Raw genomic sequence first — 128,746 nt, forward strand, 5'->3', positions numbered from 1 at the left:
TCGGTGTTGACGTGGCACCGGAATTTTCAGACGTGGACTCACCGGAATTCAAAACGACGTCGTTTTGAGTGAGTATAAATAAATAAATATAAAAAAAACAAAAAAAACAAAAAAAACAAAAAAAAATAGGAAAACGTCGTTTCTGCTCTCTCTCTCTCTCTCTCTCTCTCTCTGCAGATGCCGCCCCGTTCTTCATTCACCGGCGTTGATGCCGAGCACCACCGCCACCTTTTCCAGACGCACCACCGCACAACATCAGCGTCGCCCTCTCCACCCCCCTCCCCCCAAAAAAACCTAATTATTTGGAAATCTGCAAATTTGGAATTCGATTTTGAAATTGGATCTGCAAATCTGGAAATTGATCTTGAAATCGATTTTGAAGATGTCGTTGGGTGGTGGAAATCGATTTTGAACTCGATTTTGAAGCTGGCGTTGGGTGGTGGAAATCGATTTTGTAGCTGGCGTTGGGTGGTGGAAATCGATTTTGAAGCTGGTTGAAATCGATTTGAAAATCGATTTTGAAGCAGGTGGAAATAAAATCCGACCTCCGACCTCCGACTTGGGTGGTGAGGACGGCGTCGTTGTGGAGTTCCGACATAGAAAATCGATTTTGAAGCAGGTGAGGTCGGAGGTCTTTCCTTGCAAATCCGGTTGGTTTGGTTGGTGGAGGCGGCGCGAACTGGGTGGTGAGGACGGCGTCGAAGTCTCCTCCGCCGCTTACCTGCTGCTTCACCCCCGCAGCCCCCGCCGTCTCCGCCTCCGCCGGGTGGTCCTACTCGAACTTGGGGCTGAAGATTATTGTTGATTGTTGAGTGATTTGGGGCAAGAAGTCGTTGTTGTAGCCGGAGTGTGGAGAGAAGGAGGCCGCTGGGAATCGACGGGCAGGAGGCCGCGAATCGACGGTTGAACGGCGCTGCTCCGATCGCGGTTGATGTCGGAGAGGCGTTCCTCGCCGGAATAGCAGGGGGCAGCTCCAGATCTGGAAGGAGGGAGGTGGAAAGGGGGAGGCAGCGGTTGAACGGCGCTGCTCCCGTCACGATTGATGTCGGAGAGGCGTTCCTCGCCGGAGAAGCAGGAGGAGGGAGGCGGCAGTGAGGTTTTTTTTTTTTTTTAATTCTTCAAAATATCAAAACGACGTCGTTTTGCCCACGTGGCTTGCCAGCGTGTAAAAAAAGCCACGAGTAATGCCATGTAATGTTAAATATTGTCCACGTCATCGCCGGTCAAACTTAAGTGCTGCCGGAACTTTCACCGTGTGCAATTTACGACTAAATTAAAAGGTGGTGTATTCTGGGGCTATTTTTGAAGCTCATGTGCAATATGCAAATTTCGTAAAAGTTCGTGTATTTTTCGGCTATTAACCCTTTTAAGAAATTATCTTGTTCTAGACTTGAAAGATCGTTCAATAAAACTTAGGAAATGGAAGATATATAAATAAAAAAAGTTCATGAAAAAATAAGCATAAATGTGTTTAGTTTGGTGTGATTTAACAAATATAAAATATAACTAATTTTTTTAAAAAAAATTACCTTAGTTGAGAGATCACTGAAGAAACCTTAGAAAAAAAAAAGATGAATAATTAACGAAGGTTTTTTTTTAAAAAAGAATAAATTCACCGTGGTTTGGTGTGGTTTAAAAAATAATACTATAATTCAATTTTTATTTGATAAAAAAAAGATAAAAAAAAAGAGAAGAAAAGAAGCATAAATGCATCAAAGAGGGATTGAACATTCGTTAAGAGAAATTATGAGAAAGCCTTTACCACTATGATGAGAAATAATTCACATTACTCAATAAAAACACGAATTTAAAACCGTAATTTTCAACTATGTGTAAAGTTTAATGATTATTTTAGTTATTAAATAATTTTATAATGTAAATTAACATTATACATTATTACGAGTACTACACGTCGACGTCATAATAAATAAATAAATATTTTCATACACAAACATAATTAAAAAGTTGTAAAATTTGAACGAAGAGAGAGAAAATAAAATATTTTAAATCTTTTTATAACTTATTAATTTTAAAACTATTTTTTGATGAGTTTTATACTATATAAAGATATTATCACAGACATATATATTTAAAATGCATACTGAATATTTCTTTGTAAATTAAATTTGACGATATTTAGAAAAGAATTAAAATTATAAGAGAGAGAGAGAGAGAGAGGGAAAATATGGAGGAAAAAAACTCATTTTTATAGTATATTATATAGATTTTCTAGTTCATAATTTTTATATTAATTATTCGCAATTTTTAATCAAATATCTGAAATTATGTGTAGATCAGTGTTATTTGTGTTAAAGTGTTAATATGACTAAAAAGATATATTAATATTGATTATGTGGGTAGAGTGTTAGTGTTTATGTCAGAGAAGTTATGTCAACGTGCATGCATGATACAATATTTTTAAAACTAATTAATAGGTTAGTAGCTAGACAAATTCATATTACAAATAAAAATTTTGTACTTAAATACAAATAAAATTTTAAGCTCGGTTCGTTTCATACCGACTCGATCCTCAAATTTTAGGTACCCATTTACGTACTTACTAATAATATGAAGACTCTCGCCATATTTATAAAATAAGACATTTTTAACATATAATGTAAAATGATTGAACATTTTTGCTTATTAACACACGCGCGCGCTGATTAAAAATTAATTATATCATAAATTATATAGTGCTATGACTATTTTATAATTAATTTGATGGATTATAATTGATACACAATTATAGTGGTGTGATTAATCTTAAATATTTAAACTATTTAAAATGTAAAAGTTATTTTTATTTAAAGATTAAAGTTTGAAAAAAACTCTCTCTCATCTCTCCCCTCTCATTTTTTTTAATAAATTTATTTTCAACTATTTTCTATGTTTAAATAAATAATTATAAATATTAAACAAAATCAAAATATAAACAAGTACAAAATATATTTTAATAAATAAATAAATATTTAATACACAAACATAAATAAATAAATGTAAAAAAATAATGGAGAGAGAGAAAATAAAGTATTTTAAATATTAATTTTTTCATAACTTATTTATTTAAAATTTATTTTTAATTGGTTTTTTGCAGGAATATAGATAAAAATAGTGGAAAAATTGGTGGAAAAAAAAAGAGAGAGATTAATAGGAGAAAAAACAATTCACTTTTTATAGTATTTTTATAGACGAACTAAAATTGTGAATTTTTTAATTTTATTCTTTAACAAAAATAAAGGGAGTGCTCACGCTTTGGGCTCCTAACCGTTCTATCAACTTTTGAGAAGCATCTGCCATGATAAGAAGGTCACGTTATCGTTGTTGATCATTAAGGTTTGATTTCTTGTTCGCATTAATATAATGAAAGAGTCGAATTGGACAAATTGTGCATATTCATGTCTTTAATATGTATATTAGATAAATTCTTGTTCTCTTTTCATATTTCATTTTCTATGCACTAGCTACTGCAATTTAACTTTCGTGTGGTATTTGATCTAATTAAGCTTATTTGGGGGTGAGGTCTTTGGATTGACATCTTTTTGAGTACTAAATTAATTTCCTTGATATAATTTGCAGGATCTTAATCCCATCATTGAGACGACATTCCCTAGTTCCTCACTGATCCATCTAAAGAGAGTTGATATAACTTGGTCTGCACACGACCCCTCGATAATTCCATTTGTAGAGATTCTCCTGCAAAATGCTCCATGAAAAAAAGGATGCACTAGTTTGTAAAGTCGAGATTAGGAGCCCAAACCGTGAACACTCCCTTTATTTCAGCCTCGGCGATTATGAGCGTCTTCAAACTGAGAGATAGGATATTGAAGTTTCCATTAATTTCAACCACACTCAAACTCATATTTTCCAAACAAGGGGCGCCCAAGAGAATTTTGTTTATGGCGTCAGCCCACGAGGAATTCGGAAGGTGAATTGATAAAGTCTCGAGTTGATTCAACTGCACAAACCCCTCGATTTCCAACGAACAATCATGAAGGTATAGTGTTGGAATGGAGGAGTATGGGATATGGGCATACACATGTAGATCTTCCACTTGTTTCTCCACCGCAAAATGCAGCCACGATTCAACATCGCTACTAGTAGGAGGACAATGGTCTAGAGATCTTTCCAGTGTTTGGAGAGAATGGTTGTCCTAACAACATCTCTCGTCGAAAACAAAAACGAAAGAATCAAAAGTAGTAAGGAACTGGGCAACTCACTCAGTCGATCGTAGCTGTTGGAAACATCGTTATGTTCGGAAAGACGAAGCCGAGGAAAGTGCGAGCAAGCCATTATGAGGAATCAAGCTCAAGATGAGGAAGGAAAGAGAAAAGGACTCCAAACTCCAAAGGAAGGTGACGAAGTAATTGTTTTTTTTTTGTTTTTTGAACTTAGGAAATGAAGTAATTAAAGTGTAAAAGATCTGCTACTTCTATCAGATTGTATCAAGTTATTTCTTGGTCATCAAATTAAATAATGAAATAAGGTTGAATTAATTTGTTCTTTATAAAAAGTAAAAAGTTATTTTACTTCATTATTTCTTTTCATTGTCTAGTTTGATAGTATAATCATTATCTGGTTTATTATTACCTTCATTCTAAAATATGCTTATATAAATCAAAGATGAAGCCTTTTTTTGTAGGATATTCCTGCAACACAAGTTGAAATAACAAATTTTAATGAAAAATATTCAAAGTAATACCAATATAATTCACTATGACTATTTTATATATTTGTTCAGGACTAACACCGTTCACAATTAGTCAATTGGTTACTTTAGTAACAATTTTTAAGGAAAAATAACAATTTTAAATGTGAAGGATAAGAAAAAAGCTTCTATATTCGCTGAAAACAATTCCACTTTAAACGTGAAGGCAGAGACGTTGACGTAAAATATAACAATTCCAACAATTTAACATCTCATAAACCATTTTTAGAAAATGCAGCATACATAATGTTAATTTTTCTATTCAAATGGCAAATGCCTATACAACTACATAATAATCATAAAACATAGCAATTCAACTTTCAACTCACATGCTGAAATCGCCTGTCCACCAAAAGCCAGTCATTCTTGAATATCTTCATTAGTCACCTGATTTTAAAATATATGTTAGTTAATTTTCATTAAATTATAGTGGTTGAATAGGATAAGCAAAGTGAACATCAAGCTAGGAGAGAATTATTATCACACATGCTTCATTATCTTTAACTGCTGTGGGGCTAATTCCACAAAAACAATACGCTTAATTCGCTCAAAATTATGCATTTAAGATTTAAGTGAAGAAAGTATATTTGGTTATTTAAACAATACGATTAAATCTGCACCTCAACCAAACATTGTTTTTTTTTTCAATTAAATAAAAGTTCTACAGTAAATCGAATTGTTAAAATCAAGCAATAACCTTAAGATTTCATGATTAGCTAAAGCCAAATGATTACAAGCATTATTCCTCATAAACATGAAATAATACCAGCAGAAATAAAGGAAAAGATAGACAAACTATGGATAAAATATGGAATAAAAAGTTCTAAGAGTAATATTACCAGGTGGTGAGGCCATGCAACGCAATTTCCTACTGCATCTCCAATTGTGGAAAAGTTTGAAAACGGCCTAATCAAATCTTCATCCCACTCTATGGGAACAGAAATCTGAACCCCGTACCAGTTTGATCCAAGTCGCCTTCCTCCAACATATTGATCTGGATCTACACTTTCAAGACAACCTTTGGCCACAATTTTCTTTTGATCGAACAAACTCTTCAAGTGCACTGAATCACCAACCTAGGGTTTTTTACATAGATTATGATGAAGTTCCAACAAAAAGGGGGGAATTAGGATAATAAAAATGTCATCATATACCTGAAGTTTGTGTCCTACAAAATTCGAGTTGGAAGATTGATTAGGTGATACGGGTGTGCATGTAACGCGAATATCATTTGGGTTTTGATCTGGCTGCATATTCTGCGGCTGCATTTTTTCAAATAATTTTGAAAATTGATCCATCTTTTCCTCCATTCGCGCAATTGCTGCTTGGCTTTCCAGGACCATTCTTAAGCATGCACCGCGACTTGGAGTGCTGCCCCACAAATCCGATGGGTTCGCACCTAATCCTAGCATGCGTACCTTACCAGGTGGATCATGGCCTATAACTTTGGCAAATGAGTCATCAGGCCGAACCGGATCGTCTGAACCTTGAGGCAATTTGGACTGGTATTCTCTCATTCGAGACTGTACAATGACCAAAGTCAAATAATCTATCCAAAAACAAAAATACATAACAAATAAAAACTTAGAATAAAAAAATTTGTTGTATCATACAAGTGCAACTCCAACTTCATGAGACGAGGGATCGCCATTACGATGAGTAAAACATGCGGCAAACATCTCTACACGTGTTGGAGATCGACCCAATCGCTCTCTCTACAAAAATATCATATTGACAAGGACGACTGATTAGGGATTTGCTAGTAAAAGAGAACAATATCATCTGATTCTCACCAACTCTTCTTCCCTTTCGGCGAAGCTCAACTTCCCAGTAGTTTGATGCATAACTGACTGTTGGCGGTTAATTTTGTTTCTTTCGCTTTCTTCCTGAAAAGATTAATGTTAGTATTAGGTTGAACATGAAGAAATTAATGCCTCAATTTTACATACCATTACATCTTCATTGGCCCAATATGCCACCAAATTCTTCCATTGCTCTTCGTTTACTCCACGAGGTGGCTTATGGGTTTGATCATCTATTGGCAATGTAGGAACGAAACATTGAGTTTTGACCCTTGATTTCCAGCTATTCCACTTCTTGCCAATGGACAACAAGATCCAACTTTCCACGCCTTCGGGAATTTCGAATCTCTCCTACAGAGTTGCAATTAAATATAAAAACTTCAACCAAGACTCGTTAAAATTACAACATATACAGCAGTCTTATCACCTTCACCAACTTTATCATCTCATCTTTGTTCTCTTTAGGCACCTTGCGCCAATCTTCAATGTCAAGTGGAGCATATCTACCATTTCTTGCTAATGTACCTAAAAACCCAGCAAATTTCATTTTGTTGGGGCCAACAGGTTGACCTCTCTTATTGAAGTTAACTTTGATCCGCTCTTCATCTGGATTCCTTCCCCAAATATCACGCAGTAAAGTTGGTCCTCGGGCCCGCTTTACTGTTCCTACAATCATATAATAAAAGAATATAAACTAAAGACATGATTGAATTGAAATAATCTTCTTGCGCACTTTTATCATTTGCTTGTTGAGACTTTTGAATTTCTCGTGGCTCTTCATTTTGTTGTTCTTCATCTCCTTCCATTTGGTCCTCATCCCGTAACCTTTGATACCCGCTTTGGTTTCTAGTTGCATTCTGAGATCTAGGAGGCCTTACTGCAGAAACTGAACAGCATCTTGTATAAACCAAAAATCTTTTATGAACTAGGAAAATATTAAGTCACAAAATATATAATTGATCTTGCTTACTAGAGGCTTGTTGACTGACTTCTGGCTGCAGTTGTTGCCTACTCTGCTGCTGCCTACTCTCCTTAATTTGATGCATATCTTGAAATCCACGATGAGAATTTTCATTGGTGGTTGCTCTTCGAGTACTAGGTTCAATCACTACCAAAAGAGCTTGAATATGTAAGAAAACAAAGTAACAAAAATTTGGACTAGTCCTTTGAAGCAACAATTAAGGCGATCTCTTTTTGAATGATGTAACAAATTCAACCGAACTTACAGATCTTTAATGCATTTTCAATTGCTTGAGTGACTTCCACGTCTGATACTCGTTCATTTTCCCGCTGCCCATGTTCAACTATTTCATCCTCATCAAGTAATCCATGATTTACTCTTCTTCCTGCAGTTGATCTTTGGGTACTACGAGTCATCACTGCAAACTAAATGTTATTCCATGAGTATACATACAATTATCACAATAATAGCAAGTAATATTCTTCACGAGTGGAAAATATATATTTTCACTTTCTTTTCACTGTTTTCACATGATTTGTATGGTGGATAATTTTCCCCAGGCAGCATGGATAAAAAAATTGGGGCAGCTCCTTTTGAACATTTTCCCACCTTTTAAATCCAATTCATGATAATACTATCATGGGGTAGTGATGTGATAATATTTTTCCATGTTTTACTCCCTAGAGGACATGAGATAAAAAAGTGGTGTGACAAATTTTTTCCATGTTTTCTTATCCTTCATTTTCTCATGTTAAATTTAGAACCAAAGAGAATGCACCCCAATGCTAAATGTACATAAAAGTAAAGTAACTAATAAAACTAGGGGCTATTAAATGAAGTTCTGAATAGAATATTGAGCAGCGCCTCTTAATTTCTTCTACCTATTGCGGATGATAAATAGCCTAATGTTGAAGATGGCAAGAACAAATTCCATCTATCTATTCATTAGTGAAAGCAGGATTACCATTTTTTTCATTTTGACCACAAGGTTTAAAGATATAGGGATAGATAGTCTCACTCACAAGTGTGACTGTGTGTGTCCCACTTTCTGAAGAAAAGTTATATGGGTTATTAGCATTTAAATATACCAATTTTGGGGGTAGTTTGGTTTTGCACATGAACTTTGAAAGGAGTAAAAGAATACATGAACTTTAATGTTGTAGTAATTTTATCACAAATTCAATTTCTAGACATTCAAACTTTATAGAAACCCTACGATTTTCAGGTTTAGTGTTTTGTAAATCCTCTCAAAACGATGTCGTTTAGTTTATGAACTATATGATGTCGTTTTTAAAATGTCCGATGTGTACACATCGATATTCCAACTTGTCAAATCAGCTTTAATTTGAGCGAAATTGAATTTGTGGTAAAATTGTTACAACGTTAAAGTTCATGTATTTTTTTACTCTTTCAAAGTTCATGTGCAAAACCAGACTACCCCCAAAGTTCATGTATTTAAATGCTAATAACTCAAGTTATATCTCTAACTTGGGAAATTGTGATCAAACCCAACCATACCTTCCTCATAATCAAGAGTCACATAAACAAAAAATGTATCATACCACAAATTTCCTAGTTTGTAACTCTTCTCCACTGCTAAGTATAGACAATGAATCAAAATATTATTGTCGATTAAAACTTTTATAAAATGAATAAATAACCTTGTTGATCCTTAGTCTTCCGAGTCGTTGGAAACTCTGGTTGTTCTTCATTTTGGTGTTGTGTATCTCTTTCCATTTGGTCCTCATCTCGTAATCTGTGATAGCCACTTTGGTTTGCAGTTGCCTTCTGAGTGCTAGAAGCCATCACTGTAGAAAGAAAAGTATATTTTATAAGCTAGAAAATGTTAAGACATAAAAATAAAAATAAGATCTTCCTCACTGGAAGCTTGGCGACTGATTTGCGGCTGTGGTTGTTTCCTATTCTGTGGCTGCCCATTCTCTTTCATTTGGTTCTTATCTCGAAATCCAGAACGGGAATTTAGATTTGTAATTTCTCTTCGAGTACTAGGAGCCATCACTAGAGGGAAAAGAGAACTAATTAACACAATAAATTTGAATATGTAAAAGCGACAAACAATGTAAAATAAGTACTCGAGTAAGATGAACAAATTCATAAAGCAGGCCAATTTTTCGCTACTCATTTTTAACAAATTCAACCCAAGCTTACAGATCTTTAATGCATTTTCAACTTCTTGAGTGAATGTCAAGTTTGGTAGTTCATTTCCTTGCTGCCCATGTTCCTCTATTTCATCCCCATCTAGCAACCCTTGATTCAGTTTTCTTTTCGCAGTTGATCTTCGGGTACTGGAAGCCATTGCTGTAAATAAAATATTAACTTATGTATGAATAGGACAATCACCATGACAGCAAGAAGTAACTGTTCTATACTGCTAAATGTACAAACCAAATAAAAAGAAAATTATTCTTTCAATGAAATTTTGAATAGTAAAAATGAACAATATCTCGATTGATGTTTCAGTAATTTCCTAGTTAAGCTACCTACTCTTCTACACTACTAGGTGTAGACAATGAATTAAAATTACCTTGTTGAGTCATTTGCAAGTCTGGTTGTTCTTTGTTTTGGTACTGTCCATCCCCTTCCATTTGGTTCTCATCTCGTAATCTGTGATACCCAAGGTGGCTTCCAGTTGCCTTCTTAGTTGTAGGAGTCATAACTGTAAAAAGAAAAGTATTTTTTATACGCCAGAAATTGTTATATCATAAGTAAGGCTACGAACAAAAGAATTCATGACCTTTAGCTGTTATTTCTATTTGAATTTTGACAACATCAGTAACAAACCTTTGAAATTCCATACACAGCCCAATCCAGAAAAAAAAAAAAAAAAAAGTGAAATTAAACCGAAATATTAGACACAGTAATCTAAAGTGCACTAGTTATACTGAATGATATCATATTACAAATACCTCAAAACCAAAAGGAGTTGGGTCTAATAATTCAAAAATTTGGGATCATGCATCAAATTGCAACATACTAAGTTCATAGACATAGAAAATATGACACTATTAAATCGCAAAAAGGGCCAAAAGCGTGATTTTCCTCACCAGAAGCTTGTTGACTGATTGGTGGCTGCATCTGTCGTCTATTTTTCCATTGCCCATTCTCCTGCCTTTGATGATTATCTTGAAATGGACTATGGGAATTTTGATTGGTATTTTCTCTTCGAGAACCAGAAGCCAGCACTACCAAAAAAGCGTGACTTGATTGATTATTAATGCATTGAATTTTAATATGTAAGAGCAAACCAAGAAAGAAGAACTAGTCAAGTAGATTAACTTCTATAAGTACAACAATCCTTATAAGTAACAAGTTCAACCAACACTTACAGATCTGTAATGCATTTTTAAGTGCATCAGTAACTTCCAAGTTTGTATGCTGTTCATTTTCTTGCTGTTCATGTTCCTCCATTTCATCCTCTTCCAGATATCCAGGATTTGGTCTTCTATTCACAGCTGATCTTTGGGACCTGGGAGCCATCACTGCAAACAAAAAGTTACATATGAATACATTAATGAAGAAAATAGCATGACATAACTAGTCTCTAATGCTAAATCTACATAAAAATAATGATAACCCATTAATAAATTCACAAGAACTTGTATGAGACCCTCTCCTGGAGTAGAGTACATGAATCCAGCCTGTAATAAACTATACAATTACAATCCATGATATCTGTTAGTGTTGGGCCTTCCATTCCATAGGTCAGTTATCATAATTAAAAAACAAAAGATTAAATCAAAATATCAAACAGATTTTTATCCATCGTACGTTTCAAATTTCCTCGCGTATACCTCTTCTTCACTACAAGTGTACATAATGAGTTAAAATAATCATATCATTAACAACTTCTATTGACTAAAAACTTAACCTTGTCGACCATTTGTTTGTTGGATCGTTTGAATCTCCAGTTCTTCGTTTTGGTGTTCCCCATCTCCATCCATTTGATCCATTTCTTCTAACCCGCGATACCCACTTTGGTTTCCAGTTGCTCTCCGAGTTCTAGGACCCGTCACTGTCTCACAAAAACAATTAAATGAAATGGTCTAGTATACGCTAGAAAATTTAAGTTCAAGTATAGAAACCTTGCTCAATATAACCTTTTGGAAAGACTTGTGGCTGCAGTTGTTGCTGATTCTCCATCATTTGCAGCTTATCTAGAATCCCAGACCGGGCAGTACGACTGGCAGTTGCACTTCGAGTACTACGAGCCATTACTAAAAAAGGCGACAAGATGAACAAATGCACTAAATTTCTAAGAGAAGGCAAGCAAAACTCAACCTTATAAGTAACAAATTCAACCAATACTCTTAGTCGTTTAATACATATGAATATTTAACCTTGCTTTTGAATTGGTTGTTGCCTGACTTCCATTTCTGGTTCTTGTTCGTTTTGTAGTTGCCCATGTTCCTCCATTCCACCCCCATCTCGTGATACTTGACTTGGTCTTCTTTTCGCTACTGGTTTCCGAGTCCTGGGTGCCATCACTCTGAGGAAAATGTAGCTTTTATTTAGCATAGATACGATGATCACAACATTAGCAGGGCATAACTCTTCTCTACTGCTAAATGTACATCAAAACAACATGCATCCAATGAAAATAATTTCTTCTAATGAAGAGTTGAGTAGTAATAAATTGCAGATATTCGTGAACATTTTCATTGATTTCCAAGTACTCAACTCTTCTACGGGATTACATTTGAATTACAAGTACAGTATAAATACGTTGAATCTCTCTCGCATAATCAGGTTAAACAAGTAATCAAACACTTGCAATTTCAATTTTTTAACAAATTAAAAAATAAGTAAACAGCGAGTTGAAGAAAAAGAAAATTCTGGACCAAATTAATCGGAAACCAGTAAGACGACTACATCAAAACTAAATGGAGCAGAGGAAGATCGAATTATTTACCGAGGATTTCAAGAAATCTGCGAAATTTTAGAAAACGGTGAGCTTCTGGGCAGCTACCAAGGAGCTTCTTCATTGGCTTAATTCCCCCAAATCAGCCATAATTCAGAATAAAGTCAGTAAAATAGCTCCCCAATTGAACTCTTTACTTGATTGGTAAAACCGAAGCTTGTTTTGTTTAGATTTATTGGCTCCTCAAAGTTGAAGAGAGCAACCCACAGAGAGAAGGAGAGAGAGAAGGCGACGCCGTATAAAGTTCGGATTTTGGAGCGATCGATTGCACGACAGAGTATTTCGTCCGCCAAAGCGAAACGGCGTCGTATTGAGCGAAAAAGCAAGTTAAGCAACACAGAGAAAGAGACCGACGACGCCGTATAAGTGCAAAGGCAGTATTTCATCAGAAAAGAGTGGAACGACGTCGCATTCCTCAAGTTTTTAGGAGAGAAATCATCAGGTGTGTGTTGACAGTTGAGTTATATTTTTGTTGTAATACGACAGTTGACTTATTATTAAAATACGATTTTATTGATGACGAAAAAAGAACCTAAAAGGCCCCTTGAATGCACAGAGAAGCAAACTCAGGGCCGAGCCTCATTAAAACCTTGTTATGAAAAATCCAATGGGAAAAACCATCACAAGAAAAAACGAGTACTCGTCTAAGAGAGAGCCAAACGAACTGAAGAAAAAGAAAGAGAGCGTAGGGAGGAAGCATTTCAGGAGCTCCGGCCTAACCATCGCCCCCAAATCCATCTGGACCCTACACTCCCCAAAAAAACCCCAAACCGACAGAGAGGAAAGCTTAGCCGGCACCAATTCCAACGTCCAAGAAAAAAGAACAGAGTAACAACACTCATCACCAACACGATAATGACGGTTTAGTTGGCGAACAAAAGAACTCAACGACGGAGGCAAAAAAAAGCCAACTCGGAGATACCAACAGAGCACCGAACACATGACTCCAGACCCGAGCTCACCCAAATCCTGTAAAAAAGCCAAGGCGTGCTCCAAACCCAACCACCTAGAAACGCCCAAAGTAAGATTGCAGCCACACCACCGACCGCCAAAGTTGACTTATATTAAAAGTGAAATCAATAAATTTAACAAGAGACGAAAGTAAATTGTTGGATTCTATATGCTTTGATTATCATTATCACTTAGGGGGGTGTATTCGTTGTGGAATTTGATGGATTTCTATGGATTTTAAAAGTATGGGTGTATTCGTTCAAGACTTTTAAAAGTCTGCAGAAATCTGGGTGTATTCGTTCAAGACTTTTAAAAGTCCATATAAATCTGGGTGTATTCGTTCAAGATTTTTTAAAATCCATACAAATCTAGGTGTATTCGTTATTTCATTGACTTAAAATCCGGAATGACTTTCATGGATTTCATCCAAAAAATACACACGACGAAATCCGGCCAAGAACCACGAGAATTGAAATCCATGAAGTTTTAAGCGAGCGCTGAGTTCCAGCGCCCGCGGCCAAGAAGCCAGCGAGCGCCGGAACTCAGCACTCGTTGAGAACCACTTATTCCCAGCGCTCGCTGGAACTCAGCGGTCGTTGGATTTCCAGCGGGTGCTGGGACTCCGCGGGCGTTGGTTTCATGGAATTCAATTCCAAAATTATCCCGTAAAGTCTTCAAAAATCAGTGAAAATCCAACCACGAATTCTTTGAAAGTCCTCTGGTAGCTATGTGAATTTCATGGAATTTAAATTCCATGGACTTTTTAAAGTCTGTGGAAATCCACAACGAATACACCCCCTTTAGATTCGTTGTTTAAGGTCGATATCATTTAGATGCAAGTTTTTCTTGGACGTTACATGCAATTTTATTGATGAGAATAGTTTTTTTATTTTCAACTTCAATAGAGTTTAAATATATAAATTAATTATAAAAAAGAGAATAAAAAGGAAAAATAAAAAGACGCAGCCAGTATCCTCTTCATTTTGATTTTAGGAAAATAATTTTTCTTCTGACTAAGTAAGACATTGTCATTGGATCTAGGAAATCGAACGTGCTTGCTATATTTACCCATCATAAGTTGAGGGTGTCTAAATGAAATCCAAAAAGAAACCAAATGAGAAAGGTCTTTCTTTTTAGATTGAGATACTCCCTCCGTCCACGAAAAAGTGCCCCATTTGGGTGCTGGCACGGGTTTTAAGAAAGCTGAAAAAGGTGGTGTAAAGGTGGTGTAAAAGACTAAAAGGGTAGTGTTAATGTATTGTGGTTACTTTTACTAATCTTGCACTAACTATTTGGCATTATTTTATTAGGTGAATTAAATGAAAGCATTTAAATGAGAAAACATTAAACAAAAGTGCCGATTCAATAAATAAATGAACTTGAAATTCAGAAAATAAATAAATAAATAAATACATAAAAAATGGAAAATAAATAAATTGGAAATAAAATTTTCAAAAAATAAATAAATTGAAAATTCGAAAATAAATAAATAAATAAACTGAAAATTGAGATAATAAATAAATAAACTGGAAATAAATAAATAAATAAGTAAATAAACTGGAAAATAAATAAACTGAAAATTCAAAAATAAATAAATAACTAAACTTGAAATTCAGAAAATAAATAAATAAAATGGAAATAAATAAATAAATAAATAAACTGGAAATAAATTAACTGAAAATTCAGAAAATAAATAAATAAATAAACTGGAAAATAAATAAACTGAAAATTCGAAAATAAATAAATAAACTGAAAATTCAAAAATAAATAAACTTGAAATTCAGAAAATAAATAAATAAATAAACTGAAAATTCAGAAAATAAATAAATAAATAAACTGGAAAATAAATAAACTGGAAATAAATAAATAAATAAGTAAATAAACTGGAAAATAAATAAACTGAAAATTCAAAAATAAATAAATAACTAAACTTGAAATTCAGAAAATAAATAAATAAAATGGAAATAAATAAATAAACTGGAAATAAATTAACTGAAAATTCAGAAAAAAAAATAAATAAATAAACTGGAAAATAAATAAACTGAAAATTCGAAAATAAATAAATAAATAAATAAACTGAAAATTCAAAAATAAATAAACTTGAAATTCAGAAAATAAATAAATAAATAAATTGAAAATTCAGAAAATAAATAAATAAAGTGAAAATTAAGAAAATAAATAAATAAATAAATGGGATTGATTAGGCGTGGGGGAGTTGGTTTCGTAGTTTTAATTAGTGAGTTAATTGTGTAGGTTAATTGCATAGATTAAATAAAAGTGTGGATTTATTAATGACATAAGTTGTAAATAAATTGAAAAGTAAAGGGTATGAATGTACAAAAAGGTAAACAGGGCACTTTTTCGTGAAAAAAAAAAGGGGTAAGTAGGGCACTTTTTCGTGGACAGAGGGAGTAGTATATTTTAGTTGGGCTCATAATAGAGTAAGTTCTACATCTACGAGGATAAATAACTGGGATATTAGTACGTAAATATATAAACTTTTAATCAAGTTTTTGAATTGTACTTGAATTTTTTACAGTACGATAATACATCAATTTTTAATTTGTGATTATTTTACGATAAAACTAAACTCTCAAATTTTCAAAAAGAGGTTGGTAAATTTTCATTTATTTACATCATTTTAGCTTGAATTTATGCAGTATTTTAAAATGTTTCTTCAAACTTTTTCAAAATCATGGATTTTAACCTGATTTTTTTAGCTTGATTGACTTTAAAATGGATTTGAATTTGAGGAATTTAGCTTCATGGTAAAATCATACTAAATAAAAAAATTCTATATAATCATTAGGAGTGGTAAATGGTTTTATTACGGGTTAACCGAATCAAAATTTGGGTTAACCGTTACTGAAATTAACCGAAATCAATAACTGCTAACCGAACGAGTTAGGATTAACCGATTAATAGCTGAATTTATTGACTCACAGAAGCTGCTAACATATATACCATCTGTCCCACTTCAAGTTTCATGTTTTCTATTTGTTCATTACTTCTAATTTAGTGTATATATATAAAAATATCCACCCCCATAATATGTCTATGAAAAATACCCACCCCCTAGTAAGGGGGTGAGTATTTTTCATAGACATATTATGGGGGTGGGTACTTTTAATTCCACCCCTTGGATAGATATATTTATTTATAAGCCTTATCAATAACTATAGATATATACATCACATAAATTTAATGAATATTTAATGAATTAATATATTCTTACAAATATATAATATGTAAAATAACCTTTAAAATAAAACGTGTAATATGAATAAAATAGTCAATCCACATATTGTGCCCAAAGTTCTTTTTATATTAGTATAGATTACACACTTTTGCAAAAAAGTGTGTAATAATATAAAAATACATTGTTACACGATTTTCGCGATTATTACACGATTTAGTGAAAATCGTGTAATAGTGTATTTTTACACTATTACACACTTTTACAAAAGTGTTTAGTAGTCCTCATTTTGGAGGCGGCAACGAATTTTTTTATTTTTTAAAGAAATCATTAATGGTATACTTGTATATTTACATTAAAAATGGCTAGTTTTTTGTTCTCATGGATATTTTTTCCTTTTACTAAGTGAGAATGCCTAATTTGGCCTATTAACTCAACTGGAATTCTATTGAATATTCGATTGTTGTTTTTAAATGATTTTCCCATAGTTTAGGTTTTATTTTTTGTTACCTTGGGTTGACTATTTTCGTCAATAACACCTAGCTCAAGTGACAAAGTTGAGGCATTCAAAAACTTTTATTTGTTAGAGTTCTTGAATTCAATTATAGGGAGTAGTATTTTAATGTAGAGATCCGCCTAAGTGCGAGAGACTTATTTAATATAATACTCCCTCCGTCCCCAAAATAAGTTCCTCTTTGGGGACGGCACGAGTTTTAAAGAAAAGTGGTAAAGTGTATTGATAGTGGAGAAAAATATGTTATAATTAATATTGGGAGTGGTGAAAAGGTGAAAAAGTGTTATAATTAGTATTGGGAGTGGTGAAAAAGTAAAAAGTAAGAATAAATAAAGTATTATTAGTGGTGGGGTAGTTGTCCAAAAATGGAAAGATAAAAAGAGAAACTTATTTGGGGACGTCCCAAAAAGGAAAAAGAGGAACTTATTTCAGGGACGGGGGGAGTAGATACTTCTTTTAATTCTTTAAAAACAAAATGGGTTGACTATTTTTCATTATTAAATTTTATATTTTAAGTTTTTAGTTAATATTGTTTGAGATTTATTTCAATTATTAGAATCTGGGTTAATTATCGTAAAATTCATGATTTTTCACTAAAATCATTTTTTTATCATAACTTTTGAAACTGGAACTAAAAAATGCATGTACGTTGAGCAGTTCATGTTGCACAACCTGCAACAAAGTTTGTACGTTTAGACGAGTGAAAAGCAGATTGTTTCTAGCTCATTACTGCAACAAAAGAGGACACAGCAAACACATGTCCGATACTCTGTTCGTGTTTGTGAGCTTCAAGTACTCTGAAACTCTACATCTCTCCATTTCTAAGCATTGCTCAACCTACACATTTCAAAATGGAAACTCGATTTCTACATTTCTATTCTTTGTTATGAAGTTAAGAACAAGAGACTCGTCATGTTTCATGTCGTGTATTTATAAAATAAAATGAAGAGATTGAAACGCGGTAGAAAACAGAGGAATTCGGGCTTGCTAAGGATTAAGCTTAAGACATGGTATTGGTAGCCATCCAGTCCAAATTTACAACAGCAAGACTAACTCCACTTCACCATTGTAATTTATCATTTCCAAATTAACCAAACTTAAATAACCATTCCAATTTGCTAGAAAATGTTATACAATGCATTAATCTAACAAAGATAAACTTGAACTCCTCAAGCATCACATAAGTCATGAGCAAGAATAAACAGTCACAAAAAAAGATACAACTAAACTAAGCATAAGTCATATATATACCTAGGTTCGAGTCCACCGTCATGCAGTCCTACATCACTTGCTCACATAAAGCAGGCGAGACGAGGCTGTCAACAAAGACACCTCCGTCCACAAACATAGCCGGAACTCCATCAACAACCATGTCCCTAAACAACTTCGCCTTCACATTGTAAACAACCAAACTCTCCCCCTCAGTCATCAACACAATCTCCTCATCATCCCCATCAAAACACAGAGGCTTAATTATATCATATACACATCCTCCTTCAATACTCAATTTCGTCCAAGATTCTCCCACGCCATACTCTTTCATGATCCAAACATCACTTCTATCGCGTCCAGCATCAACCAAACAAAGGCACCCTTCAAGAACAACGAGCTTCCAAAACACGAACTTCCCCAAATCAACTCCACTAGGAGCAGGCATTTCGTCGAACACCTCGCGTGCTAAATCGAAAGCAGCAATTACAGACGTATAGCCCTCTTCTCGACTGCTCGCCAGCCAATGAATCGCGCCGCTAACAAAAGCCCCACAAGAAAGATGAGGAACCGCGTGATCATAAGGCGAATTATCGACCCTTTTCCAAACACCTCTTGTAACAGAATAGACATCCACAAATGTATCGGCACAATCCGGATTGTGCTCGTTGTCGGTGTCCCAATATGAAAGCGCGACAATTTTGTAATCGTCGTTGATCCTATCATGCCCTAACCCGTACATGCTGAAGCTCTCGCGTTTGGTCAAAGCCAGCGGCGAATCAGTTATTTCTATCTGCTGCTGAGTGATGGGATTTACTAGAAGCTTCCGATCTTCGTCGACCAACAGAACCAATCCATCGCAAGAGCCAGCGACCTCTATCATATTTTCCGGGGATTGGAGCTTTCTTGAGACGGCCCCGTCAACGGCGGCGGAGGCGGCGAAGTGGACGGAACCGGACGGCGCTATGAGAATGAGATTTTGTTGATGGGGTTTTCGGATGAGGTGGGATTTGATGAATTGAGGGGTGGAGAGAAGAGTTCGCCATGTTTTAGCTAAGCATCTGCATTTTCCAACTGATTTTGCCGGCAGCCGGGAGAAAATGTCGATCAAGATTTCTTGGGGAAGGTCGGTTGTCGCCATAATTTCTTCAAATTTGGACAAGGTTTTGTGAATTTGAAAGGGGAAACTAAATTTATATAATATATAAAAAGGCAGTTTAACGGCTATTTTTCCCACCAAATTTTAAAAATCAATTTTTTTTTATCTGCTTCCTATTTTTCAGCAAGTATGCAAAAATTGCGTTCCACTCATTTTTCTTTATACTCCACCTTTTTCTTTTATGTTTTGATTTATTTTATTTTCTACATCTTTCTAATCTTTTGATTTTATTTAATTAGCTTTACTTTAATTTTATTTTCAATTTTAATTTCTTTTGTTCATAGCAAATATATGACATCAATTTACATCTATATTTATATAATATACAACTAGATAATTTTTTCGGATACTTTTTAGTGTAACTTTTTTAAAATAATTTTTTTAATACTCCAGAATACCTATTTTTTCACAATTCACACTCAATCCTGCATGTTTTTTTTCCATTTCTCTTTTTTCGTTTCAATTGTAATTTAATTTGATTAATGTTAAATATTTAATATACATATCAAATTAAAGATTATGAAAATAGCTTTAATTTGATATAAAAAATGGCTTTTTCCCTCCATTTATTCCCTCTTTTTTTTTCTCTCTTCTCCCACCATTTTTTCACTATTTTTTTTTATATTTTAATCCTTTTCTAAACATTATCACATTATTTTATTTTTTAAAAAATATGCTCATTTTAAATTTAATATAGTATAAAAATCATGAAAAATGAAGTTAAAACGATTAAGTTATGAAATAAATTAAAAGTTAAAATATTTTACTTTATCTCTTAGTTAAAATTTTACAATTTTATATATATGTTTGTGTATGAAAATACTTATTTATTTATTATGACGCATATACTACTCGATGATAATAATGCCTAATGCTAATTTTTATTATTGATTTTTTTTTATTTAATAACTTTAATTATCATTACGCTTTATACAAAGTTGAAAATTTATATTTTTAAATTTAGGATTTTATTAAATAAATGACGGGCGTGGATTGTTTTAGTTTATTTATATTAAAATATATTTTATCTTTATATATTTTAATTTTATTTAATATTTATATTTATTTATTTAAATATATTGTTTAGTTTCAATGTTCGTCGTGCATCGCACGAATGGTAATACTAGTTTCTATTGAATATTCAATTGTTGTTTTTAAATGATTTTCCCACAATTTAGTTTTTATTTTTCGTCAACTTGGGTTGACTAAACTTTTAGTTAATTGTTTGAGACTTACTTTAATTATTAGAATTTATAATACTCCCTCCGTCCCTAAAATAACTTCATCTTTTTCCATTTTGGGACGTCCCCCAAATAACTTCCTATTTCTTTCTTTCCATTTTTGGAAACCTACCCACCACTAATAATACTTTATTTATTCTTACTTTTCACTTTTCACCACTCTCAATACTAATTATAACACTTTTCACAACTTCCAATAATAATTATATCACTTTTTCTCCACTATCAATACACTTTACAACTCTTTATTAAAACCTGTGCCGTTCCCAAAGAGGAAGCCATTTCAGGGACGGAGGGAGTAGTTTCCAATGGGAGTTATTTATAAACATTTATAATTTCTTTTTCTTTGAGAGAACATTTCTAATTTCTTTTTTTAGAGGAAATGCGAACTCATATATTAATATCCGAATGGATGATATCTAGAAAAGTCCACTCTAGATCATTACACTATTAGAAGAAAAAGCGAAACTAGCTAATTCGTGCACCGCCTTATTAGCTTTGCAACACACGTGGTAGAAATAAAAAACAACGTGTTATAAGAGCATCGATGCCGTGTATTGGTGGCCCATCTACGTCTGGGATATCCAGATACATTGAGTCAATTGTTGGCCCATCTACATCTAAGACCACTTATAAGTCAATGCCTGTATTGGTGTAGCTCATCCTGCTGGCTCATATCCACTAGTTTTGATTTTTATCTTTTTCATTTAATTTAAATAGCACCACTTTAAATAACACAATTTTTAAAATTAAAAATTCATTAATTTAAAAATCCTAAAAATTAAAATTACATAAAATAAAAAATGCATAAATTACTCAAATTAGCCGTTGAAAATAAATAAATAAAACCTGCGCTGGCCGTTGCAAAAGGAAGAAAAAAAATCACAAGAATACCGTTGGAAATTTAATATTGAATTTAATCTTTTTTATTATTATTTTAGGCGCGTGCATTGCACGCATAGACCAAGGGCGAACGAGCCTGACTCATCCATATGAGTCGAAGCTCGAGCTAGGAGGGCGATGAGCCCCTCGATGTGCATGCTCTAAGTATAAACTAGACTCATGCCTTGATTATACCTATTGCATCTAGTATATTTGAACAAACAAATACGACAAATACAAATCATCACTATTATTATCAACTTGTAATAAAGTCTTTTGTAAAGACCCCTTTTATTTTATTTTTTTAAAAACTCATGATTTTGAGTCCCTCCCACCCTTGCCCCCAATCCATTGGATTGTAGCGGCCGTCGCCCCCCTTTATATGCCAAGAAGATAATTTGTAATCTATTCGTTTGATTTTTCTTTTTCCTTTATTTTAATAAACATTTTTCTCATTAAAAAAAAACGTGTTTTCTAACATGTTCAAAAACTTTCTAAAGATCATCATTAAACAAGTTTGACCCCTTATAAGTGTCACACAACACATGAATCGGTATACATGACAATAGGCTCGATATCGTTCACCAAACAGAACCTAATTTCTTAACCATGGGTATTTCCATTTCCATTTACACGTGACGTGGCAACATGGGGTAGCAAAAAATAAGTTAAATGAATTAAAGCGCGTATCATTTTGAGGATCAGTCTTAGCATATCCACCATCTCATTTATATTCAATAACATGGGAGTAAGAAATAGCAGGTCATATTTTGTTTGGAAAAACATAAACTTGCATAGATTTATTTATCAAGCAAACTTCATCATGAAGAAGCTCTCTTTTCTTCAAGCTGTTCTGCATGTACGTTGAGCAGTTCATGTTGCACAACCTGCAATAAAGTTTGTACGTTTAGACGAGTCAAAGAAAGCAGATTGTTTTTCTAGCTCATTATTGCATCAAAAGAGAACATATCAAACATACCTCTAATACTCTGTTCTTGTTTGTGAGCTTCAAGTACTCTGAAACTCTGCTTTTCTCCATTTCTAAGCATTGCTCAACCTACACATTTAAAAATGGAAACTCGGTTTCTACGTTTCATTTCCTTTGTTTATGAAGTTCAGAGCAAGAGATTTCTCATGTTTCATGTCGTGTATTTATAAAATAAACCGCGCGGTAGAAAACAGAGGAATTTGGGCTTGCTAGGTACCTTAAGCATGTATTCCTCATAAGACATGGTAGCCATCCAGTCTAAGGCCTTTGCTGAATAGAATTTTGCAGAAGCTTCAACCATGGCCTCTTCAATATCGTTTTCGTAGTTCTCCAATGCATCACCTCCGATTTCCTCAAATATGCTCAGCACTTGTTTCGCCAAGGGCTGATCAGTCTTTTCACCTTCGCGTTCCCTCTCAATCTGTTCGTTTGTTTCTTTAAAACATCAACAGATGAACACAAATACACTAGGTGCTTTTCGACTCGAAACAATGGACATCGTAAGCAAATTGCAGTTGCAGAAACACCAAAACAAGATCAAGACAGACAGCCTTAAGGAGTTAGCCTCTTCTTATACAGCTAACTTACAAATGATGCAACAGCGTCTCTGACTTGATCTTTGATTTCTCCGAAAACCTACATAACCATTGTGAAAAAGAAACACTGATTTCTATCAGAATATTATAAGATACTGACTGATTCATGCTAAGAAATTTGTCTGACCTTATCATAGAATACTGAGTGACTGGTCTCTGCAAGAGAAGGCAGTCCCTTTTTCGATATATAGTATCTTGAAAGATAATAGAAGATTCTAGAAAGCCAAAGTAACATAAATTTATGATTTTTCCATCCTCTCAACAGTTCTTTCAAGAGATCATTGCTCTCCTTTCCCCTGAGAGACGGCAATACCTACATGTTCGTACAGATAAAAGTTCAAAACTCAACATTTTTTCTGTATATATTTGCAGTTTGCAAAAAGTCAGGGTTCACCTCAGAAGAGATGTAGTCCTCAAATGTTTTTTTGTATTGCTTGTACAGTTTGTCGACCTCAGGGCCTAATGGGATTGGAGAAGCTACATTATAAACAACTCTGATTTGATCTAGTCAAGAAAACACAACCATGGAGAAATTCGGAAGCAGAAGTTGAACACCATAGGACTTGCAAACAGGAATCCACTTCATATTGGAGATAAATATGAACACTACAAAATGATCAGTCAGCAGATCCTATTTGAAACCTAAATACAAGAACTTCCCTGTATAACTCAGATTTATAGCATATATGCAAGATGGCTAATGAATGATCGACCGAAATATTACTATATAAACGGAAGACCTAGGATCTCAAGAAGTCAAAAAGATTCCCAAGAAACACAAAAGAATGAGAAATCACAAGATTATAGAACAACATTTTTTTGAAAAACTCCTTCTCTCTTTAGAATAGTCAGTCAAGGTGGATCTTTGCACTTCTCTACTTGACAAGTGAACACCTTCCGTAGACAGAAAAACGCTATAAACAACAGTATTGTGATATCTTTGAATCCAGCCAATGGATAGTTCCAACTAGATGAGCCATCCTCTATCCCCCTCTCTCTCACACCCACACAAACTATATACACTTAAAGCACGCTATGCATGTCTTTACTATCCAAATTACGTGTTGAATCATAAATGCAGGGAAAGGGTAACCAGATGATGAAAAAGGCTGAAAATGAATCACCCCTCTCATTCAGTAACTCTATTCAGTAGCTCTCATGTTTAATATTTTGAAATAAACGAAAAAAATCTCCTTTTCTTTGGATTATCTGGCACTAGGTTGAACTGAAGAAGCCGACCAAGGCACAAGGTGCAGTTTTTGCTGTGAAAATCTCCCCTCAAACATTGCCATTAACGCATTACTCCATCTCAAAGATATATTGGGCTTCAATTTCTTTTCTCAATGTGGCTCAAAAATCAAAATACCAACTTAATTAGTTTGGTTAAAGCAATCCCCTTTAATTAGGTAGAGCTGTAACCAAAATTTTCATGCCCAAGTCAGAGAATTTGACCAAAAATCCAGATATGGAACTCCCACAACATCATCATCACAAGACAAGGATGAAAACAACATTAAATTGCAACAATAATATATATATGCATTATCTATTAGGCAGTCAAAACAAAGAGAGAAAGGATACGTGTATAATCGCATATAGTCTGCAGAAGTGAAAATTTGACGGTTGAACGGCTCGTCAGGTTGCAGATAGTCGATGAGCTTATTAATGGCTTCCTCCTGCAGAATAGGCCATGCTTCATCAAACGTCATCACGGCGGCGCCACCAGCCATGCTCGGCAGCGACACGGCGGAGATGAGAATTGCTGAGGCTTTCTGAGCTGAGTGGTTGCGGTGCCACCAAAACGCGCCATCGGACTACATCTATATTTCAATTCAACTAATTTGGTCAAAGTCTTCGTCAAAAAAAAAAAGCAATAATAAATTGGATAATATAATTTTATTTTATTTTTGAGAAAATTGGAATTCTTGTGGTTGCTACAACCTTTTTTTTTTTTTCACAACCCTTTTCCTTTCTTTGTGAGTATGAAGAGGTAAAAGCTAGAAACAAACCACAACTCCAATCCCTCCTCAAAAAAATCTGCTTATCTGAAGCATATTCTTGAAGATTCTTCACTCCCCAAAGCAGAAGAGTGAAATCCGTGGTGCAGCACATGAAGCAGAAAATATGATTGAATCTCATATGGTGGATCAAACCAGGTGTCAGGTGTGTCAGCTTTACTTTTCTCACACCAGATCTACAACTTGGTTCCGCAATGGAACTTAGATCCGGAGTGAAACAAGTGCTGAATCGCACTTCATGGAGTGGCGCTTCTCTATTGTAAGATCCGAGCTCCAAGGGCATTGTGGTGGGAGTTGATGAATGAATTGATGCAGCTCAAGGATAGGCTGGTTGGAATGCAGAGCAAGTTGGAGATCGTACCTATCGTTGGAATGGGTGGAATCGGTAAGACCACTCTTGCTCGACAACTTTATGAGAAAATTACAATACGCGAGCAATTCTATTAGGCCTTCTTCTTTGCATGATTGGAAAACAAGTTGATGATCAACGTATCGAAAAGAAAAATAATGCACTCAAGATTCTATAATTTGCCAACCTTAGTAATTTGTTCAAGTTCAGCTTTCATTGTTCTACCTGCTGAGCTATGGGAGATAACAGAGTTAAGACTTGTCAAGATTGAGGAGGCTTCATTAAAGAAATAGTTATTAGTTATGTATGTATCTTCACCATGTAAGAGTGAAGGAATTAAAGAGATTATATGTAGTAGAGAAATGAAAAGGTTAGCATACACTTCCTTGTCTTGATTTTGAATAGAAAAAATTAATGAAAGAAGAAAACGTAAGTATATACATAAAATAGATTAGATATACAATGCAAATGAAGTGATGATGTTGAAAACTACAAAGTAACTCAATTAGTAATGAAACAACATATTGGTGGGAGCAAGACGATGATACCAACGAACGATCTCAACGCTCTTCCTTCTGATGAGCAAATGGCTTATTAGCTCAAGCTCTCAAAATGTAACAATAGTAACTAATAAGTGTGCATCATCATTATCGTACGGTAACAATCTCTAGCTCTGTTTTGTTTCATTCTGATAGTATGAGCAAATCATACATTTATCCTCTTTATTATCTATGTTTTCATAAGCAATGAATCAAAATAGATACACATATGTTGGTGGTTCAACATGGAAAGAAAGATAGGAAAAACAATTTTACCTCTATAGTAAAAACTAAAGATACGATGGCGATTGGGAAGGATCCACCATTCATCAAACATTAGAGCATATTAATGTTAATAGAACACTAGAGCTTGTTCGAGTTCGATTTAGTTTTATTTAACATTAATAAGTTCTAATATTTGATGAAAGGTGAGTTCTCTTCAATCACATTCCCTCATCATATCTTTAATTTTTACCGTGAATAAAATTGTTTTTTCTTTTTTTCTTGTCATGTTGAACCACCAACATATATATATTTATTTTGATGCATGCTTATCGAGAAAAGATGTATGATTTGTTCGGGATATCAGAATGTAATTAAACAGAGCTAAGTATTTGTTACTGCATGATGATGATATACACTTATTTGTTAACATTGTTATATTATGAGAACTTGAGGTAATCAGTCATTCGCTCATTGGAAGGAAGTGCGTTGACATCGATCGTCGGTATCGTCGTCTTGCTCCCACCAATCTATTGTTACGTTAATCAGTGAGTTACTTAGCAGTTTTCAATATCATCACTTCACTTGTATTATATATGTAATCTCTATATATACACACCTTCCCATATAGCATTATCTTGTCTTCTTTCAACAAATTTATTTGTTCAAAATCAAGACATAAATGAGGTGCCTCCTAACTTTTTCATTTCTATAATACATGGAATCTTTTTAATTCCTATACTCTTAGAACAAGTTATCTCTAGGTTTGACAGTGCAAATTCTTGCCTTCGATTTCTAATCACCATTCTTGAGTTAGTGAATCATCTAGAGTTGATCTCCGGTGGACGTAGATTCAATTGAATCAAACCATGTAAAAATCTAGTGTCACCTTTCTTTGTTTGTTCGTAAAGTTAGAGTTCTTGCTGAGCTAACTTGATCCATTCGTTTGCATCAAACGAATCTTGATCTCCCATTGCGTTTATTAACATTTCTACTTATCATGCATGATGTTGTTTCTTTGGTTGTGAAAGATCGAGCATCTTCTAATTAGTTTCTTGAATTGATTGTCTATCAATGTCGCTTAAGAATTTAAGATTTGCTGTTGTATCCAAGTAAATTTGTACTTCATTTTGTTGTTTGGTTTCAGTTTTATTTAATGGCATGAGAACTTATCTTCATGACTTATTTTTTATTATTTTCATTGATTTAATATGTTAATTGTTTTCCATAGATTTTGTGGTGATTCTGCTTACACAGTTTAGTTTCTTGGTCTTCAAATTCCTTGCCACAAGTCAAAGTTTATACATGCATGTTCAGCCAAGTTAATGTGAAGTTTGGGAATTGGATTAATACTAGTTTAGAATGATTAATAATCTTGAACACATAGATATACTTTAGTTTTTTGGAAGGGGGAACAGACTAAAATCCATGCGCCCCCCCATGCCCTTCTATTAATCTAGTTTCTAGTAAATGAATGAAACATTGAATGTGGGAAGGACCTCAAAAGGCTAAATCTTCCAAGAATTAAACATCAAATTCAAATATTTCTTGCTTAATTTCAAGAGAGAAAGATGAGCTTAAAATAAGAATCATATCGAAGTAAAAAGAATCATGACAGAGAAGAAGAGATGGGAAGAAAGTTACTCATGAAATAAAAGATACTCAAAATTAACTTCAAGGGACTTGTAGTTCCCATTCAAATTCGGACTTTCTGACATATATACGAAGTTGGAGGTCGTAGTTGTCGTACTCAGATTGCTGCACCTCTTGAATCTCTCTTGCTGAGGCCACTGCAGTAGGACTGCAACCATACAACTCAATTAGTTGAAGGGTGGGGATTTCTCCAATGCTGCAAGGGATTTCCTCTAGCTCCCAACAATCTGTTAAAAGAAGATGTCTGAGTCTAGGGAAATTGCTCTCATCAGCTCTCCAGCGCACCAGATTATGAGCTTCAAGACTTAGCAACTGCAGCGAACTGAACTCATCTTCTTCCGTGGCCTCCCACTCTGCACTCGTGAAGTGACACTTACGTATTTGGAGTACTTGAAGGTGCGGCAGTTGAGAGAGAGTCCTCATGAACTTCCCAGGTATGCCACATTCATTGAGAGTCAGTTTTCTCAGAGACGGAGGCAACAATATATTACCCAAAAAATCGCCGGTTGAGGGTAAGTAAGATGAGCATCTTAGCTTTTCAAGTTTGTGTAGATGGAGAAGGTTTACAGCCCATCCTACCGGTCCATTCTCGTAGCCCACGGTATCAAGTCCCAAGCTTTTTATATTGGGAAAGCCGCTGAAGAAATGGACATTGGTTAGTCTGTGTAATTGTACAGTAGAGATGGTTTGCATCTTCTCTCGAATGAACCTTCTCCCATAGCCAGCATAGCGCATGGTTGATCCCTTCAACTTGAGGCATCTCAACTCAGGCATCTCCCATATCTCCGAGGGTACATCCACCACAGCGTCCATGCCGCGCAAAACAATCAATGTTTGCAGATTTCGGAATCTTGATATCTCATAAGGTAGCTGCGGACCACAGAAGAAAGCTAAGTAGCGTAAGTTGACAAGTTGTAATATCTTCGTTGGGAACTCCAAGTCATATGGATTGTCGTCCAACACATCCAACACTCTAACCAATCTTGCCACATCCAAGAAAGAGCCACTCTGACCCCGTAATAAATCACCATAGCCGCATATGAAAGAACGGGTGGATGAGTAGGCTAAAGAATATCTTAAAGAATAGTAAACTCTCTGACGACGCGGGCTGTAGAATGTGCCCTTTAGGACACTAGGAGGCGTGACATGAAAAAACTTCTCCTCTTCAGCTTTCCTTATGCATAGATCCCTCAACAGATCATGGATGCCGTAGCTCTTTGGTTTTCCGTTGGAACCTTTTTGTGTAACCATAAGTAGATTCCTCTCCACCAGAGAAGTCAAGTAGCCCTCTGCTTCATCAGCTTCTGCAAACCCCTCAGCTGCCCACAAACTCATCAACCTAGAGCCACGCACCTCATAATCCTCTGGAAAAGCTCCCATGTATAGAAAGCATGGTTTCAAGTAGCTAGGCAAGTGATTGTAACTCAACGACAATATGTTGGAGAACTGCTTGTCTTTCTCAGCTATAGCTGATCTCACGTTGTTGCCAACGGGGTCCCATGCATCTACTGATCTCTCGGTCTCGGACAGGAGCCCTCCGATCACATGGATTGCAAGAGGAAGCCCACCACAATCACTCGCGATGTTTCTTCCAATGCCTTGTAATTCAGCAGGGCATTCGGCTTTCCCAAACACCTTCTGGGAAAGTAGAGTCCAGCTCTGGGACTCGGTTAACAGATTCATCTCATGCTGGTAACTCCCCGAGCCTGCTACATCTTTACCCACATTTGAACCCCTACTCGTGAGCATGATTCGACTATGATTATCATTGTCGGGAAAGCACCTTTGCACAGAGTTCCAAGAGTCGGCACCCCACATGTCATCTAATACAATCAGGTATCTTCTACCATACAAGCTCTTATATATAACATCTTTCAACTCGTTATCTTCCTGTTTTAGGAGATCAGGAGTAATGAGCTCTTTATTTATGCAGGTTAAAAGGCCTAATAGGATTGCTCGCACCTTGTATTCTTGTGAAATTGTGGTCCAAGCACAGATATCAAAGTGAGAAGCAATGGATTGATCATCATAGAGAGTTCGAGCAAGGGTGGTTTTACCTATCCCACCCATTCCGAGGATGGGGATGATCTCCAGCTTGCTCTCCTGTCCTCTCAGCCGATCCATCAACTCCATCAAATCTTGATCAAGTCCCACCACAGTGTTCTTGGCAGGCGAGAACGAAGCAGCAACAGCAGCAGCAGCAGCCGCAACAGATGAACTAGTTGTCGATATTTGTATCCCATTGACAAACGACATCACAGAATGAAGCTGTTGGATCACTTGCTCCAAATCTGGTGGGTAAATTGTGAAGCTCGAGCTTTCAGACATCACCTGATTGACCATGTGGGATTCAATGATGTCCTCTGCTTCATGTGCTGCATCTTGGATTTGACTCTCTAATCTTTCCCTTTTGGGGCCACTTGGCACAACAGATTTTTCAAGAATCTGTTTCAAAGAAGTTGCTATTTCTAGGAGGGATATTAGTTGTGGTTGAACGTCATCAAAATCCCATCGCTCTTGATCAGGTTTCAGGATTTCCTGGAGAATTATGATGAGAGGTTTTAGATTGTAAGCCATTTTTCTGCTCTCTCTCTCTCTCTCTCAAAAACACAAGTAAAATAACAGCAGCACTTGCAACAAGCAAACAGAAAAATGTTGTATATTTTATATGTTGCAAGTTGGCTGCAGTTGACCTTTTGTGAAGTGTGAACGAAGATGGTTGTTACATGTGAGCTGTTAATATAAAACTGTGACGGCTAATATTAATAATATATGGATTAATCTTTATTTGTAGGATGTGAGACTATTGACTTTGATCTGACTGCAGCTCTTATAGCGGCCCAGCCCAACCCAATCTAATCCAAACTTTGGCTAGAAAATCACCAATACATTCTTGAATTCACTTTCATAAGTGTAGGTCGATCTAAATGGGATTGTTTTAACCAAACTAATTAAGTTAGTATTTTGATTTTTGAGCCACAATGAGAAAACAAATTGAAGCCCAATAGATCTTTGAGGTGGAATAATAGCAATGTTTGATGGATTAGAGCAGGGGAGATTGATGCTAGTTGCACACTTCCCACCAAAAAACTGCATCTTGTGCCTTGGCCTGCTCATGCTGTTCAGCCTAAGTGCCAAACAGTTAGTAGAAAAGCAGAATTTTTTCGTTATTTAAAAAAAAATGAAACAATAAGCAAAAGAAACTTCAAATTAACTTGGCTGAACATACACGTATACTTTGTACCTAGAAACTAAACTGTGATAGCAGAATCACCACATAATCTATGAAAAACAATGAACATTAAATCCTTGAAAAGAATAAACAATAAATCTTGAAGATAAGTTGTTATGCCCTTAAATAAAACTGAAACCGAACAAGGAAATGAAGTAGGAATACTTGGATACAACAGCATATCTTAAGCGACATTGACAGACAATCAAATCAATTATTCAAAACCTAAAAGAAGTTCGATTATTGACAACCAAAGAAACAACATCATGCATCATGATAAGTAGAAATTTGGAATAATTTATGAAGTTAAGATTGGATAGTTGAGAGAGCTAGCATTTTAACCTTGCACAAATCGGCATCACATACGAAGTTGAAGCTCATCGTTACCATTCTCGCGTTGCTCCTCGATGATCAGTGTAGCTGAAGCCACCACGGAAGGGCTGCATTCATCCAACTCGATTGTTTGGAGCGTCGGAATATCTCCAATACCGGAGGGGATCTCCTCTAGAGCAGAGCAGCGCCGGATAACAAGGTGACGGAGTCTTGGGAAGCTGCTCTCATCGGCTTGCCATTGCACCAGCTGCACATCTTCAAGTAGCAAGAACTGCAGCTTGCTGAACTCTTGCTGCTCTGCATCCCACACACCTTTGAACTTGCAATCTCGAAGTTTAAGAACTTCGAGATTTGGCAACTCCTCACAAAGATATTCCATGAATTCGACAGCTATTTCACATCTTGTAAAAGACAAGTTCCTCACAGAAGGAGGTAATCTGAATTCTGTTAGGGAAACGGGAGTAGAACTTGAATAGCAAGAAAATTTCAATGTTTCAAGTTTGTGCAGATGGGAAAGGTCAAATTGGTGCAAACTTTCAATTCCCAAGTATTTTATGTTGGGGATTCTGCCAAGGAATCTGACGCTTGGATCGCTAATAGTAGAGATGCTCTGTAGCTTTTCTAGAACTAAGCCTCTCCAATCACTTTCTTCAACATATGCATCATAAAACTTGACGTGTCTTAACTCTGCCATCTGCCATATCTCAGCTGGCACATATTTGATCGAAGCTGAACAAATTACTAAGGTTTGCAGATTCCATAATCTTGAGATATAAGAAGGCAGTTGCTTGGAATCGAAGGAGAATGCTAAGTAGCGTAAGTTGAAAATGTGCAGTATTTCTGTTGGAAACTGTGGGAACTTGATCTCGATTATGTCCAATACCCTCAGCATTCTCAGACCAAAAAACACAGAAGATAGAACATCACGTGATGCAACACAAGTGCAAAGAAAAGAACGGGCAAACGACATCAACTCTTCCGAAGCATACACATCTCTGATGCGATAAGACGGATGCACACTCACACGGCGTAGGCTGTACACTGAATCTTTCTCGACCTTTCCAACTAGCTTGTTCTTAACATGCACAAATCTTTCATGTTCTGCTTTCTTCAAGCATAAATCCCTCATCAGATCATGAATGCCGTATCTCTTGTTAGGAAATTAGACGCAACATTTTGGATATCGACCGATATGAAACGAGAAAAATAAATGACACCGATATTTTTAACGTGGTTCGGCCAAACTGCCTACGTCCACGGACCCACACCAATATATTAGAGAATCTCAAAAGGAGGAGTACAACAAAATTACCACACTGTATTTTGTATCTGCCTACGCAGAGGCTATCTCTCAACTCACTTTTATCACTCGTGTATAACTTCCACACTGAAGTTTTCTCTCACAAGATTTTTCTCTCTCTATTTCTCTCTCTATCTTTCTTAGCTGAAAGCTTTGTTTGATAGTTGTTTTGGTGTGTTGTGTTGCTGCTGCGAGGAAGGATTTTATAGGGGATGAGAGGTGGTAGGTGGTAGATGGTGGTAGGTGGCAAATGGTGGAGGTGGTAGGTGGCTTACCTACTTCCATTTTTTACTAACAATCTCCCACTTGAAGACTGATTTCAATCTGTCTTCACACCTCGATCAACGCAACAGCCTTTCTGTCTTTGTCATTCTAGCAAACCAATTGAAGCTGAGCACAACTTCAATTTATCAATGGTTACTGCCTTTGTAAGCATGTCGGCTGGATTTTGAGCTCCTTGGATCTTTTCAAGTATTAACACCTCATCCTCCAACAGAGATCTGATGAAATGATAACGAAGTCCAATATGCTTCGTTCTAGAATGAAATGCTGAATTCTTTGCCAGATGTATCGCACTCTGACTATCGCTGTGCAAGACATTCTTCGTCTGATCAAAACCCAATTCTGCCAACAACCCTTGTAACCAGATCATTTCTTTGCTAGCCTCGGTGATTGCCACGTACTCTGCTTCTGTAGTGGATAAAGCAACAATCTTTTGTATCTGCGAGATCCAACTAACAGCAGTCGTGCCAACAGTAAAGACATAACCGGTAGTGCTTCTCCTGCGATCTACCTCACCGGCAAAATCTGCATCTACAAAACCTTGTAGTGCTACATCACCTCGTCGAAAGCATAAGCATCTATCAGTAGATCCACGTAGATATCTCAATATCCATTTTACTGCTTCCCAATGCTGCTTTCCTGGATTTGCCATAAATCTGCTCACAACTCCCACTGCATGAGCGATATCTGGTCTAGTACAGACCATGGCATACATCAGACTTCCAATGGCTGAGGCATAAGGAATTTTAGCCATGAAGTCTCTTTCCTCCTTAGTCTTTGGAGAGTGCTCTTTGGATAGGCGGAAATGGTTAGCTAATGCTGAGCTAACCGGCTTAGCACTGCTCATGTTGAATCTTTGCAAGATTCGATTGACGTAGTTGGCCTGAGACAACTGCAAAACACCTTTTTGCTTGTCTCTGTAAATTCTCATCCCGAGAATTTGCTTTGCTTCTCCTAAGTCCTTCATCTCGAACTCCGCTGAAAGCTGTCTTTTCAACTTCTTGATTTCGTTCAAGTCTGAGCCGGCTACTAACATGTCATCAACATAAAGTAGCAAGATGATATAGCTGGACTCGAACCTCTTGAAGTAACAACAATGGTCAGCATTGCACTTCATGTAGCCATTTTTCTGCATGAATCCATCAAACTTCTTGTACCATTGCTTTGGAGCTTGCTTCAAGCCATACAGGCTCTTTTTCAACTTGCACACCAGCTTCTCCTTTCCTTTGACAGAGAATCCATCTGGTTGTTGCATGTATATTTCCTCCTCTAAGTCACCATTGAGGAAAGCAGTTTTCACATCTAACTGCTCTAGATGCAAGTCCTCCGTTGCGACAATACTCAGGACCGACCGGATTGTTGTCAACTTTACAACCGGAGCAAAGATATCTGTGTAGTCAATTCCTTCTTCCTGTTGGAAACCTTTGACTACCAATCTTGCCTTATATCGCTTTGAACCATCATGCTCTTCTTTGATTCTGTACACCCATTTGTTGTGTAGAGCTTTCTTTCCTTTGGGCAACTCAACTAGTTCCCACGTCATATTAGAGATAAGAGATTTTATCTCTTCTTTCATTGCAAGCTCCCACTTGACAGAATCTCCGACTTGACATGCTTCTTCATAGAATTCAGGTTCACCAGCATCGGTCAGTAACATTTGATTCATGTACTTCCTGTTTGGAACATGAGGTCGAGATGACCTCCTGGGTATAGGAGTTGGAGCTGGAACTGGAGACTGTGGTGGATCAGCCTCAGAGTTGGGCTCCTCCGTCTGCAAACCTTCATCTGTTTGCTTTGATGTACTGCACTCTGCAGTATCATCTGGATCAACGTATGTTGGATCGTCACTTGTTGTGTCGGTGGACTGCACTGCATTCCTGTCCTTGTACATCACATTTTCATTGAATATGACATTCCTGCTTCGAATGACCTTCCTGTTTTTGTCATCCCAAAAACGGTACCCGAACTCATCTCCACCATATCCAATGAAAGTACATTTTAGTGATTTGGAGTCGAGCTTACTCCTGGCATTATCACTAATGTGTACATACGCGACACAACCAAATACTTTCAAGTGAGAAAGTTTAATTTCTTTGCCGCTCCAAACTTCCTCAGGTATTCTGTACTCCAATGGTACAGATGGCCCATGGTTAACGAGATATGCCGCTGTGTTGACAGCTTCTGCCCAAAATTGTGTTGGCAGTCCTGCATGTATCCTCATGCTCCTAGCTCTTTCTGTCAACGTCCGGTTCATGCGTTCTGCAACTCCATTTTGTTGTGGTGTCCCTGGCAACGTCCTTTCTAACTTGATGCCATCCTGGTAACAAAATTTCTTGAACGCCATATCTTCGTATTCTCCACCATTATCGGATCTCAACTTCTTTATCCGTAAGCCAGTTTCATTTTCCACCATGGCCTTCCACTTCTTGAACGCCTCGAACACCTCTGACTTGTGTCTCAAGAAGTAAACCCACACCTTTCTCGAGTGGTCATCGATGAAAGTCACAAAGTAAGACTTTCCGCCATTGGATGAAACTGTTGCTGGGCCCCAAACATCTGTGTGGACTAACTCAAGCTTTACTTGCTTCGGAGTTCTACCACTGGTATTGAAACTCACCCTCTTCTGCTTCCCGTAGATACAACTTTCGCAAAAGTCTATATCAACAGACTGAAGCTCTGGTAGTTTCCCTTTCGAATGCATATACTTGAGCCCTTTCTGGCTCATGTGCCCAAGTCTTTGGTGCCACAAATTTGCATTCTTCTTGCTATCAGCAACTGCAATTGTCACACACGCATTCATCGTTGTGTATAGGCTTCCAGTATCCTTGCCACGTGCAAGAATCATTGCGCCCTTAGTGATTTTCCAATAATCACCTGAGAAGTGTGTATCACATCCTTCTCTTGACAATTGCTTGACGGAGATCAAGTTCTTCCTCAACTCTGGAATGTGTCTCACGTCCTTCAATTTCCATACAGATCCATTGAGTTTGATCTGTACTTCTCCTATGCCCACCACGCTGCATGGGTGATCATCTCCGAGATATACTTCTCCGAAATTTCCCGACATGTAATTTATGAAGGAATTTCGATTCGAGGTGGCATGGAAAGATGCTCCAGAGTCTATGACCCAATACTCGGCCCTTTTCTCCATGGAACATATCAAGGCATCGCCTTCTTCTTCAGCCACAACATTGGCTTCGGTCTTTGTCTCGTTTCCCTTTGAAGGTACTTTACACTGCGTTCTGTAGTGTCCGACCTGACCACAGTTCCAACATTCAACAGACTTTGATTTGTTGGAATTCTTGTGGATCCTGGAGCTCTGCCTGCCATTCCTTGACTTGCTCCGTCCACGCCCTTGACTTCTGTTTGAGTTTCTGCCTCTGCTTTCTGCATTTAAAGCGGCACCTGAAGTGGAGACTACATCTGACTGCCTCCGGATCTCCTCGGTTAAGATCATGCTCACGACATCATCGAACTTCATTTTGGACTTACCGGCAGAGCTGCTAATGGCCGTGACTGTGCCATTCCAGCTCTCAGGTAACTGCCCAAGAATTAACAAAGCCCGGACCTCATCATCGAATTTGATGTCCACCGTGGTAAGTTGGTCCGTCACTTCGTTGAACTCGTTCAAATGTTCTCCAAATCTTCCGCTCTCCGTCATTTTCATATTGAACAATTTCTTGATCAAATGAACTTTATTTGCTGCAGACGGCTGCTCGTACATGCTGGATAAAGCTTTCATGAGAGACGCTGTTGTCTTCTCATGCTTTATGTTGAAGGCGACTGACTTTGACAAGGTCAGTCTGATTGCGCCGAGTGCTTTTCGATCAAGCACCTCCCACTCGTCGTCCTTCATATCCACTGGCTTTTCCTTCAAGGGCTTATACAGGTCCTTCTGGTACAAGTAATCCTCCATTTGCATTTTCCAAAATCCAAAATTCACACCATTGAATTTCTCCATTTTGGAAATTTTATCGTCTGTCGACATTGCTCCCACTCGATCAAAAAACACGATAATTTTCTCAAAAAATTCGTTTCTGATGTGGAGGTTCAGTTTACACTGCAACCACAGAGCATACTAAGAATTTTAAAAGAATAATTACCGTTGCGCACGAAACACTGTTCGCAAAATTTACTATTCACGAATTCACTATTCACGTGAATAGTACCAGCGCAAGAAAAAAAATTTCGCCACCAACGTGGCTCTGATACCAGTTGTTAGGAAATTAGACGCAACATTTTGGATATCGACCGATATGAAACGAGAAAAATAAATGACACCGATATTTTTAACGTGGTTCGGCCAAACTGCCTACGTCCACGGACCCACACCAATATATTAGAGAATCTCAAAAGGAGGAGTACAACAAAATTACCACACTGTATTTTGTATCTGCCTACGCAGAGGCTATCTCTCAACTCACTTTTATCACTCGTGTATAACTTCCACACTGAAGTTTTCTCTCACAAGATTTTTCTCTCTCTATTTCTCTCTCTATCTTTCTTAGCTGAAAGCTTTGTTTGATAGTTGTTTTGGTGTGTTGTGTTGCTGCTGCGAGGAAGGATTTTATAGGGGATGAGAGGTGGTAGGTGGTAGATGGTGGTAGGTGGCAAATGGTGGAGGTGGTAGGTGGCTTACCTACTTCCATTTTTTACTAACATCTCTTCGGTCTGCCAGTAGACTTGACTGCTCTAACAGAAACAAGATTTCTGGCAACAAGAGCAGTCAAACAATCTTCAGCCTCCTCTTCCAAGCTTTTATCTCCATTTGATCTCAGAAATCCCTCAGCTACCCATAGCCTTATGAGTCTCGAGGGCTTAATCTCATAATCTTCGGGAAAAGCTCCCATGTAGAGAAAACATGGCCTCAAGTGACTCGGCAAGTGGTTATAACTCAAAGACAGTATATTAGAGAACTGCTCGCCCGATTGAGCTACTGCAGCACTCACATCATTCGCAACGTTCTCCCAAAAATCTTGTGTCCTGTTTGCCTTGGACAAGAGCCCTCCGACGACATGGATGGCAAGAGGAAGCCCTCCACAGTTGCTTGCAATGCTCCTTCCGATCCTTTCCAATGCAGCAGGGCAATCCTCCTCTTCTTTAAACACCTCTTGGCGAAGTAGATTCCAACTTTCCGACTTGCTAAGCAATTGCATCTCGTGTTGTTTGCTCTGTGAGTTGATATCTTTCGCCACGACAGATTCCCTAGTGGTTATCACAATTCGGCTCCCATTGTTGTTGTCTGGGAAGTATTTTCTTATCTCGTCCCAGAATATGTTGCTCCATATATCATCTAATACAATAAAGTATTTTCTACCAAACAAGCTCTGATACAAAATATCTTTTAGTGCATTAATTTTCTTCTCAATAAGTTGATCAACTTCTTTTCCAATTATGCAACGAAGAAGGCCTAATAGAATTGCTTTCATATCGTAATCTTGTGAGATTGTGACCCAAGCAAGAGAGCTAAAGACCTCAACAATGAGTGGATCTTGATAAAGCTTTCGAGCAAGAGTGGTTTTACCAATTCCGCCCATTCCAACGATGGGCACGATCTCCAGCTTGCAATGCGTCCCAATCAGCCGATCCTTCAACAGCATCAAGTCTTCATCAACTCCCACCACAATGCTCTTCCAACTCGGATCTTGAAATGGAGAAGCGCCACCCGATGAAGTGTTATCAGGCAGTAGCTGCAGCACTTCTTCAACTCCGAAAACAAGTTCCTGCGACGCTACCCCTTGTTCCATTACGGAATCAAGTTTTTGCATCACTTGCTGTAGATCTGGTGTGAGGAAAGCTAAGCTCACATCACCTGGCTTCGAAAGCATTTGCTCCACCATATGAGATTCAATCATATCTTCTGCTTCATGTGCTGCTTCACGGATTTCACTCTCCAAACTAGTTTCTGCTTTTGGGAGTGGAGAGTTTTCAAGAATTTGCTTAAGAGAAGCAGATTTTTGGAGGAGGGATTGGAGTTGTGGTTTGTTGTGATCAACAATCCAACGTGTTTGTTCAGGATTCAAGAGTTGTTGTAAGATGGTGATGAGGGGTTGAAGATTGTAGGCCATTTTTTCTGATCTATTCACACTCAAAAGATGATCCAATCTAAACAAGTCAGCTGCAACATCTAACTTGTTGATGAATTGAAACTTTGCCCTTTGTTGACTTTGAACAATTAATACAGAACTGTTATTTTATACTAATAAATTGATTAGTTGGCTACAATTTATTTAGGGTGGTTATGGTTTGCATGATATGCCTTGAATCTATCAATGATATACTTTTCACATGGGGCTTCAATTATATGATCTTGAAAAGAAGCCTTTAATTTTTATATTTTTATTCTAAGTTGTAAATCTGCACCCTAGTTCAAAACTTGGAATCTGCACCCTTTTTCAATAAGGAAAACCAAACTACATACTGAATGGCATAACAATATTGTATAAATTCATTAAGTGTCAATATTCATTATTTAAATTATATTGAATTCAATAAAAATCAATGCAAAAAATATACCGGATGGCATAGCAATTTCTAATAGAAAAGATTAAACTTGGCTTAGTGGGTTGCGCCAGGCCCGTGCAATAGTGCAACGCATGGGCGACGCTTGAAGACCCAGATAGCAAGCTATCTTAATGGGCCTTCCCCCTCAAGAAATAAATTTAATATCGTGTGGGCCGATGGCCCACATATCAGATATTAAACTGATAAGAACAGATACTACACTTGATCTTAGCCAAAAGGCCGAGAAAGGTATGAGCTTTTACATACACTCACCTTCCGTTTTATATTTCATTTTCGAAGATGACTTTCTTATCGTGTTCGATGTGGGAAGAGAAGTTCGAGATTAATTAACCCTAGCGTCACATTAGAGCCAAATATATTCACTGAATCTACTGTGTGCCTAACAAATTGGCCACTATTGAATTACAGTACTTTATTTTGGAAGTTATGAGCAAATTTATATTACTTATAGCAAAAAAATTATGTTAATTTATAGTTTTAAATTTGAAATAGTGTATAATAACGCCCACGAAGCTTTACTCAAGTAGTAAAGCTGAGGCAACCAAAGATTCTCTTTTGTGAGAGGCTTTGAGTTCAATTCCACCTGCATGCGGTTTATAGTGGTGATGAATATAATATTAAATTTAATGCGTATTGAATAGTATAATATTAAATTTAATGAGTATCAAGCTTCGCGGGATGGATGGAGTAATAATTAAATTTATAGATTGTGAAACAAATAATTTAAATCAATTTCATTTTGAGAGAAAACCATCAATATAACAAAATTAATGTCTTCATTTAATACTCTATAGAGTATATTAATTTATTGAGTATTATTAAAGAGGTTTCCAATATTTTTTACTTTTATTAAATAAAATAACATTAATTACACGTACAATGTGCGTTCTTTTCACTAGTCATAAAAAATAGTACTCCCTCCGTCCCAGGCCAATAGGCCCAGTTCATTTCGGCACGGAGATTAAGAAACTCATTTTTTAGTAGGTAAATGGTGTGGTCCACCAATAATTAAGGTTTTAAATGTTCTCTTATTTTTTCTTAATCATATTTGCTTCATTATCTCATTTTTCATTTAATTTAACTAAATTAAATTTGCATTGCAATTTATTGCACGAATTAATCAAGGGAAAATCTGGAAATTAATTAGAGGAATCAAACACAATGAATTCCAGATCTGCAACCAACAGAGCATATTCAATGGAAAAAATTCAGCAAATATGAGAAAAAATTCAAGAACGGAACTGCAACAGATCTGCAATCAACAGAGCATATTCAACAATTCAGCAAATTATCAGAAAAAATGCCAAAAAAATCAAGAACGGAACTTTGAGAAAGAAAAGGGTGGAGATGAGGCAACCTTAAATCAAGAACTTAAAAATCAAACTCTGAAGAAAAAAAAAAATCCAGATCTGCGAGGTGGAGAAGGTGGAGGGTAGAGGCGGTGGAGGCGGTACAGGCGACGGAGGGCGGAGACGGAGGACGCGATGGAAGGTGGAGACGGTAGCACGCGGTGGAGACGGCGACAGAGGTTCCGAGATCTGGTGGGGGAGAAGAGCGCCATGGCCGGGAGAGGGGAGAAGGGGAGCGGCGGAGGCGGTGGAAATGGCGGCGGCGCTCATCGTTTTGAATGGAAAAGGCGGAAGAGGGGAGAAGAGCGCCATGGCCGGCAGAGGGGAGAAGGGGAGCGGCGGAGGCGGTGGAAATGGCGGCGGCGCTCATCGTTCTGAATGGAAAAGGCGGAAGAGGGGAGAAGGAGAGGGGAGAAGAAAAAGTGGCCGGCAGAGGGGAGAAGGGGAGCGGCGGAGGCGGTGGAAATGGCGGAGGCGGAGGCGGTGAAAAAGTGGCCGGCAGAGAAGGAGAGGGGAGAAGAAAAAAGTGGCGAGTGAATTATTTGAGTTTTTAGAGTTTTAATTAGGGGTGTATATCACCTTTAATCAAGTAGTTATATTTTTAATTAGAGCCCTAATTATTTCCAATTTTAGACTGGGCCTATTGGAGTGGGACGTCCCAAAAAGGAAAGCGAGCCTATTGGGCTGGGACGGAGGGAGTAATGAATATGAAATTCTTGAAAATAATGAAAAATAAATCATAAAGATAAGTTCTTATGCCCTTAAGTAACAAGAAAATGAAGTAGAAATACTTGCATACGACAGCATGTCTTAAACTACATTGACAGACAATCTAAAGAAATTGAGATTTTATTAAGGAAAAAAATTATAAAAAAAATCTTGAAAGTACAAGCACGTTGACTAAAAGATCAAGTCTTATTTTCAATACATAAAATTATTAACAATATTTTATATGCAATAGAAAAATTAGAAAAACAATATATAATTTTAACAAACTCAAGAATTTCACTAATCAGACTTTATTTTTTACGGTATCATATTTGAAGCACTTGCAATTTAAAAAATAAATCTTCAAAATCAATGAAATATAATTTTTTGTCTAATAAATTTAAATTTACTAAATATTATACTAATAACTCTGTTGGGCAGGCGCTTGGCCTTCAATATTGAAGGAGGGGTCCGGTCAAACAACAAAATGCATCATGATAAGTAGAAATTTGGAATAATTTATAAAATTACAAGGCTTAAATAAACTTGAATCTCCCAAACACACATAGCTCCACCTGCATCTCCAGCCTACTGAAACCACAGTAGAAATTCCGGATTTAAAATCTTTCCCCTTCCAAACGCTCAAGATCAGACCCCAAATAAACTTGGATTAAGCATTAAAACTTGTACACAAGCATATATTCAAGAAAGTTGAACTCAAATCTATGAAGAACTCAACATTGGTTACCCGAGAGAGCTCGCATTTGGACCTTGCACAATCCAGCATCACATACGAAGTTGAAGGTCATCGTTACCATTCTCACGTTGCTCCTCGATGATCACTGTAGCTGAAGCCACAACGGAAGGGCTGCATTCATCCAACTCGATTGTTTGGAGTGTCGGAATGTCTCCAATACATGAGGGGATCTCCTCTAGAGCAGAGCAGCGCCGGATAACAAGGTGACGGAGTCTTGGGAAGCTGCTCTCATCGGCTTGCCAATGCACAAGTTGCACTCCTTCAAGCAGCAGGAACTGCAGCTTGCCGAACTCTTGCTGCGCTGCATTCCATTCCTGTGGGTACTTGCCTTCGAACTTGCAATCTCGAAGTTTGAGAACTTCAAGATTGGGTAACTCCTCACAAAGATATCTCATGAATTCGGGAACTATTTCACATTCTGTAAGAGACAAGTTCCTCAAAGAAGGAGGTAATCTGAATTCTGATGGGGAAACGAGAATTAACTTTGATGAGATGGAATAGCCGGAAAATTTCAATGTTTCAAGTTTGTGCAGATGGGAAAGGTCAGTACTGCAGCCCAAACAGTTCATTCCCAAGTATTTTATGTTGGGGATTCTGCCAAGGAAACTGACGCTTGGATCGCTAAGGGTAAAGATGGTCTGTAGCTTTTCTAGAATGAAGCCTCTGCAATCTCTCTCTTCCTTATTGAATATCCATGTTTGATAAATCACGAAATGTCTCAACTCTGTCATCTGCCATATCTCAGCTGGCAGTTCAATGCTCCTCGAACTTGAACAAATCACTAAGGTTTGCAGATTCCACAATCTTGAGATGTAAGAAGGCAGTTCTTCGGAATCGCAGGAGAATGCCAAGTAGTGCAAGTTGAAAAGGTACAGTATTTCTGTTGGAAGCTGTGGGAACTTGATCTCGAGTATGTCCAACACCCTCAGCAATCTTAGGCCAAAAAACACAGAAGATAGAATCTCACGTGATGCAAGACCGGTGCAAAGAAAAGAACGAGCAAACGACATCAACTCTGCCGAACCATACACATCTCTGATGCGATAAGATGGATGCACACTCACACGGCGTAGGCTGTACACTGAATCTTTGTTCACCATTCCAACTCGCTTATTCTTAACATGCACAAATCCCTGTTCTTCCCCTTTCTTTAAGCATAAATCCCTCATCAGATCATGAATCCCGTATCTCTTCGGTCTCCCAGTGGACTTGAATGCTCTAACAGAAACAAGATTTCTGGCAACAAGAGCATTCAAACAATCTTCAGCCTCCTCTTCCAAGCTTTTATCTCCCTTTGATCTTAGAAATCCCTCAGCTATCCATAGCCTTATGAGTCTGGAGGGCTTAATCTCATAATCTTCGGGAAAAGCTCCCATGTACAGAAAACATGGCCTCAAGTGACTCGGCAAGTGGTTATAACTCAAAGACAGTATATTAGAGAACTGCTCGCCCGATTGAGCTACTGCAGCATTCACATCATTCGCAACGCTCACCCAGAAATCTCGTGTCCTGTTCGCCTTGGACAAGAGCCCTCCAACGACATGGATTGCAAGAGGAAGCCCTCCACAGTTGGTTGCAATGTTCCTTCCAATCCTTTCCAATGCAGCAGGGCAATCCTCATCTTCTTCAAACACCTCTTGACGAAGTAAATTCCAACTTTCTGACTCGTTTAGCAATTGCATCTCGTGTTGTTTACTCTGTGAGCTTGCGTGTTTCGCCACAACAGATTCCCTAGTGGTTATCACAATTCGGCTCCCATTATTGGTGTCTGGGAAGTACCTCCTTATCTCATCCCAGAATATGTTGCTCCATATATCATCTAATACAATAAAGAATTTTCTACCAAACAAGCTCTGATACAAAATATCTTTTAGTGCATTATTTTTCTTTTCAATATGTTGATCGACTTCTTTTCCAATTATGCAACGAAGAAGGCCTAATAGAATTGCTCGCATATTGTAATCTTGTGAGATTGTGACCCAAGCAAGAGAGCTAAAGTGCTCAACAATGAGTGGATCTTGATAAAGCATTCGAGCAAGAGTGGTTTTACCAATTCCGCCCATTCCAACGATGGGCACGATCTCCAGCTTGCTTTGCGTCCCAGTCAGCCGATCCTTCAACAGCATCAAGTCTTCATCAACTCCCACCACAATGCTCTTCCAACTCGGATCTTGCAATGGAGAAGCGCCGCTCGATGAAGTGTCGTCTGGCAGGAGCTGCATCTCTTTTTCAACTCCGGAAACGAGAACCTGCGACGCTACCACTTGTTCCATCAGGGAATCAAGTTTTTGCATCACTTGCTGTAGATCTGGTGTGAGGAAAGTAAAGCTTGCATCACCTGGCCTCGAAAGCATTTGATCGACCATATGAGATTCAATCATATCTTCTGCTTCATGTGCTGCTTCACGGATTTCACTCTCCAAACTAGTTTCTGCTTTGGGGAGTGGAGAGTTTTCAAGAATTTGCTTAAGAGAAGCAGATTTTTGGAGGAGGGATTGGAGTTGTGGTGTGTTGTGATCAACAATCCAACGTGTTTGTTCAGGATTCAAGAGTTGTTGTAAGATGGTGATGAGGGGTTGAAGATTGTAGGCCATTTTTTCTGATCTATTCACACTCAAAAGATGATCCAATCTAAACAAGTCAGCTGCAACATCTAACTTGTTGATGAATTGAAACTTTGCCCTTTGTTGACTTTGAACAATTAATACAGAACTGTTTTTTTTTTTTTTTTTTTTTGATCGGGCAAAGTCATGTTAGATGTTAGTAATTAGTTTACCCCATCCACTCCAAGAACCACCTTATCTCTCCATTCACCAAGATCCACCTTATATCTCCCATCTCCAATTCGCTCCCAAGAGGGATCGAACCCGGGTCACTTCACTTAAGTGAGGACCCGGTGGCCAGTGGGCTAAGCCCCCTGGTTATTTTATACTAATAAATTGATTAGTTGACTACAATTTATTTAGGGTGGTTATGGTTTGCATGATATGCCTTGAATCTATCAATGATATACTTTTCACATGGGGCTTCAATTATACTCCCTCCGTCCACGAATTAAAGCCCCGTTTGAGGGTGGGCACGGAGACTAAGAAAGCTTAAAAAGGTGTTGTAGATGAAATATAAGGGTAGTTGACTAAAGTGATAAAGTAGTTGACTAAAGTGTTAAAGGTGTTGTGTGGTGGGTCCACTAGTGATAAAGTGTAATAAATATAGAATATAAAAATGATAAAGTTGTTGTAAGGTGGGTCCATTAGTGGCAAAGGGTAGTAAATATAGGAAAAGAAGAAGAGTAAAAAGGTACATAAAGCACAATAGGGCTTTAATTGGTGGACAAAAATTTAAGTGCAAGTAGGGCTTTAATTCGTGGACGGAGGGAGTATGATCTTTGAAAAGAAGCCTTTAATTTTTATATTTTTATTCTAAGTTGTAAATCTGCACCCTTCTTCAAAACTTGGAATCTGCACCCTTTTTCAATCAGGTCAAACCAAACTACTTACTGTTTATTTGATCAAGATTGGGATACTTGAATGATTTGGTTACCTCTTCGCTTTATTATTGTCAATGCATCTTCAGATTTCTCCACGAATTAATGCTTTTATTCACAGTACTCTACATTGAATTATATACTTTAATCAAGCTTAAATATATGTTGTGCAGTTTACTGCAGATTTGACACCTCTAAAAGGGGAACAATATTGTATAAATTCATTACCAAGTGTGGATCTTGATAATATTCATTATTTACATTATATAGAATTCAATAAAAATCAATGCAAAAAACATACCGAATGACATAGCAATTTCTAAAAGAAAAGATTAGACTGGGCTTAGTGACCGAATGACATAGCAATTTCTAAAAGAAAAGATTAGACTGGGCTTAGTGGGGTGCGCCAGGCCCGTAAAATAGTGCAATGCATGGGCGACGCTTGAAGACCCAGATAGCAAGCTATCTTGATGGGCCTTCCCCCTCAAGAAATAAATTTAATATCGTGTGGGCCGATGGCCCACATATCAGATATTAAACTGATAAGAACAGATACTACACTTGATCTTAGCCAAAAGGCCGAGAAAGGTATGAGCTTTCACATACACTCGCCTTCCTTTTTATATTTCATTTTCGAAGATGACTTTCTTATCGTGTTCGATGTGGGAAGAGAAGTTAGAGATTAATTAACCCTAACGTCACATTAGAGCCAAATATATTCACTGAATCTACTGTGTGCCTAACAAATTGGCCACTATTGAATTACAGTACTTTATTTTGGAAGTTATGAGCAATTTATATTTACTTATAGCAAAAAAATTATGTTATTTTATATATTAGTTTTTAATTTGAAATAGTGTATAATAACGCCCATGAAGCTTTATTCAAATAGCAAAGCTGAGACAACCAAAGATTATCTTTTGTGAGAGGTTTTGAGTTCAATTCCACCTGCATGCGGTTAATAGTGGTGATGAATATAATATTAAATTTAATGTGTATTGAATATAATATTAAATTTAATGAGTATTGTATAATACTCCCTCCGTCCCACAAAACTTGAGAATTTTTTTTTCGACACGGGTTTTAAGGAGTTAGTATTTAACACGGGTTTTAAGGAGTTACTAGTATTTTGTGTGTTAAGTGTGGTATGTGAAAAACGTGAAAAATTAATAAAGAGAAAAACTTTTGTCATATAAAGAAATGCTCAAGCTTCCTGGTACAATCCGAAAATGAATATTGCTCAAGCTTCGCGGGATGAAGGGATTAATAATTAAATTTATAGATTGTGAAATAAATAATTTAAATCAATTTCATTTTGAGAGAATAACAATAAACCATCAATATAACAAAATTAATGTCTTCATTTAATACTTTATAGAGTATATTAATTTATTGAGTATTATTAAAGAGGTTTCCAATATTTTTTACTTTTATTAAATAAAATAACATTAATTACCCGTACAATGTGCGTTTTTTTCACTAGTCATAAAAAATAATGAATACGAAATTCTTGAAAAGAATGAAAAATGAATCATAAAGATAAGTTCTTATGCCCTTAGGCCTTAAGTAACAAGAAAATGAAGTAGAAATACTTGCATACGACACGACAACATGTCTTAAACTATATTGACAGACAATCAAAAGAAATTGAGATTTTATTAAGGAAAAAAAATTATAAAAAAAAATCTTGAAAGTACAAGCACGTTGACTAAAGATCAAGTCTTATTTTCAATACATAAAATTATTATACTGGTTAACAATATTTTATATGCAATAGAAAAATTAGAAAAACAATATATAATTTTAACAAACTCAAGAATTTCACTAATCGGACTTTATCTTTTACGGCATCATATTTGTAGCACTTGCAATTTAAAAAATAAATCTTCAAAATCAATGAAATATAATTTTTTGTCTAATAAATTTAAATTTACTAAATATTGAAGGAGGCCCGGGCAAACAACAAAATGCATCATGATAAGTAGAAATTTGGAATAATTTATAAATTACAAGGCTTAAATAAACTTGTATCTCCCAAACACACATAGCTCCACCTGCATCTCCAGCCTACTGAAACCACAATAGAAATTCTGGATTTAAAATCTTTCCCCTTCCAAACGCTCAAACCAAACTACTTGCTGTTTATTTGATCAAAGATTGAGAAACTTGAATGATCAATGCATCTTCGGATTTCTCCACGAATTAATGCTTTTGTTCACAGTACTCTACGACTAAATTGAATTATTTTCCTTAATCTATCTTTAGCTTAGATATATGTTACCGCAGATTTGACACCTCTAAAAGGGAACAATATTGTATAAATTCATTACCACATTATAGAATCAAATAAACATCATGCAAAAACCCTTCTATATGCATTAGAAATTCCTAAGAGAAAAGATAAGACTGGGCTTGGTGGGATGCGCCAAGCCTGTGCAGTAGTGCAACGCACGGGCGACGCTTGAAGACCCAGATAGCAAGCTATCTTGATGGGCCTTCTCCCTCAAGAAATAAATTTAATATCGTGTGGGCCGATGGCCCACATATCAGATATTAAACTGATAAGAACAGATACTACACTTGATCTTAGCCAAAAGGCCGAGAAAAGTATGAGCTTCTACATACACTCACCTTCATTCTTATATTTTGTTTTCCAAGATGACTTTCTTATCGTTTCGATGTGGGAAGAAAAATCCGAGACTAATCAACATCACTAGAGCTCAAAATATTCACGTTTCACTGAATCTACTGTACCTAACAAATTGGTAAAGGATTTGATTGGATAGAGTTGGTTTCTTAATTTCTTTGTTTGATGCCAACTGCAATTCGATCTAACATGATTCCAAGTATTTTTTTTTCTTTTTAGTTTGTCAAAATAAAAATTTAATTAACGGAGAAAAATGGAACTTATTAACTTAATTACATAGCAATTACAATTTTAATTAGCCAAAGAAAGAAGAAAAAATTTGAAAAAATCACTTGAAGTGCGGGTTTGCGGGTACCCTAATACCCGCGTCGGGTATCCGCATCGAATTGAATGATTAGAATATGGGACGGAGGGATAGAGTATATAATTGAATGATAATCATTTACTAGCAAAATAAACAGCAAAATCGTTCCAAAACGTAGAAATTAATGAACATCTAAAATTTCTAAACTAAAAAACAAACTACTAATTTAATGTCTAAACTAGAATAATTTTTTAAAAAAAAATACTAGATCAAACTTTCAAACTAGTTCTATAGCCGGCTTGACTTCATCCTTTGCAACTACACCCTTTGGAGAATTCTTGAAATAGTAATAAGCGTAGACAGCGAGTTGAAATGCCCCAAACGCTCCTCCAACTCCATTTCCAAACTACACAAATTTTAATATATATATATATATATAAAGTTATATATACATCCAATTAATGAAAATTAATCGATTAGTAAGTAAATAAACTCACAGCAAGGTAAGGGTCAAATTTCTTGAGGAAGGCGTAGGAGAACCAAATAGCACCGTTTAGGAAGCCAGTTACGCAAAGCCAAAACGGCATGGACTCCGGATTCTTTTCTTGAATCACATGTTTCTGTAAAATAAATAATTTCACTATAAAAATAAATAAATAAATAAATTAGGGTTTAGGGATTAGATCGAGTTTACTTACCAGTGTGGAAAGAGGGGATGCATACATAACAATGCCGAAGATGTCGCATAGGATACCGACGACCATGGACCTCTTAGTAGTTGTGTGAAGGGTGAGGAGAGTGACGATAATGATTAAACCAAAAATGAATAGCGCGAGAGATACGCCTAGCATTATACGTTTCTGATTGAAAAAACAAGAATATATAATTAATTAGAGTTTCATTGAATGTTTAAAGTAGGATATATGATGAGAATTTACCCTTTGCTTGTTGGAGGTGTAGATGAAGAAAGTAATTAAGTATATAATCTCCATCACAAGTCCAAAGCCATTTATAGTGACGATGAGAACGCTGTCGGGATGCACAAAGGGCATGCCGTAGAATATCCACATAATGCAATTCATGAAGGCGGCGAGATAGGGAAATGAATCGAATTCTTCGGTGTTTTTATTTTTATATATTCTCCAATATGTTGGTCTGCATAGTCAATAAAAAATTTCAGGAAAAATAAAAAAGAATGAATCTAGAAATAAATAAGAGAGTTTAATTAGTTAAGTTCAGTTACTTACATTGGAGACAGAAATAGAAAGCCAGATACAATGTTGCCTATGCAAAATTTGAGATAAAAAGACATAGTCAAAATCCAGATATTAATAATTACACAAATTCAAGAAAGTTTTAAATATATATTTATAAATTCGTAGAATGCGAAGAATACAAAATTCCAATTAACTGAAATAGAATAAAATTAAACATTGGAAGAAATTCAAAGATAACAATGAAAAAGATGATCAAACTAGCAAGACTAATGCTTCTCTCATCTTCAACCACATCATCAATAATAAACTTTACGATCCAATTAGATAATAACATACTTACACATGCAAGATAACAAAATATAATATAATCTGTCTACCTAAATAGGTCTTTTCATGCAATGAAAAGGATGATCAAATTATAAAACAAACTATATGTATATATCAATGAAAATATACAATTTTCCAAAAAACAAATGAATAGTTCAACGTAGAATAGCAAAAAATACATACCGATGACGCCGACAACGAAACGGATCAAACTTACGCCGTGCATGTTTGCGAATTAAGTATAAAAGTTGAAAGAATTAAAAATTAAAAAAATAGTATGAATCGATGGTTGCAAAGGTAGAATGGTTGTAGAAGTCTTTATATAGATACTCAAAGAGTGTTTGAGTTACACTAGGAGAAGGAATTAAAGAGATTGTGTATATCTCTTAATCCTATCGATAACAAAATACTGCACATTTTAAACTTGTTTGAGTTACACTAGGAGAAGGAATTAAAGAGATTGTGTATATCTCTTAATCCTATCGATAACAAAATACTGCACATTCTAAACTTGCACTACTTAGCATTCTCCTGCAATGTCAAGGAACTGCCTTCTTATATCTCAAAATTGTGTAATCTGCAAACCTTAGATATTTGTTCGAGTTCTGACATTATTATGCCAGCTGAGATATGGCAGATGACAGAGTTAAGACATGTGGGGATTGATCAAGCAATATTCGATCTTGAAGATAGTAATTGGAGAGGCCTCATTCAAGAAAAGCTATATATTGAAGATAGATTGCGACGCTCCAAACAATAGAGTTGGATGAATGCAGCCCTTCCGTTGTGGCTTCAGCTACACTGATCATCGAGGAGCAACGTGAGAATGGTAACGATGACCTTCAACTTCGTATGTGATACCAAATGCTAGCTCTCTCAGCCTCAGGTATCCAATGTTAAGTTCTTCATAGGTTTGAGTTCAACTTTCTTGAATATATGTTTATGAATAAGTGTTAATGCCCAATCCAAGTTAATTCGGCCTATTTTCTTGAGTGTTTGGCTGCATGATATTATAATCTTGAATGCAATTATACTTTCATTTTTTGGAAGTGGAAAGATTTTAAATCCAGATTTTCTTTATTTATTTGTGTAATTTATGGGAAAAAAATTATTAATCTATAAATTAGAATATTAACAGCTCACATGTAACAACCAAACCACCTTCGTTCATATTTCACAAAAAAAGTCAACTGCAGCCAACTTGCTGCCTATAGAATTCAATTTACCCACCAGATTTGGAGCAAGTGATCCAACAGCTTCATTCTGTGATGTCGTTTGTGAATGGGATACAAATATCGACAACTAGTTCATCTGTTGCTGTTGCTGCTTCGTTCTCGCCTACCAAGAACACTGTGGTGGGACTTGATCAAGATTTGATGGAGTTGATGGATCGGCTGAGAGGGCAGGAGAGCAAGCTGGAGATCATCCCCATCCTCGGAATGGGTGGGATAGGTAAAACCACTCTTGCTCGAACTCTCTATAATCACCAATCCATTGCTTCTCACTTTGATATTTGCCTGTTATTAATTATTCTAATATTAACCAGTATTAATTATTCATTATTGATATTATATATAACCAAGTACTGATTATTCATTATTGGAGTATTATATATAGGGGAGGCTAAAATAAAAAATCAAAATTAGGCTATAAAATAAGAATCATTGTAGGCCCTTGGATTTTCTTTAATTAACGGACAGATCTTCATCATTATTTCTGTATGTAATTAACGTCATATCATGTATTAAGGTAGAAAAGTAATTTCTGAATTTTAATAACTATCTTTCCCTTACACAAGGGAATTACGTTTCAGCCTCATCTGAATTAATTACATACATATATTTGTAACATTCTTTTAATGTAATCAATGATTCCAAATTTTAAGGGATTGCATGATTAATTTTAGGATATGTTTCATTTTTAATTTCTACAAAATTAACGTCAGAAACTTAATATCTATTTTATAATGACAATTCAAGATATCAATTTGACAATATCAACTTAACGTTAAAATAATTTGTACGTAAATAAAAAATAATTCGTACAAAAATAAAAAATAATTCATACAATCAGAGTTGAGGCTAAAATAATTCATATGAAAACCAAAATAATTCATACATGAACCAAAAAAAATTCGTACGTAAATAAAAAATAATTCGTATGAAAATAAAAAATAATTCGTACAATCAGAATGTGTTTTAATAATTCATGCAATCAAGTTAGTAATTCATACTACCATATTGATAATTCACGACATATATCAATAGATTTATTCATATTGATAATTCACAACATATTTAAATATAACTATGATGCTTACGAATATGCAGCCAACCAATTGTAATCATAACAAGAATTAAGTTTCCTTATTGACTGTACGCAATTTTCGGAGAAGAGTAGTTGGAGAGATAGCGTCAAAAACAAAATCACAAATATGTCATTCGCTGATAGAAACGTATGAATTATTGATTAAATATTTTTGAATTAAATTAATTGGCAAATCAAGATCACAAATATGTCATTCGTTGATAGAAACATATGAATTATTGATTAAATATCTTCGAATTAAATTAATTGACAAATCAAGATCTTGGCCGTCCAACTACTACGGATCTATGGTTTAAATTAGTTCCTATATTATAATTCGAGTAGAGTTTTCTGAATAAAACTATCATATATATATAATCCAATATGCATCCTTGCAAAAAGCATTCCATATGCCTTAATAATTTCTCAAGAAAATATATTAGATATATGATGTTGTGCAGGTTACTGCAGATTTGACACCTCTAGAAGGGGAACAATATTGTATAAATTCAGTACCAAGTTTAATATTCATTATTTACATTATATAGAATCCAATAAAAATCAATGCAAAAAACATAACGAATGACATAGCAATTTCTAAGACAAAGGATTAGACTGGACTTGGTGGGGTGCGCCAGGCCCGTGCAATAGTGCAACGCATGGGCGACGCTTGAAAACCCAGATAGCAAGCTATCTTGATGGGCCTTCCCCTCAAGAAATTAATTTAATATCGTGTGAGCCGATGGCCCACATATCAGATATTAAACTGATAAGAACAGATACTACACTTGATCTTAGCCAAAAGGCCGAGAAAGGTATGAGCTTTAACATACATTCACCTTCATTTTTATTTTTTGTTTTCGAAGATGACTTTCTTATGGTATTCGATGTGGGAAGAAAAGTTCGAGATTAATCAACGCTAACGTCGCTAGAGCCAAATATGTTGATACTTCTTATGACAATTGTTAAATTATGTTAATTTATATATTTATATATTAGTATTTGATTTAAAATAGTATATAATAACAATATCAACTTATTGAATATAATATTAAATTTAATGAGTATTGTATAATAATAACTGAATTTATAGATTGTGAAGCAAATAATTTAAGTCAATCTCATTTTGAACAAATCTATACTATATTAAAAATGGAGTTTTCAATTTAAAATCAATTTCAAAATTGAGTGGCAATTTTGTAGTTATAATAAAATTGAAGGTTTATTTTAAACTATATTTTTCTTTTCTTTTTTATTTCTTTAACTTCTTATTTGTTGTTTTATTTATTTTCAAAATTGTGAAATTCAATTAATTATAAAATATTTAATATGCATATCGAATTAAAGATCACGATAAGAGCTTTAATTTCATATATTTTATATAAATATTTGATTTAAAATGTACAAATTATATTTGTTTAAATATTAAAATTTTATAAATTTCTCTCTCCTCTCTCATCTTTTTGAAAAAAATGTATGTTAATTTCTTTTTTATTAGTATTTTTTTATTTTTTTTAACTTATTTTTTATTTTTTGCTTTTTCATAATATCAAATTTTATAATTGTAAATTCTTTTTTATTTTTTTATTTTTTAATATTCAATTGAAATATATTTAGTTAAAATTTTATTATATTTATGAATATGATAATTGAATTAGTATTGATTTTTATATAAATATAAAAAATAAAAAAAAATTCCCTTGCATTGCACGGGATGCAAATGCTAGTAACACTAAACCATCAATATAATTAGGGCTGGTAAATCGGTTTCGGTTATCCGGTTATAACCGGTACCAAAAAAACAGGTTATCGGTTAACCGGTAACCGATTTTTTTCGGTTCGGTTATCGGTTATCACTTTCGGTGTTAACCGGTAACCGACCGGTTAAAATCGAATTAACCGGTTAATATAATTAAAGTATATATTTTATTAAGTTGTACTCATAATTAAAATAATAGGGCTCCAGCGATTCCCCCAAAGTTCCAGATCCAGACTTCTGCAGCCTTCCGCTTCTGCCTTTCCCACTTCCCCCAAATTCGTCGGCGACTATGAGAGGGTTGCGCCGAGCGACGTCGATGCCCTCCCCCAGTTTCCACCGGCGCATCTTACCCACGTCGCCGGTCTACCGCGCCTGAGATTTGTCACTGCCTTCCCCAGTTCCTCGGCGAGTCCCTTCGGCCTTTGCTTGCCTCTGATCCGAGCTCCAACGGCGGCGGTCTAGCAATTCCGGCGTACCTTTGAGGCATTGGTTTCTGCTCAGGGATCTGGCGACCGCTCCAATCTCTAGCAGACAACTTAGCGGTAACAAAGATCTGTGATTTTAAGGGGTGTAATACTTGTTTTTTGAATGAACTGCATATTATACAACAAGCAAGGGATTTAATGGATAATTCTTAATTAGTTCAATATTGATGGATGTTTGTGGATGAGATTGATTATTATTATTGTTGGAGTTGGAAACGAGTTCCTCCCACTTTGAAATTATATGGAAACCAGCTATGCAGCAGCACCGCCCCCATTGCTTTTCTTCCACTTCAATTTTGACTTTTTCATTAACCGGTTAGTTCGGTTAACCGATTAACCGGACCGGTTAACCGGTCAAAAAACCGGTTCGGTTTTCGGTTAGAGGAATTCCTCTTAATCGGTTCCGGTTAACCGGTAAACCGGTTCGGTTATAACCGAACCGACCGGTTTACCAGCCCTAAATATAATAAAATCAATAATTTTCATTTAATAATTTATAGAATTTAGTAATTTATTGAGTATTATTAAAGGGGTTTATAATTAATATTACATTTATATTTTTTTTTTACTTTTATTAATAAAATAACATTGATTACATATAAAATGTATGCTCTTTTCACTAGTCCACGAATAATAATGAACATAAAATTCATGAAAAGAATAAAAAATAAATCATAAAGATAAGTTCTTAACAAGAAAATGAAGTAGAAATACTTGCTTACGACAACATTTCTTAAGCGACATTGACAGACAATCAAAAGAAATTGAGATTTTATTAAGACAAAAAAATTATAAAAAACATCTTGAAAGCACAGGCATATTGATTAAAGGCCAAGCCTTATTTTCAATGCATAAAATTGTTATGATGGTTAACAATATCTTATACGCAATAGAAATATTAGAAAAATAATATTCTCTCCGTTCACGATGTCGTTTTCATTTTTATTATTTTGGTCTGTTCAAGGCTTAACATGCAAACTACAACCAAGCTGATAAAATTATAGCCAACTAGTCAATACTGTCAATTATCAAATAACAATTTATTTCCCTTAGGCAATACATTAATTTACACAACTTGAATAAAAATATAAAACATTAAAGGCTTCTTTTCAAAATTCAAGATCATAATTGAAGCCCCATCTGAAAAATAATGCAAATCATTGATAGGTTCAAGGCATATCACGAAAACTACAACCACCCCAATTTATTATCAAAAAACAATTCCGTATTAATTGCTAAAAGTCAACAACGATCAAACTTTCAATTCTTGCTGCAGCTGACAAAGTTATAGATTGGATCATTCTTGTGAGTGTGAACATATCAGAAGAAATGGCCTACAATCTTCAATCCCTCATCACAATCTTACAACAAATCTTGAATCCTGAACAAACACGTTGGATTGTTGATCACAACAAACCACAACTCCAATCCCTCCTCACAAAATCTGTTTCTCTGAAGCAGATTCTTGAAAACTCTCCACTCCCCAAAGCAGAAACTAGTTTGGAGAGTGAAATCCGTGATGCAGCACACGAAGCAGAAGATATGATAGAATCTCACATGGTCGATCAAATGCTTTCGAGGCCAGGAGATGTGAGCTTAGCTTTCCTCACACCAGATCTACAGCAAGTGATGCAAAAACTTGATTCCGTAATGGAACAAGTGGTAGCATCGCAGGAACTCGTCTCCGGAGTTGAACAAGTGCTGCAGCTCCTGCCTGACGACACTTCATCGAGCAAGAGCATTGTGGTGGGAATTGATGAAGATTTGATGCTGCTGAAGGATCGGCTGACTGGAACGCAAAGCAAGCTGGAGATCGTGCCCATTGTTGGAATGGGTGGCATCGGTAAAACCACTCTAGCTCGACAACTTTATCAAGATCCACTCATTGTTGAGCACTTTAGCTCTCTTGCTTGGGTCACAATCTCACAAGATTACGATATGCGAGCAATTCTATTAGGCCTTCTTCGTTGCATAATTGGAAAAGAAGTTGATCAACATATTGAAAACAAAAATAGTGCATTGAAAGATATTTTGTATCAGAGCTTGTTTGGTAGAAAATACTTTATTGTATTAGATGATATATGGAGCAACATATTCTGGGATGAGATAAGGAGGTACTTCCCAGACAACAATAATGGGAGCCGAATTGTGATAACCACTAGGGAATCTGTTGTGGCGAAACACGCAAGCTCACAGAGTAAACAACACGAGATGCAATTGCTAAATGAGCCAGAAAGTTGGAATCTACTTCGTCAAGAGGTGTTTGAAGAAGAGGAGGATTGCCCTGCTGCATTGGAAAGGTTTGGAAGGAACATTGCAACCAATTGTGGAGGGCTTCCTCTTGCCATCCATGTTGTTGGAGGGCTCTTGTCCAAGGCGAACAGGACAGAAGCTTTCTGGGAGAACGTTGCGAATGATGTGAGTGCTGCAGTAGCTCAATCCGGCGAGCAGTTCTCTAATATACTGTCGTTGAGTTATAACCACTTGCCGAGTCACTTGAGGCCATGTTTTCTCTATATGGGAGCTTTTCCAGAAGATTATGAGATTAAGCCCTCGAGACTTATAAGGCTGTGGGTAGCTGAGGGATTTCTGAGAGCAAAGGGAGATAAAAGCTTGGAAGAGGAGGCTGAAGATTGTTTGAATGCTCTTGTTGCCAGAAATCTTGTTTCTGTTAGAGCAGTCAAGTCTAGTGGGAGGCCTAAAAGATACGGCATTCATGATCTGATGAGGGATTTATGCTTGAAGAAAGCAGAAGACGAGAGATTTATCCATGTTAAGAACAGGCAAGTTGGAAAGGTACTCATTAAAGATTCAGTGTTCAGCCTACGCCGTGTGAGTGTGCATCCGTCTTATCGCATCAGAGATGTGTATGCTTCGACAGAGTTGATGTCGTTTGCTCGTTCTTTTCTTTGCACCGGTCTTGCATCACGTGAGGTTCTATCTTCTGTGTTTTTTGGCCTAAGATTGCTGAGGGTGTTGGACATACTCGAGATCAAGTTCCCACAGCTTCCAACAGAAATACTGCACATTTCAAACTTACACTACTTAGCATTCTCCACAGATTCCGAAAAACTGCCTTCTTATATCTCAAGATTATGGAATCTGCAAACCTTGGTGATTTGTTCAACTTCGGGTTACATTACTCTGCCAGATGAGATATGGCAGATGACAGAGTTAAGACATGTGGAGGTTGGTCGTGCATATTTCTTAGGTAGTGATTGGAGAGGCTTCATTCTAGAAAAGCTACAAAGCGTCTCTACTATTAACAGTCTAAGCGTCAGTTTCCTTGGCATAATCCCCAACATAAAATACTTGGGAATTGGTAGTATGCATGAATGTGACCTTTCCCATCTGCACAAACTCGAAACATTGAAAATGTCCGGCTATTCCATCTATGGAAAGTTAACTCCCGTTTCCCCATCGGAATTCAGATTACCTCCTTCCATCAGAAACTTGTCTCTTTCAAATTGTGAAATAGTTGTCGAATTCATGGAATACCTTTATGAGGAGTTACCAAATCTTGAAGTTCTTAAACTTCGAGATTGCGAGTTCAAAGGTGTGTGGGATGCAGAGCAGCAAGAGTTCAGCAAGCTGCAGTTCTTGCTACTTGAAGATGTGCAGCTGGTGCAATGGCAAGCTGATGAGAGCAGCTTCCCAAGACTCCGTCACCTTGTTATCCGGCGCTGCTCTGCTCTAGAGGAGATCCCCTCAGGTATTGGAGACATTCCGACACTCCAAACAATCGAGTTGGATGAATGCAGCCCTTCCGTTGTGGCTTCAGCTAAACAGATCATCGAGGAGCAACGTGAGAATGGTAACAATGACATTCAACTTCGTATGTGAGGCCGAATTGCATGTGCTCTCAGGTATCCATTGTTAAGTTCTTCATAGAATTGAGTTCAACTTTATTGAATATATGTTTATGAACTAGTGTGTTAATGCCTAATCCAAGTTAATTCGGCCTATTATCTTGAGTGTTTGGCTGCATGATATTATAATCTTGAATGCAATTATACTTTCATTTTTTGGAAGTGGTTAAATCCAAATTTTCTTTGTCTACTTGTGTAATTTATATGTATATAAAAAAAAGATTGTTAATCTATAAATTAGAATATTAACAGCTCACATGTAACAATCAAACCACCTTCGTTCATATTTCACAAAAAAAGTCAACTGCAGCCAACTTGCTACCTATAGAATTCAATATTTTTCTGTTTACTTGTTGCAAGTGCTGCCTATTTTTTACTTGTGTTTTTGAGAGAGAGAGAGAGAGAGAGAGAGAGAGAGCAGAAAAATGGCTTACAATCTAAAACCTCTCATCATGATTCTCCAGGAAATCCTGAAACCTGATCAAAAGCGATGGGATTTTGATGACGTTCAACCACAACTAAAATCCCTCCTAGAAATATCAGCATCTTTGAAGCAGATTCTTGAAAAATCTGTTGTGGCAAGTGGCCCCAAAATGGAAAGATTAGAGAGTCAAATCCAAGATGCAGCACATGAAGCAGAGGACATCATCGAATCCCACATGGTCAATCAGGTGATACCTGAAAGCTCGAGCTTCACAATTTACCCACCAGATTTGGAGCAAGTGATCCAACAGCTTCATTCTGTGATGTCATTTGTGAATGGGATACAAATATCAAGAACTAGTTCATCTGTTGCTGCTGCTGCTGTTGCTTCTTCGTTCTCGCCTGCCAAGAACACTGTGGTGGGACTTGATCAAGATTTGATGGAGTTGATGGATCGGCTGAGAGGGCAGGAGAGCAGGCTGGAGATCATCCCCATCCTCGGAATGGGTGGGATAGGTAAAACCACTCTTGCTCGAACGCTCTATAATGACCAATCCATTGCTTCTCACTTTGATATTTGTGCTTGGACCACAATTTCACAAGAATACAATGTGCGAGCAATGCTATTAGGCCTTTTAAGCTGCATAAATAAAGAGCTCATTACTCCTGATCTCCTCAAAGAGGAAGATAACGTGTTGAAAGATGTTATATATAAGAACTTGTATGCTAGAAGATACCTGATTGTGTTAGATGACATGTGGAGTGCCGACTCTTGGAACTCTGTGCGAAGGTGCTTTCCCGACAATGATAATCACAGTCGAATCATGCTCACAAGTAGAGATTCAAATGTGGGTAAAGATGTCGTAGGCTCGGGGAGTTACCAGCATGAGATGAATCTGTTAACCGAGTCCCAGAGCTGGATTCTACTTTCCCAGAAGGTGTTTGGGAAAGGCGAGTGCCCTGCTGAATTACAGGGCATTGGAAGAAACATCGCGAGTGATTGTGGTGGGCTTCCTCTGGCAATCCAAGTGATCGGAGGACTCCTGTCCGAGGCCGGGAGATCAAAAGACTCATGGGAGCACGTTGGTAACGACGTGAGATCAGCTATAGCTGAGAAAGACGAGCAGTTCTCCAACATACTGTCGTTGAGTTACAATTACTTGCCTTGCCACTTGAAACCATGCTTTCTATTCATGGGAGCTTTTCCAGAGGATTATGAGGTGTGGGGGTCTAGGTTGATGAGTTTGTGGGCAGCTGAGGGATTTGCAGAAGCTGATGAAGCAGAGGGCTACTTGACTTCTCTGGTGGAGAGGAATCTGCTCATGGTTACACAAAAAGGTCCCAATGGAAAACCAAAGAGCTACGGCATCCATGATCTGTTGAGGGATGTATGCATAAGGAAAGCTGAAGAGGAGAAGTTTCTTCACGTCACGCCTCCTAGTGTCCCAAAGGCCACATTCTACAGCCCGCGTCGTCAAAGACTTGACTACTCTTCTCGATTTCACCGTGTTGATGCTTTAGCCTTCTCGTCCACCCGCTCTTTCATGTGCCGTGATGGTGATACGTTACGGCATCTGAGTGGCTCTTTCTTCGACGTGTCGAGATTGGTTAGAGTGTTGGACGTGTTGGAGGACGACTCACATGACTTGGAGTTCCCAATGAAGATATTACAACTCGTCAACCTACGCTACTTAGCCTTCTCCTGTGGTCCGCAGCTGCCTTATGAGATATCAAGATTCCGGAATCTGCAAACATTGATTGTTTTCAGCGGCATGGACGCCGTCGTTCATGTCCCATCGGAGATATGGGAGATGCCTGAGCTGAGATGCCTCAAGTTGAAGGGATCAACCATGCACTATGCTGGCTATGGGAGAAGGTTCATTCAAGAGAAGATGCAAACCATCTCTACTATACAATTACACAGACTAATCGATATCGATTTCTTCAGCAGCTTTCCCAATATAGAAAGCTTGGGACTTGATACTGTCGGCTATGAATCTGGATCGGCTGTAGACCTTCTCCATCTGCAGAAACTTGAAAGGCTAAGATGCTCATCTTACTTGCCCTCAACCGGCGATTTTTTGGGTAATCTATTGTTGCCTCCGTCTCTGAGGAAACTGACTCTCATTGAATGTGCAATACCTGGGGAGTTCATGAAGACTCTCTCTCAACTGCCGCATCTTCAACGACTCCAAATACGTGAATGTGACTTCACGAGTGCAGAGTGGGAGGCGACGGAAGAGGATGAATTCAGTTCACTGCAGTTTCTAAGTCTCGAAGCTCAGATTCTGGTGCGCTGGAGAGCTGATGAGAGCAATTTCCCTAGACTCCGACGTCTTCTTTTAACAGATTGTTGGTCGCTAGAGGAAATCCCTTGCGGCATTGGAGAAATCCCCACGCTTCAACTGATCGAGTTGTATGGTTGCAGTGCTACTGCAATGGCCTCGGCGAGAGAAATTCGAGAGGTGCAGCAATCTGAGTACGACAACTACGACCTCCAACTTCGTATATATGTCAGAAGTTCCAAATTTGAATGGGAACTACAAGACCCTTGAACTTAATTTGTATCCCATCTTTTCTTCTCCGTCATGTTTTTTTTGACTTTGATTTGGAACAAGTTTTACTTTGTTGATCTTGAATTGATTATCTATCAATGACATCACATATTGTACGTAGCTGTTATATTCAAGTAGTAGTACTTCATGTCCAGTTCAATTTCAATTTCAATTTCAAATGCATGTAACAACTTATATTATGTGTTCATCTACAATATAAGTATATGTACAAGTTTTAATGCCTAATCCTAGCTATCAATTTCAGTTTTATTTAAAGGCATAAGAACTTATCTTCATTAATTATTTGTTTGCATAGATTTTATGGTGATTCTGCTAACAACGTATACATGCTGCATGTTCAGCCAAGTTAATTCGAATTTTCGGTTGGATTCTAATCTCGAACATTTCTTATACCAATATAGTACTAGAAATGATTATAATAATCTTGAACACATATACATTAAATTTTTGTTTCGGAAGGAGAAGTAATTATGTTGGATGTTATATATGAAGACATTCAACAGACTACATGCACGCATGACCTTCTAGTTTCTAGCTAATGAATGAAGCATTCAATGTGGTAAAGACCTCAAAAGTCTAATTCTTCACTATATATACTCTCATCCTTCCAAGAATCAAACATCAAATTCAAATATTTCCTGCTTAATCTTCAAGAGAAAACAGAGCTTAATATTCAAGAATGGACACGAGAGACTGCTGCAGTGGTTGTGCTGGTGTCGACAATGAGTACTCGTGCTCAAGGCCGATAAGGAGGGCGAGTGTGGTGCCTTCTCATACGCATGTTTTCAACTCGGTGAAGAAGGAAGAGAGTATTAGTCGAGGAGATGCAGCGGCTGTTGCAGCAATGCCTAAGGCTACTACTGTTGTTGTCAAGAAAGAAGAGATGGTGGTAAAAGTGAGTGTGTGAAGCTAGATGACAGTAAAATCTAGTACTATGTAGCTATCAGAAGATAGCAGAGTTATATATGAAGATAATGAATCTGCCCTCATAATACTTCTTGTCTAGCTTATACTGCTAATTCTTCAGTAACTGAATTGCCACAATGGAAATCATGCTGAAATAAGATATGAAGAATCATGCACTCAACTAACGACGCCAGTATAACATTAACGGTCATAAGTGTAATAACGGCCATATTTATAATTTTTTTAGTTCAAACCAAAGTGTCACTATACATATGAATTGTTTGGCACTAGGCTGAACTTCAGAAGCAGACCACTGTGAAGGATGCAACAATCATCAAATTTCCCCTGCTTTAATCCATTAAACATTGCTATTATTCCACCTCAAAGATTTTCAATTTGTTTTCTCAATGTGGCTCAAAAATCAAAATACTGACTTAATTTAAAGCAATCCCCTTTAGGTCGAGCTATACTTATCAAAGTGAATTCAAGAATCTATGGGTGATTCTGGAGTGGCTCTAGCCAAAAATTTCATGTCCGAGTCAAAGAATTTGACCACAAAATCCAGATATGACATTAAAACAACATTACGTTGATGTGCCCCCACATTATTTTTTAATTTTGCATATAGTATATGAAAAGGAGAACCATTGACCAGCTATCACTCAAAAGTTTATCTAGGCGGTGGCTAGATCATCTAGCCGCCCGGACAGTCATATCATTTAATCGGGTAGCTAGATGATCTAGTCACCATCTAGCCACCCGATCAAATGATCTTGTTGTCCGGACGGATAGATGATCTAGCCATCGACTAAATCAACTTTTGACTAATAACTATCAAATCGTTCTCTTTTTCAAATTTTTCTTACAAATTATGACTTATAGTAAAATCGTATTTTTTTCTTACACATTCTATCAAATTGTTCTTTTTTATAATAAAGTTGTATTTCATCTAACTTATAGCTTTTAAATCAGTTAAATGTGTAAGACTTTTAATAAAAATTTAAGCAAAAGTCATCCACAGCAAATGATATTTAAGTATGTTCATTTAATTTGAGCATAAAATGTCTATGCTTATGAAAGAGAACATTTTTCATATACAATTTAAGGATTAAAGCATTTTTACCTATTAACACTTAATTAATTGTTCAAAATCAACATTGAACAGTCACATAATAAAGTCCAACTTAATTTATAAGATGCTTCTCTTCCAACCATAAAGTCGAGGTTTTGAATCAATATATGGGTTAATATGCAAAAACACCCCTAACGTTACCACTCCAGCTACACTTAAGCCCATAACCTAACGTTGATAGCAACTAACACCCAAAGTTCATTAAGTACTACAATTAAACTCATAAACAAACAATTTCTTTAACAAAATTAAGAAATTCATTTTTTTAAATCTATATAATATATAAAAGAAGAGTTTTCTCCCTCCATTTTTTTCCACCATTTTTTCTGTCTCTTCTCCCATCAATTTTTTCATTATTTTTCAACTTTTTTTTCTTTTACAATTTTAATATTTTTTTTCTAAATAATATCAAATTTAATTTATGAAGAAATATTTAATAAGCATCTTATGTTTAAGTTTGTAACAAAATATTTAATATGGTATAAAAATTATTAAAAATAAATTTAAAACAAATAAGTTATTAAAATTTTAAAATATTCTATTTTCTTTCTATTTGTTAAAATTTTACAATTCTTTTATTTATGTCTGTGTATGAAAATATTTATTTATATGAAAAAATTGATGGGAGAAGAGAGAGAAAAAATGGTGGGAAAAATGGAGGGAGAAAACTTCCCTTTTATATATTATATAAATTTTAAAAAAATGAATTTCTTAATTTTGTGAAAGAAATTTTGTTTTATGGGTTTAATTGTAGTACTTAATGAACTTTGGGGTGTTAGTTGATATCAACGTTAGGTTAGGGGCTTAAGTGTAGTTGGGGTGGTAATGTTCGGGGTGTTTTTGCATATTAACCCATCAATATATGGAGAGAAATGAGTAATAGAAAAAGAGCCTAAGCATTCTATGAGACAACTTGTGGATTGCCTATTTGACCCCTATTATTTATTTTGTATTATATATTTATAAAATAAATCTATTTGATATATATTTATTTGTCACCCAAATTTATAAATAATATTTTATATTATAAAACCAAATATATACATAAAACCGTTGTCAAATTAATTAGATCAAAAATTTCTTCTCTACTTAGGTAGCATTCTATGGGACAATTTGTGGATTGCCTATTTTACCCCTATTATTTATTTTGTATTATATATTTATAAAATAAATCTATTTGATATATATTTATTTGTCACCCAAATTTATAAATAATATTTTATATTATAAAACCAAATATATACATAAAAACGTTGTCAAATTAATTAGATAAAAAATTTCTTCTCTACTTAGGTCCAATATTGTTGTTTCCCTCATCTAATCTAATTATAATTTCTAAATAAATCCCTAATATAATTGATATTTATACATCACAATTCGTTTTTCCCTAAAAGAAGTTCATCAATTAAACCAACGTCGATCAAGGGGATTCCAAAATCTAATCACATTAGAATTCTATTTAATTTATTACATATTTTATTTTAAGGTATTTTACAGTATTATATATTTATAAGAATATATTATTCATTAGATATTACACTAAATCTATGTGATATATATTTATAGCTATTGATAAGGCTTATAAATAAATATATTCATCCAATAAATTATCTAATGAAAGTAATAAATTAATAGATTTTCTAAAATAATAAATTATTAAATAAAATAACATTAATTACACGATCAGAAGTTAGATTCATCAACAAAAGTTAGTTGTTGTTTATTGATTGGATCATTAATTATTGTGATATCCTCAACAAACACCCTAAAAATTGACAAAAACCACAACTCGAAAAATCTGTTTCTCTGAAGCAAGACTCTTGAAATATCTGTACTGCTAAGAACTAGAAGAGATATATATGTACGAAAATATTGAGGCACAAAAATGGGTTTTTCTAAAATATATATATAAAAAAATTAATTCCTTGTTATTTCCCTTAGGCAAACATCAATTTTTATAACTTTTGAATAAAAATATGAACACGCTTCTTTACAAGATCATAATTGATCTTGTAAACTAATGCAAATAATGCAAATCAACCCCATGTAAAATAATGCAAATCATTGAGACATTCAAAGCATATCATGCAAACTGCAACCACCCAAAATAAATTATAGCCAACTAATCAATTATGACAATTAATACCAAATAACAATTCTGCATTAATTGCTCAAAGTCAACAATGAGCAAAGTTTCAATTCATCAACAAGTTAGGTGTTGAAGCTGGCTTGTTTTAGATTGGATCATTCTTTTGAGTGTGAATAGATTAGAAAAAATGGCCTACAATCTTCAACCCCTCATCACCATCTTACAACAACTCTTGAATCCTGAACAAAAACGTTGGATTCTTGATCACAACAAACCACAACTCCAATCCCTCCTCGAAAAATCTGCTTCTCTGAAGCAGATTCTTGAAAACTCTCCACTTCCCAAAGCAGAAACTAGTTTGGAGAGTCAAATCCGTGATGCAGCACATGAAGCAGAAGATATAATTGAATCTCATATGGTGGATCGAATGCTTTCGAAGCCAGGAGATGCGAGCTTAGCTTTCCTCACACCAGATCTACAGCAAGTGATGCAAAAACTTGATTCCGTAATGGAACAAGTTGTAGCGTCGCAGGAACTTGTTTCCGGAGTTGAAGAAGTGTTGCAGCTCCTGCCTGACGGCACTTCATCGAGCGGCGCTTCTCCATTGCAAGATCCGAGTTGGAAGAGCATTGTTGTGGGAGTTGATGAAGATTTGATGCTGTTGAAGGATCGGCTGACTGGGACGCAAAGCAAGCTGGAGATCGTGCCCATTGTTGGAATGGGTGGGATCGGTAAAACCACTCTAGCTCGACAACTTTATCGAGATCCACTCATTGTTGAGCACTTCAGCTCTCTTGCTTGGGTCACAATCTCACAAGATTACGATATGCGAGCAATTCTATTAGGCCTTCTTCGTTGCATAATTGGAAAAGAAATTGATCAACATATTGAAAACAAAAATAGTTCATTGAAAGATATTTTGTATCAGAGCTTGTTTGGTAGAAAATACTTTATTGTATTAGATGATATATGGAGCAATATATTCTGGGATGAGATAAGGAAGTACTTCCCAGACAACAATAATGGGAGCCGAATTGTGATAACCACTAGGGAATCTGTTGTGGCGAAACACGTAAGCTCGCAGAGTAAACAACACGAGATGCAATTGCTAAACGGGTCAAAAAGTTGGAATCTACTTCGTCAAGAGGTGTTTGAAGAAGAGGAGGATTGCCCTGCTGCATTGGAAAGGATTGGAAGGAACATTGCAAGCAACTGTGGAGGTCTTCCTCTTGCCATCCATGTCGTCGGAGGGCTCTTGTCCAAGGCGAACAGGGCACGAGATTTATGGGAGAACGTTGCGAATGATGTGAGTGCTGTTGTAGCTCAATCGGGCGAGCAGTTCTCTAATATACTGTCTTTGAGTTATAACCACTTGCCGAGTCACTTGAGGCCATGTTTTCTGTACATGGGAGCTTTTCCAGAAGATTATGAGATTAAGCCCTCAAGACTCATAAGGCTATGGGTAGCTGAGGGATTTCTGAGATCAAATGGAGATAAAAGCATGGAAGAGGAGGCTGAAGATTGTTTGAATGCTCTTGTTGCCAGAAATCTTGTTTCTGTTAGAGCATTCAAGTCCACTGGGAGACCGAAGAGATACGGGATTCATGATCTGATGAGGGATTTATGCTTAAAGAAAGGGGAAGAACAGGGATTTGTGCATGTCAAGAAGAAGCGAGTTGGAATGGTGAACAAAGATTCAGTGTACAGCCTACGCCGCGTGAGTGTGCATCCGTCTTATCGCATTGGAGATGTGTATGCTTCAGCAGAGTTGATGTCGTTTGCACGTTCTTTTGTTTGCACCGGTCTTGCATCACGCGAGATTCTATCTTCAGTGTTTTTTTGTCTGAGATTGCTGAGGGTGTTGGACATACTAGAGATCAAGTTCCCACAGTTTCCAACAGAAATACTGCACATTTTAAACTTGCACTACTTAGCATTCTCCTGCAATGTCGAGGTACTGCCTTCTTATATCTCAAGATTGTGTAATCTGCAAACCTTAGTGATTTGTACAAGTTTGGCTTACATTGATCTGCCAGCTGAGATATGGCAGATGACAGAGTTAAGACATGTCAAGTTTGGTGGAGCATATATCTCGGGTGTTGGATATAGTGATTGGATTCTAGAAAAGCTACAGACCATCTCTTCTATTGGCTTTCCAAGCGTCAAGTTCCTTGGCAGAATCCCCAACATAAAATACTTGGGAATTACAAGTTCGCGCTGCAGTGACCTTTTCCATCTGCACAAACTTGAAACATTGAAATTTTCCTGCTTTCGAGGTGATCCTCGAGTTTCCATATCAGGATTGAGATTACCTCCTTCTGTGAGAAACTTGTCTCTCACAAGATGTGAGATAGCTGTCGAATTCATGGAATATCTTAGTGAGGAGTTACCAAATCTTGAAGTTCTTAAACTTCGAGATTGCAAGTTCAAAGGTTTGTGGGATGCAGAGCAGCAAGAGTTCAGCAAGCTGCAGTTCCTGCTACTTGAACAAGTACAACTTGTGCATTGGCAAGCCGATGAGAGCAGCTTCCCAAGACTCCGTCACCTTGTTATCCGGCGCTGCTCTGCCCTAGAGGAGATCCCCTCAGGTATTGGAGACATTCTGACGCTCCAAACAATCGAGTTGGATGAATGCAGCCCTTCCGTTGTGGCTTCAGCTACACTGATCATCGAGGAGCAACGTGCGAATGGTAACGATGACCTTCAACTTCGTATGTGATGCTAGATTGTGCAAGGTAAAGTTGCTAGCTCTCTCGGGTAACCAATGTTGAGTTCTTCATAGATTTGAGTTCAACTTTCTTGAATATATGTTTATGTACAAGTGTTAATGCCTATATCTTATCTTGAGCTTTGGCTGCATGATATTATAATCTTGAACACAATATCAGCACAAGTAATTATGTTGATATTATATGTGAAGACATTCAACAGACTACTTCATGCACGCAAGACCTTCTAGTTTCTAGCAAATGAATGAAGCATTCAATGTGGTAAAGACCTCAAAAGTCTAATTCTTCACTATATATGCTCTCATTCTTCCAAGAATCAAACATCAAATCCAAATATTTCCTGCTTAATTTCAAGAGAAAACAGAGCTCAATATTCAAGAATGGATACGAGGGACTGCTGCAGTGGTTGTGCAGGTGTCGACAATGAGTACTCGTGCTCAAGGCCGATAAGGAGGGCGAGTGTGGCGCCTTCTCATACGCATGTTTTCAACTCGGTGAAGAAGGAAGAAAGTATTAGTCGAGGAGATGCAGCGGGCGTAGCAGCAATGCCTAAGGCTACTACTGTTGTTGTCAAGAAAGAAGAGATGGTGGTGAAAGTGAGTGTGTGAAGCTAGTATTAGTATATGGTAAAATCTAGTAGTATTATGTAGCTATCAGAAGATAGCAGGTTATACATGATAATATGAAGATAATGAATCTGCCCTCATAATACTTCTTGTCTAGATTTTACTGCTTATTCCACAGTTAACTGAATTGCCACAATGGAAATCATGCTGAAATAGATATATGAAGCATCACTCCTCTCATGCACTAAACTAACTACGCCGGTATAACATTAATGGGTCATAAGTGTAATAACGAAGTAGAAGTTGGGCCACATTTATACTAGTAATTTTTTTAAGGTTGGGTTGGGCCATAAGTGAATATCAACTCTCAAAAAAAAATCAATGAACGCTTTGGTGAATATCAACCTTCAAAAAAAAATAATAATAAAAAAAATGAATGAACGTCTTGTGGGCGTGACATGAAGATGAATTTTTGGAATCACGATATACAATTTGAATCAAATAAAATGTATTTTTACGTAGATTGTTAGATTATTTTCTAGCTCGTGACTTATTATTCCCCTTTTACTGGAACAAAATCATTTGATCTCAATTGGTCACTCATTTCTATATAATTTCACAATCAATTCAATCACAACCACTCATTTACGGTATCATACTTATACTTATGTGGACAGATGAATTATTAATTAATTATATGAATTAATTCCGACAAAAATTATACTGAGTTAATTAGAATTCAGCAATTCTATATAATAATTTATTGATTCCTGACCAAAATTTAATTAAATTCATAACTAGAATTTCAATTAAACATTACTAATCTCTAAAGTAAATGCAATGCCCATCCAAAGTCACCGAAGTGTGATAAATAAGTAAATTAGTACATAGTTACTAGTTTTACTTAAACAATGAACTATATAGTGGCCCTAATTATAGGACCACCATGCGTGTGACATTTATTAATGGCAATGATGTGGTAGGTTAATTTGTAACATGAGAAGTCCACTAAAAAATGTGCATCTATTTAGTAGGGCTCTCTCTTTCCATCTCCAACGGCCATTCCCTCTCTTCTCGAGCCCCCCACTCTCTCTCCCTCTCTCTCTACAAACACTTCGCTCAGAACCATTTCACTCCCAAAACTGAGAGCAGAGCAAAATGGACATTTTCACTACAAAATCAGTGTCCAACAAATCACCCATTTTCCCCATTCCTGAACCTCAACACTTCTCCGACTACGGCTTTGAACCTCAAATCGACTACTTTCAGGTTCCCTCTCTCTCTCTCTGCATGCTAAGATCACTTAACTCATAACAAAATCCAATCTTGCATCAAAACAACAATGTGGGCCTTTCCAATTCCTTGATTCCTATCTACATTTTGATTTAATCTTTCTTGTGATTTTTGCAGGTTTTGGAAGAAGCTCGAAAGCACAAGAGAGAGACAGCGTCAAGATCCATAGACCTCCATTTCAAGCTGCAGAAGCCCATCTCCAAAGACGAATCCTCCAAGAAGATCAAGAAGAGCAAGAAACGGTGGTGGCGCAACGCCCTCCTCTTCTTCAAGTTCCCCAAACGGGCGCCTTCCGCCTCCACCGGCGATCACGACAGCCGCCGCCACCGCATTGGGTCGATATCGGGCCCAATTTACATCACCGAGAGCAGGAGCGGCGCCTCCACCCCTTACAGGAGGCCGGGCTCGGGCCCGCTCGCGAAGGGCGAGGTGGGTGTCCCGTATTTCAGTCTCCGGGAGCTGAATGCGGCGGCGGGCCACCGGATTTCTGCGGCGGAGACGCCCATTTATTTGGTCACGTGATGAGCTGACTGACTTGACCGCCTTTAGCTTTTGTTTGAAGGGAATTCTTTTAGCTTTCCTATGTAAACTTTTTTGACCCCCCTTAATTATTTCCTTTTGGGGGTTCTCAAGAAATGCGACTCTCTTTTTATTTATCAAAAGAGAGGTATTAAAAAAAGAAAAAAGAATGTGATTGTATTAATTGCGAAGTGCAATTTGGTTGTGATGTTTTTTGGCTAATTGGGTCTTTCACTTATTGGATGACTAAATTTAGCGACTAGCGAGTGTATTTTTAGAATTTTACATTATAAATCAAAAGATGATTAATAAATAGTTTCTATTTGAATTAATAAATTGTAGTAATTCAATTGGAGGTCTGAAACATGGGCCAAATGAATCAATCAAACCAAATACCCTCGAGCATAAACTAGTTACTCGTTTAGATGAACCATCTCTTTTAGCTACAGTTATTTATTTCACACTATAGTTATTTTCACTTCGCTCGTTGGTTTTTTGAGAAGTAAATAATATTACATTTATTTAATAATATCATCTTTTACAATATCCTTCAAACCAATTGAGAAAAAAGAATTCTTCAGAGCCCGCTGATCACATCTCGTAGCATGCTGAGCTAAGCTATGAATTGCTCGAATTTTTAAACGAATATCGCTAAATTTAATCCCATTTTTCTTACTCGTAAAATTTGCAAGATTGCGTCAAAAATGCTACTCCCGTCTCGCTGATCTAATCCTTTAATTTGTTTATTTTTATTAATTTTTAGTATAATATTCTTGAAGGTACAGTATACAAGGAAAATTGTGTGTTGATTTTTTTTTTGGTAAGAAAAGAAAGATTTCATTGAAAAAAAGAAACAGGAAGACGGTACCAGTGGTACCAAGGTTCCGTTACAACAGCCAATTCGAAAGATTACATGACATCCAAGAGGAAAAATTCAAATCACTCTCAAAATAATTGAAGATCTTGTTCCAACTCCAAATCCTCGCCTTAATCTCCATTATCGCATCCTTGATATCCCAATTTTTCCCTTCCCACCTGCTCTCGTTTCTCCACTTCCAGACCAGCCAGCACGTGCAGCTCCACACGGCTTCAAGCAACTTTTCCGACCTCTTCCCCTTTCCAAGCTGGACGAACTGAATGAAATGCGAGGCGACGCAATGAGGGCGAATGAAATTCATCCCCAACCACTGGAAAATACCATCCCAAACTCTTTCCGTCTTTGGGCAATGAAGAAAGATGTGGTTTGCTGTCTCCATGTTAAGGATGCACGCGTTGCAACTGCATTCCGATTCCCCCACCAAGATGTTTCTTCTTCTTAAATTGTCGCAAGTTGGTAGTCGATTTCTCAACAGCCTCCACGCCAACACCATTGCTTTGTGAGGGACCGCCATGCCCCAAACCTTTGACAGAACATCCTTGAGAGGAAGATGATCTGTCGCAACATTTCTTGTCTCTCTAATTGTGTGTTGATTTTAAATGACATATTTGTTTCCACAACTTAAAACTCGTTGGATTATAAAAAATAATGAATATTTACCTACACTCGACGATCAAACCTGTCAAAATAAAAAAGCTACTATCACATTGTAGGAATATGATTAGCAGAACCGATCACCTACCCACCGTGGGCATACATAATGTGTCCACCATTGATGTGGCAATCTTAATTAGAGTAAGATAATTTTAATTAGAGTAAGATATGTTAATTCTCTTTCCAAATTAAAATTGTCACATCAGTGGTTGACACATTATGCTTGCCCACGATGAGTAGGTGATCGGTTCTGATATGATTAGATGTTGATATTTAGACATTGTGTCTAGTACTTGTTTGCTATTTATTGCCATAAATATAGTAAATTGGATGAAATAAATGTGGGAGATGGTCTTTATTTGGTGAACGCTCCCAACCGTTTGAGTTTAAAATATTAGTATTCTTGTTTCATGTTTGTTCTATTCTTCAACTGGCTACTTTTCTTTTCCCATGATTTTTTATCTGGTGTTGATGGCCCCATAATCTTTTCAAAACCGTTTCTTTTTGTGGGGGTCCATTTTTCAATCAATATTCTAAAATAAGCTTGAATATTTTAATACCCTCGTATCTCATTTTATCAGTATAACGTTATACTTCCTACATCCTAACTTTAGTATATTTTATTTTTTGGCCGTTCCACATTTTTATATTCATTTCTATTTTTAGTAAAAATAGTTGGAGTCATTGCTCCGCTTTAATTATTTTAATACTCACATAAAATGTGAGACTCTTATTTCACTCACAATATATTCATCTACTTTATTAAAATTCGTATCATTTTCAAACAGATACTAAAAATTGGGACGAAGAGAGTATACTATATGGATACGATCATACGTTTGTATATTATAGATCGATTGAACAATGCATAATATATTAATTCTACGTTTAAATCGAGTAAAATGTATTACTATAATATAGAGAAATAGAAAAATTAAGTAGAAACATAGTATAATACAAATATACCAAATAAATGCGGGTACGACATGACTTATATCTCCTACAGATTGGAGTCAAATGAAGATGACATGGACTTTGATGTGTAAACTAGTAATTAATAATTAATTGTGTGACTACAAAAAATCACATGGCAATTGGATCATATATACTCACTCGTATCTAAGTAGTTGCAGCGTGTGGTTGCATATGATGGGCCCATCACAATAAGAAGACACATGATGTTAGATCTTGATAATTGAATGCCACATCGCCTACCACGAGCTTACATTTACTACTTCATTCATGAAAATATTTAATGCATGATTTTATAGGCAGATTTTTAATAAATTTATGAAGGACATTACAATTTTTTTACAGCAGAAGATCTTGAATCTCATTGGGAACACTTCAGTGTCCTATAGCCTTGTCTTTTGCTTCCAAACAAATTCCCTTTTTCCCTTGTTTTTTCAATCTATTTGATTTCGATGTGACCATTTGAATAAACAATGATATTATTTTAACAAAATATGTTCAAATAAAAAATAGTTACATACATTAAAAAAAATTATTTATTTAATTTTTTTGGTTTAAAATAAAAAAGAATCTCGTTTGTTTTATTATTTTTCCACATTGTAATTTTTTTAATAATTATTATTTTTTAAAGTAAAAAAGTTACAAAAAATAATAATAATTAATTAAAAATATTAAAAAATTACAAAAAACTACAATGTGGAGAAAAAAATTATATTAACTAAATCCTTTATAAATTAGAACAAAAAAAGTTAAATAAACCAATTTTTTAAGTATTTAATTAATATTTTTTTGTCCGGACATATTTTGTCCAAATAACACTAATCTTGAATAAAAACGTGTTTATGATATAAAAAAAATTACATTGGAAAGAGTGACAAGTCTAGTTTAAAAAAAGTTGTATTTCGAAATTGTCCTATATTTTAAAATTTATGCATAAAAGATGTCAAATTATCAAATTAATACTTGTTCAATCATTTATTAGAGTACCTTTACTTTGATAGTAAAATTTTCATTGGAAATTGATGGATAAGAAAATATGAAAAATTATAATATTTTTTTATTATATGTTTACTAGAAATAAAAAGATGAGAAAATGTTGAAAAATATTTTACCCCTATCCATAGGATAATATTATCCAACATTAGAGATAAAATGAGTGAAAAGAAGCTGCCCGAAAAAATATTCCACCATATTCGAAGAAAATTTATCATCACAGTAAACATGTGAAAATAGTGAAAAATGAGTTCAAATATACTTTTTTTTTTTTTCATTTTCCATCAAAGTAAATGCACCCTTCCTCTTTATTCATATTCTCCATAATATTAAGAGGTAAAAGGAGCAATTTTCTCAATTTCTTTGATATATGTTTTTGAACAAATGAGGATCCTTAGTCAAGGACTGAGGGTGTAGATAAAGACACGCCAAATTAATTATAATGACATAGCACATAGGCGAAATTAAAACTTAAAAACTCTCATAATAGAGAGTCTTGTGGTACATCAGTTGAATTAACCTCATTGGCCACGATACTTTTTTTAAACATAATGAATTTGGAGAAATGAAGTGGACATTTGAATTTCTTGTCGTACCCTCATTTACTCACCTAAAATGAAAAAGGAAATTATTAATTTTAATTATCACTAAATAAGAATAAATTAAGGAAATTGAGTTTCCAATTGCGAAACGATAAATAGAATTACTCTATTTTAAGGGCAGTAGAGCATCCCAAAAACCGTCAATGGCGGCAGCTGCAAAGCATCACATGATGTTCAGAAAAGCCTACAAATATTACCAATCAAGTAACATGCTTTTTCTACTCCGCCTATATATTAGTCATTTATGTTTTGTTGCATTCTTGTGCTCTGCTTTGCCCTTTGATTCGATCATTGATGGGTGAAAACATCATTTCATTTTATAGAAATTCTCAAAATGATCGAACAAGACGAAAATCTCTCGTCTTTTTTACGTTTAGTTTAACTAGATTTAGAATCAAGTTGGCTTCTGGTAATGAGTCCAATTCAATTTTTTCATATATTACTATTTTAGTTTAATTAGGTTTAGAATCAAGTTTGCTTCTCGTGATAGTCCGATTCAATTTCATTTTGGCTCGACTTTAGACAATTTTTTGACACTCTAACCCTCGTAATGGAAAAGATGGTTTGGAAATCTAGGAAGCCTAGTTTAAGCAGTAAAATTAAGGCACGAAAGACTTTATTTTCAATAGGTATTTGATTCAGGTCCCATCACTAATAATGTGTGGATTGTATTTTATTTGAATATTCGATATAATATGTAAATGTAATAGCATGATTATCGTTTAATTTATTCAAGTGTAATATACATGTATCTTGTATTTGTTAAAAAAAAAAAACCAGGCTTGATTTTGTAGATCGAAAACCGATAAGGCTAGTCTATTTGGAGGGATAGGTCATCCAAGATATGAGCCTATTTGAATAATTGTCACTTCGCGCTATAAATTTTTGAGATCGGGCCATGCTAGCCTGAGCACATTGAAATCAAATTGAATCAAGCTAATCCTATAAGACAATGTTTAACTCGACCAACAAATTAGGATAATTTGTCGGATGAGGCTATGAGGATGTTTGGCTAAACTTATTTTAAAAAGCTTATAAGAGCATTCGCATTGGGGGTTCCTTGATAGCCTACTTGATAGTGTTTGTGTTATTGAGTAGGTAGTGCTGCATTGGGGTTCCTTGATAGCCTACTTGATTTTTTTAGTTTTTAAAGAGGAGAGAGAAATTTTTAAAGAGGAGAAGAGAATTAAAAAAAAAAGAAAAAAGAAAAAAGAAAATCACTCGAGCATACTCGAAAACTCGAGGAGTCCTCGAGGAGCTCCACGCCGCATCGCCCTCCTCGACGCCCTCCCTCTCCTCGAGGAGCTCCTCGAGTACCCGCGATGCGGGTGCTCTAACCTCTTAGAGCTTATAAGATGTTTAAAATGCTTAATTTTTAAGAGCTTACAAGTTGTCAAAGTGTTTGGATAATTGAGCTTATAAGTGAGAGAGATAATTTTTTTTACTAGAGAGAGAAAATCGAATATTAATAAACTTTAATGATATATGATGAAAATAATAATTTACAGTTGAAAAATATTTGTAAAAAGATTATTTCATATGAGATTATAAAAAAATAAGTTGGGGTAGATGAACATATTTTTTGAGGAACTTATAAGTTCTTGGATCTGATTTTTTAAGCTTATAAGTTGTTTAAGAGTTTATTTTACCAAACACTTTGAAGAAAACAAGTATACTACTACTTTTCTAACTTAGTATACTAGTACTACTTTTCCTAAAAAAAACAAAAAAAAAAAAAGTACCCATGACACTTGCCAAATCTCATAATTTAAAGACTCTACATGGAACATATAAAATTCAATACTATGTAGTCATGAATTCAAGATTCCAAGTGCTACACACACACAAAGAAACTCATTTTTATCAGCCCAATAGCATTACATAATCTAATGGGCTTGGGCCTTCAAGAGGGTCATATTTCAGGTAATCCCAAATAGACCCTATACTGGTTTATTTTCGCTGGATATCTTAGTGATTGAATGCATAAATAATTCATTAAACAAAAAGGAAATATTGGCATTCAAAAACCTCAAATTAAACAAATTATTAGATTACCACATGATAAGGTTTCGATCTAGAAGATGATTGAATAAGCCTATTCTAAGTTATTTATTATTATCTCCGTCTCATTAACAATGACTCGTTTTTCATTTTGGGTCGTTCCACTAAAGATAACTCATTTTCATAAAAGATCATATTTAACTTTTAAAAAGGCGTGGATTCTATTATTTTTATTTAATTTACATATCTTTCTTACTTTTCATGTAAAAAAAAGAGTCATCTTTAATGAAATGCAGGGAGCATTTGTTATTCCCTCGTAGAAGTAAAATAATTAGTTGTTAAATCTATACATTATGTCAGATGTTATTTTAAAGATAAGTTGATTCAGTGCTGGAAAGTTGAGCTTATAAGAAGTTAGTAGTCAAAAGCTGCAGTCACAATTACTAAGATATAAGAAGTTTGATAGATAAGATAATCTTTTCTCTGGAAAAAGGTTGGGATACCTTTACCTACTTTTGAGAAAGTTCCAATAAGCCCCTAAAATTTATTTTGAGGAGCAAATAAGATTTTTTGTCTTTCTACGATACTTTTTATTAGTTGCTCTATGCACTAGCAAATTTAATTCTCAATTAATTGTTTATTTACAAGAAATTATTATTACTACAACACAAAAACTTGTGCCAAATTGTTTAACGAAACAAAATGTGTTACTCTCTCCGTCCCGCGAAGCTTGAGCAGTATTATTTTTCGGGTTGTCCCGCGAAGCTTGAGCAGTTTCCTTATATGGTAATTTTTTTTCTCTTTATTCATCTTTTCATTTTTTTCACATACCACACTTAACACACAAAATACCAACTCTTTAAAACCTGTGCCGAAAAGAAATTGCTCAAGTTTCACGGGACGAAGGAAGTAGAAGATATCGGAATTCAAATTAACATTCAATTACACATTTGTATGATGTTTGCATTTTTGCTGCTGTATCAGTATGAATCCAATTGTTAATTAATTAGACAGTGTGATACAAAATGCTATATCTCTCTCTCTCTCTCTTTTTCTTCTTCTTTTTTTTGATAAAATGCTATCTTATTATGATTAAGATTGACAAAATTTTAACTAAATGCCGGCCGTGCATCACATTTATTACATCATTGGAGTTGTCCTTGTCCTTTCTTGATTACTAGTATTAGTATATCATTTTCCCTCCACGACACACAACCACAACTTTATTCTCGACCCAATTTTCTCTTCATTTTTTGTTCACATCCTCAAAGTTAAAAGCGAACAATTCATTTCTTTCAAGAGAGGATTTCGTCTAATTTATATGAACTTTTTATACAGTGAAGATTGCGCAATCGGTCGATTCGGTTAGAAATCGATCCAAACTCTCAAAATCAGATCATTCCAATTTTTAAATTATACATTTATCCATTTTTTTTTTTTGAAATGGGATGGATGGAGTAATATACATTTATCTATTTATTGTATTAACACTACCTCTACAAATTATATAAAAATTCGTGTCCACCATCAAATTTTTCGTGAACGGAGGGTGTACTAAATTGTGAAACAGACTAAAATGAAAAGATAAATACTAAAATGTGAGACAAAGGAAGTAGTAACATTTATGAGTGAGTGTGACACATTCACATAGAGAGAGAGAGGGAGAGAACACAAATATTGTGATAATTACGTGTAACAAAAATATTTTGTTGATAGATTTGGATGTCACAAAATTTGTTACATGGATAGATATCACAAAATTTATTACTTTTTAAATGTAACAAAATTTATTTATATTTTTATGTATAATTAAAGTATAGATACATGTGTTCATGTAGCTAAACTTTTTTTATTTAAAGATGTAACAAATTTTACTCCAAATTTTACATAACTTTTGATGTCACTAAAATTGCGTCACCAGTAAACAATTTTGTTGCAGTGACATATAGCATATCACTCGTAAATAGCTGCGTAGAAGTAAGGTAATTGACAATCAAATACGTATATCCAAATTAAATAAATGTTCAGACGACGATCATGAAATATAAATTGTCACTGCGACTTTCTGAATATAGTAAATCGTGGAAAACTTTTAGTTCCCCACATGCAACTCTTATACCACTCAAAGAATCTATTTCTCTCGCATATCGCTTCGACTTAAAGGTATGAACCATCTCAAAAATTGGACTTGTATCACTTCAAAGCCCTAATTAATGGTTGATTAACAAATTCTAAACCCACATTTCTCGTAATAATTTAATTTACATATTTAGGTTAATAATTAATAACTATTTTATTTAATTAAATAATTGTCGCTGAGACTTAACTTAAACGGTAAAGGTGAAGCACCAAAGACTTCTATATCTCAAGTGACCATTGGTTCAAGTTCAATAGGTGGCTTGCAAATTATAGTATTTTATTTGAATATTGAATTGTATCTATTTAAATATTGATTTAATTTGTAATATCATGATTATTACTCATTCTTCGTCCATGAAATAACTTTCTAAAAGAAAATGACACGGATTTTAAGAAAAAAATATTGAATGTATTAAAAGTGGATAAAAGGTTGTTGAGTGTTTTGAAAATGATGAAAAAAATGTTAAAATTAGTATTTAGAGTGAGAAAAAAATATTTTAATTAGTATTCAGAGTGAGAAAAAAAGAAATTTTTTTTGTGGACGTCCTAAAAATGTAAAATAGGAAGTTTTTTCCGAAGGAAATATTTAATTAACTCAAATATAATATACACATGCATCTTGTATTTCTCAAAAAAAATATTAATTAAATAATTATATATCATCTTAAAATTTAATTAATTATTTAATCATCTTTCACTACAATCTATTTATTCTATAATCCACCAAAAAAACCCCATGCCATGGGCCCATGGCCTATATATAATCTCAGCCCGAATTGCACTCATCAAAAGAGTTTGACGAGTGCATTTTATTTAACACTTTTCAACACCCTAAATTATAGATAATCTCACCTCAATTCGACACGCACACACCAAAAATGGAGCAAATTGAGCACAAATCACTGAGCCTTAACGGGCTCAACATGCACGTGGCAGAAGCGGGCCAGGGCCCGATCATCCTCTTCCTCCACGGCTTCCCGGAATGCTGGTACACGTGGCGCCACCAGCTGGCATTCTTCGCCGGTCATGGCTACCGCGCCGTGGCGCCGGACCTCCGCGGCTACGCCGACACGACAGGCGCGCCGGCGAGTGATCCGGCGAAATTCACCACGCTGCACGTAGTCGGGGACCTGGTGGCGCTCATCGACGCGGCGGCGCCGCCGGGTGAGAAGGTGTTCGTGGTGGGGCACGATTGGGGGGCGTTGATTGCGTGGGCTCTGTGCTTGTACCGGCCCGATAAGGTGCGGGCTTTGCTGAATTTGAGCGTCGCCTTCAGCCGCCGAAGCCCGATTAAGAAGCCCATTGAGACGTTGCGCAGCTTCTATGGAGATGAATATTATATTATCAGATTCCAGGTTTTTGCCCCCCTTTCTTTATTGGTTTAATATAGTAATTCGATACTACTTTAATTCTAAAAGAATTACTTCAAGTTAATTAATTAATGAGTTTGATTAGTGAAGTCTGGATACATAAATGATCTGTTATTTTAAGGATGCTGTGAAGTGTGTTTGTTTTTTTAATCCAATGATACTGTTGTTACCTAGTAAAAAGGGTCAAAATCGTAGTCAATATTAACATAACTCGGAGTCTCGGACTAACGATACTTTTATTTATTTTTAAAATTTAAAATTATATAAAAATATTATTTATGAGTTAGATTAATATATAACAAAAAACATGTTAATTTAAATAGTAATATTTGATTTAAAATAGTGTACAATAATAATATCATCAACTTAATGAGTATAATAATTAAATTTATAGATTGTAGAACAAATAATTTAAGTCAATCTTAATCTTATTTTGAACGAATAACATTAAATCATCAATATAACAAAACTAATATTCGTCATTTAATATAACAATTTTGGACTCTTAAAAGTCCAAACTGTATTAATATTAAAAGTTTATATTTAAATAACCCAAAACAAATTAAAAAACCAAAAAGATACAAATAAATATAGAAAAATATAACACATATATTTATATAAATAAATAAATAAATAATTTGTAATTAAATAGATCTATATAACATTTTAAATTCTAATTCTAAGGTCTATTATCACCCTCTCTCTCTCAATGGAGTTATATTTTGAAGTAATTTCTTAGTGAAGTGCAAAATAATGACATTGTGTGGATGATTAAAACTTTTTAAGGGGCCTTTACTTTCAGTGACATTTACTTTTTATAATTACAAGATGTATAAGTAAATATTTTTATCTTTATTGTTATGATATTTTAAATTTTACTTTTTTAATAGGATAGAATTATTAAATAAAATTAGTTCAAAAAATAAAAATTACTTCATTCATCCACAATAAGTGTGGTGTGGATGGAAGAACACTAGTTTTAAGAAAATATTGAAAAATATGTATAAAGTGTATAAACGATCTCACCGAATTGATTTGTTAGGAAATTAATAAATGATTTGTGTAGTGGAATTTTATAAATATTGTTTGTGAATGGTGTAAAATATAAAAGTATATGTTTTAAAACAAAAGGACCACACTGGATGGAGGAAGTATCAAGTTGTTAAAATATCCCAAAGTTCCATAAACAATGAATTAACTTATACTATTCCCTTTGTTCTATTATTATTGCCCCAAAATTTTTGGACATAGTAATTAAAAAGAAAGTTTAAATTGGTAAAACGTGGTTGGACTCACACCTTTTTGAATGGTTATTTATTACTCCCTCCGTCCCACGAATCTTGACACGTTTTCCTTTTTGGGCCGTCCCACGAGTCTTGACACGTTTCCTTTTTGGGTAATAATTATTACATTCTCTCTTCTACTTTATCACCTTTATTATACTCTCTCTCCTACTTTATCACTTTTATTACCTTCTCTATCCTACTTTATCAATTTTATACTTTATTAATTACACACTTAAAACACTAATCTACAACTCCTTAATTCTCGTGCCGAACCCAAACGTGTCAAGACTCGCGGGACGGAGGGAGTACCTTATACAGAAACGGGACAACCTAAAATTGTAAGTGGGATGGAGGGAGTATTATTTTTATGTAAATTAATTTTTAAAAGTAAACGTTCCTTTAAGGATTAATTGCATAAATAGATAAAAAAAATTGTATAAATTAATATATTAATTATTAAAATGGATTGAAATTTTGAAATATTTTCTAATTGATTTTTATCCTCTATTTTACCCGATTTATATTCCAGTGAGATTAAAGATAATAAAAATACATAATAGGTTTATTTTGGTGCTTTATTCTATCGAAATTCACGTAAACAATTTTTATGGAGTATCTAAAAGTTACACACACAAATTAGAGATTACACATGTATATGTAACGCAACTTTATTACAAAACTAAATGTGTTTTGAACTTATTCTTGAAAAGATCAAAGGGATGATCACAAGTAGTGCAAGAATTCTAACACCAACAAGGTTTTTCATGTCGAGTCAATCATATGTGCAAATAAATTAAGATTGAAAAATAATGTAAACAAATAGGTTAATTGGTTACTGACTACATGATTGTCTTGGATAAATTAATAGTGTGTTTTGGTGATTAGTGTTTGTTGTTTGTATCTGTCTCTTGTAGGAACCAGGACAGATTGAACATGAGTTTGCCCAGATAGGAACCAAAAATGTGTTAAAAAACCTCCTAACATACCGAAATCCGGGCCCACTTTACCTCCCGAAGGATAAGGCGTTCCCAGATACTCCGATCACTTCACCTTCATGGCTGTCTGAGGAAGATCTTGATTACTATGCTACCAAATACGACGCGGCCGGCTTCACCGGAGCTTTGAACTACTACCGAGCCCTCGACATGTTAGTTTTCCTTTTATTTTTGTTACTCCATCTTCATCACTCATGTTTTTGTTCTTTTGATTCTTGAACTATGTTAGCAGCTTATAATTATCAGAGTGCTTGGATAATTAATTAAGCTTATAAGCTCAATAGAGAATTTTGAGTTACAAAGATAAAATCCTAATTAGAGAAAGAAAATTGAAGAGAGAGGAGTTTAAAAGAATATGTTGGAAATAACAAGCTATAAGAGAGTTTTTCTTGTAAATTGATTGTTTCTTATAAGGTTATGAAAAAATAAGTTGAGACTGTGTTATTTTTTGGGGGGTTTATAAGTTGTTGGAACTTATTTTCACAGCTTATAAGCTTTTGAGAAGTGTTTGGTTTGACCAAAAAGGTCCTTAACGACTTATAAATTGTTTTTAAGGAGCTCATAAGCTCAGCCAAACAACCTTTTAGAGTGGAGTGTGAAGTAATGAGAGTCAAATTAAGCTAGAAACTAGGTTTGATAAAAACAAGAATCTTGAGTGTTTTTTTCTTCTTCGAGTTGTAGAAATTGGGAGCTAACGGCGGCATGGACAGGATCTAAGATCCAAGTGCCGGTGAAATTCGTGGTGGGAGATCTTGACCTGACCTACAATGCTCCTGGCGCCAAAGACTACATGCACAAAGGTGGGTTCAAGAAGGATTGCCCTTTGTTGAAGGATGTTGTTGTGATGGAAGGTGTTGGTCATTTTATCCATGAAGAGAAGCCTGATGAAGTTAATCAACATATTCTTTCCTTCTTCAAGAGCTCCTCTTCTTCTTCCTCCTCCTTTTGCTCTTCATTGTGAGGTCGTCTCTTCTACCAATGATCTTTTATTTGCCATCATGTTTGAGATTCATGTTTTATTTTATTTGTATATTTTCAATGTGTGTGTGTGTGTGTGATGTAATAGTGTGCATATGTTGTGTGAAGATGAAATAAAGTGTGTGACTTGAATTAAGGGTTATGTATATGATATGCAAATAACAAATAAACTCCTATGTTTAATGTTTCAGAAGAGGATGGAGCAAGTAGGAAAAATTGGATTGCATTTATTTAATTATATTTGTATTGAGCGTAGAATTAATCTCAATTTTATTAAATGACAATTTTATATAAAAAAGAAAAGAAAAAACCTAAAAAAAAACCCTTGAAAGCACAGAAAGAGCAGACTAAGGGCCGAGTCTCATTAAAACATTTTCACGGAAAACCCAGTGGTAAAAACCGTGAATAGGAAAAAGAGTACTCGTCTAGACACAAGACGAAAGTAGGGAATAGCTAAAGGAGATACAACTCCGAGATTCAGAATAACAACGAAAAAACAACCACCCATCAGTCTCAATTACCGTTTCTTACGCAGATGGCTATGCGAAGCCATGTCAAGGCGAACCGCAGCCCTAATCTCGTCAATCTCGTGCGGCCACCACCCTTCTGAACGTTGTTGGTTAGCCATAATATCTGCCGCCTTGTTTCCTTCTCTAAAGATGTGAGAAACCTGCAGCGAGAAAGCATCTAACATCTTTAAAATCCTATTCCACGCCGCCTTAAAACGCCAAGGCACATTCAAAGAACGGGTATTAAGAATTGATATCACGTAGGTGGAATCGGCTTCAATCCAAAGCTTGTGCCAACCACGATTGTGAGCAATTTGAATCGCCGAGATAACAGCCAGGAGTTCCGCTTCAAAGGCAAAACCCGAGCCACCTTTGAAGTGAAAACAACCACGCACTACATTCCAGTTATCTCTAAACACCCCACCTGCAGCAATAGTTCCCGGAGCTCCCGTCGCTGAGCCATCAGTATTTACTTTGATCCACGGCGCCACCGGTGGCCACCAATGCACCTCAACAAACTCCGGAGGAGGAGCACTCCTAGTAGTAACACCCACTGCCCGGAGAATCAGATAATCTGACCAAGAATTCGACATGTAACCTAATTTAGGAAAGTTATCATCAATCTCTTTGAAAGCAACTTTCACAGTGTGGATGACACGACTTGCTTCGAACTTTTGATTATCAAAGATACAATTGTTTCTCTGCATCCAGATGGCCCAGATGACCGTGATGATACCAGCTTTCCAGAAATTACCGGTGAGGGGACTAAGTTTATACTGCCAAGCTGCCACCAAAAAACTATGAATATCATTCTCTTGCAACCCTTGCGTGAAATTGAACCACCCAAGAAACGTAGCCCAAATATTCTGCACACGCTCACAATTCCAGAAAAGGTGATCCTGAGACTCACTTCCTTTTAAGCAAAGCAAACAGACGTTTGGCGTGATCATACCGTAGCGGATAAGGCGATCATAAGTCGGTACTCTATTATGAAGAAGACGCCAACAGATCAAAGAACGTCGAATCGGAATAAAAGATTCCCAAAGCCAAGGGCCCCAAGACGCCTTCGGAAAATGATGACAATGCTTGTTGAATGCCAGCGCAGTAGTGACATTCCCGTGCAACGAGGGTTTCCAGAAACGCACATCTCCCTCAGTACCAAGAGGAGTGAGTAAAATATCACACACTATCTCAGGAAAAGCATTAACAAAGGCTTGCGTGAAATGCCAGAGCCCATCGTAGAAATAATCAGCCACCGATTGAGTAAGAAACGGAAGCATGAAATGCGGAATACCGCATTTATTCATAAGATTATACCCAAGCCAGTCGTCATACCAGAATGAAGTAGAAGCGCCGTCATAAATATACGAGTACGAATCCGCCACCAAACCATCAATTTCCTCACGTAAGCTCATCCAGACAGAAGAAGCAGCCACCAGAGATTTACAACGCCCAAAGCGATCGAGATATCTATCTCTAATCAAATCATATCCGAACTCACGCCCACTAACCACCTTCCACGCCATTTTCATTAGATAGCTCTTATTCATGAGCTCGAACGACCTAACCCCGAGACCTCCCTCCTCCTTAATCGAGCAGACCCTCTTCCAACTCACGGAACAAGATGGCGTCTGCTTGATGTTGCCAGTCCAAAGGAAATTACGGCAGCACGCATCGAGCTCCTTAATAAGAGCAGTCGGCCATCTATAAACCATCATGGAGTGCGTCAGGGAGCTTTGGATAACCGACCTGATCAGGCAAATCCTCCCAGCCATCGACAAGTGTAATCCCTTCCATCTCGCGAACTTGTTGATCACACGATCATGTATCGGTCGAAGATAGGAGGCATGCACACGACCCTTAAAGATAGGAACCCCAAGGTAAGTAATCGGGAAGTTGCCCTGAGTAAATCTCAATATGCTCCGAATAGCCCTGCAGGTCTGAGAAGGAACTTTGCTAGTAAAAAAAATTTGCGACTTATCCGGGCTCACAATTTGATCAGAGATTTGACCGTAATATTCCATAATTTTCTGAATGGTATTAGCGTTCGTGACCGTGGCATGACAGAAAACCAGAATATCATCCGCATATAAAAGATGAGTTGGAAAATTAATTCCCTGTCTCATTTGCATCGGTGTAAGTGTGCCCGCGCTAACACAATTTGCAAAGAGCCTACCAAGAACATCCTCGGCGATTCCAAAAAGAATCGGAGAAAGAGGATCGCCCTGACGAACACCCCTTGAACACGCAAAATAACCTTTAAGCTGACCATTGTACAGAATAGAAATCCTAGCCGAGTGAAGCAGAATCTCAATCCAACTAATGAACTTTGAATCGTAGCCAGCAACACGAAGAACGTTAAGCAGGAAATCCCAGCTAAGAGTATCAAAAGCTTTTTTGATGTCAATCTTGCAAGCCATGTTTTGACCACGACTCGTACGATGCATACAGTTCACGCCTTCGGACCCAATCAGAATACAATCGTGAATGGAACGACCGCTAATAAAACCAAACTGATGACGGGAAACATAAACAGCAGCAACCTGGCTCAGTCTAGACGCCAACACCTTAGTAATAATCTTGTAAAGAAAGTTGGACAAAACAATCGGTCTCAGATCCGAGACCGAATTGACGACATCTTTCTTAGGTATCAACACCAAGGTATTAGAATTGCAGCCTTGAGGAAGGTAAGAATTCCGGAAAAAAGCTTGAACAGCACACCAAATATCCACTTTAATAATCGACCAACAATGTTGATAGAACTTACCCGAGAAACCATCAGGCCCAGGCGAGCTGTTCGGCTCCATCTGAAAAACCATAGCAGAAATTTCCTCTTCATCCGGCAAACGAATGAGCAAATTATTATAACGATCTTCGACCATCTCCTCAATAACCGCCTCAACCGCCGTAATATCAGTATTAGTATGACTGCTAGTCGAAAACAAAGAAGAGAAGAAATCCACGATATGATCCCCAATAACCTTCTGGTCGTAATTCATATCTCCATTGATCTCCATGTGAGAAACGATGTTAGGTTTACGACGAAACCTAAGCATCGCATGAAAGAACTTCGTGTTCCTGTCTCCATCTTTAAGCCACGACACCCGGCTTTTTTGCTGTAAAAGCGAGCTCTGCCTGGAAAGCGCAACGTTGATCTTTGCTTGGGCTTCCACTTCTTTATCAAAGAGATCCTCCGTGTAACCATCCCTGGCAATCTGATCTTGAATCTCCAAAAGCTCTTGTTGAGTATTCATGATACAAGAATCAACATTTCCAAAAACATTCCGATTCCACGCGCGAAGAACCTGCCGAAGACGCTTTAATTTATGCATAACTTTAAAAATCGGGCAGCCAATCTCGGTATCCATCTGCCAGGACCCTTTCACCGTATGGAGAAAATCCGGATGTAAGATCCACATGTTAAGGAACTTAAAGAAATGATGGCGAGGAGGAGCATCCACCATGCAATGAAGAACAAGCGGGGAATGATCCGAGGTAATACGTGGAAGAGCTTGGACAAAAACCGAACTCCAGAGATTTGCAAAAGAGTCAGCAAAAATCGCTCTATCCAGACGAGACTCCACATGGGTAGGCATAAATCTACGACCAGACCACGTGTAATGCAGACCAACCGTAGGCGCCTCAATGAAACCGGTGGCTTCAATGAATTCACAGAACTCCGCACAAGCAGTAGAGTTAGGCATACAGTCACTACTTCTTTCATGGGCGCCTTTCACCGCATTAAAATCGCCAATAAAGACAACATTACCATCAATATGATCCAGAAGATCCAACCACAAACGCCGTCTGCCAGCATACGTGTTAACGCCATGCACCACCGCGATTTTGAAATTCCACGTCGACCATCTGCAGTTCATGATAACCACCTGCTCCGAGGAGAAAATCACATCATGAGTAACAGAAGGATGAGAAAAAACCCAAATATTCGAACTCATGTTGTCTCTTGAATTTTGAAAACAAGGAATAAGATTCAGAGAACGCCAAAATCTAGAAAAAGTCTTCTTGAGATTCGTCTTAGGCTCAATAATCCCAACAATAACAGGGGAGAAGGAGTCGCAATGCTCCTTTAAAACTCGTTTGGACTCGTCCGTAAGGCCCCGGACATTCCATACGAGGACATTCATCAAAAAGACTGAGAATTCGTGTTCGGGTTTTCACCCGATTCCACTTCAGCTGCCCAACTCTTGGCCGCCACATTATTCAGGGCTCTATCATTCTTCGAGCTCCCAGATGTAATAATGAAATCTCTAGGTTTATCTCCTGCTTCCCAAGCTTTGTAAAGTTTATTTTTGATGAAATCTTCAGCCTGTTGATTGGGTTGTTGGTTAGGTTGCTGCTCCACTGACTTCCGTAGACGACTCTTGATACTATCTTCCTCAAGAATCCTCGGTTTCCTTATTGCCAAATCTTTCGGCGGTCTCCCCCTTTTTTTCACCTGCGCCTCCGCCTCACAATTCCTGAAAGTTTCCACTATCCGCTGAGCTTTGATAGCGCTGTCCATCATCTTTTCTTGTTTCTCACAATTTTTATCCCGATTGACCGAACTTTCAAAAATGACGATCTGTTGTGAATCTTCTTCAGCCACTGTCTTGCCACCATCCGACTGCCCATCAGATTCATCTCCTGAATCTATCTCTTCCGTAGCCGGTACAGTGATCGCCTGTAAGATATCCGGACCTGACATCAATCTTTCTCCATTGGCATCCTCAAAATCAACATTCCGATCAGTTAAAGCCAACGACTGATTGTGGTTCTTTGTTCCCCGCGGTGTCAGAATCTGCTCTTCTTCAACAACAACCTGTTCCAAAACCCCCAACTGATTTAGAATCTGTTCTTCTTCGACAGCCACCTGTTGAAAAACCCCAAATTGATTTTCAGTGATAATCTGCGGTCTGTGAGCTTGGTCAGTCCTATTCTGGTCCCAAGATTTTGGTTTCCAGTTAGGTGCCCTAACCTCCTTGGCAGCTCCCTTATTAATTATTTCCTTGTCTTTCACCAGCGACATATCTTTGGCCTTCCCATTCCTGCTGTCCTCCTTGGATTTTTTCTTCATTTTATTGCAGTTATCAATAGAATGTCCAGTGATCTTACACTTAGAGCAGAAGGCCGGAAGTTGTTCGAATTCAAATTCGACGTGAAAGGAACGTTCTTCCCCGTCAACCAGCAAAGCCTCCGGAAGAGGACGCGAGAGATCAATTTCCAACAAAATTCGAGCATAATGTCCAGCAGCACCACGTGCCGAAGCCCCATCAACTTTAATAGGCGATCCCATCGCCCTTCCAATACCCGTAATGACATCCAGAGTCCAAAATTCTAAGGGCAAATAATAAATGCGCATCCAAACTTCACAAAGTGATGAAATTTCTTTATAGGGGTCGAAGAATCTCACCCATTCGCGTAACCGCATGGTTCCGAAAGGTAACTCCCAAGAAGTGCTTTTCTGAACTAGCGTCTTGTCTTCAGCGGTATTAAATTTAATAGTGTAGAAGCTCTTTCCCATGGGGATGATTTGCCAATCATTGTCAATATTCCAAGCCACCTGAAGATCACGTTTAAGATCCGTGAGAAGACGCGGCTTCTCTCCTTTCCTAAGAAGAAGACGACCAATTAAAGCATGCTCAAATTGATTTATTTTGGGCAGCAGATGCTCTTTTGGCACCCTAAGCGTGGGTATTTCACCAGAGAAGTCCGGTTGCAGCGAATTGAATCGATGAACAAGCACATCCGGCGTACGTTCAATTTGTCGGGGTCTCCTCAGAAGCGAAGCAAAAGAAGTGGTGCTCGGCCGGTGAAGCTCTGTCGCCGAGGCCTTCTTAGAATTGTCTCCCTTGATCAAATCCTGAACCTTAGTATTGGATGTAGTGAATTTATGAACCTGTGAATGTCCAGAAGGTCTATCAGCAAAGGACGTTGTCGTAGATTCCTCAGCCAAACCCTTTGAATATTCAACAGCAGATTTCTCTTTGTCGTGACATTCTCCATGGCTATGACGTTGAGTAGAGAAATTATTGGAAACTTGAGGCAGATTCAGCCCTGCCTTATCAACCATAATCGGCAACTGTTGTTGGTTGATTTGCATCGTAGGCGTAGGTGGCTTGCTCGGCGACATTGGCGGCATCGGTTGTGGCGTGCCGGCGATCTCAGCAAAGGACTGAATGGGCGGCGACTTGGCCGGTGAGCAGATCTCTTCTTCAGCGGCAGAGAGGTTCGGCAGCAGCTGCGGAGCTTCATCAGCGGCTGCGGCGGGAGCGGACCTTCGCCAGTTGCTGCGTGGAGACGTCGGAGGCGGAAGGGCGGAACGCTGGGTGGCTATGGGAACAGCCCGGTCGCCGGTGATTGGGAGATCCATTTCTCTCTCAGATCGCCTTAGGAACAGCGGTGCGAGCGGCGGTGGTGGCCAGTGTCCGGCCAGCCAGCAGCGGCGAGCGGAGCCAGGGTCCGGCCAGCCAGCAACGGCGAGCGGCCCGGCAGCGTCGAACGGTCTGGCGTGCTCAGTCAAACACGCGTGCTCTCAGCTGCGACTTCGGAGGTCGTGGTGCAGAACAGCAGCGAGCACGGCGGACGTAGATGAGCAGCGGCGACGGGCTGCAGATCCCCTTTGCCGGTCAACGGGCGTGCTGGACTGCTGCTTCTCGGAGGAAGGAGTCCGATGTCGGTCAGATCGCACGGCTGGGGCGAGGGTCGACCTCGATTGCTGGTGCCCCCAACCTCGCGCGCGGTGGAGGGCTGGGTTCAAGACGGTGAAGGGCTGGATTTCCGGAACCAGACGGTCAACCGGCGACCAGATCCAAACCAGATGCAGATCGGCTTTGATGCTCCCTTCTGAAAAAGCGTAACCCCAAATCCAAACCAGATGTGGCTCGGAAATTGCAGATCGGTCACACACACAGAGTCACGCGCAGTGCGTGTTCTCGTGGTGTTCTTGTCAGACGCAAAAGGGTAGAATTAATCTCAATAGTAGAATAAATAAAAATAAAAAATAATATTAAAAATTTACGTAGTTCGATCATAAAGATTTACGTTCACGAGATGTCACTGGAGAAATTTCACTATTTTTTTTTCGAAAGCAGAAATTTCACTATTCGTGGTGAAATTTTACAATTTACTACATGAATAACATGATTGAGTAAACTTAGCCCCTAAATCCCTTTAGCTCTGATGGTAATTCAAGTAACTGGGCCCAAGCCCTTGTTACAATATGTTCTCTGTAAAATGTCATCAGCTCTGGAGCTTCAGGCTGCATCCTCTTCTTGCGAAAGGAGATTTGAATTCTCGATGTCACGTGAAACTTATTTTATGAACGGTCCACCCTTTCCTACGTCTTTATTGGTGAATTCAACCCTGCCAGATAAGCTCACGAATGGTTGATTTTCATATACGTTATCAATCCTGTGATAGTCAATGTTGCGCATAATAATAATAATAATAATAATAATAATAATAATAATAATAATAATAATAATAATAATAATAATAATAATAATGGAAAATGTGTAAATAGGCCCTTGAAGTAGTAGCCCCTATAACGTATAGCTCCCCTTACTCACTGTGTGTACAAATAGGCCCCCGAAGTCTTAAAAATCGCTCAATTAAACCCCTATGACCAAACGTCGTTTGGTTCCGTTAGTCAACCTTTTTTTTGAAATTAAATATGGGGCCCACCTTCACCATTCTCTCAATCTCTCTCCCCGACAGCCTCCCCCTCTCGCCGGATTCATGTCCTATCGACGGCGGCAGCAATTGAAGAGCGAGAGAGGTGGTCGTCGAAGTGGAGTTGGAAGAGCCACAAAGAGCCTTGCGCCAAAAACACCCACACAGACACAAAGAGCCTCGCCCCTTCTGCCTCCTGCTCCGGCGAAGGGCATCGCCCTCAGCCACCACAGTCCCTCTCGACTATCTTTGTCTTCTCACACTAATTCCAAAATCCATTCCAAATATTGTCGCTTCTACGCCATTGTCACGAGCTACAGTGGCCACCCCGACCGACTCTTCTTCTCGTCCTGTTCAAAACCTAGATCCCCAAATAGCCGCTCTCCCTTATTCGATGGCAGCAGTCGCTACCACGGCTACAACCCTCGCCCACGCGACGTCGCCTTCTCCCCTAAAATCGGCAAGCAGTTCGCTCATTCACCAACTCTCTCACTGTACAAAATGCTATGCCTTACGAGCAGAGGCTGAATTTGGCCGTGGATCCATGGATCGGGGAAATGGCAGGGTGGCGCGTGATATTCTTCGAGGCAAAAAAGAGAGAAAGAGAGAGGGAGAGAGAAAAAAAGCGTAGAAGCGGTAGGATGAGGATGAGGCAACGCCAGGACTGAGTAAGTGGTGGAGGTGAGGAGACAGAGAGGGAGAGAGATGCGGTTGGCGTGAGAGAGAACGAAAGAAAGAGAAAGAAGAAGAGAGGGAGGGGGCGAGACTTGAGAGGCGAGGGGCGGAGGCGATACGCCAGCGGCGATTTCGTCGGAGATGGGCTGACAGGCCGAGGGACATGAATCCTTGTTCCGGCGAGAGGGGGAGGCTGTCGGGGAGAGAGATTGAGAGAATGGTGAAGGTGGGCCCCACATTTAATTAAAAAATAAAAAAAGGTTGACTAACGGAACCAAACGGCGTTTGATCAGAGAGGTTTAATTGATCAATTTTTAAGACTTTGGAGACTTATTTGCACACACTGTGAATAAGAGGAGCTATACGCTATAGGGGCTACTTCAAGGGCCTATTTGCACCTTTTCCCTAATGGAAAAAGGGCCTATAATGATAATAATAATATTTTAGCCCTTTTCCTAAAAAAAAAAAATATTTTAGCCATGTCTTCATACAGTGCTGACATGTGTTATACTCATCAATTTGAGAAGATTAGTTCTATAGCATTCAAATATCAAATGGTAAAAGATACACCATCGTCCCATTTGAAATGTCTTATTTTAGATTGTTAATTTGTTACATTTAAAATGACCCAATTCATAAATAGCAAGAAATTTGCTCTTAATTTTGGGTTGTTACATTTGAAATGTCTCACTTTACACCTTTATCACATAATTCTTAATCTTCATGTTCATTTTTTTTTACACATTTTAAATGGGATGGAGGGAGTATCATTTACTAAAAAAAAAATATCTTACTAGTATTATTGATGGAATAAATGATTTAATCATAAAATGGCATTTCATCAGCATATTCTATATCACATAGTGTAGTGAATTTCCTGAAAAATAATACTTACTTCGTCCCATTAAAAGTGACATGTATTTCATTTTGAGCCGTCCCACTATAAGTGACATATTTTCATAAATGACAAAGTTTAATCCTTAAAAAAATTGTGGACCCTACCACTTTTAATATATTTACACCTTCTTTTTAATCTCGTACCGAAAAATTTTGAGCAACTTATAGTGGGACGGAGAGAGTAAATAAATAGAGAGTTTGATTGGTTAGATCTCACTCTTGAATTTTAGTACTCCCTCCGTCCCAAACGAAATGTCATATTTCTTTTCGGCACGGAGATTAAGAAATGTGTATAAAGTAGATAAAGTGGGTTGGTGGAAATTATTTAAATATTAAATATAGAGAGAGTGTGTATTGCCAAAAAAGGAAACAAGACATTTCGTTTGGGACAGCGCAAAAAGAAAAACAGGACATTTCGTTTGGGACTGAGGGAGTACTAAATTTTAGTATTATACTAAATTTATCATTAATTCTATTTATGGGAGTACTAAAATACGAAACAACGAGTGGTTGGTAGATCATAATAATGACATGCGATAATATCGAGGAAGGAAAATGACTTATTAATTACTAGTATTACACAAAGTAAGCTTTTCTTTGACCTCTACTGTTCTACTTCTACAAGAATTCAGTACCTTATCTCCACCGCCGGCAAAAAAAAAATGGAGAAAATACAGCACAAATCCGTTCCTGTCAACGGCCTGCAAATGCACGTGGCGGAGGTCGGCGAGGGACCGGTAGTCCTCTTCATCCACGGCTTCCCGGAGCTCTGGTACTCGTGGCGGCACCAGATGGCATTCGTGGCGGCGCGCGGCTACCGCGCCTTGGCGCCGGATATGAGGGGCTACGGCGACACCACCGGCGCGCCGCTCGAGGACCCGTCGAAGTTCACGTTGATGCACCTGGTGGGCGACCTGATCGCGCTTCTCGACGCGGTGGCGCCGAATGAAGAGAAGGTGTTTGTTGTTGGGCATGACTGGGGCGCCTACGTGGCTTGGCATCTGGCTGTGTACAGGCCTGATAGAGTCAGGGCTTTGGTGAATCTCAGCGTGCCCTTTTCTCCCAGAAATCCTGTGATGACTCCGGTTGAGTCGTTTCGGAAAATGTATGGCGATGATCACTACATCTGCAGGTTTCAGGTTGATCAATGCTTTCTACTTAGTTTTAGTTTTTTGTTTGGATTCTTGATTCTGAACTCTATGTGTGATTTTGGGGGAAAGTTTGTGGTTGGTTAGGATCTTGAATTCAGTGAGGAAATTAGAATGGTTTAATTACTTGCTTTTAGATAGTAAGATCAATAGTTTGCTTTGTTCTTGGCTCTTTGGTGGGAAAAATAGGATAATTTTCTTCAAGCTGTAGTTCTCCGTATTTGTATCCCATTTGTTTCACTATTTTCCTCCAAGATCCTAACTTCCCTTTTTGTTTGACTATTTTCGTCCAAGAACTATTAAAGGGGCATTCAACTTTTGAGGACTAGCCTAGATATAGATAAAAATAATATTGGCTAATCCATTGTTTATTAAGATGGATTGAAACTTTCGGATATCTCAAGCCCTTAGTAATTTTTACTATTTGAGCTGATTTTACTTGATTCGTATCATGAGGATAGAAATACTCAGTCACGTGTCTTATCAATCATGAAAAGTAAACGCCCCTTAATTCGATTACAGAACCTTAATTTATTTATTGGAGTGTGCTTGGATAGTTGGATCTGAGGTGGTCTAGATTCTTGAATTTGGTCTTGGGGTGGTGAATGTTGACCTTTTAGTTTTTGCACTAAAGATGTGATTTTGGGGCAGATTTGTGGTTGGTTTGGATCTTGAATTCCAGTGAGGGAATTAGAATGATTTGACCACTTCCTTTAAATACAACAATTTGCTTGCTTTTAAGTTGGATCAACAGTCTCCTAAAAAAAAAGTTGGATCAACAGTCTTGGTTCTTGAATTTTTTGTGGGAGAATACAACAATTTACTTGCTTTTAAGTTGTAGTTCTTCGTATTTGTATTCCATTTGCTCAACTATTGATTGAATCGTACGACCTCGATTTATTTGTTGGAGTGTGCTTTGGATTCGAGGTTGTTTGAATCGATATGATTTTTTGTTGAAACAATATGATTTTGAGGTAAGACTTGGTGAACAAGAGCCATGGATTTTAGATTGTCTTGTTCTAGAGAATGCTGATCTCAAATTTTGAACATTTTTATTTTAATCCCAACAACAAACCAGTGTTGAATCCTTTACCTGTAATCTCATGTTTTAGCATGTCTCATTTCTCGAGAACAAATTTTCTGATCTTGGAGGCATTTTTAGATAGAAAATGAAGCTATTTACAAGCATTTTTGCTGGCCATCATTCAACCAGATACTTCAAATTTAGAGACATATTCTTGTAAATTTTGCAGGAACCTGGTGATATAGAATCTGTGTTTGAGAAGGTTGGCACCAAGGAGGTTCTCAAGAACATACTTGCGTTCCGCGAGCCTGCTCCACTTTTCTTCCCTAAAGACAAAGGATTTACCTACTCCACTGATAGAGCACCTTGGTTGACGGAGCATGATCTTGACTATTACGTTAGCAAATTTGAGAAGACTGGTTTCACCGGAGGAGTGAATTACTACCGTGCGTTTGGCTTGTGAGTTTTTCCTCATCACTTGTGATTTTTTCGAATTTTAAACTAAGTTTCATTGCCTTCATCACTTTAGCTGAAAATTGAATTAGGGATGTGCATATGATGTTGCTTTGTATGGAGTTAAATATTTTATACTTTTCAAGTTAGCGCACAAAACGTTGCTCACTCGCTACCGAGGTATCTAATGAGCTCCATTAACAAGCTCAAACGAACTTTATTGAGATGAAATCCGAGTAGCTCAGCTCATTTACAGGCTTATCCGGACGGAGATACCTAGTTCTGCAACTTTACTTTCTACTTACTTCTCTGTTGCTGATAATTTACAGAAACTGGGAACTGAACGCGCCCTGGTCCGGAGCCGGAGTAATAGTGCCATCTAAGTTCATCACCGGGGAATTTGACCTTGTCTATCATGTTCCGGGGACCAAAGATTTCATACACGGAGGCGGGTTCAAGAAATTCGTGCCATTGTTGGAGGACGTCGTCGTGCTTGAAGGTGCTGCTCACTTTGTCAATCAAGAAAGGCCAGATGAGATCAACGAACATATATATGCTTTTATCAAGCAGTTCTAAATGCCCCCACCAAAATAATTACTGGAATCAGAGGCTTGTGGTCAGTTCTTCTTCTTATCTTCCCCTAATAAATGGATAAATAAATGTGACGATGAAGTGTAACTCATGTAAAAGAGAATTCCACATGTATGTAAAATGAAAATAACTTTTGTGTTCTACTTGTTACATTTTATGGCACCAAATTCTTGATGGAAAAAACTACCAATTTAAATTCCACTAACATCTTCTAGATTGAGTCAAGTGCACCATAATTAGGAGGCAATGAGCTAAAAATAAATTAAAGTTTGGATAAGTAGAAAGTTGTTGGAGCTCGAATTTATCCAAACAAGCATGGCAACTATATCTCATTTTCAGAAGCCTTATCCAGCTGCAAATGCCACAAATTTAGTTTACTTTTATTTTTCTATCTATATAAAATAACAAAATAAAAAATCGACTTACATTTTCTTTAGAAGAATGTTCTTCCTCCCCTTCTCACGGACTAAAACGACGGTGCATTTGCAGATGAAGAACAGCAGCAGCAAGCCAAGAGAGCTCACCAGAATCGATTCGACCACGATTGCAGATCTTAAAACTGCAGCAAAAGGCAAACTTAGATATTTATCTTTCCTTTCTTTTTCTTTGTATTATTAGCATAAAACTATGATCACATCTTACTATGAGCTGCCAATGAACTCATCGGCTTGTATCGAAAGAGGTTTACTATCAACTCAGCAAAGAGAGGTGTCGACATCATCTCATCGCAGTTTGGGTAGCATCCATGGTTACCGAGATCGTTCACTGTCAATATCAACACAGCTCCATGCTCGCCTTCCTGCAGAGAGAGAGAGAGTAAATTTATGCGACGTTCCTTATTGCATTCGTAGATAATTGACATGTGGCGATATTAAGGATTTAAGATTTCAAATCAATTGTAAACCCTTAAAATTACCACGTGTCAATTAATCATTCACAAACGCAATAAGAAATGTCATACATATATATCGGCATACAAATAGTGAATGTTCAAATGAGAATTGATACGAAAAGGTCAATATATAAATTGAATAATCTATTGGTAATGCAAACTTGTCTTCGAATTTTAGGATAGATTTTTTATCAAATAAGTGAATTGTAACTATTCATATAAATAACTTATTTAGTGCAATCGATTGCGCGGGAGAGTGTCTCTTTATTGTATACTAACTTATTTGTTATTTCAATTTTGAACGAAAATAATAATTCTCGCTGTAACATAATTCCACTAAAATACGAAATAAAGAGTGGTTGTTTGGTCATGATAATCACGGGGATAATGATATATGTGCAAATATATAGGAAGGAAAATGAAATATTTACATTAGCAAAAAAAAAAATGAAGCCTTTCTTTGACTTCTACAAGAATTGAGTACCTCATCTCCACCGCCGGCAAAAAAGAAAAATGGAGAAGAAAATACAGCACAAATCCATTCCTGTCAACGGCCTGCAAATGCATGTGGCGGAGGTCGGCGAGGGACCGGTAGTCCTCTTCATCCACGGCTTCCCGGAGCTCTGGTACACGTGGCGGCACCAGATGGCATTCGTGGCGGCGCGCGGCTACCGCGCCGTGGCGCCGGATATGAGGGGCTACGGCGACACCACCGGCGCGCCGCTCGAGGACCCGTCGAAGTTCACGCTGATGCACCTGGTGGGCGACCTGATCGCGCTTCTCGACGCGGTGGCGCCGAGAGAAGATAAGGTGTTTGTTGTTGGGCATGACTGGGGCGCCTCCGTGGCTTGGCATCTGGCTATGTTCAGGCCTGATAGAGTCAGGGCTTTGGTGAATCTTGGCGTGCCCTTTACTCCCAGGAATGCTGAGATGGCTCCGGTTGAGTCGTTTCGGAAAATGTATGGTGATGATCACTATATCTGCAGGTTTCAGGTTTCAGTTTTATTTTTCTGTTTAGATTCTTGATTCTCAACTGTCTGTGTGATTTTTGGGGGGAGATTTGTGGTTGGTTTGGATCTTGAATTTCAGTGAGGAAGTTAGAATGATTTGATCACTTGCTTTAAATAGTAAGATCATCAACAGTTTACTTGGTTCTTGAATTTTTTGTGGGAGAATACAACAATTTGCTTGCTTTTAAATTGTAGTTGCTCGAATTTATATTCCATTTGCTCAACTATTGATTGAATTATACAACCTCGATTATTTGTTGGAGTGTGCTTGGATTATTGGATTCAGGTTGTTTGAATCGATATGATTTTGAGGTAAAGACTTGGTGAAGAAGAGCCATGGATTTTAGATTGTCTTGTTGTAGAGAATGCTGATCTCAAATTTTGAACATTTTTATTTTAATCCCAACGAAAAACCATTGTTGAATCCCATACCTGTAATCTCATGTTTTAGTATGTCTCATTTCTTGAGAACAAATTTTCTGATCTTGGAGGCAAACTTTAGATGGAAGATGAAGTTATTTACAAGCATTTTTGTGGCCATCATTCTGTAAATAACTGTAGGACCTAATTCAGCCAGATACTTCAAATTTAGAGACATATTCTTGTAAATTTTGCAGGAACCTGGTGATATAGAAGCTGAGTTCGAGAAGGTTGGCACCAAGGAGGTTCTCAAGAACATGCTTTCGTTCCGCGAGCCTGCTCCTTTTTTCTTCCCTAAGGGCAAAGGATTTATCTACTCCGTTGACAGAGCACCTTGGTTGACGGTGGATGATCTTGACTATTATGTTAGCAAATTCGAGAAGACTGGTTTCACTGGAGGAGTGAATTACTATCGTGCATTTGGCTTGTGAGTATTTATTTCCTCATCATTTGTGAGTTTTTTGAATTTTCAACTATGCCTTCATCACTTTAGTTGAAAATTGCATTAGGGATCTTCGTATGATGTTGCTTTGGACTTAGGAACTTTGCCTTTATCACTTTAGTTGAAAATTGCATTAGGGATCTTCATATGATGTTGCTTTGGACTTAGGGGGTTATATTGGACGGCTCGAGTATTGTCAAGCTCAAGCAGTCAAGCTTGACTCGTTTATTATTGAGTCGTCCTCGAGCTTTATTTACCATATACTAGGAAGCTCGTGAGTTTATTCGAGCATAGTCGAGTCTAGTTTATTTTTCCAAATTTAGATGTAAATTTAAATATTCATCACTATCTTTTTTCTATAAAAACATTTTACTCGGAGAAAAATATTACTAATATAAATATAAATTCATTATTCACTAACGAGGTCAAGCTCGACTCTTTATCTAATGAGCTCGAACGAACTTTCTCGAGCCGACATCTAAGCAGCTCAGCTCATTTACAGCTTCATCCGGACTGAGATACCGCATTCTACAATCGTTTACTCCTACTTACTTCTTCCTTGCTGCTAATTTACAGAAACTTGGAACTGACCGCGCCCTGGTCCGGAGCTGGAGTTATAGTGCCATCGAAGTTCATCACCGGGGAATTTGACATTACCTATCATATTCCCGGAATCAAAGAATTCATACACGGAGGCGGGTTCAAGAAATTCGTGCCATTGTTGGAGGACGTCGTTGTGCTCGAAGGTGCTGCTCATTTTGTCAATCAAGAAAGGCCAGATGAGATCAACGAACATATATATGCTTTTATCAAGCAGTTCTAAATGCTCCCATATCAAAATAATCACTGGAATCAGAGGCTTGAGGTTAGTTCTTCTTCTTATCTTCCCATAATAAATGGATGAATAATGTGACGATGAAGTGTAGCGCAGTTGGTAATCATGATGTAAAAGAGAATTCCACATGTGATGTAACATGAAAATAAATAACATTTGTGTTCTACTTGTTACATATGGAAAAAACTACCAATTTAAATTCTAGTAACATCTTCTAGATCGAGTCAAGTGCACCATAGTTAGAGGCAATGAGCTAAAATCAAATTAATGATTGGATAAGTAGAAGTTGTTGGAGCTCGAATTCAATCCTCCAAATATGCATGGCAACTATATCTCATTTTCGGAAGCCATATCCAGCTGCAAATGCCACACCATTTAGTCAATTTTCTATCTATATAAAATAATAAAATAAAAAATCGACTTACATTTTCTTTAGAAGAATGTCTAAGTTTGAATAGCTCAATCTCCTTGGTCTTCCTCCTCATCTTCTCACGGCCTAAAACGACAGCGCATTTGCAGATGAAGAACAGCAGCAGCAAGCCAAGAGAGCTCACCACAATCGATTCGACCACGATTGCAGATCCTAAAACTGCAGCAAAAGGCAAATTTAGAGATTATCTTTTCTTTTCTTTGTATTCTTAGCATAAAACTATGATCACATCTTACTATGAGCTGCCAATGAACTCATGGGCTTGTATCGAACGAGATTTACTATCGACTCAGCAAAGAGAGGCGTCGACATCATCTCATCGCAGTTTGGGTAGCATCCATGGTTACCGAGATCGTTCACTGTCAATGTCAACACAGCTCCATGCGCGCCTTCCTGCGCAGAGAGAGAGTCAATTTATGCGACGTTTCCAATTGCATTCGTAGATGATTGACTTGTGGCGATATTAAGGATTTAAGATTTCAGATCAAAATGCAATTAGAGATGTCATATATATTAGCAATAGAGGATCTTAAATGAGGTGATGGGGGCTCAACTGCAACTCTATAATAGACTCACATGATAGGATAGCTTCTGCAAGATACTGTTGCATTCCTCAATTGCACCTCTAAACCTGATTCCCTTTGCCCTCACCATGAAATGCTTTGATATCGTAACAAATGTTTGCAGAGGCTGCCATTGGTAGCTGCTCTTCATCTTCACCTCCGTCGAGGCGACGAGCTCCGCAGGGAGGCTCGTCGACAGGACTCCATCGCTCACCTCCATCGACAACACCATCAAGAAACGGGAATGGTTTCCTACACACGCCATTTTACCTCAAAATCATTACAACATTTCAAAAAACTGCTTGATTTGATTTCTTTTGTGAAGGTTCCATTACTACCAGGAAAGTTCTGAAGATCGGGATCGTGAACAAAGTCTACACCAACACATTTTTCACCAAAAATCCGCACCCCATCGCTCGTGTCATCCAAGACAACGAACGATGGGGCGTTTATCACAGGGGCGTCGTTCACGGGCTGCACGAAGATGGGAATGTCGACGTCGTTCCTTCCATTGCTGTTCTCGGAAGAAAGTGTGATCATATCATCGCCGTAGAAATCATGGTTTCTGTCACAAAAGGGAAGCAAATTAAACCAGTGTCTTTTTATTTACGAACACAAACACGAAGTAATCATATCAATATACGTACCCAAAGTATTGGATAGATTGGAGGGCTGAGTTTACTACATCAACACAACCAATCACCTTCAATTCATCAAACAATCCCACCTTTTTATGGACTGAGAGTTTGTCCCAATCAGGCCTCCAAAACTGCATTTGTGTCGGAGATAACTGAACTGTGCCAGATTTTGAACTCAGAGTGACGCTTATAGTTTCACCCAAATCAGAATATGTGACTTCAAATCCAGCAAAACCACTGCATGAGTAAAAACATAGGTATTGTGAGATTTGTGTGTCTTGTTTGTGGTTTTGATGCTAACAATTCTGATCTACCACCGCATGTATTTACCTTGTGTCACAATAGATAAAGTGTCAGATAGGTAAATAGTAAATACACCTGACTTTAAGTGTCACAATAGGATGGCATATGCGATATATGCAGTAAGTGCCGCAATAGGTACATTGTCGAACTGCACATGTTTCAGAAAGATCAATTTTGCATTTTTGCTTTTTTTGACATAAAGCATCTTACCCGAATTTTGGAGTAACGTCGTCTTCTACAGCTTGCAAGCTACTCGGGATCGAAGCAAAGCGAGGTGGCCTGCAGACGACGTGCAAATCGACAGCAGCAGAGGCAAGGTTCCCATTCGAGTCGGACATCGTGTAAGAGAAATCATCGCTCCCGTAGAAATCCTTATACGGCGTGTACCTAAAGATGCTTCCATACAATAGGAGTGAGCCATGCCTTGGCTGCAAAACCAAACAACTAATCATACAAAACAAACCATGCTTCATTTATTTAAGGAACAACTTAAAAAATCTCTTCACCTCTTACCTTAGAATATTCAACAACACTTGCATTTGCACCTTCAAAATAGTCATTTCCCATCACATCAAAATCAAGTGCCTCATCCTCCCAAATGGAAAAAGTGTCATTTTGGGCCACAGGAAAATACTCATCTGCACAATGATTTACAACTTCGTCATATATTAGAATCGGGCCCATCATCCCCTTAACGAACTCAATACGGGACAAAACTTACAGTTGTAGACGTGAACACCAAAGGGACAAGGCACAAAGCGTTGTCCGTTGTAAGAAGCACACATCTCATAGGTTCCAACATCATTTGCAAGATACTTGATAGTGTAGAGTCCATTATTGCTGTCAGCAAAATCCCATGTAGTGGAGGCAGATTTGTTGATTGAAGCTATCTCCAATTTCAAGTGTGATCCTTGTGAAACCACAGGATTCGAATAGGAATCCACGAGGCGTACAACTACCTCATTCTTCACCATCTTCGCCACCTTCTCTGCAAACCTCACCACCCCGGAGAGTGAGACGTTGACAGCCCCTGCAACACGAAGAACATGAGCACCGCCTTGTTATGAAACTGATTGCAAAGAATTTTTCAAATGAGACCTGCAGTGGCTTCCTTTCTAAATGCACGGCCACCATTCAACGCGATGTTCCCACAAAAAACGCGAATCTCATACACGCCACTCTTCTCAGGTTTGAAGCTTACATCAAACTCACTACTAGCCTTGAAATTCCAGTTATCATCATTTATCTGCCAATGATCAGAATTCTTGTAAATCTGAATCTTCTTATGAAAAAAAAGAGATCTAGAAATAGACTTACACTGTTTCTTGAATCAATCACTCCATAATTCAATCCTCCTGAGTATAAGCTGCCTGTAGAAGAGATGCATGATTTTCCAATATAATACAAGAACCAAAATAATCTGCTCAAGTCTTGAGGTATATAAACTCAAACCATTGGACTCCCTTATTCGTATTATTGGTTGTATAATCCGCGAATCAAACACGTGCACAATGTGAACTCGAAGGCATTCTAGCTGAACCGGAGAAGGATACAAGTAAGCATCCCTCAGAAAAATCGAAAACACAGCAGTTTCACCAACAACAGAGCTATTTAGACCCGATCCATTAACTACGCTGTTAACTCCATCGCAGTAACCTATATACACAGTGAAATCATATGGTGTGTTGGAGATTAGAGTGTTCTTCCCCTTATCTGATATCACGAGGGTGAAGTTCCCCGGCTCGTGCAGGGTGAAGGAGAACGACTGAGTGCCAGGTGCGACGTCTCTGAGGAGAAGATCAGCCAACGGCATGGACAGATTGGTTCCCTTCTCAAAAACTTCAAGGTCGAATTCATATGATCCGGAAACCAAGTTTCCATATTGATCATGCTGGTGTATTAGGCCTTCCATCTTCGAAAACAACTGGAAATGCTGCGTTTCCACCTTCAACCGAGCTACACAGTGGTAGATATCCAGTTTCCCTACGGAGCACGCGCAGAGCCAGGATTTTTCATTAGGGGGCTGCATACAACAGCACTGCGAGAGAATAATAAAGTAAAAGATGACTATATTTCAACTTGTTTTACTTAATTTATACTTATTTATAAACATTTTAGTAGATTAATGTTGTTTCAATGTATTTTTTAAATCTATCTTTAAACATAAACTAACATAGCAGATTTTAATAATTCAGGGGCTTCAGCCCCCCCCCCCCCCCAAGATCCGGCCATGTTATGAACTAACCTGGATTGACCATGAAGGGTAGGGGTGATTCATGCAGTGTTTGATTCTCGATTTGTACTTGGAGGAGCAGAGTTCCGGCAGTGGCTGCGGTGAACTCGAGGCAGAGGTGCTGTTGCTGATTCCATCCTTGGAGAGATGCGTTGAGCAGAGTGGCTGGGATTCCATCTGAGGTGGTTGCGGATAATGAGAAAGTGTAGTCTCTTGATCCTTCGCTGCTTGAAGACACGTCGTTGCCAAACGCATCTTTGGGAAGGATCAACACTTGAGCTCTCGTTCCAGCTGTGAACTCGTCTGCTTCGTCTCCCCACCACAGCATCCCTGCTGCCGGATACATTTTCCCTACACATTTCCCATCAATAAATGAATAACACCAAACATATCTCCCTTTTCTACTAGTTTTCACTAGCTCCATCTTGTACTAAGTTACATTTTTTGGCCAAATTCTGGTTTTGCACGCCAACTTAAAAGACGAGGTCGGATTTCTGCTCAATTTACTTATCAAAACGTCGATGTTTTCAATTGAAATCTCACAGTAATTAACTTAAATCAAACTTGTTAGCAAAATCAAATGAATTTAAAAGTTCAGTAATAAGGAGAGAGAATGAGGAGAATGCATAGAAACAAAACAGCACAGTCTTTCTCTTCATTAAGCACATTCAACGCTCAACAGCAGTTTTAGTCTTAAAAAAAATGAAGAAAAAAGAAACCTGGGTTGACTTGAAACTGCAAGGAGGAATCGAAGACGCGAAAGTGATCATCGATGATGAGCACATTGAAAACACCAACCATGATGGGGCTAAAACTGATCCACCAATCATCAATCCCGCCGTCGAGATGCAGAGAAACCCCAGTAACAAAGCTGCTGTTTCCCATCTTACCATTGACAGTGAGACTTGGCCTAAAATCAAACTCATATTTTCCACGCTCATAATTCCCAAGAACTCTCACTTTGATGGTTGCAGCGTCGCCTGCTGTGAAGGTCCCGTTGTCGTTGGGCCAACTGAATATGAACACAGGCAACTCCACTGCGCCATCTGCGTGAAATTACGGATGAGATCAGAGAAGTTTCTAGATGTTAAGTGGGATGCTGGAGATTTTTTCACAAATTAATGTACCTGAGTTTGCAGGCTGAAGGTGGAGAGAGAATGCAAGGAATGTAGTGAGAGAGAGTGGTAAAAGGATTTGGGACGCCATTGTTGAGATTATTTGGTTTCTGGTATGAAATGTATGAATATGATGTGAAGCGAGAGTTTTGAGAAGTTATGAAACGAGAGTTTTGAGAAGTTACTTTTTTGCGCCAAAACTTTAATTTCATTTTTAAAAACGTGTTGCCTAAAAGAATGGATTATGATGAGTTGAGGCAGTTGACCGCATTTTCCTCTCATTCTACTTTCTTTAGTATTTGTTTTTTGTTGCAATTCTTTTAAGTTATTTTTCGATTTCTTTACACTTGAAGAATTTTTATTTTTTTCAAAAAATTGTGCACTTTCTTTAATTAAAAATGTATCCAATATAAATATCAAACTAAAAAAAGAGTTTTACTTTGATATAGTATTATAAGTACTAAAAAAAGTTTAAAATAGGAATTTTATTCAAATGATAGTTTCAAAGTTGTTTTATTTTCTCTCTCTCATCTCTCACATTTTATACTACAAGCTTTTTTTTTAAGGAAGTTAGCTTTTTCAATTTTATTTTCTTTTTATTATTTGTGTTAAAATATTTTGTGAAATCATGGAAACATAATTGTCTAAATTATGTAAATTTTACTATAATGGAATATGGCAAGTATTTGTATTATCATTTTATTTATTTGTTGTTATTTTCATGAGGTATTTATAGTTTCTTGTGTAATATAGTAGTGTTTTTTTGGTTTTTGTGGAGAGATACAAATTATAGTGTATTAACTTTATAAGTTCAATACAAGATTTTTATATTCTCAATAAATATAGTTCTCATATTATATATATATATATATATATATATATATATAGGGTAGGGTTAATATAAAAACCCCTCTTAAGATGAAAACTAGGAACCAATTTAAAGCCATTGATTTAAATAAAATAGAGGGCTGAGATTAAACTACAGATGCACAATTTCGATTGCATAGATGCACAGTTTCAATTGCATAGATGCACAATTTCGATTTGCTTGAGTATTTTGCATTGTTGGTTTCAATTGCATAAATTGCATATTTTTTAAGTGCACAGTAAAATATAATAGATGCACAGTTTCTTTTGTTGACTAAATCCTAACAATTAGATCTAATATTTAAAAGGTCAAGATTAGGTTCCTAGTTCTCATTTTAACAGAGGTTTTTATTAGAACCTCTTCCTATATATATATATATATATATATATATATATATATATATAGGGTTAGTATCTATAGAGAAGGCCCTTAGATTAGAGAATAAAGAAGAAATCTTAACCATTGATCTAGTGAATATCAACGGCCCGGATCATCAAATTATTTCGGCTGATTAAGATTATAACACGCTGAGGGGCAAATTTGGAAACACAAATTTACTGAATTACTGCTCAATTAACGCAGCGGTAATTTAGGGATTTAGTACCCATCATTTCACACCACGTCTGAAACCCTAGCCATACCAAACCAACGCCTCCCTCCAACCACAGCACAACGGTGATTTTGCTCCAGAAGCTTGGACTGCCGATTGATTCATGTGATTTCCGACGACGAACCGTCAAAAGAAGGTAACTTTATACATTTCGTTGGGGCCTCGAAACTTTGAAAACGATGAAGCATTCTTTAAGAATAATGGCAGATTCATGGATTTAAACTTTGAATTTTTGTTTGTTTAGTGAATAATGGTGTAGATTTCACACGTGAAGAATATTGGCAGATTTGTGGATTTAAACTCCAAAACTCCAGCGAGCTCTCTTCGTCGCCTCGCTTCACACGGCGGCCGGATGCCAGGCCGTGTGCCACTGACCTCTACCTAACCTCCCTCTTCCTCTGTTTGTGACGATCGGGAGCCGCCGATCTCGCGCTTTCTCTTCCCCTCTCAACCGGCAGCCGTAAGTATTGAATCATGCCGACTATTAATCATGCCGACTATTTGAAAAATTTGAGAAAAAATGCTAAATATGTTTCAGACTGGAAAATGCGGACTATTTGAGAAATTTGAATCATTTTTGGATGATTATTGAGTTTATAGTTTAGTTTTAAATGTAGGTACATGCGTCTTGTGCATATACAGATTTTATACTAAGTTATTCAGTATACGTTTCAGGTTATTCAGAAATAGTTGTAGTTATTCAGAATATTTGTAAAGTTTATTTAGTATGTATCGCGTTGTTGTTCAGAATGTTTATTGTGTTATTCGTAAGCTATTTTTACTAATTGGGTATATGGTAATTATTATGTGATCAGTGTATTTGTTAAGTTATTCAGTAAGTAGAAGTTTTTATTTAGAATATTTGTTAGTTTGTTCAGGAAACGTATTATTGTGTTCAGTATATATTTGATGTTATTCAGAAACTATCTTATAAACTAATTAAGTGCATATTGAAATGGAATTCGTTGAATTTAATTATTTATTCATTACAGGTATAAGGCATGTGTGTAAATGTTATGGTACAAGGTAAACACTGGAAGGGGCGATGGTAACGAGGCATTTGGAGACATTCATGGGGCGATGGTAACGAGGCATTTTATACTAAGTTATTCAGTATACGTTTCAGGTTATTCAGAAATAGTTGTAGTTATTCAGAATATTTGTAAAGTTTATTTAGTATGTATCGCGTTGTTGTTCAGAATGTTTATTGTGTTATTCGTAAGCTATTTTTACTAATTGGGTATATGGTAATTATTATGTGATCAGTGTATTTGTTAAGTTATTCAGTAAGTAGACGTTTTTATTTAGAATATTTGTTAGTTTGTTCAGGAAACGTATTATTGTGTTCAGTATATATTTGATGTTATTCAGAAACTATCTTATAAACTAATTAAGTGCATATTGAAATGGAATTCGTTGAATTTAATTATTTATTCATTACAGGTAGAAGGCATGTGTGTAAATGTTATGGTATAAGGTAAACACTGGAAGGGGCGATGGTAACGAGGCATTTGGAGACATTCATAGGGGATGGTGCGCAAGGCTGGAAATGTAACATATCTAGTAAACGACTGCAACAATTCTCAAGGATGCACATAAGGTATTGTGCATCCATTTTGACGTGGGAGGGAAATGAAATGAAGGACGTTGTCGACAAAGCTTCAGATACTTTTAGAGATATGTGCAAGGATCCAGGATTCAATGTAAATTTGATGCTACTTGAGTGAAAGTTGGGCACATATGACTAAACACAATTTTTTTTTTTTTTAAGAAAACATATTATGATGATTTTTGGTTGGATGTTTGTCATTTGAAACATATGTTTTGTGACAATATATTTTAATTTGTTTGAGGTGAATTTGTTTGGGATATGAATTTTTAGGGTTGTGATTAGCAAGTAAAATATATAGTATAGAATATTAAACAAAATAATGAACTGGTCGGTTGGTTTGATTAATCATAGAATTTTGTGATTATAATACAAACAAAACTGAAAAATTTAACAGAACTTCCGAACAACAAACTTATTTACTGAACGATATACCAATTGTGGAGAATAACTCACATAATATATTGAATAACGCATATAATATATTGAATAACTCAAATATTATATTGAATAAATATTGTGATGGTTGACGATATTAATGATTTTTTAGATTAATTACAATGCTCAAATGTAATAAAGGACAAGAAAATTTAATATACAAAATGGACTGAGAAAAGGCAACGAAAAGAAAAATAGGAAAGATATGATGATTTTAAATCTTATCAAATCTTACCAAATATGCTATCAACTGCGTGTGAAATAATAAACTAAAATTATGGGATGCACCATATCTTACCATAAAAATTATAGATATTTTCGGTTACAATTTAGTGTATAATGACAACCTTAGCCTTTTCGAATTTATTAAAGTGTATAATTCCGAAAATTGCAGATCCGTTAGATTGCTTCAAATCAACGCCTATGATATCTTCTCTCTTTTCTCAAATATTTAGCTTCTCTATTGATCCCTTCTATATATATATATATATATATATATATATATATATATATATGCGTGTGTGTGTCATTTAAACAATTTTCATAAAATATTTAAATCCTCCAACATATTATAAGATTTTTCATAAAAAAAATTAAGTGCACTTTTATTTCAAATTTATCAACCTTGATAAAAAATTTAGTCTAGATATTTCTTAATCTGCATTTTTTAATTCCAAGTTCTTTTCTCATTCTTGGAGAAAAATGAACATAAACAAATTATATTGATGATATGTTGATTTTTTTGTTGAAATGGCTAACATTTAGAAATTGTTTTGCTTTGACATATTTTTCATTCTTTACAATAATTTAATCCTTCTTTTGCTGAGAGGTAACCGAAAATTTTGAATGTTTTCCTACTTATATTTTGACAATTAGTTTAGTGTGATTTCACTCCCTCTTCTACCCTTAAAAACTGCAGTATTTACGAGAGATTTAATTCATCTTAGATTTTTGATGTCGTATCATGTTCACGTTTTGCCTCTACAGATGTTCGGTTTGATCTTCGTAAAATTGGGGATTTCATGGAAGTGTAATGTTTCGAGTTTTAGGGTTTTTTTTTTTTTTTTTTTTTTGAGAAAAGTTTTAGGGTGATTTGGTTGACGGCTTATTTAAGAGATTTTGAATCTTGTCGCACCGAACTTGTTTAGTGACTTTTCGGCGGTGTATTGTAGTAGTACTCCCTCCGTCCAATAAGAGTGTATCACATTTTTTATTTTCGTCCGTCCCATAAGAGTATATCACTTTCATTTGGAATATGACCTCACTTTCTCATTTTAACCACAACCACTCATTTCTACATAACCTCATAATCAATTCAACCACAACCACTCATTTTCACCCAATACTTTATCTACCAATTTTTTTCTTAAAACCTGTACCATCCTTTATGTGATACACTCTTATGAGACGGAATGAGTATTATTTTATTGAGTGTGATCATAAATAAAAGTAGAAAAATCATTTCTGATGGGAATCTGGAAATTTATACTCCATGTGTCTTATTAGTAATGTATCAATTACTATATCAAAACGTCTTATTAATAATGTCTCATAAATTTTTAATAAAATACTAACTATTTAAAATATTATTAATAGCAAGCTCAACCCACCAACTCACAAAAATTACTATTAGTAATATTTCATACAATTTTTAATAAAAAATGAACTATTTGAAATGTTGTTAATAATGAGTCCAACCCACCAAATCACTTAAAATTACTATTAGTATTTTCTCATACATTTTTAGTAAAAAATTAATTATTTAAAATATTATTAATAATGAGTTTAACTCACCAACTCACTTAAAATTACTATTAGTAATGTCTCATATATTTTTTAATAAAAAATTAAATATTTAAAATATTATTAATAGTGAGCCCAATTCACTAACTCACCTAAAATTATTAATGGGACAGAGAGAGTGGTATAACATCCGTGGATCATGTATTCCTAATAACGAGTACATAGTTCAGCTTGGTCCAATTCAATTCTCTTTTTCCCTGCAGTTTGTATAAAAGAGTCTGGCTAATTCAAAATCTATTAATATACTACACTTTCCGTTCCAACTAACTTGATCAATATTCCTTTTTAGACCGTCCCAACTAAATTGATCAATTTCTTTATATGAAATGACATTTTTACTTTATTCACTTCATTCAATTTATTATCAAAAACACTTTAAACACTAAATATTAACTTATTAAATCTCGTGCCGAAAAGAAATTAATCAACTTAAGTGCGACATAGGGAGTAATAAATTTTGGTCCAAATAAAAATCTCAATTAACATAAAAGCTACAAATTGCATGCACTTAACATATAAAGTATTTACATTTTTGTGATCTTGGATTTGAATATGAAGCACAATTACAATGTAATAACATGACCAAGAAATTGCAGTTATTTATACATTAAATGCATTTTTATAAGTTTAAGTGCAAAATTTATACTCCCTCCATCTCACAAAAATATGAACAAAGAGAAATGCACGGGTTTTAAGAAATGTTAGTTGAGAGTTAAAGTAAGTGGAAAATAGGTCCCACTTTAAAAGGTGTTGTGAGAGTAATGAAATAATTAAGGAAAAGTAGTGGTGGGCCATGATGTACTAAAATGGAAAGGTTCATGTTTTTGTGAGACACCCCAAAATGGAAAAACGTTCATATTTTTGTGAGACGGAGGGAGTAGTTCTTTATGTTAAATGAGTGAATTCTCCTATGCGGACGTCCACACAATGCGAACAACTCACATACTACACTTGTAAGAGTCCTATTATACACTTTAATAGGACGATTACAAGTATTATATTATGATATATGAGTTATGATATATGAGTGAGTTCGCACCATACCGATCTCCGCACAAGAGAATTTGTGATCACTGAAAACTGACCATATATATATATGAATCCTTGTAAATCTATAATTCCTTAAAATCATTGAATTCGTGACTTCCACGTAGCTCAAAGCAGTCGAGGACAAGGGAAAACACCGATCTACGTTACAGTTTCTGCTTCCAACATAATTCTATGGGTAAACAATTTATTGCAGTAAAGAGAGAGAGACCTATTTTTGTTTTACCTCAAGGAATTCAAGAACTTGTAGCTTATACACCACTTTCTTCTTGTTGTATCAGTGTTAGGAAGAATCGGAATGCACCTTCCGGTCGCGGTGTTTGGTATTCAGGCGGCATCCTCGGACATCCCGATGCAGACGGAGACGAGCAATCACCTCGTGTGAAGCATCAGGAGCTCTGGCTTCTCAATGAACTGCTTCCACTCGTTGCAGAACTTTGCAACAGTTGCACCATCAAGAACTCTATGATCAGAGCCTATGTTTATCTGAGGAAGAGACGCAGCAGATTAGAATTTTACGTGTTGACGCAAGATCACTTGCCTAATCTGGTACAAATACCGTGTAAGACGTTCTGACGGGTCATGGCTTAGATCCAAACATTATAAAACACGAGTAATATTTAACCACGGATCTTGACTTGTCAAACACTATGAGTTGTGAGTTAAAAATTGTTTGTTAAAGAATTTGTACTCTTACTATTCAGGTAAAACAAAGGGTGAGTAAGGAAAATTGACTGGATTTCTCAAGGGGGTGTACCGTCATAATCGAGGCGGGATATAGGTTCCCGTCTTCATCAAACTGTGGAACTTTCTGGATTCTTCCAATGGCGATAATGGAAACTTCGGGTACATTGATGAGAGGGGAACCGAATTTGCCTCCAATTGCACCGATATTGCTCAAAGTGATCGTTCCACGTGATATGTCATCGGAACTGAGCTTGTTAGCCAGAGCCAACTCTTGCAGTCGCGCCAGCTCCTTTGTTATCTGGTCGAGAACAAAGGATTCGAATACAGTGGCAAGACATCCGACGTCAGAGAAAATCAAAGACTAAAATATAGATAAGAAGCAATAGCAAATCATGAAGAGGGAAGAGAGCTCAACCCTCGAAACAATGGAAAAGGTTACCTCGAAGATGGAAAGAGATTGAACTTTCTTAATGTTAGGCACTACGAGACCGTGTGGAGTAGCCATCGCGATTCCAATGTTGTGGGACCCTTTTGACATAAGGAAAAGGAGTTACAATAGCTTAAGAACTCGATTCGTTTACCCAAATCTATAATCAAACGACATTATCCATAAGACAGAGTAGTTTTTGTGCTTAACGACACCAAACAACCTGCTGAAATAGCCCGTGTTTCGAGTGGACGTACCTTTGAGAGTTACTTCTTGCAATTCCTCGCTAAAGCAGCTATTTAGCATGGGATATTTGCACAATGCCATCGAAAGAGACTTTATCAACACGGGAAGGAAAGTGTACTTAACGCCTGCATCAGAACTCTCTTTTTGGAAGGATGCTTTGAGCTCAACAAGAGCATTGCAGTTTATTTCATCAACATAATGAAAATGTGGAATTTTTGCAGCTAATGTCATCGCTTTCACCATAGCACGCTGGAATCCCCTGCAACAGGAAAATACTCGAATTTCTAAGCAGACCTAATGCTTAAATAGCCATAAAATTTTCAACTTTTTACTTATTGACATAATTTAGTGATGTCCAAACATAAACATCATCATGAAAACATGGCAGGAATTTCAACTTTCGCTGAAGCCATCAACTGAAAATCGAGTCCTTCCAATGTAGTAAGAAACTATGCATTTTCCAAGTTTTTCCCTATGTCTAGGATCCAGCCAACAACATACATCGACATCGAGATAAGAAGAAGACTTGACAAACCAAAAATAAAAACTTAAGAATTAGAACTACTAACTTTATGCTTCAATATTCATTATCATGAATATACTATGCAAGCAAATAGGATATCAATGGATATGTTCTCGATTCACCTAGTCAAATGCCACAAAACTCACAACATTAACTGAATATGTGCTATACCTCAGAGGGATCGTCCGATCTTCATACTCCCAGCCATATGTTGAAGAAATACTCGGGAAGATCTGATCTCCTTCAAGATTCTGATCAGCAGATGAAGAATAGATGGAAGCTGCGGTCTCCTTCATAACACCTCCACGCGCAGCATAATTGAGGATATCCTCTTTCAACACTCTTCCATCTTCCCCGGTTCCACGAACATTTTCAATATTTACACCATATTGTTTTGCAAGATTACGAACAGCAGGCGTAGACCTCACACCGCCAATCTTTGGTTTACTGAGCCCCGAATCAACATCTTCTAGTTTACTTGTATCGGAAACTTGTGCCTTGATAACTTCTGATATCTCAGAAGGTTGATTGAAGAATGTATCTTCATCAACAACCATCTTCAACAGAGTCTCACCGACCTACAAAAAATGTTCGAAAACGAATGCAACTTGGTAAGGCACAACGAAAACATGCTTTTAGTATCCTTCCCGAGGCATATTTTCAGAACAAAGATTGGTCGTATGACATCAACACATTAAACTACCGGCCACATCTTGATCGTTTTTTAATCACATTCAGCAAGCCTGCAACTACGAGCCTGTCAATGAAAACCATGAATTTCAACAAGGAAACTTTCAAACCAAGTTCTATTGTTACCTTTACAATATTGCCGGGGACATGAAGAACCTTAGAAACTCTTCCTTTGTAACGACTAGTTATTTCTATGGTTGCTTTGTCACTTTGAACCTCACAAAGTGGTTGGAATTCTTCGATTTGGTCGCCCTGCCAGAGATTCATTTTCTTTATATAACAACCAACTATCACAAACATGCAGATGCAATTGAATAATAAGAAAAGAAAACTCACAAAATATTGAAAATATCCACTAATAAAACTGAACCCTACACAAAATGCAAGCAAAATCGTCCACTCACCTCCTGAACGAACCATTGAAGGAGCTCGCATTCTGCAATTCCTTCACCAGTCTGCGCCAAAGGCACGTCTACCTCTCCATTGAAAGGGACATCCGCCATAGATTGAGTTGTAAATCTACACCTTCTACCCCCAATCAGAATGCTCCACTGCAAACAATCAGGAATAAACATAGAAATGAATTCATAGTTCAAACAACCACAAAACTTATCAACAAAATTCAGTAGAATCTCAATCTCCAAGCAGAAACATAAGCCAAAATTTTCCGGGATTCATCATATTTGAGCAGAAATGAGTCAAATCAAAGGAGGAATCTAAAGAGGAGCAAAAATGAGAACTAAAAAAAGCAAGCAAGAATCTTCACACATCTTGATCAATCGCCACATGCAATATTCTTTCTACTTAAGCATCCCCAATCCACACACTGACACACACACTTTGCTACACAGAGGGAAAATAATTCACAAACTTGCAAACACATTCTAGCACTCAATCATTTGGTGCTAATGCCTCATGCACAAAATCAGAAGCTTGTATTTTCCTTCCTCGATCAAGCAACAGCATATAGCAATTCAGTAATTATTATTTTTAGTTAGTTTTGTGATAGAAATTCAATAATTTCAATTGATAAAAGCTAATATTTTTATCTAATTGAAACTGAACCAGCAAACTTACAGAGCTTTCTTGGCAACGATTCTTCGAGGAAAACAACGTTCTGGGCTTCAAAAATATGTCATCTTGAGCTCGGGAGACAGAACCCTGCTCCGAATTAGCTCTTCGAGCGGCGGCGCTGGAGGCCTTCGACGGCGGAGAGGCGGCGGAGGAAACAAAACGCCACAACTGGCTGAAACTCCGCGGGTTTTTCTGATAAAATTTTCGAGAAATCATATTATTTAGTTCGAGTAAGTGTGTGAATTGGTTCTAGCAAATAAAAAGTATGTGAATTGCTGGATGAGTTGTCTGATTTGCTTGATGAATTTTTGGAAAGTTTGCAAACAATTTTGCAACTGATTAATTATACAATTCCATAAGTTTTCTTCTCTTTCTCTCTCTCTCTCTCTTTGTTTTTGTTTTAATTCAACCGGTCGAGTTTACAGGTGGCGAATTTAACGAGCAATTTAGTTCCGTCCGTCAATTTGATTTCTGATTGTACAAAAAAAAGAATTTTTTTTTGATAATACATGAAATCACATCTCAAAATAAAAGTTGCTCTCAAAAAAAATCTCAAAATAATAATAATAATAATAATAATAATAATAATAATAATAATAATAATAATAATAATAATAAAGGGAGTTTATTTAGAGCTTAATGCACCCAATGCATTGAAGTCAGTCACGTAAGGTAATAACTGCATTCCACTGACCAAAATAAAATAAAATAAAATAAAGAAAACCATAAACATTTACCAATTTATGGGGGCAGCGGTACTAAAATAAAAAGTGACAGGTGAGATTTGAATTTCGTAATTTCAGTCCTATATTTATTCATTCCATCCTTTTAAAAAAAAATACAATTACAATAAATATTTAAATATAATTAAATATATATCACATAAAAGTGAAAAAAAACAATCAACGGAAGTGATCATTACTTTACCTTTTTTATTGAATTATAATTTAAAATTGTAAGGATTTGTGCTTCCTCGGAGCTGTGTCAGCAGGCTTATCTCATCTTCATTTTGGGAATTTGCTTGGTGAGCTAAATGGATAGAATTGATTGAACTTCATGAAGCTTGACATCAATCATTTTAAAAATGATTTATCTATTAAAAGAACTTATCAATCTAATTCTACAACTGAAGTTCTAACACAAACGAGCAATAGAGACTATATAGTATATTTTGTGGACATTCTATTTAATTCGATTTATAAGTGAAACTTTTTTCTTTTGTACGAGGATTAAAAAATATGTATTTTGTGTGTAGGTGAAAAAGTGAAAAAGTGTTTAAAGAGTCAAACTTTTTTTTTTGATGAAATTACATTATAAATAATACAAACCACACACACACCCCACCTAGTGGTTATTGTGGCCGAGAGTAATCGAACCTATGACCTCTTGGATAACAGGCAACCACCCCAACTACTAGGCATCTCAAGGGGACAAAGAGTCAAACTTTTATCCAAAATGAAAAGAGACTCATTTATGGTGGGACACCCAAAATAAAAATAGCATTACTTATAGTGGGACGGGGTAGTACTAGAGAAATTTAAATTTAAATTCACATAATTGCAGTCACAAAATAGTTCTCTTCAAATAAATTTATCGTTTATAGTGTAAATTAAAGTTATGGGCTATTGATAGCTGGTGAAGTTAATTATGACTTTAAAAGGGTTGTACTTATAGGAGCCACCCTAAAATTCGAAGGGTTGACTGTATTAGGGTGATTAAAATTCACCTAAATCAACATTTTACAATTTTTTAAGGTGTAGCTTATGAATTTAAATGGATTGTACTTATAGGTGTATTTTTTGTTTTATTTTTTTTAGGGTCTACTTATAGGAGTATTTGTTTTCCAAAAAAAAAATGTAATGGTTTAATGGGCTTAGTGAGCTGAGAAGGCCAAGGCCCATATATGTTTTAGAGATGTGCTTATTAAAGAGTTATGGGGCCCAATAAAATGAAATGAAAAAAAGTTCGAACTTAATAAGTCCAGTTGTTTAAGTGGTGGTTTTCGTAATAACAATAAATACCTGTCACTTATTCTCAAAAAAAAAAAACTAACTAACTATCACTTCAATAAATAAAAATAAATTCCGAAATTTGGACTACGTTTCTGAAGTTAATAGAATCTTAGATTCAACTCTGTGAATTTAATGTTAATGCAATCATATGGTGAAGATGAAAAATAATAATCTTAAAAATAAATAATTTCTCAAGCTTCCAACTATATGTCTAAAAGTAAAGGTTAGAGGATATATTGTAATTATTATTATTATTTTTTTTAGAGTAAGACGAGAAACTATATTAATGATAATCCCGATGAATCAAGTCGAGAAGCCAACTCGGGAAAGCTGACTTCCATATCCTTACATCGGCACAAGAAATAGCGAAATTCGCTAAAGAATGGGCTACACAATTAGCCTCTCTACGAACATGGCGGAAGTCCACCACACAAGCCTCACGAGCAAAAGCAAAAGTCTCGCTCAAATCATCGCATAAAGAATCGGCACTAACTTTCTCATCATGTACGACGTGAACCGCAAGGAGAGAGTCGGAGAAGACAATAACAGGACCAAGATCATTACCAAGGCAATGTCCAATACCAATCACCATTGCTTGAAGCTCTCCCATAAGAGCAGAAGTGGTGTTTCCTATCTGCTGCGCAACAGCCAATATAGGCTCACCTTTCCAGTTGTTGTAATTATTAATCTTAATAGTTTTGTTGTTAAAATTTTGTCTACATCTATCTAGACTGAAGGTTCGGCAAGAACCTTGCCCATTTATTATTATCAAATTTTCACATATTTGTTTGTAATATCATTATTGCACATGTAGTTAGGTTTTCCTTTGCCTAACTTTTTCAAAAACAAAATAAATAGAGATAAGTTCCTGCCTAACCCTCAATAAGTGCGTGGCTTTTGATCTAAAAAAAGTAGTAAAACTTATTTTTGCCCCAAAAGAAGATACGCATGCTTATTATACAATTGGCATTATGAGGTGACATTTGATATGTGCAAGTATTTAAGGAAATTATTAACTTAATAGCTGCTCACTTTTCATTGATTAATTAATGATACGATAATTTTCTAAAACAACATCATAATCAGATTCGCTATTAGCTATAAAGCATATTAAGCTAATCTTAAATACATACTTAATTTGACATAATTTACTTAAACTAGAATAGTTCGACCTTGGCACATTTGGCAACATATCCAGTTCAAGATGCATGTGAAAATATTATTTTGGTGGGCAACATTAATTAATTGTGATCTAATTAAAATTTTCCCTATCCCAATTTACTAATTATTTATTTGAATTTTAGCTTTTGAAATCTTTTTTTACTTTATTTTGTATCACTAACTACCGACAAATATAATAGTAACTAAAAATAATCATAATTTGGTCCAAAACGAAGGGGAAAAGGCATTAATTTCATGAAGAAATCTTTAAAATATTGATTGATGATCACTTAACAAGAATTGAATTATTAAGGCAAGAGAGAAGGTGGTCCAAACACTTAATTAATTCTCATCTAAAAATGAAGTCACATGGTTGAGGTCGCTGAAATTGTTGATCATATCATGCCCTATTTCTTGGAGTTGACTGGTTACTAACATCACATGATTGTGACCCCACTTTATCCTTCCTCAAATTATTATTAAAAATTTCTCAAAATTTCTAAAAGAAAAAACAATAAAATCATTCATGACTTAAGCAATTCCTATATTTGAAAAACCTTTTAGCCACTTTTTGGTATGAAATCGCAATTAAATTGAACTCTAATACAAAATAGAAAACCTAGTGTTTCCCCTAAAATCAACTCCTGTTACAATGGAATGGTGAAAATTAGGACAATGTCGTATCAACTTACAAATCATGTTACATGATAATGCCCCCCCCCCCCCCCCCCGGCGGGCACCCACCCCACCCCTCACCCAATCACATGATAATTTCGCATCATATATAAGTTTTTGTGTTTGAACCCTTTGAAGAACTAGTTGAGCATGTTGAGTCCTATTTGGTAAGCTTTATTTATCTTACACGGTCCATATATATCAATAGGGCACATCCATGCATCACATGACATACCAACCACATCAAGAAAATGATGAATTATATATTTACTTCAAAACAGATATTATGGTGAACAAGGGAAAAATAAACATGTAGTAATAATTTAGGAAGCATACAGTATTCGTGATTGATAGTACTACTATACAAGATTGAGTATTTTTATCTTTATCGCAACGATTTCTACAATCTGAACCCTTACTGAAATTGTAGAAACAATCAATATAGATTTACCATACCTCAAAGTTTCTAATTCATCTTAGCAAATAATATATAGATTAGTCTATAATACTAGACACTCCCTTATTGTCACAAGCCCTAGAACTTATAATGAGCTTAGGTAAGTGTCCTAGAAATTTTTTGAATCCATCAAGTTCATTATAATTTAATTATGTTGGTTTCTTTGCTTGCTACCATTCCATCAATAACTAATAGAATATTAACACGTGTACACCCTATGAAGTACGAAGACGTACATATAAAGTATGAGAGAGAGAGAGAGAGAGAGAGAGAGAGAGAGAGAGAGAGAGAGAATTGAAACACGTTAGGATTACCTAAATTTGATATGCATGTGCATGCAAGGAAGGGTACGTATGGTGGCATCCCATCAATAGCCTTTTAGCAGAAGATATGATGATCACATTGAAATTCCATTTTTATGATCCTCGTAAAAAATGCCAAAAAAAAATGTATTGAGGTTACTTAATTAGAATTTAGAAATAATCTAGGGGGTATCGAGAAAAAAAAAATGCGAGTATATTTCTAGTACTCGACGTGAGGAAATGGACTTGTCACTTGCGTAATCTGCCATGTATCGGTGGGTTTTAGAGTATATATTCTTGAATCTCAATTAATTATTAATGCTTCAACCTAGCTAACTATGCTAGTTTTTTTAACCAAAAGTTCGGCAAATTGGTGGCAATCTTGACTTCTTGAGGGGCATGTAGGGATGAGCTAAATTGTTCGAGACTTATATAGGTTTGGGTTATATATAATCAATCAATATTGATGTCGAAACTTGAATAACGTAATTTCGAAGTATGATGTTTTGAATCTAAATTCTTAATGCATATATAGAGTTGTTGCATATGAAAGAGAACTTATCAAGTTGTACTCCATCCCCCTCAATCTCTATTCATCTTCTTATATCTAGTCTTTCCCGTATTTATGTAGAGGCGCGCTTAATTAGTACTCCCTCCGTCCACGAAATGAGTACCCATATTTTCTTTTTCGTCCGTCCACGAAATGAGTACCCATTTCCCTTTTTGGCAAGTGTACCCCACACAACCCTTTAATTAATACTCTAAAAAAGTGGGACCCTTAAACTATTCACACTACACTCCATACATTTCTTAAAACCCGTGCCGTCCACAAATGGGTACTCATTTTGTGGACGGAGGGAGTAATAATATTCAATATACAATTATGGGGCGTTTAATTTGGAGGATTAATCTTGATAAATAAAAATAATAAGGTCAATTCCTTGTTTACTCTGATGGATTGAAACTTTGGGATATTCCAAGGCTCTTGATTATTTCTATCATGTGAGCCAACTTTGCTTGATTCATATCTCATTGAAGGGGTGGGATTGGAGTAATTCTACTGTTGAGGATACAAATACACAATCATGCATCTGATCAATCATGTAAAGTAAGCGCCCCCTTAAAATATAATAAAGCTTGTTTGAGACTGACTCAAGGGTCAAGGACTCAAGATCCACACGAAGGTAATAATTTCTGGATCTAAACTCATATATATCTGATGATATATTTGTAATTTTATTATACTAGCAGAAAGAACGTGTAATTAATGTTATTTTATTTGATAATCTATTATTTAGAAAATCTATTAATTCATTACTTTTATTAGATAATTTATTGAATGGATATATTTATCTATAAGCTTTATCAATAGCTATAGATGTATATCACATAGATTAAGTGCAATATCTAACGAATTAATATATTCTTATAAATATATAATATGTAAAATAACCTTAAAATAAAATATGTAATATGGGTAAAATTGACAATCCACAAGTTGTGTCTTAGGATGCCTTAGGCTCTTTTTCTATTATTATAAATTCGAAGCCAAATATGAGTAAGATAAGACTCCCCCTAAAAGAGAAGGTTCGGTTTTGTGTGATGGTTGGAGCTAGAAGTTTTTTAGTAGTACTAAAATTGCACGCTCTACCACTAGGTCATTTTACGTCAGAATCCACGAGCTACTAGTACTACTACATATATAGTATTTCCCAACATCCCCAAACGACAATGTGCACCCCATAAAGAAGCACCACCAACAACGCCGGACAAATAAAAGAAAAGTAAAAATCAAGTGCTAGACAATAGACAATTCTTGATTTTTTTTTATGGTTGACTCAATGGATTTGTCTTTGGGAATCATCTTGTGTTTGATTTCTTGACATTCATGATGAAATGAGACCAAATAATGTGGATAATCTAGCCATAGCAGATTCCCTCCACCAAGCCATGGAGCTGCCTCCTAAATCATGGTCAAGATTATAGTGGTAATAAGAGCATTCTTCACTATCCCACAACACAACACAACACAGGGAGTGCTATTTATCTTGTTTGCGATGTTAACAACCATGGCCCTACAAGGGAGTATTATGGCACTATAACGTTACGTTTGGATCGAATTAACGTTCTGATGTTTTGTGTGAGATGGCCTGACGAGTTAAGATCATCGAACAATTCATGACTTAGATATCCTAACACTATAAAACAGTAAATAAATTATTACAAATATGTTATTGGATATGTTCTTATACGTGCTTTTGTGAAATTTGAGATACATCGCTGTCATTTTGAAGGATTTTTAAGTGATTTGGGACATCAAGATAAGTATTCATCAGTGCATTGAGCAGAGTGGACGTGGGGCAAAGGCTTGTTAATTGTTAGATAGTGAGTTGGATTTCAGTAACTTAAGCTTTGAGGGAGTAACTATTAATTAACATCATCAATATAGAAGTGACATTTATAAATTAAACAACAAATTTTCCACAACCTAAATGGCGAGGAGTGAAAATAAAGTAAAGAACAATGGCCACAAGGAGAAGAATATCTCATTGACTCACCAAAAGGCTCAAGATGAGATGAGATCTTCTACTGTAGGTGCCAGTGACAGTGTTTCGTCTCCGATTCTGAAATCATTACTCACATATATCTACAAGTAATTTTATAGAAAATTTCCAAATACATGCAATATTTATTAATAATCTAACATAATTTTTTAATTTTTTTTTTGAAAAGATCTAACATAAAATTTTGAAATTATAGAATAGCATAGAACTTGTTAATTTGGTTCACCATTCCATTATTTTCTTTTGGGTTAATTGCCCATAAAATACTGAACTTTCTTTCAATCACAAACTTTGAAATATAGCTTGAAAATTACTAAACTTTAGATTTTATCTGATTTTGCTACTAATCCAAATTCCGGCTAAATACCAAGCTAATATGACGTGCAAATATTTGGCGTGACGTATCTATTGTTAATTTCTTATTAATAAAAAAAAAGAACACAAAGCAAATAACCCAAATTGTCAATAACTTAATATATCAAATCAAATAATAGTATTTTTTAAAAAAAATTCTCAAGTTTAAATCAATTTTTTCTAGTTCACTATTACACATCTAGTTCACTATTACACAACTGATTACTCCAATATATAAAATAGAACTCATTCAAATAGTATAAATATATATAGTTTATAAAAAAAATTAATCTTTAGATAATGAAAATTTAATAAACTTTATTACTTAGCTAAATAAATTTTTTATATATTAAGTTATTGATAATTAAAATGTTCTTTGGTTGACGCACCTAAATTCGAAGAATTCCCTTACTATTATCGAATTTATTCAGCTAATTAATTCAACTAAAAAAATACTATTATTTGATTCAATATATTAAATTATTGACAATTTGAGTTATTTGCTTTGTGTTCTTTTTTTATTGATAAGAAATTAAATAAAAAAAATATTATTTTGTCAACTAATTGTCACGCAATAATAAATACGTCATGTCAAAATTGGCACACCATATTATATATTAGCTTGCTATTTGGCCGGAATTTGGATTAGTAGCAAAATCAGATAAAATCAAAAGTTTAATAATTATCACGCAACAGTTCAAGGTTTGTGTGCAAAACCAGAATTGGATGAAAGTTCAGTAATTTATGGACAATTAACCCTTTTCTTTTTGTGAGGGTACGTACCTTAATTATTTTCAAGATAATTTACATCAGCAACCAAATCAAGCAATGCGAAATTTTGTCTTTTGATGCTGCACTACTCTTTCACTCCTCAAATCAATCAGTGTAAGAAAATGCACTTGTTCTGTTAAGGATACGAGCCCCGCCGCCGCGTTCGCCTGTCAGTTGTTCATACACACCAATTAAGAGAAAAGCAATATAGCAACAGCAAGAGATTGTGACTGTTTAAAAATAGCACTTTTTATTTTTTCTCCTACAACCATATTGCCCCCTTTGGGTCCATGAGTGGGAAGGTACACTATCCCATCCCATCTTTCAACTGCGATATTAAAGCAGATGCTTGAGATGCAATTTGCCTAGAAGATTATGAGAAGTGGAGATATTAATATTCACGTGGGCTTGATTTGTCGCTCATTTGGTGCAACAAATAAGCACATGCATGGTTCCATATGAGCATGACAAGGTTATTTTCACGTTGCACAAAAATCAATCAATGACTCTCGGACACAGCCATCATATGTTATGCTTTCAGCAACAGATACGGGGTACAAAAAAATTTACACACTAGACATGGGAATGAAGGGTAAAATGTTCGTTTTTGCAAGAGACAAGATGGGTAACAGAAAAACATACAAATATGGTTTCCTAAATAAATGCAAAAACAAATTCAGGATGCATGAGCTATGCATACATATGTCTCTAATGAATATGCAAGGATGATGTTGTGCATTTTACTCTACGATGCATATGGGATGCGTGTCATTTTAGAGATTATGGTATATGATGGAAACTTGCAAACATAACTCCAAAACTAACTAAATCTAGGGTAGCACCATTGCACACGTTTTTGTACTGCAGAAGATGTGGAAATTGATGGTGCAGTGTCTCTTTCTCAAAGAACCTAACTAGTAAAAAGAGGAAATGGGGCTATGTTTACAGAAAGAAGGCTTCTACTAGAAACTTTACTGGATAAGGCATGTGCTATGGTTGACAAGGAGATTTTCCCGGAGATCTTGGATACACTTGTGATGCAAGCACAAGATGGAAGGTTTATGCTTACTCGAAAAATAATAGCTAGAAGGCGACATGGACCTGAACAAATTCCTTCCACCACTACATATAGATTCTTCCCATCATTAAGTGACAAAGGCATGATGGCGATATTGTGCAGATATTTTGATAAAGGTTCTTCACAATATCAACAAGTCTAACTCTCTTGGCAAAAAAGTAGTTCAACATTCTTAACGCAACACAGAAAATGGTACAGAGTACAACAGAGATCTATAACAAACAACTGATACAAAATCAACGTTTTTAATATTTCAAAAGAAATTTGTAAAGACAAGGTTACAACCACAACCCCAACTATATACAAGTGAAGAATGAAAAACATCAATTTGAAAGTGGGTTAATATCAAGTTTATACTTAACCACAAGGGTTATTCAGCTCTTGAGAATATTACAACTAATTAGGCCAGCAGAAGTCGGACTATACATTTAGAAATGTCAATTATAAATACAGAAAACCTCTACAAGTGGAGATAAATCGTAGATTTAGGTAAATATTTTTTTTTCTGTATGATTCTCTTATTTGAGGAAGCAGATATGCTCAGATATATTTGGCAAAATGACAAATTAAAGTTTGAGGAGTCTTTAATTATATGAGATTAGGACACAAAGCCACTATATATTCTTATTTTACCATTAAATTAGAAAAGAAATTTGAAAAGCCACCACTCCAAGGGCCTATAAAAACTCCTTTCTGTCCCATGGGATGTCACTCTGTAAGCATGCATATTGAAGTGCAGAAAAGTGTATATGAGCTGTGAGATCCTCAGTGCCACATAACTCAACCAAATAAGTGAGGAGAAAAGAAGAGCAAGCAAATAGGATAAAGATGGCAGCAACACACAACAAAAAAAGGCTGACACTGATAGAGGTAAGAATAACAGAATCTTCAAAACTCAAAGAACATAATGCTATGTGCCAGTAACATTTTATCGTGCTAACAATTCTTTTATGCTAGGTGATAGAGGAACTGAAGAATATAGTTGACATTGGATTTCCGGTATTGGTTATGGGCATATTAAGTTACCTGAAAAACATGATTTCAGTAGCATGCATAGGAAGGCTAGGAAGCTTGGAGCTGGCAGGAGGTGCACTAGCCATCGGCTTCACCAACATTACAGGTTACTCTGTGCTTTATGGCCTTGCCATGGGAATGGAACCACTCTGCAGCCAAGCTTTTGGATCCAAAAACTTCACCATGGTGTCTCACACCCTACAGAGAACAATAATTTTGCTGCTGTTTGCATCTATACCCATTGGGTTTCTTTGGATATATCTTGAGCCTCTCTTATTATGGCTCAATCAAGAACCAGAAGTAGTACGTGTTGCTAGCCTTTACTGCCACTCTGCGATTCCTGATCTTATCATTAACAGCCTACTTCATCCTCTACGTATCTACATACGCAGCAAAGGGACAACATGGCCACTGCTGTGGTGCACTCTGGTGGCAACAATACTACATTTTCCCATCGCTATCTTCTTTACTTTCCATCAACACCTTGGCATCCAGGGGATTGCAATTTCCACATTTATTGCCAACCTTAACATCTTGCTACTTCTTTTAGGCTATATGAAATGTTCTCATGAAGAGAAGATTCATTTGTTTAAATTCACAGCAACACCTTCAAACAAGCCAGGCTTTACCTCACTTTGGGAGGAATGGAGAATGTTGCTTCGACTAGCAATTCCTACTTGCCTGGGTGTTTGTTTGGAATGGTGGTGGTACGAGTTGATGACACTTCTATCTGGATACCTCTACAAACCCCAAGTTGCACTTGCAACATCAGCTATCGTAATACAAACCACATCTCTTATGTACACATTGCCTTCAGCACTTAGTGCAGCTATTTCTACTAGAGTGGGAAATGAACTTGGAGCAGGCAGGCCACACAAGGCATGCTTAGCAACTGTAGTAGCCATAGCATTGGCATTTCTCTTATCAGTATTTGGATTTCTATTGACTACATTGGGTAGAGAAGCATGGGGCAGGATCTTCACCAATGATAGTGAAATTCTTGAGCTGACAGTGGCAGTCCTGCCCATTATTGGACTATGTGAGCTGGCCAATTGTCCACAAACCACTTGTTGCGGGGCTCTCCGAGGAAGTGCTAGGCCTAGCATTGGTGCAGCTATAAACTTTTGTTCATTCTACATGATGGGAGCACCTGTGGCAGTAGCTTTGGCCTTTTTTTGGAATCTCGGGTTCATGGGCCTTTGTTATGGGCTTTTAGCAGCTCAGGTCGTATGCGTATTGTCGATTTTATCAGTAATTAATAGAACAGATTGGGAGAGTGAATCACTGCGGGCGAATGACTTGGTTGGTGTAAGCAATGAATATGTGCAAGCAGATTTATTAGTAAAATGTGAGGAAAGAGTAATTGCCTTTTAAAAATTTGACCAGTCTACATGTATAAAATATAGGCAGATAAAAAGTGACTAGTAGAGCAACAATGAAGTGAGTATTTTGTCATTCTATTATTAATCTTAGAAGTATAAAGTGGAACCGTTCATTTATATGAAAGTTGTACTCTTTAAAACAATGTAAGCTATCATTTGGTTGACTGTATAGAAAATTTTGATACTACATGATTTTTGACACATTAATAATTACCATAAATTCTTGCTTCCTCTGTCAATGTAACCCGTATCAATTATCAGATGATTTCTTATCAGAAAAGCTCCACAAATCCCCTTGAATATGTTGGTTCACTTCATAAAAACAAAAACCATTGACGTATTGCAAGATGGTTCGGACATTCACGTATTCCTCTTTTAGTTTCTTTCTTTTCTGCAACGATTAAATTTTTTCCTCTGCCCAGAATAACAAATAACACAGTGAAATCTATGTGACTCTGTCTAGTATCGATATTCTTAAAACGCAACGTAAAATTCTTAAATATGCAATCTCGACACACTTCTGTCGCTACCCTGTACTAATGTCAAAATTTTAAGCAGTACTGACTTAGATGAAATCAAGGAACATTATATAAGAAAAAGGAAAACAATTAGTTACTCAAGCCTATGAATACAAGCCACAACTAGCTAATACTTAGCATCCAAAGATCTATCACATCTTAGGCTAACTACTCAAAAGATTTTCCTAAAACTTATAATGCCTATGGCATTAAGGAACTCGATGAACCTGATTATCAAGTTAGCTTTCAATAGGAAGTTATGCATCAATCATAAAATGTAAAAGCTTCAATCATTTTCATCATACCCAATCATCTACTCTGAATTACTTTATGGTATCAAATTTGAATGTTCACCTTGTCCACATGTGAGGGGGACCTTGGTTAGAAGTAAAACCCTAAACTAAAAAGTTCAAATATAATTCAATTATCTAATAACTCAAATAGACACACTGAGTTAGTCCAGAAGAACATATTTCAGTTGGGATGACCTTTGCTAGACATGATGTTCTCATTTCACATACATCAAGACCAGATTGAAACTAATCAACGAATTGATATGCAAATTAAGAGATGACTAAGTAGCTCGTTATTTATTTATTTTCGGTGCATATTACACTTACACCTCAAAAACTGTTATCTGAGTTTCTTGAAATTCTTTCAGAGAATCATTGTTATTAT

General features: G+C 36.4%; 20 protein-coding genes, 3 long non-coding RNA genes and 4 other non-coding genes across 38 annotated transcripts; 11 read left to right on the plus strand and 16 right to left on the minus strand.

Annotated features, from left to right (window-relative positions):
• Positions 1 to 4,880: 4,880 nt before the first annotated feature.
• LOC130991736 (uncharacterized) lies at positions 4,881 to 12,827 on the minus strand. 2 transcript variants are annotated; one of them, XM_057916106.1, is made up of 20 exons: positions 12,399 to 12,827; positions 11,827 to 11,975; positions 11,587 to 11,703; positions 11,358 to 11,501; positions 10,816 to 10,968; positions 10,534 to 10,671; positions 10,014 to 10,145; positions 9,638 to 9,787; positions 9,350 to 9,487; positions 9,130 to 9,276; positions 7,734 to 7,886; positions 7,478 to 7,615; positions 7,241 to 7,393; positions 6,935 to 7,176; positions 6,655 to 6,858; positions 6,499 to 6,591; positions 6,319 to 6,420; positions 5,860 to 6,228; positions 5,545 to 5,781; positions 4,881 to 5,092 (listed from the first exon to the last, which is right to left on the minus strand). In XM_057916106.1, exons 2-20 carry the CDS (start codon positions 11,969 to 11,971, stop codon positions 5,066 to 5,068), a joined length of 2,982 nt encoding a protein of 993 aa, XP_057772089.1. In that variant the 5' UTR covers positions 11,972 to 11,975; positions 12,399 to 12,827; the 3' UTR covers positions 4,881 to 5,065. The 2 variants fall into 2 exon arrangements, with proteins under 2 accessions (XP_057772089.1, XP_057772090.1); XM_057916107.1 differs by having other exon boundaries at positions 6,935 to 7,173; positions 12,399 to 12,820.
• Positions 12,828 to 17,700: 4,873 nt separating this feature from the next.
• LOC130991737 (F-box/kelch-repeat protein At3g06240-like) lies at positions 17,701 to 19,477 on the minus strand. 2 transcript variants are annotated; one of them, XM_057916108.1, is made up of 2 exons: positions 18,320 to 19,477; positions 17,701 to 17,740 (listed from the first exon to the last, which is right to left on the minus strand). In XM_057916108.1, exon 1 carries the CDS (start codon positions 19,416 to 19,418, stop codon positions 18,348 to 18,350), a length of 1,071 nt encoding a protein of 356 aa, XP_057772091.1. In that variant the 5' UTR covers positions 19,419 to 19,477; the 3' UTR covers positions 17,701 to 17,740; positions 18,320 to 18,347. The 2 variants fall into 2 exon arrangements, with proteins under 2 accessions (XP_057772091.1, XP_057772093.1); XM_057916110.1 differs by having other exon boundaries at positions 17,707 to 17,905.
• Positions 19,478 to 22,251: 2,774 nt separating this feature from the next.
• On the minus strand, positions 22,252 to 24,963 carry LOC130991739 (cullin-1-like). 2 transcript variants are annotated; one of them, XM_057916112.1, is made up of 7 exons: positions 24,725 to 24,963; positions 23,538 to 23,637; positions 23,271 to 23,456; positions 23,136 to 23,183; positions 22,765 to 22,968; positions 22,539 to 22,616; positions 22,252 to 22,446 (listed from the first exon to the last, which is right to left on the minus strand). In XM_057916112.1, exons 1-7 carry the CDS (start codon positions 24,871 to 24,873, stop codon positions 22,381 to 22,383), a joined length of 831 nt encoding a protein of 276 aa, XP_057772095.1. In that variant the 5' UTR covers positions 24,874 to 24,963; the 3' UTR covers positions 22,252 to 22,380. The 2 variants fall into 2 exon arrangements, with proteins under 2 accessions (XP_057772095.1, XP_057772096.1); XM_057916113.1 differs by lacking the exon at positions 23,136 to 23,183.
• Positions 24,964 to 27,843: 2,880 nt separating this feature from the next.
• On the minus strand, positions 27,844 to 32,637 carry LOC130991738 (putative late blight resistance protein homolog R1B-16). The gene is made up of 2 exons (XM_057916111.1): positions 31,499 to 32,637; positions 27,844 to 30,462 (listed from the first exon to the last, which is right to left on the minus strand). The coding sequence occupies exons 1-2, from the start codon at positions 31,544 to 31,546 to the stop codon at positions 27,946 to 27,948; spliced, it is 2,565 nt and encodes an 854-aa protein (XP_057772094.1). The 5' UTR covers positions 31,547 to 32,637; the 3' UTR covers positions 27,844 to 27,945.
• LOC130991740 (uncharacterized) lies at positions 29,620 to 30,711 on the plus strand. Its single transcript, XR_009091182.1, has 2 exons — positions 29,620 to 29,760; positions 29,858 to 30,711. It is a non-coding gene; the product is annotated as an uncharacterized LOC130991740 (long non-coding RNA).
• On the minus strand, positions 31,568 to 32,618 carry LOC130993075 (putative late blight resistance protein homolog R1B-8). The gene is made up of 2 exons (XM_057917797.1): positions 31,646 to 32,618; positions 31,568 to 31,596 (listed from the first exon to the last, which is right to left on the minus strand). Exons 1-2 carry the CDS (start codon positions 32,616 to 32,618, stop codon positions 31,568 to 31,570), a joined length of 1,002 nt encoding a protein of 333 aa, XP_057773780.1.
• Positions 32,638 to 37,726: 5,089 nt separating the features above from the next.
• LOC130993076 (putative late blight resistance protein homolog R1A-10) lies at positions 37,727 to 39,459 on the minus strand. The gene has a single exon (XM_057917798.1). The coding sequence runs from the start codon at positions 39,137 to 39,139 to the stop codon at positions 37,727 to 37,729; it is 1,413 nt and encodes a 470-aa protein (XP_057773781.1). The 5' UTR covers positions 39,140 to 39,459.
• Positions 39,460 to 39,632: 173 nt separating this feature from the next.
• LOC130996363 (U2 spliceosomal RNA) lies at positions 39,633 to 39,828 on the minus strand. The gene has a single exon (XR_009092545.1). It is a non-coding gene; the product is annotated as a U2 spliceosomal RNA (small nuclear RNA).
• A 2,295-nt stretch (positions 39,829 to 42,123) lies between these two features.
• On the minus strand, positions 42,124 to 45,118 carry LOC130991741 (putative late blight resistance protein homolog R1B-16). 2 transcript variants are annotated; one of them, XM_057916115.1, is made up of 2 exons: positions 42,402 to 45,118; positions 42,124 to 42,241 (listed from the first exon to the last, which is right to left on the minus strand). In XM_057916115.1, exon 1 carries the CDS (start codon positions 45,002 to 45,004, stop codon positions 42,440 to 42,442), a length of 2,565 nt encoding a protein of 854 aa, XP_057772098.1. In that variant the 5' UTR covers positions 45,005 to 45,118; the 3' UTR covers positions 42,124 to 42,241; positions 42,402 to 42,439. The 2 variants fall into 2 exon arrangements, with proteins under 2 accessions (XP_057772098.1, XP_057772097.1); XM_057916114.1 differs by having other exon boundaries at positions 42,124 to 42,244.
• Positions 45,119 to 46,290: 1,172 nt separating this feature from the next.
• On the minus strand, positions 46,291 to 46,486 carry LOC130996397 (U2 spliceosomal RNA). The gene has a single exon (XR_009092578.1). It is a non-coding gene; the product is annotated as a U2 spliceosomal RNA (small nuclear RNA).
• A 1,823-nt stretch (positions 46,487 to 48,309) lies between these two features.
• Positions 48,310 to 48,505, minus strand: LOC130996374 (U2 spliceosomal RNA). Its single transcript, XR_009092556.1, has one exon. It is a non-coding gene; the product is annotated as a U2 spliceosomal RNA (small nuclear RNA).
• A 481-nt stretch (positions 48,506 to 48,986) lies between these two features.
• LOC130991742 (bidirectional sugar transporter SWEET6b-like) lies at positions 48,987 to 50,676 on the minus strand. The gene is made up of 6 exons (XM_057916116.1): positions 50,573 to 50,676; positions 50,093 to 50,129; positions 49,784 to 50,000; positions 49,544 to 49,705; positions 49,343 to 49,465; positions 48,987 to 49,251 (listed from the first exon to the last, which is right to left on the minus strand). The coding sequence occupies exons 1-6, from the start codon at positions 50,613 to 50,615 to the stop codon at positions 49,123 to 49,125; spliced, it is 711 nt and encodes a 236-aa protein (XP_057772099.1). The 5' UTR covers positions 50,616 to 50,676; the 3' UTR covers positions 48,987 to 49,122.
• An 877-nt stretch (positions 50,677 to 51,553) lies between these two features.
• Positions 51,554 to 55,102, plus strand: LOC130991744 (uncharacterized). Its single transcript, XM_057916119.1, has 2 exons — positions 51,554 to 51,841; positions 54,655 to 55,102. The coding sequence occupies exons 1-2, from the start codon at positions 51,658 to 51,660 to the stop codon at positions 54,915 to 54,917; spliced, it is 447 nt and encodes a 148-aa protein (XP_057772102.1). The 5' UTR covers positions 51,554 to 51,657; the 3' UTR covers positions 54,918 to 55,102.
• On the minus strand, positions 53,321 to 53,515 carry LOC130996434 (U2 spliceosomal RNA). Its single transcript, XR_009092610.1, has one exon. It is a non-coding gene; the product is annotated as a U2 spliceosomal RNA (small nuclear RNA).
• A 1,160-nt stretch (positions 55,103 to 56,262) lies between the features above and the next one.
• Positions 56,263 to 61,914, plus strand: LOC130991743 (putative late blight resistance protein homolog R1B-16). The gene is made up of 2 exons (XM_057916118.1): positions 56,263 to 58,806; positions 59,274 to 61,914. Exons 1-2 carry the CDS (start codon positions 58,795 to 58,797, stop codon positions 61,785 to 61,787), a joined length of 2,526 nt encoding a protein of 841 aa, XP_057772101.1. The 5' UTR covers positions 56,263 to 58,794; the 3' UTR covers positions 61,788 to 61,914.
• On the plus strand, positions 56,270 to 58,783 carry LOC130993077 (putative late blight resistance protein homolog R1A-10). Its single transcript, XM_057917799.1, has one exon. It carries the CDS (start codon positions 56,270 to 56,272, stop codon positions 58,781 to 58,783), a length of 2,514 nt encoding a protein of 837 aa, XP_057773782.1.
• A 4,081-nt stretch (positions 61,915 to 65,995) lies between the features above and the next one.
• LOC130991745 (putative late blight resistance protein homolog R1A-10) lies at positions 65,996 to 69,386 on the plus strand. Of its 2 annotated transcripts, none has more exons than XM_057916120.1 (2): positions 65,996 to 68,670; positions 69,068 to 69,386. In XM_057916120.1, exon 1 carries the CDS (start codon positions 66,123 to 66,125, stop codon positions 68,652 to 68,654), a length of 2,532 nt encoding a protein of 843 aa, XP_057772103.1. In that variant the 5' UTR covers positions 65,996 to 66,122; the 3' UTR covers positions 68,655 to 68,670; positions 69,068 to 69,386. The 2 variants fall into 2 exon arrangements, with proteins under 2 accessions (XP_057772103.1, XP_057772104.1); XM_057916121.1 differs by having other exon boundaries at positions 69,079 to 69,386.
• Positions 69,387 to 70,180: 794 nt separating this feature from the next.
• On the plus strand, positions 70,181 to 71,264 carry LOC130991746 (uncharacterized). The gene is made up of 2 exons (XM_057916122.1): positions 70,181 to 70,499; positions 70,641 to 71,264. The coding sequence occupies exons 1-2, from the start codon at positions 70,389 to 70,391 to the stop codon at positions 71,043 to 71,045; spliced, it is 516 nt and encodes a 171-aa protein (XP_057772105.1). The 5' UTR covers positions 70,181 to 70,388; the 3' UTR covers positions 71,046 to 71,264.
• A 665-nt stretch (positions 71,265 to 71,929) lies between these two features.
• On the minus strand, positions 71,930 to 72,433 carry LOC130993078 (uncharacterized). Its single transcript, XM_057917800.1, has one exon. It carries the CDS (start codon positions 72,431 to 72,433, stop codon positions 71,930 to 71,932), a length of 504 nt encoding a protein of 167 aa, XP_057773783.1.
• Positions 72,434 to 80,018: 7,585 nt separating this feature from the next.
• LOC130991747 (uncharacterized) lies at positions 80,019 to 84,099 on the plus strand. Its single transcript, XM_057916123.1, has 3 exons — positions 80,019 to 80,635; positions 82,851 to 83,083; positions 83,613 to 84,099. The coding sequence occupies exons 1-3, from the start codon at positions 80,159 to 80,161 to the stop codon at positions 83,890 to 83,892; spliced, it is 990 nt and encodes a 329-aa protein (XP_057772106.1). The 5' UTR covers positions 80,019 to 80,158; the 3' UTR covers positions 83,893 to 84,099.
• Positions 84,100 to 94,166: 10,067 nt separating this feature from the next.
• LOC130991748 (uncharacterized) lies at positions 94,167 to 97,597 on the plus strand. Of its 2 annotated transcripts, XM_057916124.1 has the most exons (4): positions 94,168 to 94,800; positions 96,063 to 96,292; positions 96,616 to 96,902; positions 97,367 to 97,597. In XM_057916124.1, exons 1-3 carry the CDS (start codon positions 94,324 to 94,326, stop codon positions 96,860 to 96,862), a joined length of 954 nt encoding a protein of 317 aa, XP_057772107.1. In that variant the 5' UTR covers positions 94,168 to 94,323; the 3' UTR covers positions 96,863 to 96,902; positions 97,367 to 97,597. The 2 variants fall into 2 exon arrangements, with proteins under 2 accessions (XP_057772109.1, XP_057772107.1); XM_057916126.1 differs by lacking the exon at positions 97,367 to 97,597 and having other exon boundaries at positions 94,167 to 94,800; positions 96,616 to 97,020.
• Positions 97,598 to 98,182: 585 nt separating this feature from the next.
• LOC130991751 (uncharacterized) lies at positions 98,183 to 101,396 on the plus strand. Of its 3 annotated transcripts, none has more exons than XM_057916132.1 (4): positions 98,190 to 98,762; positions 99,397 to 99,626; positions 100,218 to 100,506; positions 100,996 to 101,396. In XM_057916132.1, the coding sequence occupies exons 1-3, from the start codon at positions 98,283 to 98,285 to the stop codon at positions 100,462 to 100,464; spliced, it is 957 nt and encodes a 318-aa protein (XP_057772115.1). In that variant the 5' UTR covers positions 98,190 to 98,282; the 3' UTR covers positions 100,465 to 100,506; positions 100,996 to 101,396. The 3 variants fall into 3 exon arrangements, with proteins under 3 accessions (XP_057772114.1, XP_057772115.1, XP_057772116.1); XM_057916133.1 differs by having other exon boundaries at positions 98,226 to 98,762; positions 100,985 to 101,230; XM_057916131.1 differs by lacking the exon at positions 100,996 to 101,396 and having other exon boundaries at positions 98,183 to 98,762; positions 100,218 to 100,678.
• LOC130991749 (protein GAMETE EXPRESSED 2) lies at positions 100,552 to 112,498 on the minus strand. Of its 3 annotated transcripts, XM_057916127.1 has the most exons (17): positions 112,360 to 112,498; positions 111,179 to 111,283; positions 105,771 to 105,868; positions 105,363 to 105,689; positions 104,656 to 104,994; positions 103,863 to 104,393; positions 103,728 to 103,780; positions 103,509 to 103,656; positions 103,132 to 103,440; positions 102,924 to 103,048; positions 102,621 to 102,838; positions 102,117 to 102,344; positions 101,808 to 102,034; positions 101,483 to 101,721; positions 101,143 to 101,299; positions 100,902 to 101,065; positions 100,552 to 100,833 (listed from the first exon to the last, which is right to left on the minus strand). In XM_057916127.1, exons 2-17 carry the CDS (start codon positions 111,247 to 111,249, stop codon positions 100,804 to 100,806), a joined length of 3,264 nt encoding a protein of 1,087 aa, XP_057772110.1. In that variant the 5' UTR covers positions 111,250 to 111,283; positions 112,360 to 112,498; the 3' UTR covers positions 100,552 to 100,803. The 3 variants fall into 3 exon arrangements, with proteins under 3 accessions (XP_057772110.1, XP_057772111.1, XP_057772112.1); XM_057916128.1 differs by lacking the exon at positions 111,179 to 111,283 and having other exon boundaries at positions 112,360 to 112,486; XM_057916129.1 differs by lacking the exons at positions 105,771 to 105,868; positions 111,179 to 111,283; positions 112,360 to 112,498 and having other exon boundaries at positions 103,863 to 104,448; positions 105,363 to 105,503.
• LOC130991753 (uncharacterized) lies at positions 107,177 to 109,094 on the plus strand. Of its 2 annotated transcripts, none has more exons than XR_009091184.1 (4): positions 107,177 to 107,372; positions 107,481 to 107,696; positions 108,229 to 108,319; positions 108,680 to 109,094. It is a non-coding gene; the product is annotated as an uncharacterized LOC130991753 (long non-coding RNA). The 2 variants fall into 2 exon arrangements; XR_009091183.1 differs by having other exon boundaries at positions 107,214 to 107,372; positions 108,229 to 108,362.
• LOC130991750 (lipoamide acyltransferase component of branched-chain alpha-keto acid dehydrogenase complex, mitochondrial) lies at positions 112,180 to 116,326 on the minus strand. The gene is made up of 8 exons (XM_057916130.1): positions 115,784 to 116,326; positions 115,111 to 115,257; positions 114,833 to 114,958; positions 114,188 to 114,594; positions 113,505 to 113,752; positions 113,260 to 113,348; positions 112,891 to 113,118; positions 112,180 to 112,619 (listed from the first exon to the last, which is right to left on the minus strand). Exons 1-8 carry the CDS (start codon positions 115,994 to 115,996, stop codon positions 112,506 to 112,508), a joined length of 1,572 nt encoding a protein of 523 aa, XP_057772113.1. The 5' UTR covers positions 115,997 to 116,326; the 3' UTR covers positions 112,180 to 112,505.
• Positions 116,327 to 122,782: 6,456 nt separating this feature from the next.
• On the minus strand, positions 122,783 to 126,321 carry LOC130991948 (uncharacterized). Its single transcript, XR_009091203.1, has 2 exons — positions 126,181 to 126,321; positions 122,783 to 124,243 (listed from the first exon to the last, which is right to left on the minus strand). It is a non-coding gene; the product is annotated as an uncharacterized LOC130991948 (long non-coding RNA).
• LOC130991835 (protein DETOXIFICATION 55) lies at positions 125,792 to 127,739 on the plus strand. Its single transcript, XM_057916245.1, has 2 exons — positions 125,792 to 126,024; positions 126,112 to 127,739. Exons 1-2 carry the CDS (start codon positions 125,983 to 125,985, stop codon positions 127,540 to 127,542), a joined length of 1,473 nt encoding a protein of 490 aa, XP_057772228.1. The 5' UTR covers positions 125,792 to 125,982; the 3' UTR covers positions 127,543 to 127,739.
• Positions 127,740 to 128,746: the final 1,007 nt, after the last annotated feature.

This window comes from Salvia miltiorrhiza, chromosome 7 (genome assembly GCF_028751815.1).
Source record: "Salvia miltiorrhiza cultivar Shanhuang (shh) chromosome 7, IMPLAD_Smil_shh, whole genome shotgun sequence".
NCBI classification, from domain to species: domain Eukaryota; kingdom Viridiplantae; phylum Streptophyta; class Magnoliopsida; order Lamiales; family Lamiaceae; genus Salvia; species Salvia miltiorrhiza.

Coding starts and splice junctions, on each gene's coding strand:
- LOC130991736 (XM_057916106.1), bottom strand. CDS start 11,971: ATGGCACCCAGGACTCGGAAACCAGTAGCGAAAAGAAGACCAAGTCAA. Junction 10,969..11,357: donor ACAAACAAATGGTCGACAAG/GTTAAGTTTTTA, acceptor TTTTGTTTGCAG/TGATGGCTCCCAGGTCCCAA. Junction 7,394..7,477: donor AGTCAGTCAACAAGCCTCTA/GTAAGCAAGATC, acceptor GATGCTGTTCAG/TTTCTGCAGTAAGGCCTCCT.
- LOC130991737 (XM_057916108.1), bottom strand. CDS start 19,418: ATGGCGACAACCGACCTTCCCCAAGAAATCTTGATCGACATTTTCTCC.
- LOC130991739 (XM_057916112.1), bottom strand. CDS start 24,873: ATGGCTGGTGGCGCCGCCGTGATGACGTTTGATGAAGCATGGCCTATT. Junction 22,969..23,135: donor GAGACGCTGTTGCATCATTT/GTAAGTTAGCTG, acceptor ACAAACGAACAG/ATTGAGAGGGAACGCGAAGG. Junction 22,447..22,538: donor ACAAGAACAGAGTATTAGAG/GTATGTTTGATA, acceptor ACTTTATTGCAG/GTTGTGCAACATGAACTGCT.
- LOC130991738 (XM_057916111.1), bottom strand. CDS start 31,546: ATGGTAACGATGAGCTTCAACTTCGTATGTGATGCCGATTTGTGCAAG. Junction 30,463..31,498: donor GTGATGCCGATTTGTGCAAG/GTTAAAATGCTA, acceptor ATAATTCTCCAG/GAAATCCTGAAACCTGATCA.
- LOC130993075 (XM_057917797.1), bottom strand. CDS start 32,618: ATGAGGGATTTATGCTTGAAGAAAGCAGAACATGAAAGATTTGTGCAT. Junction 31,597..31,645: donor TCTAGAGGAGATCCCCTCCG/GTATTGGAGATA, acceptor GGATGAATGCAG/CCCTTCCGTGGTGGCTTCAG.
- LOC130993076 (XM_057917798.1), bottom strand. CDS start 39,139: ATGGCCTACAATCTTCAACCCCTCATCACCATCTTACAACAACTCTTG.
- LOC130991741 (XM_057916115.1), bottom strand. CDS start 45,004: ATGGCCTACAATCTTCAACCCCTCATCACCATCTTACAACAACTCTTG.
- LOC130991742 (XM_057916116.1), bottom strand. CDS start 50,615: ATGCACGGCGTAAGTTTGATCCGTTTCGTTGTCGGCGTCATCG. Junction 49,706..49,783: donor ACACCTCCAACAAGCAAAGG/GTAAATTCTCAT, acceptor TTTTTCAATCAG/AAACGTATAATGCTAGGCGT. Junction 49,466..49,543: donor CATCCCCTCTTTCCACACTG/GTAAGTAAACTC, acceptor TTTATTTTACAG/AAACATGTGATTCAAGAAAA.
- LOC130991744 (XM_057916119.1), top strand. CDS start 51,658: ATGTCGTTTGTGAATGGGATACAAATATCGACAACTAGTTCATCTGTT. Junction 51,842..54,654: donor CCTCGGAATGGGTGGGATAG/GTAAAACCACTC, acceptor TTAAAATAATAG/GGCTCCAGCGATTCCCCCAA.
- LOC130993077 (XM_057917799.1), top strand. CDS start 56,270: ATGGCCTACAATCTTCAATCCCTCATCACAATCTTACAACAAATCTTG.
- LOC130991745 (XM_057916120.1), top strand. CDS start 66,123: ATGGCCTACAATCTTCAACCCCTCATCACCATCTTACAACAACTCTTG.
- LOC130991746 (XM_057916122.1), top strand. CDS start 70,389: ATGGACATTTTCACTACAAAATCAGTGTCCAACAAATCACCCATTTTC. Junction 70,500..70,640: donor CTCAAATCGACTACTTTCAG/GTTCCCTCTCTC, acceptor TGATTTTTGCAG/GTTTTGGAAGAAGCTCGAAA.
- LOC130993078 (XM_057917800.1), bottom strand. CDS start 72,433: ATGGCGGTCCCTCACAAAGCAATGGTGTTGGCGTGGAGGCTGTTGAGA.
- LOC130991747 (XM_057916123.1), top strand. CDS start 80,159: ATGGAGCAAATTGAGCACAAATCACTGAGCCTTAACGGGCTCAACATG. Junction 80,636..82,850: donor ATTATATTATCAGATTCCAG/GTTTTTGCCCCC, acceptor TGTCTCTTGTAG/GAACCAGGACAGATTGAACA. Junction 83,084..83,612: donor TACTACCGAGCCCTCGACAT/GTTAGTTTTCCT, acceptor TTCGAGTTGTAG/AAATTGGGAGCTAACGGCGG.
- LOC130991748 (XM_057916126.1), top strand. CDS start 94,324: ATGGAGAAAATACAGCACAAATCCGTTCCTGTCAACGGCCTGCAAATG. Junction 94,801..96,062: donor ACTACATCTGCAGGTTTCAG/GTTGATCAATGC, acceptor TAAATTTTGCAG/GAACCTGGTGATATAGAATC. Junction 96,293..96,615: donor TACTACCGTGCGTTTGGCTT/GTGAGTTTTTCC, acceptor GATAATTTACAG/AAACTGGGAACTGAACGCGC.
- LOC130991751 (XM_057916131.1), top strand. CDS start 98,283: ATGGAGAAGAAAATACAGCACAAATCCATTCCTGTCAACGGCCTGCAA. Junction 98,763..99,396: donor ACTATATCTGCAGGTTTCAG/GTTTCAGTTTTA, acceptor TAAATTTTGCAG/GAACCTGGTGATATAGAAGC. Junction 99,627..100,217: donor TACTATCGTGCATTTGGCTT/GTGAGTATTTAT, acceptor GCTAATTTACAG/AAACTTGGAACTGACCGCGC.
- LOC130991749 (XM_057916127.1), bottom strand. CDS start 111,249: ATGTACTCGTTATTAGGAATACATGATCCACGGATGTTATACCACTCT. Junction 103,441..103,508: donor TAGAAAGGAAGCCACTGCAG/GTCTCATTTGAA, acceptor TTCGTGTTGCAG/GGGCTGTCAACGTCTCACTC. Junction 100,834..100,901: donor GACATTCTTCTAAAGAAAAT/GTAAGTCGATTT, acceptor TGGCATTTGCAG/CTGGATATGGCTTCCGAAAA.
- LOC130991750 (XM_057916130.1), bottom strand. CDS start 115,996: ATGATTTCTCGAAAATTTTATCAGAAAAACCCGCGGAGTTTCAGCCAG. Junction 114,959..115,110: donor TTCAATGGTTCGTTCAGGAG/GTGAGTGGACGA, acceptor AATCTCTGGCAG/GGCGACCAAATCGAAGAATT. Junction 114,595..114,832: donor TCCCCGGCAATATTGTAAAG/GTAACAATAGAA, acceptor CATTTTTTGTAG/GTCGGTGAGACTCTGTTGAA.
- LOC130991835 (XM_057916245.1), top strand. CDS start 125,983: ATGGCAGCAACACACAACAAAAAAAGGCTGACACTGATAGAG. Junction 126,025..126,111: donor AAAGGCTGACACTGATAGAG/GTAAGAATAACA, acceptor CTTTTATGCTAG/GTGATAGAGGAACTGAAGAA.